The following is a 144179-nucleotide window of genomic DNA, read 5'->3' as shown; positions in this document are numbered from 1 at the left end:
GTGAGGTGGGTGGATAATCGATAAATCCACCTCTGTTCTTTTTCAAAGAGCGACTGCTGGAAGGTGTGGCCAGGTGGCAGGTGCTCTATCACTGTCCAATGCAGGTCATTGGTGGTATGATGCTGTAGAAGAAAATGATCTGTTAGTTTGGTGCTGTTTTTCTTACACAGGACGTTGCTGCGATGCTCGCAGATATGTTGTTTAATCTTTCGAGTGGTCATCCCCACATATCTGAGTCTGCACGGACAAGTGATTAGGTAGACCACGTGGGTAGAATTACAGTTTGTATGAGATGTTTGCAGCCAAAGTTTTCCTTGTTCGAGGTCAAGCTGTTTGGAGGTAGTTGTCAAATGGCACACACTACATGAGCTGCAGGGGAAGTGCCCCACCACTGGGGGAAGACCCCATGCATTTAAATCCGTTGGTTGATGATCAGGTGTGTCAGGCCTGGGTCGCGTATGCACCAAGGTGTCTTTAAGACTGCGTGCTCGCTTGTATGAAAAGAGAGGTGTTTCCCAGTGATGATTATTGCTCTCCAGAAAAAGCCAATGCTTGTGTATTGACTTGCTAACTGCATTTGACGCAGCATTGAAAGTAGTCACACACGTGAGCGGTGGAGGTTCTGAGACTCTGGAAATGTTCACATCCAAGAGAACTTCTCAATATTAGTTACGGGCTCTCTTACAGCTCTTTTTGAGAATGCCAGCAGGATAGCCTCGATTTCTAAGTTTTTCAGTCAGTTCATTGGCTTGGTTTTTGAAGACAGCAACCTCACTGCAATTTCTTCTTAGCCGGCAAAAATTGGCCAAAAGGGAGGTTTTCCCATTTTCCCATAGAGGGTGCGGGTGATAGCTAGTGAAGTGTAGTAAATTGTTCTTAGCTGTAGGTTTATGGTGGGTCCTGGTTTGTAGTTTGTGGCCAGACTTGGTAATCACTACGTCCAGGAAAACTTTGGCTGCAAAAATCTCATACAAACTGTAATTCTACCCACGTGGTCTACCTAATCACCTGTCCGTACAGACTCAGATATGTGAGGATGACCACTCAAAAGATTAAACAACGTATCTGCGAGCATCGCAGCAAAGTCCTGTGTAAGAAAAACAGCACCAAACTAACAGATCATTTTCTTCTACAGCATCATATCACCAACGACCTGCATTAGACAGCGATAAAGCACCTGCCACCTGGCCACACCTTCCAGCAGTCGCTCTTTGAAAAAGAACAGGGGTGGATTTATCGATTATCCACCCACCTCACAGGACTAAATGACAATATTCCTTGGGGCACAGTCCTGAAACGCTGATCTTTTGTTTGGTCAAAGTGGCTCTTTAAATGCGTTCTCCAATAAATATCTTTAGCGGTGAATGAATACATCAGAAGCATGAAACCCCCCCTTCTTTATGTAAAGAGTACTAAACAAACTGTCTGTGCCTGGTATGATGAGTCTGTTCACCCACTCTGACAAAGCTCTCAGGGTCCCGTAGAACACTAATATGTAAATGATCAAATGTACAATACAATACGTCCCTAGCAACAGCTATCTCACTGTGGCAAGTGAGCGAGGACAGTGAAAAAAGTGATACAAAAGGGGATGATGGACGGAGCGTTTGAGCAAATCAAACACTCACCCCCAGTCAACTGATCTGGGTTTAATCCATCACCATTCTTTAGCCCACTCAGCCACCCCATTTCAGACATGGCCATATGCAAATCAGTCTGACCCTGTGCCTCATGGGAACAGTCCAGCCCGAACTGCCAAGCCATGTCTTAAATGGACCAGAAACAAGCATCCTGGGACCGGTTTCGGATTCATAATTCTCATCAGCCAGGCTACCTTGAATCCAGTGGCCAAGTGAGCAAGGGACTCACGTCTGAGCATACCCTGCCACACTTAGGGTGAAAAAAGTGATACAAAAGGGGATTATGGACGGAGCGTTTGAGCAAATCAAACACTCACCCCCAGTCAACTGATCTGGGTTTAATCCATCACCATTCTTTAGCCCACTCAGCCACCCCATTTCAGACATGGCCATATACAAATCAGTCTGACCCTGTGCCTCATGGGAACAGTCCAGCCCGAACTGCCAAGCCATGTCTTCCATGGACCGTAAACAAGCATCCTGGGACCGGTTTCGGATTCATAATCCTCATCAGCCAGGCTATCTTGAATCCAGTGGCCAAGTGAGCAAGGGACTCACATCTGAGCATACCCTGCCACACTTAGGGCGAAAAAAGTGAGCGAGGACACCTAACATCACATCCATTAAATATGTGTCTTCCATCACTGGGATAACCGGGCAGAATCTATGCTGACCAGCAGGGTGCATTTATGTTTATTTTCACGTAGCCATATGATTTTGTACCTTAGAATAGGCTAAGACTTAAGGCCATCGGCGTAATGCATTACCCCCTTCTTCACCCATTCTTATGGGTCGATAGGTCTCATTCTAATGAGGGATTCCTTGTCAATAAAGTTTTTTCAAATCGTAACACCAAACAAGCCAGAGTTCTAGTTGCCCAAGAGCTGCGACACCCCCCAGCAAGCATCACACGTCATTTCACGTTGTGACGTGTCCACGGAGCGGCATTTGCACCCGGAAGCTCCAGCAACCGGTAATATTCGGGCCAGGGAGAACCTGATCAGGTGCATCACAGGAACACACTAGACGGGAAGTAAGTTCACCATTGGTAGGGTTTTTCTTACCCTTGGGGTACAAGGCACCTTCGGGCTGTTAACTGAGTATTGTCTCAGTTTCTCCAGATGCCCGGGTGTTTGTTCCCCTACCTGCCGGTCCCATGAAGTAATTGACTTCACGAGTTTACGTAAGCCATTTTTCTTCATCCAATGTTGTAATTATTTTACCAACCATATCCCATATTGTGCCTAGGGATTTTATAACGTAATACTTATGTTCTTAAGTCGCTTCATAATACAACTTTTGAGCTCTTTGAAGAAACGTTTCAAATACCCGATTGGTTTAATATGCCCTACCGTGTGGTACGCTTAACATATGCTGTTCTCTAACACTGTATAGGATTTATAAACACTGCCCCAACTGGGCCTTTTTATCAATGAAAAGACACATTCCCATAATGATTATGCGAGACTCCTTGAAGACAGTCAAGTTGACATGTCTTTCATGTTAAGATATACACCTTTTCACACCATTTCCAGTATGTTTGTCAACAACCTGCGTTTTGTGTACCTACAATGGACTTATGGCTAAACTACATGTATATCAAAAAAGGAGGAGTCTCAGGGGGAAAGGGAAGGGTACAGGCCGCCCCCCACTCAAACCATAATATACAACAACAGGCCTGTGACCCTAGACACTATTCATTAAATTATAATCTGGCATGGATTGTAGTGGTACAAACCATTTTTTATTTTTATTTACCACAGGCCAGTTTTTCTCTGGCTATTCTCTTGCATCCAAGTGTCAAACATTAATATGGTACAAACACGGTAAACATTCAATCTGTCGTAATACCAACACCCACCAAACAGTGCCAGTGGAAAAAGTGTAGAGAGGAGAGTGAGCCCCTCACGGAAGAACCGCCAATCGGGTTGTCTGACTAGCAATTGCCAGTATACCCTATTATCATCATTGGTGACTCACTCTCATAGCAGTGGAAAATGAAAACAGAAAAAGACCAACAACATATAACGGTGCTTCTTCTCAACATCAGCCCCACAATCTGCTGACTGTTCCTATCAAAGCAAGTCCATGTGTTGTACTTGCTATACTTATGTGCATATATAACACACAAACAGAAACCCCCCCAGTGAGAAAGAAATGTGAATCTCACACAATTAAAATAGAAGAGTTTACTGGCCACTCTCGATTTATTCTGGGCTGTAAATCCTTCTAACATAAAAATGACTCACACCATACACAATTTCAGGTGGGTCACAGTCACCAACATGTTTCGTTGCTCATATTTTCTGCAACTTCTTCAGGGCAATTGGGGGTTACCCACTGCTATTGCCACTATCTTTAAACACACACCTGGGGTTAGCGTCTTTCACGCATACCGGCTACCCCTTCTTGTTTGTTTTTATTTGTTTATTTACAAAGTGTGCCCGTGTCCCCCAAGATCACGTGTTGATTGCGGGAACCCGCTATCGTCGGGTATCCCACGCTCAGTCACCGGCACTTCAAAGTGTCACCCGCCGCCGAGGGTGACACTTTGAAGTGCCGGTATGCGTGAAAGACGCTAACCCCAGGTGTGTGTTTAAAGATAGTGGCAATAGCAGTGGGTAACCCCCACTTGCCCTGAAGAAGTTGCAGAAAATATGAGCAACGAAACATGTTGGCGACTGTGACCCACCTGAAATTGTGTATGGTGTGAGTCATTTTTATGTTAGAAGGATTTAGAACAGAGGTGGATTTATCGATTATCCACCCACCTCACAGGACTAAATGACAATATTCCTTGGGGCACAGTCCTGAAACGTTGATCTTTCGCTTGGTCAAAGTGGCTCTTTAAATGCATTCTCCAATAAACCTCTTTAGCAGTGAATGAATACATCAGACGCACGAACCCCCCCCTTCTTTATGTAAAGAGTACTAAACAAACTGTCTGTGCCTGGTATGATGAGTCTGTTCACCCACTCTGACAAAACTCTCAGGGTCCCGTAGAACACTAATATGTAAATGATCAAATGTACAATACAATACGTCCTTAGCCAACAGCTATCTCACTGTGGCAAGTGAGCGAGGGCACCTAACATCACATCCATTAAATATGTGTCTTCCATCACTGGGATAACCAGGCAGACTCTATGCTGACTAAGCATGGGCGGATTTTGCGAATTGGCAATCCGCGAAATTGCGTATTTACGGATTCGCAATCCGCAAAATCCGCGAACTCTCGCGAATTTGCGGATTTTTAAATTTTTTTTTTGTGTTCGCAAGGATTTCTGCCAGTTCGCGAGGATTTTGTACCAGTTCGCAAACGCGAACTTACTTTTCGGGTAGCAACGGTCGCGAACATGTTGTTTCTACATCTGGTTCATCACAGCACCCTCTGTTTCACCACTGCCACCCTCTGTTTCACAACTGCCACCCTCTGGCTCACCCATGCCACCCTCTGGCTCACCCATGCCACCCTCTAGTTCATCACTCTAGATTATGGGTGGAAAAGCACACCTGCCCTGCCTCAACTGACATAAATGAATTAGGGGCTGATTAATGTGTTACTGAATTTGAACTTCCTGGCTGGAACCTGCTTCCTTATCTGTAATTGCTTTCTCTGAGCCTGCTGTGAGGGTCAGAGCAGGGTCATAGAATAGTTGCAAGTAGGCAACTGAACTCTGAAGGGGCCCCTCAGGAAGCACTACAGGGAATGGTTACTAATGATAAGATTGAACTTTTGCACCTGCTGAGTGCTTTCAGTTTTGCAAAAATCCAAATATCCAGCAGCATCCACAAAAAGTAATCCTTCCAGGCACTACAGGGAATGGTTACTAATGATAAGATTGAACTTTTGCACCTGCTGAGTGCTTCCAGGTCAAGATCCAAATCAAAGTGACCAGCACATTAAGAAAGCACTGAGAGGAGCCTGCTGGACAGGAACAGGAAGTTGGAGACTGTGGGGCACTTCCTTCCTCCAACCCCCCCCAAAATGGACTCCTTGCAAAAAAAAGTGCAGGCAAATGTCAACCTGAGGAGTTATTCTGATAAAAATCATAATTTTCAAGGTTTATGCTGCCTGCTGGTGGATTTCTTGTGCGAAATTGCAAATTTTGCAATCTCGCAATTGCGAGATTGTCGCTGCCCGCCGCATCTACGTTTTCGCAAGTGTTTACTCCCGCGAAATTGTATAGTATTCTAGTTGGCAAGTGCGACCAAGCAAAAAAATCCGCTTCGCACGGATTTACGAATTTTCGGTAAGTTCGCGAGAGTTCGCGGATTGCGAACTTACCGAAAATCCACAAAATCCGCGAGCGGAACGGATTTTACGCCCATGCTTAATGCTGACCATAAAAGTGCATTTATGTTTATTTTCACTTAGCCATACTATTTTGTACCTTAGAATAGGCTTAGAGTTAAGGCCATCGGCGTAATGCATTACCCCCTTCTTCACCCATTCGTATGGGTCGATAGGTCCCGTTCTAACGAGGGATTCCTTGTCAATAAAGTTTTTTCAAATCGTAACATCAAACAAGGCAGCGTTCTAGTTGCCCAAGTGCTGCCACACCCCCCAGCAAGCGGCACACGTCATTTCACGTTGTGACGTGTCCGCGAAGCGGCATTTGTACCAGGAAACTTCAGCAACCGGTAATATTCCGGCCAGGGAGGACCTGATCAGGTGCATCACAGGAACACACAAGACGGGAAGTAAGTTCGCCATCGCTAGGGTTTTTCTTACCCTTGGAGTAAAAGGCACCTTTGGGCTGTTAACTGAGTATTGTCTCAGTTTCTCCAGATGCCCGGGTGTTTGTTCCCCTCCCTGCCGGTCCCATGAAGTAATTGACTTCATAAGTTTACGTAAGCCATTTTTCTCCATCCAATGTTGTGATTATTTTACCAACCATATTCCATATTGTGCCTAGGGACTTTATAACGTAATACTTATGTTCTTAAGTCGCTTCGTAATAAAACTTTTGAGCTCTTTGAAAAAACGTTTCACAAACCCGATTGGGTTAATATGCCCTACCGTGTGGTACGCTTAACATATGCTGTTCTCTAATACGGTATAGGCTTTAGAAACACTGCCCCAACCCGGCCTTTTTATCGATGAAAAGACACATTCTCATAATGATTATGTGAGACTCCTTGAAGACAGTCAAGTTGACATGTCTTTCATGTTAAGATATACACCTTTTCACACCATTTCCAGTATGTTTGACAACAACCTGCGTTTTGTGTACCTACAATGGACTTATGGCTAAACTACATGTGTGCCTTTCTTTTTCTTTTACCTTTTATTGCAGGTTCTAAAGGACTACGAATCTACGCAAGACTTTCTCGGTATAACCGTCAGTTGTACCACACTGATGTGTTCCACAGGTTAGGGTGCGCCTTAGCGAGCACATAAGGCCGTGGAATTTCATATAGGTCCTGACGAATGCTTTGCTAATGGCACTTACAAGCAGAAACATGGTGACCATTTCCTAAACACCTAAATCGTATGTTGCTAGCTACTTTACAGAACTAGTCCACATCCGTCTCACTGTTTTTAATGGTCTTTGGTAAGCCTTTAATAAAATAGTTGATAGGCCAGTACCAAACACCTTTTAATCTCACTTTTTCACTTTCATCACCCATGCACACACGCTTTTGAACATCCTGCTCCGCTGTAAACCAGGCGTAGAAGCACACCAGGGAAGCATTTGGCTTCTCTGGTGGAACCCTATGATGAAGCATGTCACCGACCAGGTTGGTGAGTGAGGGTTCCTTTTACAAACACTGTTTTTTTCTGTCTGCTGTTGTTTGGAGTAACCGTCCTCAGGTTGCATCATTAGTCACTCTTTCATTGTTATATATTGACTTACAGGGGGTATAAGAGTGCCTTGGTCCCTCTCTCTCTTGTTGTTATACGTATACTGACCGCGAGCAAGAAAAAAAATAACTGCTACTCTACGCTATGCGTGTTTGCAATGTGCTCCGTGCAATTTGCGTAGTGCGAAGTAGCACAAACTTTGCATACTACGCGAGCGTAGCGTAGTACTTCGCCCAGGGTTAAATTTGTTTTTAGCACATCTGCTACCCCTACCTCAGTGTATCACAAGTCATGGACCCTTTACTATAGAATCTTTTGTGTATTATTTCACATCTGGTGCCCCTACCTTAGTGGAGCACAAATCATTGACCCTTTATGATTGAATCTCTGTGTCTGATCCAATGATTACTGTTGTACTTGTTGCTAGCACCAACCATTCCCGGAGGGCTGGCTTACACTCACCCCACACGCCTCCAGCACAGACGTCTCTGGACATGTGACCCTGGTAATAAAAAGGAGTCGAGCACAAATGCCTGTACCCAGTTCCACTAACTATCTGTGTGCGTGTGTTCATTAGGTATGCAGGATGCTGCCCCTAGGCCCTACCACATTACATTGTGTGGTGGACAGCGTATGCAACCATGTTACCTCTGGCAGTGGGGAAAACTTCGGTTATGTAACCTTGTCTCAGTCACTGTACAAGTACGTACGTGGAGACTGGATCGTATAAGTGCATATGTTGTCGCAGCCTAATCCCGAACAGGAGCTTGGCTTTAATCGGCTGCCCTCCATGTGCTAAAAACTGAAACTTGAACTTTACATTTCCCTGCATTGCTACAGCTGCAACACTCCAGTGAATGTGCAATAAACATTCATATCCACACAGATGTGTCATGTCCATCATCTTTCATGTGTAGAACTATGGACGAATGTAGGGTCAGTGATTCCCCATACTTTCCATGTTGGCCATGTTGTCGGACTTGGCTCACTGAGTGACACATTTGCGCTTGCGACCCGAGTGATGGCAGCAGTACAACAGGAAATCACAATGTAGTGCTTCCCACCGAGCAATGAGAGCATCCCCTGGTGCACAGCTCATTAGTCCTTCTGGCTATCCCAGGGTTCCTCCAAATCTCACTCCAAAAAATAATGTTTGGCTTTCCATGAATTTATTTCATTCATAAGTTTTTCAAAAGTTCATATTTCATTCGCAATTATATTCTTTGATATTGTAATCAATTTCAATCCATTAGTCCAATGCATTTCGGTCATTGTTGACCTTCATCAGGGACAATCAGATGTGCTCCTGTTCGAGAATTCTTCAGTAATGCATAACACAGCGGACGAAAAACGCCTTCTGCAATCTTCATCTACTCATTCCAAATGTTGCCGGCATTTGGAACAGCAGGCTATTGGATTTGGCCCTTTTTGCACGGTCATCCCTGAACTTTTTGCCTTCCTCCTGTATTTTGTCTGACCTGTTTTTGTTGGTTTTAAGACTCTGGGCACTTTACCACTGCTGATCAGTGCTAAAGTGTATATGCTCTCTCTATTATAAATTAATGTATAAATTAGCAATTCCATGATTTCTTTGGTGTACTGGTCAGACCCTAGCACAGTGCACTGAGTGTGCCCAGGGCTTGTAAAACAAATGCTGCTAGTGGGCTTGCAGCACTGGTTGTGCCACTGACAGAAGCAGCCTGTAAAAGTGTGTCTAAGGCCTGCCATTGCAGAGCCTGGGTGCAGTCTGGTATTGCAATGCTGACTGGTCAAGTGCACCCACTTGCCAGTCCCTAAACCTGCCCTTTTCTTCATATCAGACACCCCTATGGTAGGCCCATGGGCAGGGTGCATTGTAAGTATAAGGTAGGACATGCTCTGGTGTGTGTGGCATGTCCTAATAGTGAATTACAGCCATTTTAATTTTTCACTATTGCAAGGCTACCTGTTCTCCATTGGCCAGAATGGGCACTTGGATTAATACATTCTTATAATCCTAATAGACTCAGAGAACATGGTAAAAATTTGAGTTTAGTGTGCCTGGACTCAGAATGATAAAAGACATCTTTTAGTGAAGTTGGATTTAACATTCTGTGTTTGAAAATACCACTTTTAGAAAGTAGGTATTTTCTTGTTTAACCTTCCAAGCCTGCCTCTGCTAAGTTGTGTATTCCTTGTCTGGAGTTTGAGTGACAGGGCTCGGGGATTCCAGGAGACAGGATGAGTCCGCCCAGCGGTGAATAGAGAAATCTGCATCTAGATGGGAGGGAGGAGTTGCACCTGGTACCTGAATAGGACTGTGCCTTTCCCCCACAGTGGTGGCTCCACTGGTTTGGACTGGGCAAAGGCCTCTCTGCCCTCAGAGGACAAAGGATTTTGGGGTATAAATATTGGGACCCTGATCCCAAGAAATTAGATCACTTTGGACTACAAGAAGAAACCTTTGCTGAGGAGAGGAACCCGAAGAAACTGAGGAGAGACTATTCCTAAGCTGAAGTGCTGCTTAGGGGATTGGCCTGCAGTGGTTGCATGACTACCAAAGAAAGGAGAAAGAACTTTGTGTACTTTATTTTCAACTTCTGAAGGATCTCCAAGGGATTGGAACAGAGCCTGCCTCCTGCTGAAGTCTCAGGGACAACAGAATTCACCCCCCAGCTCCCCAGAGTTCTTTGGAAGTGCCTTCGGCTGTTTTGGGCCTTCTGAGGAACTGCGTGTCGCAAGGAGCTGGAATCGCGATGCAACGAAGAGGAAGCGTGTCACCGTTGCTGCTGCTGCCGGCGCACTTCTGAACAAGGGTGTCGCCACTGGAGTTGTCGCAGTGCACTGCATCGCGAGAAGCTTCTCGCAACGAAGAGGAAGCGCGTTGCCGTCGCTGCTGCCTGCCGTCGCACTCTGAACAAGGGTGTCATCGCTGGAGTTGTCGCACTGCACCGCATCATGAGAATAGTCTCGCAACGAGGAAGAAGCGTGTCGCTGTTGCTGCCGTCGTACTTCTGAACAAGGGTGTCACCGCTGAAACTGTCGCAATGCAGCGCATCGAGGAAAGCGCCTCGCATCCCCCGAGAAGTGCGCCGCTGTCAGAGCTGCTGCTGTCGCATTTCTGAACAAGGATGTCGCCGCTGTAGTTGTCGCATCATGCGGAAGCTTCACGCAAATGTGGGAGAAGAGTGTCGCAGCTGAAGCTGTTGCCATTGCTCTTCTGAACAAGGGTGTCGCCGCTGCAGTCCACGCATCGAACATCGAACTTCTCACATCCCCGGAGAAGCGTGCTGCATCTGGAGGATCTTCTCGTCTTTATTTCTTTGCACCTGAACTTTGCCGCATTTCCCTCACTGCGACATTGCTTGTTGTGAAAGCATCGTAAGGTACATTGACGCAAAGTGTCGCATCTTAAGAACTGAACTCAACTAAGCTAAAAATACCATCATAAAGTAACAGTATTGTGTATTTTTGTCATTTATGGTCTTGTGCTAAATCTATATAAAGCATACTTATTTTTGATATATAAACCTTGTGTTGGTGTCCATCTGTAGTGTTGTCACGGGGTTACTGTATGTGGTCACAAATGCTTTACACACTGCCTCTGAGATAAGCCTGTCTGCTTGTGCCAAGCTACCGAGGGGGTGAGCAGGGGTTATTTAGGAGTGTAATCCCCTTAACCTGACTAGAGGCAAGGATCCCTATTTGTCACAAGTATCTACCTATGCCAACTAGAGACCCACAAATCTAACACAGGCTGTCATTCATAAATTGTCGAGGTATGACACGCCATGCCTGTACCTACTTTTATTTTGTTATTTTGTTTAAATAAAATGTTTTAGGTGGAAATTCATTGATGACTGAGTTTCTTATTTGTCAAACCTCACATGCATCTTCTTAATTATAATTGTGCGACATCAACCAATTTGCTACCTTCCAGATTTCCTACGTTCGCTGTCACATTTGTTTGTTGGGGGCTGAGGTGGGATGGCGGACAAGGGGCTGGTGGCTGCATGATCGTTGGTTCCATTGCATCTGTTGCCATTCACGTGTGGCTCTGGGCTGGGCTCCCTTTCATGTTGCAGGTTGTAGTCCGACTTTACACCAGCTCAGAGCAGGTGTAAATTTCCTGCTACTAACGCACCTTATCGCCTCTCTTCGACGATCTTGCTGGTAGTTGAAAAACTTGCGAAGTAATGCGTTCGCTGCTTTTTGCACGGGAACGACAACTCTATATCACATTAGCAATATTTGCTGGGGTCATCAGTGACAATGCTTTTTGAGGTTGCTATCGCTGGTAAACTGGTGATATGGGCTGTTTGCTCCAGCTTGTGAATGGTACGTTAAATTTATCACCATTTTGGTTGCGACTGCCGACATGTTCATTATTTTAAAAAAAAAAAGAAAGAAGAGGGCGATGTCGCCCCACCTTCCCTTATCCAATTCCGGCCGGAGGACCCCATTCCCCGAGGCCTGGCCTCACCATTGGGGACCGTACAGGGAGCCCCAATACCCCCATGGTCCCACCGGCTCCCCACGTCCTGTGGGAGCCGGCAGTGCTTTTCCACACGGGGAACTGCTGAAACGCAGCGCCCTGTGTGGAAAAGCAATCAGCTTTGGATTTCGGAAGCGAGATCAGGTTTCCCCGCTCTCGCTTCCAAAATCTAAAGCAACTTTGCTATGAAAGAGCGGGGCCAGGCGGCTCCTGCTCTGTCATAGTAAACAGCAGTGTCCTGGGGTGGGCAACCCGGGACAGTGCAGTAGCCTGCCCCAGGGGGTGGCGGTCCCCAGGGCCATCACGGGCTCCAGGAGGGGGTGCCGCACGCCCCCCTCCAAACATGAGTGAAGCCCCAGGACGGTGGTGGTCCCTGGGGCTGCTGGGGCCCCAGTGGACCCCCACTATTATTTTTTAAGAAATGCCCCCGGGACCTAGCCCACATGGGGCCTCATTAAAATAAAATGCGGGAACCTGCGCTTCATTGTTTTTAAACAATTTCAGCAGAATTCATGACCCCAGCAGGAATTGCGCCGAAAGAAAAAAAATAATGCTTTTTTTGGCCCTGGGGTTCTTCTGGGACCCCCTGAGCAGGCCTGGGGGACATGGTGTTTATACCTTGCCCCCTTCTCTTGTTTTATATCTTTGTTTCTCTGGTTTCTGGTGACTCGCTTCAACAGAGTCACAAGATAGCTGCCAACATTTCCTGGTTTGGAATGTTGATAGCCAATTAGAATAAAGCTCGTGGTCGAGAGGGGTCGCGACTCCACCGCATCCTTAGATATCGACACTTTTATTTTTTACATTTCTCAGCAAGTAGTAAACAGATTTACACCATTTAAAAAAAGGTCGCTTTCTGATCCAAGCACTACCTTTTTGCCAAATTTGGGGTAATTCCGTTCAGTAGTTCCGGCTGTAGCCTTTGCCAAAATTTCCTATGGGAAATTGATTTGTTGACTCTTATTTTTTGAATTTATCGAAAACTACTGAATGGATTTACACCATTTAAAAAAGGTCGCTTTCTGAACCAAGCTCTACTGTTTTGCCAAATTTGGGGCAATTCCGTTCAGCAGTTTAGGTTGTAGCCAGTCTCAAAATTTCCTATGGAAATTAACATGGCGAAAATGTGTTTTGGGACCCCCTTTTTACTCAGCCCCCGCTTGAGGAATCACCCCCAAACTCTAAGGATAGGAGCTGACCTGGACAGACTTGTTTTTTGGAGACTTTCATGAAGATTCGTCAAACGACGCCAAAGTTATTAGCAAATCAACTAATGATTTTTCTATAGAAACTAGGTTCTAACTATAACTACCTACTGTGCACAAAAACAGGAAATCAAGAAATATTTTTTTCAAAAATTGGGCATATTGTAATTTGGTTAATAAACTAGAGAAAAATCAGGAGGTAGTCATCAAGAAATCCTATAAAGGGGGGAATCTTGTGTTATGGCCCAGAAAAGATTACATAATAGAAGCCCAGAGGCAACTTGGTGACGTAAACTGTTATATAAAAACGAATGCTAAGGAGAATGAAAAATCAAAAAATGTTTTGTATAAACAGTTGTCTTCTTGGAAAAGACTGGGTCTTATTTCAACTGATGAGTACAACTGCATGTATAATGAGTTCCCGGTACTGCCCATCTTATACCTTATACCCAAAATCCATAAAAATATTACTCCCATACCTGGGAGACCGATAATCTCTGCCATCAATAGCTTAGAAGAAAATGTAGGGCGTTATATAGATTTTTTCCTACAAAACTTGGTCAAAGAGTTACCAAGTTACGTCAAAGATACCGGCGATTTCCTACAGAAAGTAAAACAGCTTCTGTGGTCTAATGAATATATGTTAATTCACTCGACATAGAAGCTCTGTATACGAGCATTGACCATGGGCAAGGGATGAATTCAGTCAAACATTTTCTGGGTACAAGATCTAGCAGGTTATATGAACATAATAAGGTGGTTCTGGAATTAGACATTGGTGCTTACACAACAATTACTTCCTGTTTGACAAAGACATGTATAGACAGGTGAGAGGCGTGGCGATGGGGGCCTGCTTCTCCCCCAGTTACGCATGTCTACATGTGGGCTGGTGGGAGGAGCAGGTCCTCAAAACTACGTATCAGGCAGAGTGGGCGGCTAACATTGTATCCTATTTGAGATACATTGATGATGTCTTTATCGTCTGGAAGAAGCGTTGAACTTCATAAGGAAGATTAATCTGAACACCCTTAACTTAAAATTCACTTCCCATATACACAGAAACGAAATAGAGTTTTTAGATGTACGGCTGTACACTAATAATAACAAAATTGAAAGTACTCTATACAGAAAACCCATCGCGGGAAACATCACTCTGCATGCCATGAGCTCTCACCCAAAGCATCTCATTGCTAGCATTCCCTATGGAGAAATCCTTAGGTTGAAGCGTATTTACAGCAATGAGAACACATTTAAGACCTGCCAAGAAGAGCAATTAGACAGACTTAAGGCCAGGGGTTATACAGACAGGATTTTGCAGGAAGCAAAGGACAAAGCAGCTGTAAGATCTAGAGCCAGTCTTTTCGAATCTGAAACCGATACAATTACAGTTCCTGACATTAATGCTGCTTACAAAGTGATGAATACTCCCAGACTTATTACCACCTACAATAGGAAGGAGCGGCAGGTAAGGGCCATTATCAATAAACATTGGCCTATTGTGCTAACAGTCAACGTTCTCCATGACAGGGTGGTGAACAAACCAATCATCACGTTCAGGCGCAGTAGCACAATGGGTTCAGTTCTAGATAAGGACTCACCAGAGATCAAGAAGGCCACTATTTGGCTGCAACCTGCGAATGGGTTCAGGAAGTGCTCCACCTGTCGGGCCTGTAAATTTGGTCGGAACATGTCCACATACACAACCCCATTTAGTGTCATTCCTAAAAAATTGAGGGAACATTCAACTGCAAGACCGAGTGTGCTGTATATGTCCTGACGTGCACCTGTGGGCTCAACTACGTTGGTAGTACCAAGCTACAGGTGCACGTCAGGATCTTGCAGCTCATAAGGGCCATTCTCCACAGTGATGTGACATATCCTGTGGGGAGACATTTAAAAAAACTCATGCCAATGATATTAACTGCCTCTCGTATTACGTTGTGGACTCTGTGGCCAAACAGAGATGTGGCGGAAACAGGGAGCGTTCACTCCGGCAGGTGGAAACTACATATATCTTGGAGTTTGACTGTAAATGGCCCAATGGGTTAAATACGACAGAAGATATGCGCCATTTTTTATAAGAACTTGTAGTTTGGCATCATACTATGCTCCGAGCAGATGATGTTTTTTGTAAATAGATCCTGTTTCCAGTCTGAGGACTACATATTCGTAAATTTGTAAATAGATGAGGATTATTTGCTTTGGTTCCCAGTCAGTGGTAATTTTAGCCAGCTCTCTTACTTTCTTCCCTCTAATGATCTGTAAAAAATTATTTATTACGGTATATAATTAAATCAAAAATTATCCTTGATGTACATTGTCAGTCCATAACAATATTAGAGTTTGTTTTCAAACCTATATAATAATATGGGAGAACACTGTGGATATAGCAATTGACATGACAGATCTCGACGTTTTTATATTATCCATCTTTTACACTTTATATTTATATATGCACCGGCTTGCACATTAGGCACATAGTTTGCACTTCATATAAAAGAAAAAATTGAAAAAAATATGTTTTTGCTTATTTGCACTATAATCGAGATAGGATTTTGTACCTGTCGCATGACAGCAATATGGATTTATCCAGTTAGTATTAACAGACGGTATGACCTGGTAGTGTCAAGGGGTACAATTGGATTTATTCAACAATATGTAATTTTTATCTAAAAATGTTATTCATGTTTTTTAGAACGTGATATGAATTGCTATGATGAAATATTCATTTTTATGCTTATATTCAGCAGCAATATATCTTGTACATAGTTATTATCTATGTGTGCTAAAGGATGTCCTGACACTGTGAAAAATGTTTAAACTACCCAGTCTGTTTTCCATTAAGACTGTCATGTGACCCATCAAATCTTGCAAAAGGTGTGGTTTAGGACTCTTTAAATGCTAGATGGTGTTTTTGCCAAATTAAAAGGGCTTTCCAGCTCGAAACACGTTGTGGGTGGGTCTCACCTGAATAAAATTAACATCGCTACCCAAAAGCTTTGAGGTCTGTGTCTCCTTCCTCGCCGGAGCCGCAGAGTGTGCGCTAACTGGAAGTGGATTGAGTGTTCGGGATATATATATCTATATATATATATATATATATATATATATATAGACGAATGGAGCCAAATTCAATTGTGATTCAAATTCCTTATTTTATTTTACTTAGGATGGAGACATTGCACTTTTCAGCCGACACAGCGGCTGTGTTCACACAGATTTACAGCATCTCTTTTATATCATGTGCTCGAATGGCATAGAGGACAGACTTACGCAAATCTTACTTTACTTTCAATTTTTAAAATAAATAATATGTCCTGTTGAGGTAAATAATCACTTGAGGTACAGTGGGTGGTTAATTTGTGTGTTATTTATCTGTGATCAAGTAGCGTTTATTGAATTTCTTCTACACATTTTTTGTTATGTGTAGAAGTCTTATGGGGCACTGACACTGTTGCCTTAACAGATGATGTCACTATGCTACCACAGATACATTCTTCCTGGCAATAAAGGTGCAAATCACATTAAAGATTAATGAATATTCTACTACAAGTGTCTTATTGCTTTTACTGTGCACACGCGCATCTCGAATGCAAGTCTAATTTTATAACGGCAAGTGTCTAGCAGTCACACAACATACTTACTATGCAAACCCCCCCATCATATGAATGTCTGGCAAGTGCCAGAATGAATGCCATTCTCATAGAGTTACATGATAAGTGCCAGCTCTACAAGGAGTCGTTTTTTTCTCAAGTTTTTTTAAACACGATTTTGTTGGTAATCTTTTGAATAATCAACACAGAGACACAATATGATTTCATGCTCTCTTTTCTTTCTGTTGCAAACTTATTCTCACTTGTTCTCTATGACCATTGAGAGTTCACAAGCATGAATGGAGTTCTTCGTCATGGTTGAGCCCTTGGGGTGCCTTACTGTTGAGTAAAATGATATACCTCATCTCGAGTTCACGGAGTGCCTTGACTCTGTCACCGCCTCTCTTTTTAGGAACAATGGCATCTACTACATAATATGAGATTTGTGTGGGATCTTTTTGATGTATGTTCTCACAATGGCTAGCTACAGGATATGGTCCATCAGCATGTGTTACAACTCTGATGTACTATAAGATCCTTTGTCTTCCTGCAGCGTAGCACTGCCTACGTACTTGAGATTACAGTTACACGTCAAAATGTACACTGCGAATTACATCTTCCAGTTATATGTTCCCTTAATCTTTGTCTTCCTATTGCTGAAGGGGGTGGAGTATGTAGTAGTGTTTTTGCCTATGCTGCAAGCTCTACACTTGCTGCATTTTTTTTAATCCAGGAGAGGGTCTGAGCCATCCCAGTTCCTTATCACTTTCTGGGCTTGCCTTGGTCACCGCATCTCTCAGTGAAGGTGCCCTGCGATAAGTGAGTGGTGGATAATTGGGAATTGTGTGTCCAATCACTGGGTCAGTGTTTAGTATGTGCAAGTCTCAAAATTCCTTGTTTTCGCAGCTAAAAGTGGTTAGGAACCACCTCTGTAGTTCTATCTTTTCTTTCGTAGCATTTTTTCTAAGGAATAGAAGTTCCTCAAGTTTCTTTTTATTAGCCGCTTGTCTTGCTGTCTTGATAGTTGTCATGCTATAGCCTCCCTCTTGGAATCTCATGCTCATCTCATTCTGACATCTTGCCAACTTCTTAGGTGTACTACAGTTTCTCTTAGCACGTAACATCACACTGTAGGAGATGCTTTGCTTGGTATAGGTGGGATGGAAGCTTGATGCGTGCAACATGGTGTTGCCCGCTGTTGACTTTCTAAATAGTCTGGTTTCTAGTTTGCCTGCCTCAACATATATCTCTACATCCAGGAATATCACCTGTTGTGTGCTCATTGTGAGGGTGAACTTCAGGTTTAAATAGTTGCAGCTCAGACGATTTACACAGAGTTCTGTTGATTCAGTTGTACCTTTCCATATCACAAACAAATGGTCTATAAACCTGGTTCACAAAATAATATTGTTTTCCCAATTTTGTGCAAAATCTTTGTGGAGCATTTGCTCTTCCCACCAGCCTACATGCAAGCATTCATAGCTGGGGGCAAAGCAAGTGCCCATAGCAGTTCCTCTTTTCTGTTGGTACAAAGTCCCATCAAACAGAAAGAAATTGTCCTCCAAGCATCTTTTAGCCATGTTCATGAGCATCAGTGTGTGCCTTCCTAGGCCTGGGCGTAGTTCGCAGAGTTTTGCGAAGTTACAAAAAATCTCTGCAAAGTTCTGTGAGTGGCAGGGTGTCTTGCAAACTTCAGTTTATGCTGGTATTTCTGCTGCTTGGGTAAAAATTCTACCCGAGCGGCAGCTCACGCTTGCGAACTTACTGTTTGCGATCGCAAACTTAGCATTCGCTATCGCGAGCGGGACCAAAACTACACTGCACATCGTGAAGCGGAGTTTTCTGCACTCCGTAAGCTCCACAGAGTGCAGCGTGCAAAAACTCCGCAAACTCCGTGAATGGAGCGAAGGTCACAGCCCAGGCCTAGCCTCCACAGGCTTACATGTCTGTCACTCAGATAAAATTCTGTAGCCCTCAGACCAACACTGTGGGCGATGCTCGTGTAAAGGGTAGCAATATCTCAAGCAACTAAGACACAATCCTGCTCCATTGGAATGTCATATATCATTTTGAGAAAGTCACTGCTGTCTCGTACAAATGAAGGAAGCTTCTCCACATAGGGTTTGAGGAAGAAATCAATGTATTTTGAACAGTTCTCCAGCATGCTTCCATTTGCCGAAATGATCGAGCGACCAGGTGGGCAAGATATGTTTTTGTGTACTTTTGGGAGTAAACAGAACGCAGAAGTTCTTGGGGTTTCATTCCACAAAAATGTGTATTCATCATGTGAGATCAGGTTGTTTCCAAACCATTGTTCAAGATCCATGGAAAAATCTGCTTGCGCTTTTGTCATTACATCTTGTTTACACTTTCTGTAGCAGTCTTTTTGATTGAGTTGGTTGCGAGCCTCTTGCATGTACATTTGCATGGGCCAAAGGACTACAATGACTCCCTTGTTTGAATTGCATACCACAACCTTTTTGTTGTTTCTCAATTTTGCTACTAATCCTTGGTATTTCTATTGTTTGGCCGGTGCGTGTACTCATTTTTGTATTGAAGTCTCTGTTCATTGCTTTTAGACTATCGATAATACGCTAGTCAAATGTATGAATATTGTCCCTTTATGTGGTCGGAATGTTCTAGACCGAGGTTTGAATGGGGTCACCACCGAATCCCCTGATTGCAGATTTTGCTCTGTGTGGATATCATGGGATTTTGGATTTCATTCTCTAGCTCCAGTTCCCTCATTGTTCGTAGAACTGATAAATCTACAATGGCGGTACTGTTTGTGGTTGTTTGTGGCTGCTGTTTTGGTTCCATGGTACCTCTTTGGGTATTCTTAGAAATATTAATTTTCTGAAGTTTTAATTTTCTGATGTACCTGAATGTGTCAATCCAGGCTTGGGGGTAGTTCATGGTGTTTCAAGGGCAAAATGACAATCCCAACAATAAAATGTCTTAGTCAGCTATGGACAGCGTTGAATCGGTGAGAATAATAATAGATTTTTCTAGATCTCCACACTGTTCATTCACTTGCGTCTCCATGTTCGTCTCGTATTTGTGTTTTTGTTCTTGTTTTGTTTACCAGTCTCTTTTGAGTTGTCTCCTTCGATGTTGCCGTCTCCGGTAGCCTTTGGAGTCCGGGTTCTTAATGTCGCTCTGCAGTCTAAGCATAAAAAGTCCAACTCATCCGAGATGGTGCTTTTGTTTCTTACCGCTGCAGTAGCCCCCTGCCCTTGTGCTCCACTCATGTCTTCAATGCTTGTTCCTACTTCAGAACTTAATTCTGTCTCAGAGTCACTTATTCGGGTTTAGCCACTGATTTTTATTTCCTGCTTTTGTCTTTGTTGCTTGATTTGTTCAAAACGTTTCACAAATGTGGAGATCTCTATAGGTTTTCCTAACTTTAACTAAACTTTATCCTCTGTTTTTTTTATTGGGATATATATATATATATATATATATATATATATATATATATATATATATATATATATATATATATACTTTAGAATTTTGAAAGTTTGTCTAGTTTAAACTTAGTCTGTAAGGGGAAGAAAGTTTATATATAGCCCAATAAAAAAACTTTTTTTCCCCTTACAGACTAAGTGTAAACGAGACAAACTTTCACAATTCTAAAGTTATAGTTATAGCTTTCTTCTACAATTTATCCACCACCTTCAAATTATTATAAGTAGCAGACCTTGTTACACACTCTTTTCAGCTCGCTAACCACAAAACACTAACTATAACTTGCCAATCTACCATGCACTGTTTTGTGACAATTATATAATTTGTGAAGATATGAGTGTTGTTATGAACGCTATGATTGCACATGCCATATGTGATGTGGTATGCAAGGGTATGAACAGTGCTTGGAAAAGGCATAAGCTATTGTTAAAGTTTTGTGGCGAGCGAGGTGACAAGCCTGTGTTTGGAGATGTGAGACTTATGTTAATTTGATGGTGGAGCGTACGTTATAAATTAAGTTATTGAAATGAATTCCCTGGCGCACTGGGTTCCGCTGCATAAGTGCAGGATGTTTAGAAGATAAAATCCACCCCTGTCCTGTGCCACCAGCACAACCTTATGTGTATTGCTAATTAATGCTTGCTGTGATTACATACATAATGTGGTAAAATGCCAGGTTGTATTTATGTATATGTCAGGTTAGTATTTATTTAATTGAAGCGGCTTTTATTTTACACCTTTTGTTTTACACTTTATTTTATTTGTGATCAAACTTCAATTCAATTTCAATTAAATTGCTTATTTGATCAGTTGAAAAACGATCATAAAATCACAGAATAAATACATGATGAAAATTCATAATCAATAAAAATGGTGGGTAATTTGTGTTTCATCTAAAAAAGATCAAAATAAACAGCCTCATTTAAAGTGCAGATAATTTAGCGAGCAGCCAGCCCAATGGTTCTAGCAGTCCCCCCTCTCTCTTTTTTTCATGCAGGCCCATAGGAACTTGGGAACCAAAACACATACCAAAGGATCAGATAACATTTAAAAAAAATAAAGTGCAACTCGGCATTTACTAAAATTCCCTTCCTTTAAAATTGGCTTGAGGTAGAAGTTCCTTTCTTTCTTATAAAGCCTACACAAGAAAACTAAATGCAGTTTCTTTTGAAGTGAGAGGTTGCCACATGGGCACAAGCTAAAATCTGCGTGATCATAGGTTTTCTCCGGATATCCTAACATCAATGGAATTATGTTCATGCGAAACCTTAATAACAAAAATCTGTGTTTTGGGCTACTGACATTTGCTAGATAAAAGTACCCTTTCTCTGTCAGTGGTGGGTTCAGTCGATAGGTAGCAACTGCATATTTCTCTTTGTGGTGTTCCTTTCGTTAATAGTCCGCCATTGACAAAAACATGTTCAATACATTTTGCTACAAACCCCCCTTGCAGGTCAGGGGGCCCTTAAATAGTTCAGGAAGGCGTATTTCCATCAGGACTGTTTCTACGTAACCTAGCCACCTTGACATTCTTCTATTATCCATATTTAGACAATTCCTTATTATCATTTGTGTAAGTGGCACTGTGTCCCTCCGTCAAATGGAGTGCCTCAAAAGAATTGGAGCTAGATAAATTGCATTTGTGATATATGGCAGGCCCATTTCCATGCGTAAAATATAATTTGATGAAGAGGAAGGGAGACCCACCAAAGACTTTAAAAAGTTATTTCCAGTGGTTTAGAGTATCTGCGTTTCTACCGAGCCCCATACACCCACCACATATGTAAATGCTGCCTTGACTTTGGCCTGATAGATGTTTTTTATTGGTATTAGCGGTCTTGCACACAATTTTTGGGCAAAAGATGATATGGCAGAGAGGCTTCTCTCCGTTATCAACGTTCTTGCTTCCACAAGGATAGATCTTTATCAAAAAGAAACCCAAGGTATGGGAAAGTATCGACCACCTCAATTCTCTTCCTATCCACATGTAAATAGGGGGTTTTATCTCTTTTCCTAGCCCCGGATCTGATTGCAAAGGACTTCGTATGATTTACCTTCAGGTCTAGGGAGTCCATTAAGACTGCACAAGTGGTTATCAAGCACTGAAGACCTTGCCCAGTCCTAGCAATCAGTACTGTGTCATCTGCGTATGACAAGATGGGAAGTAATTGAGAATCAAAAACAGGGACATCACGGGTAGCCTTGGTGAGTGCCTTTTCAATTCCATTTCTATAAACAGAAAAGAAATGGGGCCAGGACACATCCCTGCCTTACTCCTCTGGTGATTTTAAATTAGTTGTGTACTGTCGCCATTTTTGGTATAGCGAACCGATGCCGTGGCGTATGAGTACAGCTGTCTTATGAAGTTTATTATAGCGGGGTCAACCCCTATCTCCTCCAGTATATTCGATAGCTTTACATGGACCACGCAGTCGAACGCTGCCAAGAGGTCCATGAAAGCCATGTAGATCTTGCCTTTTTTCATTCAGGTATATTTTTCTGTGATCAGAGCTAAATTGAAGCAATGGTCCACGGTGCCCCTTCCCTGCTGGAACCCATACTGGGCTTGGATTAAGATGTTTTTCTCCTTGGCCCACCCCTCTAGCTTAGAGAGGAGCAGCCAGCCCATGAGTTTTGATGTGGTATCCAGCAGAGAAATAGGTCTATAAAGTTTTGGGTTTGCCCTGTCCCCTTTTTTGTAAATTGGGACAATGACACCCATAGACCATGAAGGGGGGGGGGACTACCATAGCTATGCTATTCAGAACATTCGTAAGTAAGGGAGCTCATAGGTCCGGTATTTCTTAAAAAAATCAATGGGTACGCCATCCGGTCCTGAAGCCTTCCCTGTGCTGCATGTAATCAGACCTTTCTTCACTACACTCTCCATCGGGCTCCCCTAACTCTGGGCACATGAACCAGGAGTTGGTTGGCCAATCTTAACGTCCTGCTAGGGGAATGCCTTTTGAATAGTTTATGGTAGTCATGGGCTCCCCTCCATAAAGGGCTTTATGGACCAGGCACAGTGCCTTAAACTCAATTCTCTGTTTGACAGGTAGCCAATGGAGATCTCTGATTGCACCTGATACAGAATTGAATTTTGGGAGTTTTAGCAGGGTGCGTGCCACCGCATTTTGTAGGGATTGGAGTTTCAGCAGCTGGTTTTTATCAATGCCTAGGTAAAGGGCTTTACAATAGTCAAGACTGGTCAGAATAAGCGCCACAGTAACTGTTTTTCTTAAATCCTCAGGTAAAAAAGGCAGAATGTTCCGAAGTGTCTTAGGAGAAAGTAGCAGGCTAATGTCATTTGATTTATCTGCCCAGAAATATTGAGCTGGGTGTCACATAAGAAGCCAAGGGTTCTTACTTTGGAGGCCAGGACAAGGCAAGACCCAGCCTCTGCTGGCCACAAAGCTTGGGACCAGATGGGAGGACCATAGCCAAATTCCATGACCTCTGCCTTGAACATGTTCAAATGTAGGTAATTATTATGCATCCATTCCATAATGTGGCCAAGACAGCTGTGAAATCTGTCCGGCATATGACACCAATGAGAAGCTGTGGTCTTTCATTAGTTTGGCCAGCAAGGTTAAGTAAATATTAAAAAGCTTTGTAAAAAGTGCTGATGCTTGCTGCACTCCCCCGGGAAGATAGAAAGTGCCTGTTTCAATGGAGTTTCAGCACACCCTCTGTTCTCTAGCTGAGAGGAAGGAGATGAGAAGCGAAAGGGAAGAGCCCCCAATTCCTACTGCCTCCAGCCATCACGTAAGTACAGCATGTTTAACTGTATCAAACTCGGCAGGTAGGTCATGTAGGATCAGGATGGCCTTCCACCTTTGTCAACTTGCCATTTAATTTCTTCTGCCGCCCCCAAAAAATGCTGATTCCGTTGAATGGCCTGAACGGAAGCCATGTTGTGTAGAGTCTAGCAGATTGTTAGCGCTTAGATAGTCTGTGAGCTCTGTATTTAATGGCTTTTTCAAGGACTTTCACTGTCAAGGGCAGGAAGGAGATTGGACGGTAATTTGTGTCCTCAAGAGGGTCAAGGGAGGGTTTCTTTAGAATGGGTAGGATACAAGCTTTCTTCCAGGAGGATGGGAAAACAACTGTGTTAATAGCATTGTTCAAAAGAGGGGTAAGTATGGTGCTCACTATGTTGGAGACACTATGGAAGATGTCGGGCGGACAGGGGTCTGTGGGAGATCCAGACTTGATAGCCAATTATAGGTCATATACTCCATTGGTTCTCAAGGAGGAGAAATTGGTTAGAAGACAGGTGTTGGGTGTGATGTCTGATGTGGGTGCGGCCAGAGTAAAGAGGGTGTCAGGGCTCTGTGTCTCTAGTTCTTGGTATATAATATGAACTTTCGACTGGAAGAAAGTGGCCATTTTATCACACAGTGCTTGATCTGGAGCAAATCCATTGCTGTTCTGAAGTTTGGATAGTGAATTGACAGTCCTGAAGAGTTATCTAGCAGAATGTTTCGCCACCTCGATCTGACTAGTATAAAAGTTCTTTTTAGAGCATATAATGGCAGCTTTGTTGTCATTTATTGCCAGGTTGTAATTTTGTTCTGGTCGTCATCCTGTAGTCTACTCTCCATATGCGTTCAAGGCATCTAAATGTGGATTTGATTGTTTTCAACTCGGGATTGTACCAAGGGGCAGTAGGTTTTTTCCTATACTGTTTTTTGTTTTTTTCTGGCCTAATTGATTGATTGCTAACCTGATCCAATTTGTGTAATTTTCAGCCGCCAGCAATATGCCAATTGAGGATTGGCATATTGTTAGTTATCAGGTCTGTTAACATCTCTTGTTTGATGTTCTGCCAGAGCCAGGTTTTAGGAGGGGGCAGAGGGGGCAGCTGTGGGTCTATATTAGGATCATCGGGTAGGTTAAAATGTATTGCCATATGGTCGGACCATGTGCGTGGCAGAATTTTTTCAATACACATAAGGGAGTTGTTTGTGAAGATCCCATCCAGCCTACGGAGCGCCTTATGGGTAGGTTGTCGGGCTATCTGTGTGAGGCCACGCGCTTCCAGGGTGTCAATTAGCACAGAGGTGTAAGCAGCCTCACAAAGTTCAAGATGAAAATTGAAGTCCCCTAATATGGTGAACATAGGGAAGTCTGATCATGATTCTAACACGATTTGTAGTGCATGGGAGGATGAGGATTTGGGCCCAGGCTGTCTATAGAGGAGAAAACCTGGAAAGATTATCATATTCCTGATTTTGATGTTAAACATCATAGCTTCTGTACCTGGTAACATAACAGATTCTGAAGTAATTTTAAACTCCGACCTATAGATAAAGGCAATTCACCCGCCCATTTGGCGCTGGCTGGCAAGCGAGTAGCCCACTTATAGGTCTGTCTCCCAATCCGGTTCGGATAACGCAGTGGCCCAGGTTTCAGTGAGAAATACAATATCAGGGTTTGAGGTATGAAGCAGATCTGGCATTATGTAGAATAGCGTTAATTATACAGTCCTTAATATGTTGAACATTAATAGCTACTGTGCATTTGGAAGAGAGAGGATTATGCTGGGTATTTAGATTCATGGTTCTATACGATGTGTGCATTTGTGAGCTTATTGGAAGGTTGACAGCAGGGTAGGTAGCAAGGAGGTTATCGGTTAAGAGTTTAAACCTACACTAGGGCAGAAGAAGGCATTATTTTTGGATTCATTGACCTGAAATGAGACTTGTGAGGCACGCTTTCCCAATGCATCACCTGCGAACCTGAACCATCACGAAGAATCGACGCATCACTCCCCAAACAGACTGGATTCAACGCAACTCGTCCTCTGTATGTTACAGAACTGTTGCATTTCCTCCCCAAGGTCTCAGGAGTGTTGCATCTCTTTATTTTCCGACTCTGCGGCTGTTTGTCTTTTGGAACTTTGACACATCTACAGGTACTTTGGTGAAAAGTCACGCATCCATAGTTTTCTATGGTACAAGTTTTTGAAACCTTTTGAAAGTCATATTTTTAACTGTGTACGTTGGATTTTTGTCATTTTGGTCTTGTTTAGTTTACATTAAGATACTTTACTTTTCTAAACTGGTGTGGTGTCCTTTTGTGGTGTTTTCACTGTATTACTGTGAGTGTTTGTACAAATACTTTACACATTGCCTTTGGGAAAAGCCTGTCTGCTCGTGCCAAGCTACCAAGGGGGTGAGAATGGGTTATCTAAAGGGTGTATCCCCTTTACCCTGACTAGAAGCAAGGGTCCCTATTTGGACAGTTACCTACCTCTGCCAACTAGAGACCGCCATTTCTTACAGGGAGCATGCAGGCCTGTGGGGTCCTGTGCCACAGCGGATGCTGTACTATTGATTGCTATGTCCCAGGTGTCAAAGCTTCTTTTTAAGTCTGCCACTGATTACTTAAATGATATGCATATATACTCACTTATACTAGCTTTCAGCCACCTCTCTCCAATCACTGGTCTGTTATTGTGCCATCCACATTTTTTTAGCTCCCTATTGCGTTCAGCATGGGGCAGTGGATCAGCCCACTTCAGCCATTGACTAAATTTACTGTGAGTGACAGCATACTGTCCTTTTTCAAGGAGCACATCCACATGCAAAGTAGTTCCCTTAAGTGGCAGAGATTACTACGTCAATGTGAGCTTTTTAAGATGAAAAAAGTTTTGCTTTTAACCAATTGTTTTTATATTCGTGAGGTCCCGGCAGCTTCCCCGTCCATAAAGGTTTGCAAGAAACAAGCTGAAACAAGAACTGACAAAAAGAGCCCGATAGCCAATGCCATGCGTATTGGCTTTACCACTGCTTGTTTACGTATGTTATTGCACATGTGCTCATTAAATTATGCTGATTTGATAAATGAACGTGCCACATATATAAGTCTGGTTAGACATAAGATCACAGACTGTACTGTTTTAATGGTGGCAATCAAATTCTTAAAAATAAAATAAACCTTATTTGTCCTGCTGCTTAGGTATGTAACCACAGGTTGTTCAACGCCACGCCCTTGATTTAATATGAGTCTTATCTTACACGTATGGATTAGTCGGATCAGATGTCTCTTTCAGTGCTCTTTAGCTACGTGACCGCAGCACGTCACCTAATCACGGCGCAGATCCGACACATTACTGCAGCGAACGGCCTCATGTTGCTAATCATGTACGTGACGGGAGCCTTTGCCCTGTCCATAGACCTGCTCAGATGGATATGTGAGTGTGGTTAGATGCGACCCGTATCACTGATAACACACCTGGCTGCGCTTATCACCTACACATGCTGCGGATCAAACATGTATTCATCCTGCAGATGCGTAACTCAGGCCCCTGCAGCCTTGGCGGTGCGGGGGGAACTTCTGTGAGATATGAGTGTTGCAGAGGCGAGCTCTGTCCATGGTGCTGATGGTGTGATACGGAAGAGCAGCACGCAATCCTCCTTTTTGTGTGGAACATTTATGTGACCACCTGGCGCAGACAGATATGTGACTGCGGCACGAACCATGCATGTCTGCAGCCGCAGCGTATTTATTCCCTTTTCCAAGTACTAATCAGATCTGCATGTGAGGTGTGCGCCTTATTCATGCTGCTGATCAGATATACGAAAGTAGCATTTACTGTGTCCATGGTTACTATTAAATATGTGCCTGCTGCACGTGGTCTTTCAATGTATTTAATCGGATATGTTCCCCGAGCATTTGCCCTCTCTATGGTACTGACGGTCACAGCTCTACTTGCAACGTTTATCTAACCGGTGGAACTGACAGTCAGATGCGAATCTGCAGGACATGCCCAGCTGCCCTTCCCGAGGCGCAAAATAGGTTACGAGAACCTCGGACCTGTCGAGGAGCTGATCCCATATTTATCAGAAGCAATGCTCCTTTCCCCAGGCGCCACATTTACGCCGCCGTTGTGTCACTTCTGTGACGCAGCGGCGGCGTAAACCATGCGTCACGTTGCGCCTTATTTACAACGTGACGCATCTAGAGAGATGCGTCATGTTGTAAAGCCCTGCGCCACATGAAACCTGCGTTAGGTTTCATGTACATGTAACCTGCGTTAGGTTTCATGTGGGCGTTCCGGCGCAGGGTGAGCGTTCCGTCGAAGAAACGCCTCATAAATGTGACTCAGTGAAATCTACAAGATTTCACTGAGTCACTTTTATATCTATGCTGCACCTTTACCCTGTGCCTGCTTGAAGCAGGGGTAAGGAGTGATGCAACATGTTAGGCATAGGGCGCCCCTGAGCATTGCTGGAGCCGCGTCGCGCTTGCGACACAACTCCAGCAATGCGCCGCCCTTACGCCACAGAATACGACATGCATCACTCTATCCCTGCACCACGGTGCCCCGCATTGTAAATGTGACACATTTGTGGTGGTGCAGGGAGGGAACTGCGCGTCGCATCTGTTCCGGCGCATCCCTGCTGATTTGCAGAGATGCGCCAGAACTCGTAAATCTGCCCCATGTATGTATATTTGGCATATGCGTTATCCTTGGTACACAGGAACAAGCGGGATGCTTTTTACCTCGGTACATAAACAAACCTAAGAACAGACTTTATAGGCTTCTAGAAAGAACTTGAAAGAATTGTGATGATAACATGTTTTACAATATCACTTCTCTTTATTGAATGGCTTTCCTCCTGATTCTGTTTGTCCTGCCATTAAACACATTTTCAGTTGCTTTGAGTTGGATAAAGCATTAAACTTTTTATTGTTTAGTGTAATTTGCTGTTTAGCTCTGCACTTTTCTTTCTTTACCCTCTCTCACCCTGTCTCTCTCCTAGCTGTTCTGCTGTGGTAGAGCGAACATTAGATGGTAACCTTTTTAAAATATGTATTTTATTAAGTTTCAAATATGACTTCAAACCAAACACCCCCTCGGACTTGCGCCCCACCCCAAACAAGGAGAACGCAAAGTAAACCAATTGAAACCCTTCCTTCCCAGTATTGTGTATTGTTCTCCAGCTCATGGTCATCCTCCGATCCACCATTGGACTGTGTCTAGGTACCCTGTCCTTTGTTCTCACCGTCGCCTTGGGGCAACAGCACCATGGGCCATCCATTGCAACTAGTCCCCTCTGCCCCTCAGAATATCAGTCAATGACCTTGCACTTGGCACTCCTCGCACCCCAGATTGTTTTCAAACTTGTAGATTGTTTGTCTGCTCTCATACACCAGTCCATGTTGATTTCCCAGGCCTCCACCTTCGGAACCATGGCACTGCTCCGTATCTGAATCACATCACCCCTAGCCACCATTATGAACACATTACAGAATGATGATGACTTAAATAGAGTCCTTAGCCTCACTAATCGCTTTTCTCCCCTCTCGTCTGATGCTGTTCAACAGCATGTCAGGCACCGGATGGCAGTCTTGGTGATGCCTCGGATGTTAGCCTCCTCCATTACCCCTCACTTAACCCTTTTCTCCCCTAGTGCCCTCCGTCTCAATGCACTTCCACTGTGCGCAGGCCCAGAATGCTGTTCCCCTGAACGTTCCTGTGCTTTTCTTCATGCTTGTTGCCGCTATTGACTTTGCCAATTCCGTTAGCTTTTAAAACGTGCCAGTATTGTGAAAGCCATTACCAACGATCAGACAAGTTAAAAGTATAGGAAGCATTCTGGCACAAACTAAAACACTTGTTCTTTGAGGAAACACAAATGACCCTGCACTCAAAAAATACAAGTAAACTATTTGTGAAGGTAATTATACACCATAATGTGAAAACAGAACAGAGTGTAAAAAGATTGCTTCCCAAATGAAAGAGAAAACAGTCGTATATTAAATTGTAGAAAAACATTGTCTTCATTCTTTCAATCCATAAACTTCATTCTTTAAAATACAGATACTGGACAAGACTTGCAATGCGTTTCGTCCCTATTGGGACTTCTTCAGGGCTAAAAAATTCTGTATTTTCTGCATTTTATGATTTGTATGTAATATTCGGATCAGCAAAAGTACAATAAGTGGTTTACCCTTTTTCTTTTTATTCAGTATTACATATCTATAAGTAAAAGGAGTCTCCCCCTGCGTGTGTGCGGTTGTCCGGTTTAATGAAACACCGGGGGAGATACTTATCCCATATTGCTACATCAGGAGAGCCTAGTACAGTGCATCTTGTGGATGCCTGACTCCTTTTACTTATAGATACTCCATGCTAATGATATACCTCTTTTCCATCTCCTCCTTACTATTGCACTGAAAGGTATTCTGAGTGGAAATCATTCAATCATCTTTCTCACCACACTTGGTAGGCGTGGGTCTCATATCTTAGAGGGGCACACTCTCTCCATCCCCATTCACAATCCAGCGCTGTTTGGCAATCTCTAGATAGCTTCATTGAGGAGAACATTCAAGTTGGATAACTTCCACGCACTACAGGCCTAGTGTCTACCCAAACCCACCTACTTGATCTTGAATAGCTTCCCTCCTCCCTCACACTCCCCTCTTGCCCTTAATAGTTTATAATTCCTTCCTACGAGTGTTTGTCTGATATACACAATACTTTAGGTGTGTCTTGTACTCAATAACGAACATTTTATAATGTGGGAATCCTTTGTTATGCATAACACTTGTTTTATCTAATCCCACCTATGATTTCGTATTACAGTAGACCCTACTTTTAAGTACTTTTTCCCTATATACTTTAATGTATGTGAGAAGGATTCTTTGTAACATTTATATGGAATGGGTTACATCTACTTGTAACGTTTGTATTGCAGCAAACCTTAATCTTGTATCACATGTCATATTGCTATATGTCTATACACTAAATAAAACACTTTAGGGACAAACAAAAGTATAGGAAACGTTGTTCTGTGTTGTGAAGATGGCTGCTATGTTTCATGAAGCTACGTTTGTAGCATTGTCACAATGCATCAGGCAAGACAGCTTTATAGAAAATAATGTTGCATCACATAATAATAGTCATCTAGAAAGTATGGAAAGAATTGCCTTCCATGCTTTCAAAATGGCCACTGATTGTTTGACGTAATGTAAAAGCACAGCGTATGCAGCATCACATAGTGGAAAGACCATCTTTATAGCATAGAAAACAATTCTATACTATACTATGCTATACTATAGTATAGTATAGACTATTACACGGAGAACTCCTGAGGCGGAAAGCCGGGAGCAACGATCTTTTTAAAACTTGTCTTTTAAACAGTGTATCTTGTGTTTTTAATACCTGTTGCGCACTGAAAAAACCTTGGCATTGCGGCGATAGCGCTCGGCAGCAGACAGCTGTTGTTGTTGCCCTAGTCCCGCGTCTTGCCGCCACTTCCTGGTTGAGGGACCCGCCAGACACGCCCACCGCGGCTGGCCACGCCCCCCCCTCCCAGGCTCATATAAAAGCGCGCTGATCGAGCGTCGCCACCCATTACACGGAGAACTCCTGAGGCGGAAAGCCGGGAGCAACGATCTTTTTAAAACTTGTCTTTTAAACAGTGTATCTTGTGTTTTTAATACCTGTTGCGCACTGAAAAAACCTTGGCATTGCGGCGATAGCGCTCGGCAGCAGACAGCTGTTGTTGTTGCCCTAGTCCCGCGTCTTGCCGCCACTTCCTGGTTGAGGGACCCGCCAGACACGCCCACCGCGGCTGGCCACGCACCCCCCTCCTACGCAGTCACTCTCTATTTATTATGTGCCTCGGCAGGAAGCGCAGCGGACGAGCGCAGCGGGCGCGCCGAATGCGCGCCGAAGGCGCGCATAAGGCAAGCTCGTCTGCGCTCGTCCGCGCCTCGGCAGCGCCCGGTGCGCCACCCGCGGCCCCGATCTCCCCGTCCTTCAGTAGCTCCCCGCACTTGACGCGTGAGGCTCTACTCCTTCTTAGAGACTTCGCTCATGAAGGTCAATTGTCCTTCCAGGACACCGCCTATCCTCTGCTAGATTTTGCGCGCAAAGGCCTATTCACAGGTGGCCTGCTGAATGTCAGGTCCCTGCCCAAACACGCTCACGAAATCGCCCAGCTCATAGATAATCACCATCTAGATGCTTTATTCCTGACGGAAACATGGACCCACTCCGACTGCAATATAGAATTGGATTGGGCCTGCCCACAAGACTTCAAAATCCTGCATCTCCCTCGACCTAAGGGTCGGGGCGGTGGTGTCGGTTTAATCTATAGAGCTTCTTGGTCTGTAAAAACTATTGCTATGGACCCAGTGGTCGGGACCGAAATACTAGGCCTCTCCATCGATTGTCATCTTGGAACGACTTTCACGGCTGTGATTTGCTACCGCCCGCCGGGAGCTTTCAATTTCACTCAGCAGCAGTCGCTCCTCACCACCCTTACCAATATGGCGACCTCTCACAACAACCTGATTGTCTTGGGCGATTTTAATCTTTGGCCCAACGGCAGCCTAGATTCTGCCCTTAATAATCTCCTATTTTCCTGTGAAGGAATGGGACTCTCCCAGCTAGTGAACAAACCCACACACTCAGCGGGGCACCAGCTTGATTTAATCTTTTCCTCCCCTCAGCTAGCACTTCTAAGCGATATTTTGCCGATGTGCTGGACCGACCATGCACTTATTAAATTTCTTATAGCAGGCAGCAGGTCTTGCAGACCGGCACCCCGCCACGGCCTTGTACCCCCGTACAGAGACTGGAAGGCTCTGGACAAACTCAGACTGAATGGCCCAGTATTTGAAGTGGAAGACAGTTTTTCCATTACTCAACCAGTTGAGGCTAACTATCTATCCCTCTGCACAAGGATCTCCAACATCTCGGAACGCCTCGTCCCTCAGAAAAAGGGCAAACCACAGAGACGAGGACTGGCCCCTTGGTTTGACGACTCTTTAAGAGCTCTCAAACTAGCATGTAGACAAGCAGAGAGAAAATGGAGGCAAGGTTATGCTGACACCCACAAAACTCTCTGGAAAGAAAACCTCCGGGAGTACAAAACTGCCATTGCCCAAAATAAGGCCAAACATTACTGCTCCATCATTACCAACGCCACCAACAGCTCAAAGAGTATTTTTCAGATACTCAAAAACTTAACCAATCCAGACTGTGCCATCTCTACACAGCCCCCCACTCAAGCACTCTGCGACAACCTTGCAGTGTTCTTCATTAATAAAATAAACACCATTATTCAAAACCTGGAAACACCTCCCTCTTCGGGAACTTCCAACACGCAGGGACCGGACACCAGCTCTCAAAACTTGCCGCCTCCAGGCTCTGTCCTTCTGGCTAGATTACGGGAATTTCCCCCAATCCCGGCCTTCGAGTTTGAAAGACTGGCGCGTGGTATCACCTCGGGTTCTCCACTTGACCCCCTGCCTCCAAAAGTTTGGAAAAATTTTGGAAACGAACTTTTTGGCACTATGTGCCTAATATGCAACCAGTCTTTGCACAGTGGCCTTGTTCCAACCCCGTGGAAACAGGCGTTAATCACTCCTCTCTTGAAGAAACCTTCGCTGAGCCCTGAGTGTCTATCAAACTACCGACCCATCTCCCTGCTGCCTTTCCCAGCGAAGGTCGCCGAACGATGGGTCAGTTTGTGTATGTCCGTTCACCTAGAACAGAACAAACTTCTTGATGACTACCAGTTCGGGTTCCGTCCTGCCCACGGCACCGAAACAGCAGTCTTAACAGCCATGGAGGATCTTCGCATGCGTGCAGACAGGGGCCAGCCAGTGGCGCTGATACTGCTGGACCTGTCTGCCGCATTCGATACGGTCAACCATGGTACGCTGCTGCGGAGACTGGGTGAAGTGGGAGTGGAGGGCACTGCTCTGCTCTGGTTTTACTCCTACCTTCGGGACAGAAAACAGGCTGTCTCCCTTCCCCCATTCCAATCCTCCTTTGCAACAGTACCCCAGGGAGTCCCTCAGGGCTCCTCCATCAGCCCCATCCTTTTTAACGTGTACCTCATCCCGCTAGTCAAGCTAATCCAATCCTTTGGGATCAAAACAATAAATTATGCTGATGACACACAGCTCATCCTCTCTTGGGAAGGTGAAGATGCCATTCCTCTCTCCACCTTCCACGACTGCCTAAGAGAGACGGCTGGATGGCTACACAGAAACTCCCTCCAGTTTAATTCCTCTAAAACGGAGGTCCTGTTTTGTTCAGGCACTAAGATACCCCGCCAGTTCCCGAACGAATTCTGGCCCCCAGAGATCGGAGACAAACCTCTGCCAGTTGCCTCGGTTCGCAACCTGGGAGCCATGCTTGACAACAAATTAAGTATGGAAACCCAGGTGACGAAAACTGTGGGGATCTGCACGGCCCTGCTTCGCTCACTGCGGAAAATCATGCCACTCCTCCCGGCACAAGCTCGGGCGACGATAGTCAGGTGTACGATACTTAGTCGCCTTGACTATTGCAACGCCCTGCTCCTGGAGTCTCCAGTCACGGTGCTGGATCGACTACAGCGCATCCAATCTGCCGCCGCCAAGCTGGCTCTTGGCTGGACGAGGAGGGCTTCGGCCACAGCAGCTTTGGCCGAGCTACACTGGTTACCCCTAAAACAACGTGTGGCTTTCAAGTCCCTCTGCATTGTCTTCAAGGCTCTGCACGGACTTGGACCCAAACCTTTGCAAGCCCTGTTTCGGTGGTACACTCCTGCTAGAGATCTACGCTCATCCTCGGCCTGTCTGGTAGAGGTACCCAGATTCTATAAAGCCAGAACAGGGGGCAGATCCTTCAGGGTTGCAGCGGCCAAGTTGTGGAATAGCCTGCCCACTGACATTCGTCAGATTTCACAGCTTCTCCCATTCAGAAGACGTATCAAGACCTGGCTCTTCCCCCAATAAATGTCTGTTTGATTGGTTTTCCCGGTTATCTGTCAGCAGAGTATTCTCCAGCGCCAGGAAGCCTGCAAGGTATCAGTCGCGCTTTATAAATACTCAAAATAAAATAAATAATACTATACTATACTATACTATACTATATTTTTTCCATTGCACAGTACCCAGATCAAGTTCAATGCTTACATAATTGAAATCATCCGCTGGATGAAGACCAACTGTCTAAAGCTGAACATTGACATGACCAAAATAGCGATCTGCAGGAAGAGCACATCACCGCGGAAGTCTGCCTGGTGGCCAACAGTGCTAGAACCGACATCCACCTCCCATGCCAAGAGCCTCGAGTTCATCATCGACAGCAAACATATCATGACCACCCAAGTCAGTGGCTTTACCATGAAGATGCTGAGGAAGACTTTCAAATGGCTCCCAATAAGCACCCAGAAAACCATCATGCATGCCCTAGTTATATGCAAGTTGGACCATGGGAACACCCTCTATACCAGGGTCTACAAAAAAGTCACCACAAGGCTGCAGACTCTTCAGTACTCGGTAGCCAGAATCACTCTCAACCTCCCATGCCCCATTCACATCACATCACACCTGGAGGAGCTCCACTGGCACCCCAATACACAAACAAGAACAATTCTAATTCCTCTCCCACATTTTCAAGGCACTACATAACACTTGTGCAGCATCACTCAGCAGTTGCATCTGCTGTCACAAACCTTTCAGACATCTCATCTCATCTCATCCAGACTCCTATTTGCAGAAACCCCATGCATAGAGAAAAACAAATCTAGTGGTCTAGCCTTCTCCTACATTGCTCAGAAAGTGTAGAACGACTTCTCGCTACACATAAGAGCCTCCTCCTAACTTCTTGTATTCCCCAAGAAGCTAAAGACCTGGTTTTTTGAGTGGTCCTACCAGGTCCAGGATACACCCCTGGGTGATAGTGCCCTCTACAAATCTGCATAACATAATATAACCATTGGTTGTCACTGCTATTTACTTTGCCAATGCTAGTAAATTTTTAAAAACTTTGGCATTGGCAAAGACAATAGTGTCCCCTGAACAAAGCGGCAAGGGGACAAAGTGAGACCAATTTGCTTGGTTAGCACTTAAAAATATTGCTAATCATTAATTGATCTTTCTGTAGATAAAAAAAACATATGTACACACTTAATTGTATATACATATTATGTTTATGCTTTAGATAAACTGACTTTCTGTTGTGTGACTGCTTCATGGGCCATACACATTGTGATGTTTATTGATATAACATGAGTATGTGCTTTATCTATGGTGTTGTTAGCTGTCTATACCTTATCTATGATGTCAATCAAGTATGTAGGCAGATGCACAATTTTTATTAATGTGTGTAATCTTGGGGAGATCTGAATTATTGGGCAACCCATAGCTTCTGTAAATTCATGTTTTCCTTACGTCAGCTTTGTAGCTTTCTCTGATGGAAGAGTGGGTTCCTATAGACATGTATTCCTGCACCTGTGCACCTGGATGTGTAGAGGACAGTCCTGGGGCAGGTACGCAAAATAATTCATACTTAGGAAGAGATGAAGAAAATGCAGATATTACAAAGGCAAGAATTATTCAACTCACGATTTCCACTTGGATTCAACACACATTATGCATGTTTCCTGATAAATAAGCTTGTCGACTTCACCCACCCCAAACACGTGATTTTAAAACTTGTCCTATACTTTATGCTGATAAAATATGTAAATACTCATTTGTCATAGCTACAGTGTTCATCAAATATTTAACCAAATCACATTATTTATATGATGCTTTGCAAATATGGAACTGCAGCCTGTGGACTCCTGTTCGAGCATACACAAATACAATGGCAGCATGTACCTTCTCCATGCGAGTAGGAACCTATTATAGGCAGGGGCAAAGCATTATGGTGGTGTTTGGGGAGTTACATCCCCTAAAAAAACATTTGTGTAGTAAGTAGTTGTTTGCAAGTGCTTTCAGTTGGGTACGGTGAGATGTATGTCTGATTTCATCTGGGATTTCCACATACACACAGACAAAAATATACACCCCTACTCGAGTTCTTGTCTCTGTTTTGAAAGTCTTACAAAATGTTGGTTAGCTGGAAATATATTGGAGCATATTTACAATATTTTGGCATAGGGCAGCATCACAAGCCTGATAGTTGCGCTGCTGTATGTCAAAAGAAAACGGCAGGAATGCATCATATCTACAAGATATGGCACATTCTTGTCCTAGCTGCCAGTGCAGGTGCACAAACTACAGCCGAACGTCAATGCAAGCACCCTTGCACCATGGTGCATGAAAGTCTATGTCATTGTCATGATTGTTTTTCTCCAGGAAGGAATACCTTCCTGTGCAAAAACAATCAAATTATGTGTTTTCATCATTCTATGTGTGCTGCAGAAAGCAGTACACTTGGAAAGATTAATAATACAAGGAGAAATGTAAACATTGCTCCTCGTTACCCCTGCTTTTGGAAGGCGTTAGTTTTGGCACTGCCTCAGATTTGAGTTATATTGTAAATCTGGGGCAGGTCAGAAACAATGGGTGTTGCGTGGGAACACCCACAAACAACACCCATGGAAGGACCCTTCCACACAGTGTAAGGCATTGCCATACTCCATATTTACAAGGCCATGAAGAGCCAAGCTGGGTGGCTTTGCCTGGCCTTGTAAATATGGGCCAGCCCAGTGTCCCACTGAAGCATCACTAAAGTGATCTTCTAGGGGCATATATGCACTCCAGGAGCATTGTAAATATGCCCCATTGTGTTTTTAGTACTCCTAATACACTTTCTCTTAAGCCCCCCTCATGCCCTGCTTATCATATAATGTTTTTTCAGAAGTGATTGTTGGGAAATTTGAAGTTCACCCCCCCCATTCGTCCTGACTGTGGGGTATTTAAAGTGCACACCTCTATAGGGCCTATGCTTTGCTATATTGTAGCTCACTACTTTACTGTATGAGCACTACAGTGTTTGTGGCGATATCTCTGCCGCAGAAGGTGCCAGTACATTGTGCATTTTTCCATTGATCATTGTTATAACTACCTTACCTTTCATACATGTAAGTTAAGATGCATTTATTTTTAAAATACACCGCACTTCCAGGGCATTACGCGTGTTAAATTTAATGACAGCTTTTTTTTCAAATAATGTTTCATTGGTGTATGTCTACAGGATTTATACAGAATGCCAATATTCAGTTGTGTACAGAGATATATTCTAAAAAGTGGTTGCAGAAGGTCAGCACCTGCATAGAAATATTCAAGAAAACGCAAATGTATAATTGTTTGTTTCCCTTTTTTACATGAGTGGCAACGAGAGCCCAAAAAAGAAAACTAGCCTATAGAACAAACCCTCTCCCACCCTCCTCCCAGTCACTAATACCTCCAGTGATGGCGCATCCAACCAATCTAAAGTGACCCAGACTGATAAGAAGCAGCAGGTAGACATGGTTTCTCCAGTGTATCGAAAACAGGTGCCTGTTTACCATGGTGCAGTGAAATATGGCAAATCCAAATACTGAACTCATCGTAAAAAATGTATGTAAGTGGAGAAATTATGATGGGTGAGTATGGCCCTTGGTACAAGTTTTAATTTCCTCCACCAGTGCATCCCATGCCTGCGATATGGATTTGTTGCCCAGACCTGCTCACTCTTATCTATGTGACAGAAATGTTTCAGACTGAAGCCCAGAGAGTGAGACTGAAGTCAGCTTTTAATACTGGGTGGAAGTGAGCTCTATCCAGTGAATCCTAACATTGCGCTCAGGTAGAAGGATAGCCAGATCAAGAAACATAGTGGACTCTTTCTCGAGTGTAGGGCAAAGAAATAAGCCTAGCATCACCACTTCAGGGAAATTCATAAGCAAACGGCCTGTTGTATTTGACAATAACTCAAGAACTTCTACCCAATTTGGGAAGAGCAAAGGGCAGGACCAGAGTTTATGCAACAAACCAGCATTCGAAAGTGTATATCAAGGGCATGTAGCATCGTCTCCTGTGTATAATTTAGTAATATGGCCTGGAGTGAGGTAGGCCTAGTTCAAAATATTACATTGAATGTATTTAAAATGGGCACCAGATGACGCCTTAAGGATATTACAATATCTTAGTCCAGTAAGTACCTGGAAAGGTCTCAATGCTGCAGAAAGGCTCTTTAGTGCCATTTAGTCCATGTCCAACCAGGTGCTGTGGTATAAATCATCTGTTATGTCTTGTGTTGGGTAGCAAATTTAAAATAAAGTGTTAAGCATCCTATTATCATGAGTGGTGAGAAACTGACCGGGGGGGGGCACTAATTTGGCATAAGCACGTGGAAGTCCACCAACTCACCACTGAAAAACTGATCCCCAGTGTTGATAAACATGCAGCCCTTCAGAACCATGGGCCTCATTTATGAGGCCTTGCATGAGTTTTGCGCTTCTGATGCGTCACTTTTTGTGGCGCATCGGTGGCGTAAAACATGCCTCCTGATGCGCACTTTTTACAAAGTGACGCATCTGAGCAGATGCGTCACTTTGTAAACCCCTGCTCTACATTATACCTGCGTCAGGTATAATGTATGCAGAGGGGGCGTTCACCCGCAAAAAGCCTCATAATAGTGACGCAGTGAAATCTATGCGATTTCACTGCGTCACTTTTAGGACGCTGTTGCGTCAAAATCTTGCGCCTGCCTCACAGCAGGCGTAAGACTGACGCAAGCCCTTTCACATGGGGCTTTCCCCATGTGAAAGGAAGCATTGCTGGAGTTGCGTCACTTTTGTGACACACTCCAGCAATGCGTCACTTTTGCGCCTATAGATACGTCAGAAATACTGACGTATCTGTAACTCCTTGCGACATGATGCATCATATTATAAATATGACGCATCAATCATGTCACAGGGAGAGCGCAGTGAAAAGTGACGCATCGCTGTTTTCACGCAGCGATGCGTCACTTTTCATAAATGAGGCCCCGTAGCTATAACGGATGTGACCATCCTGCGTGAGAGGAAGGCCAAAAAGAAGCTGTTGCTGCCTTGACAAGAGCATGGTTTCTAGTAAGACATGACAGGGCTGTTCGAAACAGCCTCGGGGAGCATGGCTTGGGATTTTGGTGAGGAATAAAGAGTAATATAATATGCCATTGTTAGAATTACTGAGACTGAAACCCATTTTGGACAGGGAACAACCTGCCAACCAGTGAGCTACACATTGGAGTTACAAGGCAAAATAGTATTGCTCAAAGTTTTAGAGGACTAAGCCACCCACTGCTACAGGCAGCTTCAGAGTAGACAAAGCTATCAGGCATTATCTGGGATGTGTCAAGGGATTGTATGACGTAACAATGCATACATTTACAATGCATGCCTTTACAACATAGTTTTTACATTGTAACATCCTTTACAACGCACTCCATTACATCGCATGACACTGCATCACATTTTTAGAAACTACCTTTACAACGCATTCCATTACATCACATCACATTATACCTTTACAATGCATACCATTACAACGCATACCATTGCATTGCATGTAAGGTAAGTGTTGGATAGTGTAGGGGTAAAAATCACTATTCTAACACCAGGGGGTACAACAGTTGGGTAAGTTTTGGATAGTGTAGGGGTACTATGCGGTGTAATGGTATGTATTGTAATGGTATGCGTTGTAATGCCTGCATTGTCGTGACATGCGATGTAGTGTCATGCGATGTAGTGTCATGCGATGTAGTGTCATGCATTTTTAATGCCTGCGTTGTTGTGACATGCGTTGTAAATGATGTTGCGATGTAATGACTGTGTTGTAAGTGTAGTGCAATGTAATGGTTGTATTGTAAAGGATGTTTCCCGTGTAAAGGTTTCCGAAGAAGAAACAAACGATGAGTATTGGAATATTTGTGATATAGTACAATAAACAAGGCAGTACCAGCATCTTTATCAATGCTACGTGTCCCATTACCGACAATAGAAGGGGGACTAAAATGTAAATTGGCTACAGAGGGCCCAATCCGCTCTGCCTAAGTTACCAAACTGCAAGTCTTCAGGGGAGTGGTAGATATTTAGTCAAAAATACCTAACTTTTACCAATTCTCAATTCAGTATATGGTCTAAAAGTATTCGAATGGAAAGCTCATGGCCAGGGTATAGGGTAAAAATACAAGTTTTGGGCCAGTTAACCCTGAAGCCTGAAATTGCCACAAAGTCATCTAGAAGGTGTGCAATGGGAGAAAGATCCAGGCCTATGTCTCTAATATATACAGCAGAATATCATAAGCATACAGCAACCTGGTATGTATACTGCAGCAAAGAAGTGTACCCCATTGTGCTCTGAGGAGATGCAGGCGACCTGCCAGAGGTTCCATCACCATAGTGAATAATAAGGGGAAGGGGGACAACCCTGTTGGGTTACCCTACCAATATCCCAAGAGCCAGAAATACATTTACTGATGTTTACACGGGCTGACGAGTTTGTGTTCAAAATCTGCATCCATTTCTGCCACTATGGGTCCACCCTGACAGTCGCAACACATCACACATATACCCCCAATGCTGGGAATCCAAAGCTTTTTCTAGATCAAGCGCGATACATGCGATTAATGGATACAATCGAGCTGGGTAAAAATCCTGTAATCGGTGTTCAGACTAGAAACCAGGCAGTGGGAAGCCAGGTCAGATGGATCTTAATGTGGTTTCAGCTTTGTGGGCATAATAGACTCATTTAAGCTAGGGAGAAGAGCCTGACTCGAATTTGGCTTCACAAAGAGCAGCTAATCTAGGCGCCAATTATTGAGCGAATAGAGTGAAAAATGTGGCTGGTATGCCACCGGACCCTAGAGTTTTTCTGTGGTGAAGGTCACAAAAAATAGATTTGATCTTCTGTTGAGATATCTGTACATGAAATGAACACAGGGCTTCTGGAGACAGGTGAGGCAGGCACATAGGGGCAATATAATTATCTATGGGTGAGGGCGGAACTGGCAGTGGAGATCGATGTATAGTGTGTACAAAGCACCAGTAATATCTGATTGGATTAGAGTGGTAGTTCCAGAAGCCATTGAGATGCGGAGGGGAGTGGTATTTGAGATACAGGGATTCATCAGTTGGGTCAGAAACTGGCTATGTCCCCTTCGCCATGAATCCGAGCTTGATATGCAAACAAATCGTGGCATCAATGAGTTTCGAAACAACAGAAATAAGTCTACTGCGCAGAGTGTAAATTGACCATTTTATCAGAAGAGGTCAGGATAAGATTTTCCAGCTCAATAATAGAAGATTTGTGTCTCACAATTTCCCTAGACAGGGTCGGTATGACACCCACTGTAGTTTTAATGTAAAGACCCCTTGTACCTCCTTTAAATGTTTCCCACTCTACCATAGGGGACAAGGGAGTCCCACCATTCTCCCGAAAAAAGTGCCATTGTGGCCATGGACCATATAACAAAAAATGCTTCTTCCAGCATAGGGGCCTGCAATCACCAAATGGAGAATTGGGGAAAGCATCCTACCACATGTCATAGCCATGACCAAGAGATTGTGGGCTGACGTGGTTCTGGAATGGTAGGAAATGAAATAACAGAAGGTTGAAGGCTGTGTGAGCACAGAGAAATTCAATCATGAATGTATCTTTTGTACATGGGAGGAATAGAAATAGTTTTTGTAGTGTAGTGGGTGTCAAAGGCACCTGGTTTCATCCAGAGCTAAGAGAGCCAACCGCTGATGGAAATAATTTGCATTCAATAGTACCAGAGATTGTGGAAGTGGCAGACTAGACCTATCCAGACAAGAGTCTAAAATGCAATTAAAATCACCCAAAATAATCCAGGCGGCACTGGGCCAGTTTATAGTAAAGGGTTGACTTCAGGCTGGATGGTTCCCATGAGGCACAGGGTCAAGACTGATTTGCATATGGCTGGACCTAAACTGGGGTGGCATGGTGAGTGCAAAGTGCAGGGGTCGTTGATGCAGAGTAGCAGGCTCACCCTCTGGTCTGAGCATTAGGTCTCCGGGGAGAAGCCTGGTCGCCTATTCTAAGAGGGCCACTGTCATCTGTCTCCCAGGGGGCAGACAGAGAAGTGCAGAGGCCGACAGAGCCAGGAGATACAGCCGAGCACAGGCCCCGGGGCAGAAATCCCTTTAAGTACCCCCTCACACGGATGGACTGTGGGTTCCCCTGAGCGCCGAGGAAGGTTCCGGGATCTTGCGGGGATCCATGTTCAGATTCAAGTGCTCTACACCCTGGGAGAAGTAAAGTGGATCAGGGCCTTGACCCCTCTCTAAGCTGCGGCACCATGGTCGGCGGTCAAGCCACACTCCGACATACCTTGTTTAATACTGTTCTTAGTTTCAATCAAGACTATACCTTTTGAATACATAAGTAATTTAGTTACAGATAGAAAAATAAGACAGGGAAAATAAGAAGCACAAAAAGGTCATCCTAGCCTCAAACACAATGACACTGCTTTTGTTTTTAGTTCCAGCAAGTCCCCAATTCATAGTGGTGAGCAAACATTGGGATACATAGTGTGCCCTGTCCATGGTTCTGCCGAGCAATGCAGCAGTGTGAGATTTATCCTTCCAGAAATAATTGTGTAAACGTATTCTTCCTGCTAATCAGATATGCATCTGCAGCAGGTGCACTAGACATGGTGCTGAAAAAATATGGAACAGTAGCAGGTGCCGTGTACATAATATTGATCAGATATGTAAGTAAGGTGTGTATCCAATCCACTGTGCTTATTAATTACTTAGCTGCAGCGTGATAATCAAATGTGAGACTATATTATGAGCCCCACTCAGTGCTCTCTGAGCAAATAATGTTACTGCAGCATAAGCCTTCTCCTATGTGCCTATAAGTCCTTTGGCGGTAGCATGTGCATTACCCATGAAGCTTCTCCCATATGTGATAAAGCATGTGCTCCATCTATGGTGCCTGTTATATATGTAAATGAAGCATGTGGTCTATCAATGATACTTGATGAAGAAATGTCACTGTAGCCTGTGCCTTGTCATTGAAAGCATGTAGCTCCATCATTTTCCACATCTGTAGTACTTATGGCACTGTAACTGAACCTGGACCAAATCCATGCTGCTGAGCAAATGTCTTGCTTTCTTGCCTTAGCCCTACTAGATATGTGACTGCTGGAGCATGCTATATTTCCATGTTACTAATCATACATATGACTTCAGCGTTTGTGAAATAAGCTCTTCTGAAAAGATAGTTAACTGCAGCATGAGTCCCATTCATGGTGATGATCAATGTGTATCTTCATCACATGCCTTCAGTATTTACCAGTAGCAGGTACGTTATGTACAGTGCTTAACAGATATGTCATTCTAGCACATGCCTTATGCATAGTGCAGATCATATATGTGGCCTCAACACGTGCCTTATGTATGTTGATGTTTACCCAGGGCCAGATGTATTATCTACTCGTCATAAAATAATGGTCACATTTTGCGATCAGTATTGTTGCGAACAGTAAAGAATTTTAAGAACTGGGTTATATACTAATAGGTCAGTTCTTAAAATTCTGAATTGTAGAGGTCCCGAATCTGAGCTGCTTCATGAATATTAATGAGGTAAGTCACAAATTCTGTCTCACTTCGATTTGAGGCCTTGAAAGAGTTGGTAGCCTGCTAGGTTCAGGAGATCGCCATGTCTTTGATTGCTGAGTATGAGAAACACAGTTGCACCACATTTACAACAAACAAAAATGTTAATCAATCAATGAATGTTTTCAAAAAGTTTTCCAAGAACTAACTCAGGAATTATTTTTTTCGTTATTGCCTTTTTCTCAAGGTTACTTCTTATGCATACAGCAAAGAAGCCAGCCAACGTATTTCGTCCATATACGAATGGACTTCTTCAGGGCAAAACAGAAGTAGAAAAATTAACACCGGGTCCATTCTTGTTGTAGGACTTCGAACTAGAAACGTCTTATTAAGCTGCAATTTAGAAATACAAATTCCTTGGGATTTTCCCTCAAAGTGTCTCGAGAAAGAAAAGAAACAAGGTTTACTCCATCTCATTTTCCAAAGTTTCTGTGTAACGTATTAATTCTCCGTTTGATGGAAGAGATAGGTCAAATCAGCCCTTCATCAGGCACTAAGATAGGTGCCGCGCAGGAGACCAAAATACGTCCCTCTCTAACCTGTAAACAAGAGAAATGTCAGTTTCGGTGCCACCTTCTTTTGTGTCTACTGACACTTTCACTTTTTATGCCTTTGATCGCTTTTTCATAAATCCAATTTCTTTTTTATGGAGCCCTTTTTCCTTTTGTTTTTATTTATTTATGAGTTGACAGTGTTCCTCTAGTTCACTACCTACTCTTCAATAAACGTTTTCTTTTTTTATTTACTTTCACAAAGAGTGAAGGGGCAGATTTATGAAGGCCTTGCGCCACCGGTGCGTCACTTTTTCCCATGTTAAAAGTGACGCACCGGCGGCGCAAGGCCTTCATAAATCTGCCCCTTCGGGTCCAAGAGGAACCATTTCCTTTGGCAAGCGCATTGCTGTCTCCTATGAGGTGTGGGTGCAATATCAATGTTTTGCGACCGGATTCTGGTCATAAACCATTGATAAATAGCATACCGATTCGGTATTTCGAAGGGACGCCTCCAACATGCCCCTTCCAGATATGGAATTGGTTTCTTTCAGGATATCACTTTAACAGTCAGGAAACATTGTATGGGTCTTAAAATGTGGTTAGTGCATAAGAGAAATAATTTTAACTTGAGGAAATTCCGAATTAAACCATTTGCGACTGTAAAGAAATCGAGCTCATCTAGCCCCTCATGTGTGAGAACAACATACACTATATTCACGGTACTGATCCTAATGTAACTGCAGCATGTGCTGTAACCATGGTGCTGTCAGATATGTAATTGCCTGCTTCTGATCAAATACCAAAGGAGAAGGATGCGTTCATCTTAAAAACGTTTTAGGAAGAAGATGCTAATGTTTCACGACATAGTGCGATGTTTTCATCCACTTTCAAATTCCAAATGATTGATTTTTAGATCTAAATTCCTTTATCAAAAGTGTACGTCAATAATCGAAAGTGTGTTGGCAGAAAAGCACACTCTGAATAACAGTGTCAGAAAATAACTATGGCCGATTGGCAGTTAAGAAAAAGCCACAGACCTGTGAACTTTTAGAAGGGTAAGTTTTGTTGCTAGTGCTGAAAGCAACTGTCAGTTTTGCTGTCCGTCTGATATGAATTGCTGCTGCAGCTGAAAACAATTAACTCTGCAGGTAACAAACTGCTTCCATTGCGTAGCTTGAGGCAGGAAGTGCTCTGACCTTTTCTCCCAGGATTTGCAGAAACGTTTGAGTAAAGTGCACTTGTCACAGACCTCTGTAGAATCGAAACTAAAATGTTGGCAAACAGAATTTAAAAATTCTCTTCGTGATTTTGGAAGTGAGGCAACATTTTTATATAAGCTTTTCAATATAAAGGGATACTGATTATTTAACAAAAGCTCGAGCCCTGTCCATGGTGCTGATGTTGAAATAATGAACTTCATTATGGGGCCAGATGCACAAAAGGGATTTTGCTGCTGCAAACCATTCAAATTGGTAAAATACAGGGTTTGATGCTATAAAACCTCTTTTTACATTTGTATTAAGCACATTTTGCAAAATAGACTTAGACATGTTTACCAAATCGCATTTTGGAAGGGGCGTGTTAGTGTCCGGCCTTTGAAACTGACAGTCAGTGACCCATGTATCAATCAATGGTTTACCACCATAATTCTAGATGCAAACCATCGATCACTTACTGAATCATCCCAAGGTGGGGATGTAAATGATTTGCAAAGTGGAAATAGTGTCTTTTGGACCCATTCCCCTTTGTAACTCGGGTGGAGGCTTCACATTGCGTAGGTAGTGGTCCAGGGGAGGGGCCCGCTGCCTGTTGTCACTGAAGTTTTCATGAAAAGGAAACCTTTTCTTTAAAAAAAAAAAACTCTGATTCCTTTAAGAGACTTGGGCTATTTTTTAAAAAAGGTTGTACTTTTTGGAATACAATCATAGAAATGGTGGCCTGCTATTCCTTGTAGGCCACCATCCCTGCATTGTGATTGTAGATAATAACAGGGGTACGCGTATTGCATCCCGCCCAATGAACATTTATTAGGCTAGTCATTCCGCATACCCCGGTGATTCGCTATTTTGTGCTAAACCTACGCATTGGTCGTAGGTTGGCTCAAAAAGGAAAATAATGGGCACAAAAAATCAGAGCGCAATTTGAAACAACTTTTTGCGAACGCTATTATAGTACGTCTGGTTCTATGGTATAGATGCATCAAAGGAAAAACCGGTTGCAAAGGGCCAGATTCTCAGAATCTGCCCCTTTGCGACCAGTATTTTTGCATTTGGGATGCATCATCCCAAATGCAAAAATCGCAATTTAAGAAATCGCAAAATTCCATTACTTAAATTGCGATTGCATTTAAGGAATCTCAAATTGAGATTCCTTAAATGCAATGCATCAAAGTAAAAAAATTAGCGATTTCGCTAATAGGGGGAGCAAATTACCATGAAGTTGAACTTCATGTTAATTTGCAAAAACTTAGAAAATTGCACTAAAGTGCATTTTTCAAAGTTCAATTTTACACACACACATGCCCTTGGGGCATGTGTGTGTGCAAGATGTTCTCATATGCAGATTTCAGGGGTGCAACAGGGTGTCCTTTTGACACCCTGGCCCCCTTGAAATTGCATTCTCAATTTGCGGTTCTCTAATTGAGAATCGCAAATTGAGAATGTCTTCCCATATTCGTTATTTAGGGAAAAAATAAGGATTCGCTAATAAGGAATAGCAAAAGGCTATGCATGTAGAAATCACAAAAAAAAGAGCGATTTCTAAACATTCCTTAATTGCGATTCGCAAAATGCGAGTCGCAATTAAGGAATACCTCCCCATTCATTCCTATGGGCCTAAAGGCCCATAGGAATGAATGGGAAGACATTCTCAATTTGCAATTCTCAATTAGAGAATCGCAAATTGAGAATGCAATTTCAAGTGTGCCAGGGTGTCAAAAGGACAGCCTGTTGCACCCCTGAAATCTGCACATGAGAACATCTTGCACACACACACATGCCCCAAGGGCACGTGTGTGTAAAATGGAACTTTGAAAAATGCACTTTAGTGCATTTTCAAAGTTTTTTGCAAATTACCATGAAGTTCAACTTCATGGTAATTTGCTCCCCCTATTAGCGAAATCTCTAATTTTTTTACTTTGTTGCATTGCATTTAGGGAATCTCAATTTGAGATAGCTTAAATGCAATCGTAATTTAGGTAATCACAATTTTGCAATTTCTTAAATTGCAATTTTTGCATTTGGGATGATGCATCCCAAATGCAAAAATACTGGTCGCAAAGGGGCAGATTCTCAGAATCTGCCCCTTTGCGACTGGTTTTTCCTTTGATGCATCTATACCTATGTTCCCTATCAATGTTTAATATAGTCTTATTTGTCACTGCAGTGTGTGACCTTATCAAACATTTACCTGAACCATGTGTCTTATCAGTGGGGCAGATCATCCAAACAACCTTTTACGTGGTGTTGTTTAAATATCCATTATATTTGAACCTATGGAATTATTTAACAGTGTTACACATTCTGGATTGCAAGAGTGAATTTGACATGGGCAGAAAATTGCCTTATAAAAAGAAAACCCTGTTTTACTGTTCCTATGAAAATGTGTTTCTGATTATCAAAGTGGTTTGATTAGCCAAGCAGCAATGTGAAAAATCACATCATTTAAACCTTCACAGCTGGTTAGTTATTGATCAGGAAATCTCTCGCCCGCCGTCATCTTTCCGAACCAAACACACCGCACTAAAAATACCCCGAGAAAAAAAAATCAAAAAATGATGCCTATCAGTAAAAACTCTAGCACATATTCGTTTGCCGTAAGTCATCACTTAACCGCCCATCAATAAGCAGCATACATCAATACTTGCAAATGCATGCTATCAGGTTTATTACGGATTTGAATCTAACAATTTAAAATATATTGCTCTTGTCAGGTGTTGGAATAGCAGGCATGGAAATCTAGGTCTCCGTAAAATATGAAAGATAAGCCAGCCACATTTTTAGTCGCCAAACTTACTATCTTTTAACACGTGTTAATCTTTAAATAAAACACTCTAGTCAGTGGTTGCTTCAAAATTTAACAACGTAAAATCCCTTCATCTTCAGTCAAATTTGTATTTAATAAGATTCTGAATCGAAATGAGGTTTTCAAATAAAAATGAAATATTCTGCGGAATGTGAACAAATGTGAACTGTTTTACTGCTGCAAGAAGTATCCTCGAAACTGTGAAGTAATAAAAGAGTGTTTTGGACGCCCTGCTCCAGGATAGAGGCAATCTTCTACAGTGTTCACTTTTGCAGTCAGCTGACCTCTGAACTCGACGACAGCTTGCTCCTTCAAAGTCTGTCATCCCCATTCTCATATCTCTCCAAGTACTTTGCTCCAACTTACAAATTAAACATAAGAGAGAGACCCGACTTTACCGTATCCTTATTTATTAATTATTGTTACATTTATGTTAACTTTTTATTGTAGATTATATTCCCAGGTGCCCCTGTGCTTCTTAAAATGAGGAAACGAGACCACATTTATGCTATTTTACATTTTGGACGATTGCAATGTTCTCTAAGCAGTCTACGAAGTGGGGAAAAAAGTAGGAGAACTGTGGGCGGAGAATCAGGGGGCGGGAATAACCCGAGGATTGGATCAGTGGGCAGAACCAAAAGTGTGGCTAGAAAGAGCAAAACAATTTTAAGTATGTTTAGTACATGCCCCTCAGTCTGGTGTGCATGCAAATCCTGCATTGCCAATCCCTGGTGAGTTGAATTAGTACTGCTGGAACAAGGTCAATGGAGGCACCAATGAGTGAGGCGGACTGGTTAAGAGTCCTGTGACCTCAGTGACAGAGTCACTGCTGCTCTAGGGTGTGCTGCTTCTTAGGCCTGCCCACAAGACTGGAGTTGCACTTCAGTATGGATTGTGGTGGACGGGGCTTCAAGGTTAACCCACACCAGCCACCGCTAGGGTCCACCTGCCGGTGCTAAAGCACCAGGGTTTCTGTGGTCTAGTAGGGCCTTCTAAGGTCTAGTAGGGGAATGTGCTCCCTCAGGAGAGTGGTCTGATGGACTAGTCATGAAGGCTGAACCAGGTTCCCCAGTTCCAAATTCAGTAGCTCTGGCCATAGTGTCACATCGTATCCCCCCTGAGCACACTTCTGCCCCACTGAGTGAGACTCGCACTGTCTTCAGCTATAACCCAATTCTGCCCCGTTATAAACACCTGGATGTGACTCAATTCAAATTATGCACTGCCTGAGAAAAAGTAACAATATTCTGGAAAAAGCAAACACTTATAGGGAATGCAAGATTATGTAAAGCGTATGAAATATAAGCAGGAACGACATGTTACCTTATCGATTTTACTCTCATTGTTCAGAAATCACTGAGTATTTTTTGTCTCAAACATTGAGGACATGAATACAGGGCTCCTCCTGTACACAAGTGTTAAGCAGGGCTCAGAAAAGAAAGGAACTCTCCAGGAGAATCCGATCTGACTCACAGAAATCCACAAGGGCTCCTTCACATTGATGTCAGCCAGCTAGACACTGACACATAGAATAGCACATATGTATTCAAGTGTCCTGCAAAGGATACCTTTTGAATTGTATGGCTTGGCCAACTCTTCTACCCACAAAAAACTTGAAAGAGATGCAAAATTATATTTTCATTTGGCAAGTGAACAAAAAGCAGTAACCCACTCAGCTATGCACATGAAATATTGCTCTTTGATATGCATGGTACACATTCTTTGCAGCAGGCGTATTAACCCTGTGCGTTACCTTAGATGAGTCAAAACAGCCATTAGAAAAAATTCCCCTCCTTTCTCTCTCTAGCAAGTACATTGATCACCAGAGTTATCTTGGCACTTTTATTGTTGCCCGAAACCTGCTGACGTACAAGGAACTTTGCAGTGTTTTTAAAACTCCTGCACTGCTACAAAACCGGCCCCCACAGACTAAACTGGCACTCTACGTTTTCAATCACCCAGGGAAACGTCTGAAGCCTGGAATGGCCAGTCCTGCCCAGTTACTGTAAAGCCCTTTTCAATGCAATACTGCAGATATGAAGCCCTGGTAATAATGATTCCAAAGCAGGATAGGGACCCTATTCAACCAAACTCATACAGGCCTATCTCCCTTTTAACCATAGATGTGAAGGTGCTGAGCAGGATACTGGCAAATAGACTGCTCCCGTATATGACACATTTGATTCACCCAGACCAAACGGGATTCATCCCATGCCAGAATACTATGTATAATCTAAGACGCTGGACTCATGTGTGGCATAACCGGGGTCTAAGACAGGAAGACCATGCCCTGGTTCTCTTGCACATTGAACAAGCGTTCGACTCTATATCCTGGTCCCATTGCTTGGGCCACTTTGCAAAAAATGGGTCCAACTACTCTTCATCACCCAGGGATCGGGTTAAAGTGGGAGGCAGGGTTTTGGAGGCATTCCAGTTGGAAAGGGGTACCAGGCAGGGCTGCGCCCTTTCACCTATCATATTCGCCATGGCACTGGAGCCACAGGCCTGTGTGTTGCAAGGCCGCCTGTAAGTATATGGAATAAAAGTGGGAGGCACCAGCCATGTATTCTCAATGTACACTCATGATACCCTTGAGTATTGTAGATGACCACAGGAGGCAATGCCAACCCTTCTAGGGGCGCTGGAAGACTTTGGGAAGGTGCATGTGTCGGCACAAAAATGAGCATCACACATTAACTTTTCGAAGCAAACAATAAAACTTTATTGAAATTAACACAGAAATCAAATGAAGACACATGGCGGCTCCCCTCGACACAAACCGTAGGTCACAGCCTGCAAGACAAAAAACATGATGAGAAGGTGTGTCCTGTGCACATCGAAGGACAGAGAGAGAGCAAAGGAGAGAGAGAGAGAAGAAGAGAGGGGTAGAGAGAGAGAGAGAGACAGAAGAGGAGGGGAGAGAGAGAGAGAAGAGGAGAGGAGGAGAGAAAGAGAGAAGAAGAGAGGGGGAGAGAGAGAAAGAAGAGAGGGGGAGAGAGAGAGAGAGTCTGCGTTGCTGCCTTCTGGTTGGCAGAGAGTTTCTCCTTGGTACGCCGTCTGATGTCATTTCATCGCCTCTTGACCTCGTCCATTGTCCTCTTGTGCTCTCAGACGGCATTCACCTTGTCCGCGATGTCACACCATGTTCCATTTTTTGTGCCCAATGACACGTAGGCGGTGACAAACAGTTGTTGATGGTGTTCGATCACCTCCGTGACTATGATCCTGTTTGTTTGCGGACTGCACTTCGTCTTCGTCTTCCTCTTATCTTTGCCCTACCCTGTCCCCGAGGTTCCTGGCTGGTCGCCCGGGGGGCTTGTGGGGTTGTGCTTGTCCTCTGCGCCTGCTCCGGCTGCCTCCATGGTGCTTGAGTGTTGGTCAGTTTGTGTTTGGATGTTTTTTCTACTTTTATGGTAATTTGTACCACCTGCCAGGTGTGTGTTGCAGGCCTGGCGCTGCTTATCGCTGGTTTCCTCATCGCGCTTAGGCCCATCGCATGTTTTTTGTGTTGTGGTTTGTGTTTTTGTCTCCATCGAGGTGGTTGTATCGTGGACATTGTCCGTGGTTTCTGCAGACTATCGCATGCTACCACCTTGTTGTGAATACCACGTTGACACAGGGTTATTTTCCCGCGATAGGCTGCGAAGTTTCAAAATGTTATGTGTATTTTTTTAGAGGTACCTATAAAATATGGATTTAATCAGCATTAATGAATTATTGACAGTTGCAAACTACGGATCCAGCTTTACCATTACTGTTGGACCTGGCCCTTTTGGCATGTTCACCCCAAAACTTTTTGCTTTTTCCTAGCCTGTTTCTAGAACCTGGTGTTGGTGATTTTAGGCCTCTGCGCACTTTTTCACTGTGGTACAGTGTAAAGTGCGTTAGCTCTCTGTGTATGTGTGGTGAGTGACCTGCCCTCCCATAGGAATGAATAGGGAATATGTATGCCCATGGTAGTTCCTGATGTGTGGGGAGTGCAGGGTCAAGTTTGATATGTGCGAACTCGTTAGATTGAATGCTGCGTAATGGTGTATGCGGCATGATTGTGTCTAGTCTAGAATATATTTGTGTAGTTTGTGCCTGGCGTGTGATTGGCTGGTGAGCCTGGCCCAGAGGGCCTGGGCCTGCTTGTGGATTGACTGTCTGGTTTGAGGGTGACAGGGGCTGCAGAGCCCCAGGAGGTTGTCTGAGTCAGCCCGTGGATGAAAGGCAGCATCTGCTGCCAAGGAAGTGGGAAGAGATAGCACCTGATAGTGAATGAGGCTGTGCCTGCCTGCCACATTGCTGGCTCCACCTCCCCGCTGGGCGACTGTCACCTCTGTCCCTGATACTGAAAGGACTTCCCTATAGCCAGTTCTAGCTGGTTCTCACACTGCCTGCACAAAGACTTCAAAGACTTTTCTGTGTATAAGAAGGGGCTGTGTCCCCTTCCAAAATGTTCTTGTTTTTGGACTTGAATCTGCCAGGGGTGTGCTGCTGCTTGGGCCCAGGGGAATCCCTGGGTCCTGACCAGCCCCTGGATGCCTGGAGGACTCCTGGGGGACCCCTCTGCCTTGCCTGGGCTGATGGGGGGGACTTTGCTTTGCCCCCTGGGAATCTCTGGGACCTTTGCAGCATGGAGAAGCTGCATTTTCCTGCAGAGAGCGCTGGATTTGTATTTCTAGCACCTGGAAGCGCTGTGCTTCCCCCTGAGCGCCTGGCAGCGCTCTGCCTATTTTTCTAGAGCTTTGGAGCGCTTTATTGCCCCCAAGCGCCTGAGAGCGCTTTATTTGTGCTTACAGCGCTAAGAGCGCTGTACTTTGCCCCACGCGCTTAATAGCGCTTTTATTTTTATATTTATTATCGAGGGAGCCCACCCCTCGGTGAAGTGATTCCCCGCCTGCCTGCCTAAGCGGGGCCGCTGGGCTGCCTGCAGCGACCCGGAAGTGGTTGGCCGGCCGGCCAATCCAAGCACGAGCGGCCAGAAGTCCCGCCCCCGCAGCCCGGGTGCCGAGGGATGGCAGCCGTGAGGTGAGGAGAGAATGAGAAGTGCGGCAGAGATGGCGCTGTGCTCCCGTGAGGCTGGGAGAGCCCCGCACCCAGAGAAGAGGCGGCTGGAGGTACCAGCGGGGCTCCGGGACCGAAGAGGAGCCCCGCGCTGCCCAGAGAGCCGGTGAGTGTAAACCGAAGGAGGGGGGGGGCTGCGGGGCACATTGCCGGTGCCCGCCCCTCCCCTCCGGTGTGCAGAGCCTGTGGAGGCTGTTTCCGAGTCCCGAGCGGGGACTCCAACGTGCCGGGCAGTCTTGGTGGTAAAGAGCCCAGCGAGGCTCGAGGGCCATTTTGTGTTTAGAGCCACGGAGGCTCTAGGGGGCATATTTCATTTACGAGCCCAGCGAGGCTCGAGGGCCACTTTGTGTTTAGAGCCACGGAGGCTCTAGGGGGCATATTTGATTTACGAGCCCAGCGAGGCCCGAGGGCCATATTAGTTAGAGGGGCGTCGGGGCACATTGCCGGTGCCCGCCCCCTCCTGCCTGTGAGGGTTCTGTTCAGAGCCTCCAGGGCCCCATGGGCCATATTTGTTTAAGAGCCTGTGTGGCTTCAACGTTTGTGGACACGAGTGTCTTCAGAGCCTGTGTGGCTCAGCAGTTGGCGCAGATTTATTCTAGGGGCTAGTGACAGCCTCTGGCGCAGTTTTTGTTGATTCACAGCTGCCCAGCAATTAGTGGGCAGCTGCACCGTTTAGGTCTTGTGTGGTTCCCAGGTGCCCAGCAAGTAGTGGGCACCTGCAACGTTTAGGTTTTGCGCCGTTGGCGCACCCCTGACTGGCGCTGCATGGCAGCGCGCCCTGACATTCTGGACACAGGGCTCTGTAGGCCCTTTATTGGATGGGGGCTGGTATGTAAGTTTTGCGCAATGTGGTTACCTGCTATGTTTCGGATGGTAATTGTCTACTGTGTGTTTTTGCACTATTGAGTTGGGTTGGGGCACCTCTGAATGTTTTTAATGCATCATGTGTCTTTCTTTCCCTGCGCTGCACCTCTGAATGTTTTAGGCATCATGTGTCTTCTTGCGCTGTACCTCTGAATGTATTTTATTGCATCATGTGCTTTGTTCTGAACACCTGAATGTGTAGGTTTATGCATCATGTGTTTCCCTTGTCTTACACCTCTGAATGTTTTTAGGCATCATGTGTTTTCCTTTACTACTCCTCTGAATGTGTTTCATGCATCATGGGTAATGTGTACTTGTTTATACCCCTAAATGTATTTTATTCTTAGGTGGTTGTTCTTTCTAATACAGGTGGTCCTAGTGAGGTCCTGGTCCCCTGCGTGACATTTTCCTAAGGCAGTTAGGGTTGCGTAGGTGGTACTTACCTGTTCCCAGTAGTTACTGGATGTGATTTATAACTGTTATTTTGTGCTACAGTGATTTTAAAAAATAAAAGAAGAAGAATATAAAATTAGGTCAGGCTGAGTAGAAGAAATACGTTTTAATGATTTCTCTCAGCTCCCTAACTCTAAAGAGACAGATTTAACAGAATATCCGCTCAACTCGTTGAGCGGATATTCTGTTAAATCTGTCTCTTACACTGTTTGTTTTTAGAGTTAGGGAGCTGAGAGAAATCATTAAAACGTATTTCTTCTACTCAGCCTGACCTAATTTTATATTCTTCACTTGTCACTCTATTTGCACTGCTTTGTCTTCTACTTTTTTTCTGTGTGACTGTGTTGGTACCTACTCCTGGGTAAGGAGAACCCAAATGATGTGATTGCGGTGGCACAGTTAGACAACTGATGGGAAAACTTTTACCCATAATAGGTGTCCTAACCTGTATGTGACGCGATCAATGTATGTAGTCTCCACCCCTTTCTTATGCTTTCATGTCAATGTTAGTTGTGTGTTTTGACTCCATGTGTGTCTAGACTCCTAGATATTCTTTGTTGTTGAATCATGTGCTTACTGGGGCATGTATCTAGTCTGAGTCAGTAAACTAGCCCCTTGACCCCCCCTAAGTAGTTTGTTGTTATGTGTGACTCCACTGCCCTGACTAGAATGGTGGTTTCTGCCTGGCTTTGGCGTCAGCCTTAGCCTACCAGAAATAGCCAGTTCTAACAATTACCCATTGTTTAATTAGAACTTTGAAACATTAAATACATTTCTGCCATCTTGTGGAGAAGTGTGGCTCACTGGTTAGAGCGGCAGACTCTGGAGCAGAGATCAGGCCGGGGACCAGGGTTCAAGCCCCGACGCGGCAGGGTCTTGAGCTCAATGTCCGCGGACTCGATAATTCTCGCCTTGGCGCCTACTCTAATCATGGGTCCCGCGCTGCAACTCTGGGCAATAGCTTGCTTAATCTCCACAACGGCCCCTACAACACTGGGATGCCTGGCTTCACCTTGGGGGTGCCCAGGAGGGGCTTCTCACAGGGAGAGCCAGGAAGGGTTCCACAGCGTTATACAGCGCTGGGACGCCCTGTTGGGGCAGCTGTGCGCTTTACAAAATACACTACACTACATCTGTATGGTGCATGTTCTTTGCAGCAGGCATATTAACCCTATGCACTGCTTTAGATGAGTCAATACTCAAAACTGCCAAAAATCAAAACTCCAATTTCTCTCCAGCAGGAAGATAAACAACCAGAGATATCAATTGTAAGACTTTTATTGTTGCAGAAAAATGACTAGGTTTACAAGGAAATCTGTGGTGATTTATGTGCTTTTAAAAGTGAGTCATTATGCTGCACAGTGCTGCTGGTTTTGATCCTGGGGGCCGATTTTGCAGCACTGCTGCAAAACGAGGCCCAATTACAAAACCAGCTTCCCACCTCTACGTCCCATGCCGGCCAGTCCGATCTAAGACCTATTAGTTTTTACAGTCTGACCCTGAATGGGGTCTGAAAGGGGCTCTGGTGCTCGGGTTATAGATCTAGACAGATAGTGCTACTTATATTCAATATATTGTTTTTTTAAAGTCAACAGTATGTTTTTAAAAGACCACATCCCTGAATACAGACAGAGCAGTGGTACACATTTAATAAAATAACATAAGAAAAACAGCTGATAAGACATTCAAGGTTTTCCTAGTTATTTAAAAAAATGCACCAGGTATTCTTTCATTTTCCCAACTTACTTGATGTTTACTTAAGAGTGTGGAGTTCAGAGGCAGTCCAGGCTCCTCTTGCAGGCGCCAGTGCAGAGAAAAGAGCAGAGCTGTAAAGGAGAGGCTGAGGACCTCAGGACAGGCACAAAGAGCAACTTCCAGGAGAGGCTGGTGGGGCTGGGTCAGCTGAGGACCTCTTCTACAGCAGCCGCCTTCCTCCTATTTTCCAGTCTGGCTGGGTGGGGAGCAGATATGCAGCATGTCACAAATTGCTCACTGAAACCCTTTACTTCTTTTCCAGGTGGCGTCCGTCAGTCTGTGTGAGCCCGAAAATTAAGGGCAGAGGAGGTCAAGGGCGGGGCCACCCATGCATCTTGATGTGACCATTGTGTTGGTCACAGTGGGAGGCAGGCAGGTTAGCATCCTCACTAAATGAGGCGTGAATCACTGCAGCAGCAGGGCCATCAGAGGTAGCAGTTTTTGCGCTAACCTAAGACTGATGGCCCTTTCAGTGTTGCTTTACAGGCCCCTAGATACAGTGGGGAAGGGGTAAGGAGGTTGTGGGCACTGCAGAAGCCTTTCTTGATGTGCACCACACAGGGGACACAGCTGAATTATAAAGTTATCATTTTTAAGTAGGACCATTCCTGCTGTCCTGGGATGCTTTTTAAAAATAAATTAGTAAGGGAACGGACTGTAATAATTTTTTTAAGTAGGGGCACACCGTGCCCTTCCGATCCCGCATACTTCTACCACTTCCTCTAACCTCCTTTGAGAGGAATAGCTTGTAACTTACATTGAAGCAATACTATTAGTACAGTAAGATAATCATCAGACAGTACCGGAAACGAATTCCCTGTAGAGAGTACCCAACAGGACTACTGGCTAAAGCCCTCATTAGAATTAATATGCAAACCCAGATTTGGGCGCAAACTCCTGTTTGAGGCAGAATTAGGTTTGTCGCCCATATGTTATTAATTCGCCATGCGCATTTTTGACTGTATGATTGTTACCAGGTAAAACTTAGTGAAAACTGTGTGGCAAACACCCATTGCCTGAATTGCATGTTTAGGAGCAGGGTAAATCATACTCTGTTGGCATCTTTTCCACGTTCCAGTATTTGAAACTCAGAATCATATCGAAATTGCACTCCAGCAAATAATGAACTATGAAGCCTATTTATGAGCCGGTTTGCCTTGCTCTTATAGCACGCAAAGTGGTGCAAGAGCGACGCAAACCTCACATGTGATTTATGAAGCCACGCAAGGCTTCTTTGTTTGGAATGAGTGGCTCCATAAATCTGGAGTAAGCCAACACAGTGCAAATCAAAATGTTGCCTTACTCTGCCCTGAGAAGACGTTTCATGGACGTTGCATGTGTGTTCCCATGCAATTCCCATGGTTTTTAATGCATTCTCAGAATTTCCAGAATAAGTAGACCTGGGAATGTGCCAAAAAGAGACCACGTCTCAGGTGAGGCGTAACATGGAGAAGTATCTTAATTTTTCCATGTTACATCCTCTTTCTATGCGTGATGCATTCTACACGGTCATATAAAGGAGAATATGCCTCTGCATTCAATGCAGGCACCCTTGCACCACGGTGTAAGGGTGCCTGTGTTGGCGGTAGGCTGCATATAGAGATTCAGCACAGGGGAAGGCAAGAATGCACCATATTACCTTAAATGCTCTATTACTTACCGGTAATCTCCATTACTCCGGGCCCCGTTGTCCTCTCTCATTCATTAACATAGCAGAGATAATCATCTCCCGACAGAAAAAAGAAAAGAGGAATGCTGTGACCCTAACCCTAGCCCCTCCCACTGTGAATACATAAGCAGTACTGACCCAGCATTCCATCTGAACAACCAAGCTCCCACAGGCAGGCTGGCCATCCGGGAGGGAAGGGTGGATGAATAGGATGAGGACAAAGGGACCTGGAGTAATGAAGATTACCAGTAAGTAATAGAGCATTACCCTCAGTTCCCTTATGTCCTCGTCCCATTCATTAACATAGTGGAGAATACCAAAGCAGAAAACCCGGGCTTCCAAACCCCAAAGACACCCAGGAAACCACACCAAAGGCAGTAAACCAAGAGAAGTAAAAGGGAGAACCGCGGTAAACAGGCCGAGCATCTAGAAAGGAAAGCCCTCCACCAGCGCAGGGATGCACCCACCAAAACAAACGAGAGACGACCAAGCCAAAGATGAGGACAACCCATAAAGGGCAGTCAGCACAAACCAGACCCCCCCCCCGAACAAAGAAGGGGGAGAACATACCAAACAAAACAAAAAACAAAAACCGCCTACTACAAAACAACAGCGAGAGGCCACACAAAGAAGTAGACCCCCAGCGGCCCAACTGGCCAACAAGCCAAAACCGAAGGTGACAACAAGGAGGCAGCCAACCAGAGCAACAGGAAACAGAGGACCAGGCCAACCAAAGGGAAACCCCAACCCGCCAAACGGAGGAGATCACACAAAAAAAGGTGAGCAGAAAAGGAGGCAACTCAGAGAGACCCCAAATGCAAAGCCCCAGAAGGAAACAGGGACTAAAACAACCAAGCAAGGGGGACCCCAAAAGGTAAGCCCCTACAAGGCCCAAAAGCAAGTGGGAAGAACAGAAGGACCCGGAGCCCCCAAAACAACCCGGCAAGAAGGACGAAAAGCCCCCCCAGAGGCCAACACCATCGGGCAGACGTACCGGAGAGCAACCAAAAAGGAAAGAGGATAGGGACAACTACGAGGGCAAGGCACAAACCAAAGAACCAACCAAAGGCAGGACTACTAGGACCAAACCTGGAAGAAGGGGAACACCGGCCAGGCACCAGCACCCTCCACAAACAAAAGAACATGGCCCAGAACAGAGCCGATACACAATGAACCCCAAGGACCCAGCCCGGGAGGAGCAGCAAGAGCCCAGGGACTGGCCAAAGGGCAAGGCCAGGCGCAAGAACATCGGGGAAGCTCAAACACAGCCCCTGGAATGCCACCCCAGCTGGCCCCAAGAGCTAGAAGGCCCCATGCGAGCACCCAAAGGAAAACCAGCCCCCTGAAAGACGGATAGACCAAGCAGCAGGACCAGACAGCCAGACTTCAGCCCCAACCGAACCCGAAAGGCAGAAGTGCCGCAGGCAGAGCGAGTGAGGACACCGCAGGGAGCAGTAAACGCATGGGGAGAATAATCGAAGAGCCCAGAATCACAGGAAGTCTGAGCTGGCACTGGAGAGATTCGAACCTGGTCCACCAGCTTCAACCCCAACTGAACCCGAACAATGGAAGTGCGGAAGGCAGAGCGAGTGAGGACACCACGGGGATCAGTAATCGCATGGAGAGAATAAGCGAATAGCCCAAAATCACTGGAAGTCTGAGCTGGCACTGGAGAGACTCAAACCCATCCCGCCAGCTCCAAAGCTGGCCGCACGAGCAGGAACGCCACACCCTCTCCCCCAGAAATGACCCTTCCCACTATCCACAGACCTGCACCGCTGAACACCAGGACGCCAGGGCACAGGACCCCAGAAAGGAGCAGGAGCACAACTACCATAGGAACGGAGGCCATCATGAAACCACGTTTGCTGAAGAGCTCCATATAGCGTGAACCAGACCCGAGAAATCGGCAGCAGAGCACAACACCTTCAGCTACGTCAGGGAGAACAAGCGACCCAGCTGCCCAGACTCCGAGCTCATGAGCAGGTAAAAATGCCATGCGGAACATACATGCCGGTCAGTAACATGCAAAGGACACCGCCGCCAGCCGCACGGCAGCAGAAGCCTGACTTGTGACACCAAACCCGGGAAGTCAGGCAAAGACTGGAAGGAAGCATCAAACCAGACCCAGGCAGGATCCCATCCTAGGCACAGGAAGAAAACAGACATTCGCAATGCAGGTGTAGTTCAGTATGATTAGTATATTCCTTAAAAGAAAGAAACAGCACTGTCATACTTGAATCAGTACTCGCAAAGAGGAAAGCACCAGGAACCAAACTCATAACCCATGGAGTGTGAGTCTGTGAACTAAACCACAAGGCCACAGTGACACATTACTCACCGGAGGGGAGGCGGGAGACAGGAACAAGGCCCCTTCCTACGAACCAGCCCAAGGCGAACCAGGAACCACGCCACGGCAGGGAAGTAAACCCAGCAGGGAGCGCCAAATGCCCCCGTCACTGCTGAGAACCTATAACAGAAAAAAGAGACACCGTTACAAGGTACTCATCGAGGGGAGAGACCGGGAGACAGGAACAAGGTCCCCCCGACCACCGCCAGCCAGCACAAGGCGTCCACCAGAGGGAAACATCCAGAGAAGGAAGGCAGGGGAACCAGCACATGAGGCACATCCACCACCCAGTCAAGCAACAGGAAGAGGAGCCAAGCAACCCGGAAAGACTAGGGAGGCCGGTACACCAGCCACAAAGGGCCGGCCAGAGTCGGTAAAACCAAGCCTCCCAGCAAGCCCTGCAGGTTGGGAGGCAGGGCACCAGACACCCTGACAGCACAGCCAGACAGGGTAACGGGGAAGTCCGTCACCAAGGAAGAAAGCCATTCAAGCCCAGCAGGAGCAGCACCAGCATCCCCACCCCAATTCTGTTGACAGACAGAAAAAAAGAACAGGTGGAATGCTGGGTAAGTACTGCTTCTGTACTCCCAGTGGGAGGAGCTAGGTTTAAGGTCCCAGCATTCCTCTTTTCTTTTTCTGTTGGGAGATGATTATCTCCACTATGTTAATGAATGGGACAAAGACATAAGGGACCTGGGGGTAATACTGCACATTCCTGCCCTTTACCTGTCACTGCATAACATTTTCCCCCCAAATGTTTTTGTATTTATCAGGTACACGAATATGATGATGAGGCCCTAAGTTTATGAGTTACTTTTTCTATGCATGTCAAGTTAGCATATTTATAATCCCTGGATCAGTTTGCAGTTTAGGGCGAGATCTTCAATTTTTTTTTTAACGGTTCTGTCAATAATAAATACGTGTTTTAGACAATTAAAAAACAGTAAACAGCATAAACAACACACTAATTCATTTAAAATAGAATATTGTAAATATACATTAGGGGCCAGATGTAGGTCACAAAATAACGGTCGGTAACGGCCGAATTCGGCCGTTACCGAACGGTATTCAGGATTTGGCATGTAGGGGCCAACATTTTACAGAATCGGTAAATTTACCGATTCGGTAAATTTACCGATTCTGTAAAATACCGAATCGGTAATTGTACCGATTCAGTAAATCCCAGATGTAGGTGACACTCCTAAGAGTGTCACAGGCCCTTAAGAGTCGGTATTTTACCACCCAATCCTATTGGGTGGTAAAATACCGAATGCAGGTGTGCATGCACATCTGTGCATGCACACCTGTGCCATGTGACACACAGACATGCCCTACATGGCACAGATGCCTGAATTGGGGGTGCTAGAGGGTGTCAAAGTGACACCCCCTGCACCCTTGCAGGATTCGGTATTTACCGATTCGGTAAATACCGAATCGGTATTGTCCATTGATTCCTATGGGCTTCAAGGCCCCTAGGAATCAATGGGCAATACCGATTCGGTATTTACCGAATCGGTAAATACCGAATCGGTATTGCCCATTGATTCCTATGGGCTTCAAGGCCCCTAGGAATCAATGGGCAATACCGATTCGGTATTTACCGAATCGGTAAATACCGAATGTTACCGATTCGGTAATTGAACATTTATTTTTACCTACATCTCCCAACTACTATTTTACCGATTCATAAATACTGAATCGGTAAAATTCGGTATTTATGAATCGGTAAAATAGAATTACCTACATCTGGCCATTAAAGTAGTAGCACCTAACTTTAAATGCCTCTTTAAAATGGTGTCACTAAGAATGCACTTGCTACTCCAACAGATATAATACCATTTTATTTTAACAAAGATCACAAGTGTAATTACTTTGATAATCATACAGCCAAAAGGTGAATGGCATGTGATTAGGGTTATAATAGGTGAATATATGGCAACTACACATTCATTCATCTAAACCATATAGCCGACAACTAATCTGGCCATTTTTACCGCATGGACGAGCCTCGTTTTCAATGAGACATGGTGGATAGATGAATTCAGAGTCAGTCACAGGTAGCACTGTAAACCAAAGGCTTTCGTTAGTCTAGCTTAACTGCACAGTAGCTTTCTCTTTTGTCACTTGTTTATGGCTGTTATTGAACCACAGGCCACCAACAGTTTTTTCAGACTGTGCCGGTTTAATTTTACCTGACAACCACATTCTACTTCCTAAATACAGTAATTTGTGTTTCTCCAACAAAAATATAAGGGCATATTATCAAGAACGGGGTTAAAAACAATCGCCGGTTTAACGGCAGAAAACGTCCGCTAAAGCGGCGATAATGGACTTGATAAATATGCCCTTGAGAATTCCAATAGAAGTCCATGTTCTGCTGTGAACATGGGCATCTTTTGGAATTCTCCAGGGCTTATTATCTTCTTGACAATTTGCCCCATAATTTGTAGCCTAATAACAGTTACTATTAAGAACTTCCTACACGGATTGTCCAGCAATAGATTCATTTGCCTAATTAATGTATAGCAACATTTTCAGAAGAAGACGACTCCAATTTAAGAGAACCAAGACCCAATTCGAGCTTAATTCCCTTTACCATTTGGCAAAGCAGCAAGCCCACAGCTAATTCCTATCACCCACTTCACAAGTACTTTTTTCACCATACTTTTTTAAATCCATGGAATACATTCTCTGATAAGACTGACATTGGTTCTGTGAAAAGTTTTCTCTAGATGTAGTAGAAGAACTGAAATAGTTTGTATATCCAGGTAGCATTTGTACATAATGGAAAATCTATTGTATATTTCACATATGTTACAAACTCTAAATAGAGATGAATGCAACAACCATGTTACTTTATCCAAATATTCTAAGTACTATTAAATATATATATATATATATATATAAATATATTCCAAAAGTTCGCCCAACATGGAAAGGCCCACACAGGAGTGAAGATTTACCGCTTTATTTTGCATGGAGGTTGTAGCGTGATACAGGATAAGCAGCCAGACAAGTTCAAATAGTCCCAAACACCCTTTTTTTTTTATTTTATTTTTTTTTTTTGAAGATTTACCGCTTTATTTTGCATGGAGGTTGTAGCGTGATACAGGATAAGCAGCCAGACAAGTTCAAATAGTCCCAAACACCCGACGCGTTTCGTGCTGGATAGCACTTAATCATGGGTTGTGCAGGCTCGCAGGTTGATGTGAAAAACGGCAATTTTGTAGGCAGCTACTTATAGTTCGTATTTCCCGCCCATCTGGGCGTGGCCACCCCGTGGCCTCATGGTTCTTGTAGTGCTCGTGCTTGCTCCAGTGAGTTTGCCGCATCACAGCAATATAATCCAAATTGAAATTGTTTAGTCCCCAGTGGTTGCGTGTGGCTTCAGATCTGCATCACATCACACATGATAACCACCATGCGCAGTCTCCCATCCGTACTGCTGCAACGTTTACCGTCACAGCCGGACTGCATACACAGCGGAGCGCTTTCCGCGACCCAGGCGTGGCCGCTATTTATAAATTCCAAAAGTTCGCCCAACATGGAAAGGCCCACACAGGAGTGAAGATTTACCGCTTTATTTTGCATGGAGGTTGTAGCGTGATACAGGATAAGCAGCCAGACAAGTTCAAATAGTCCCAAACACCCTTTTTTTTTTTTTTTTTTTTTTGTTTTTTTTTGAAGATTTACCGCTTTATTTTGCATGGAGGTTGTAGCGTGATACAGGATAAGCAGCCAGACAAGTTCAAATAGTCCCAAACACCCGACGCGTTTCGTGCTGGATAGCACTTAATCATGGGTTGTGCAGGCTCGCAGGTTGATGTGAAAAACGGCAATTTTGTAGGCAGCTACTTATAGTTCGTATTTCCCGCCCATCTGGGCGTGGCCACCCCGTGGCCTCATGGTTCTTGTAGTGCTCGTGCTTGCTCCAGTGAGTTTGCCGCATCACAGCAATATAATCCAAATTGAAATTGTTTAGTCCCCAGTGGTTGCGTGTGGCTTCAGATCTGCATCACATCACACATGATAACCACCATGCGCAGTCTCCCATCCGTACTGCTGCAACGTTTACCGTCACAGCCGGACTGCATACACAGCGGAGCGCTTTCCGCGACCCAGGCGTGGCCGCTATTTATAAATTCCAAAAGTTCGCCCAACATGGAAAGGCCCACACAGGAGTGAAGATTTACCGCTTTATTTTGCATGGAGGTTGTAGCGTGATACAGGATAAGCAGCCAGACAAGTTCAAATAGTCCCAAACACCCTTTTTTTTTTTTTTTTTTTTTTTTTTTTTGAAGATTTACCGCTTTATTTTGCATGGAGGTTGTAGCGTGATACAGGATAAGCAGCCAGACAAGTTCAAATAGTCCCAAACACCCGACGCGTTTCTGGCTGCTTATCCTGTATCACGCTACAACCTCCATGCAAAATAAAGCGGTAAATCTTCACTCCTGTGTGGGCCTTTCCATGTTGGGCGAACTTTTGGAATTTATAAATAGCGGCCACGCCTGGGTCGCGGAAAGCGCTCCGCTGTGTATGCAGTCCGGCTGTGACGGTAAACGTTGCAGCAGTACGGATGGGAGACTGCGCATGGTGGTTATCATGTGTGATGTGATGCAGATCTGAAGCCACACGCAACCACTGGGGACTAAACAATTTCAATTTGGATTATATTGCTGTGATGCGGCAAACTCACTGGAGCAAGCACGAGCACTACAAGAACCATGAGGCCACGGGGTGGCCACGCCCAGATGGGCGGGAAATACGAACTATAAGTAGCTGCCTACAAAATTGCCGTTTTTCACATCAACCTGCGAGCCTGCACAACCCATGATTAAGTGCTATCCAGCACGAAACGCGTCGGGTGTTTGGGACTATTTGAACTTGTCTGGCTGCTTATCCTGTATCACGCTACAACCTCCATGCAAAATAAAGCGGTAAATCTTCACTCCTGTGTGGGCCTTTCCATGTTGGGCGAACTTTTGGAATTTATAAATAGCGGCCACGCCTGGGTCGCGGAAAGCGCTCCGCTGTGTATGCAGTCCGGCTGTGACGGTAAACGTTGCAGCAGTACGGATGGGAGACTGCGCATGGTGGTTATCATGTGTGATGTGATGCAGATCTGAAGCCACACGCAACCACTGGGGACTAAACAATTTCAATTTGGATTATATTGCTGTGATGCGGCAAACTCACTGGAGCAAGCACGAGCACTACAAGAACCATGAGGCCACGGGGTGGCCACGCCCAGATGGGCGGGAAATACGAACTATAAGTAGCTGCCTACAAAATTGCCGTTTTTCACATCAACCTGCGAGCCTGCACAACCCATGATTAAGTGCTATCCAGCACGAAACGCGTCGGGTGTTTGGGACTATTTGAACTTGTCTGGCTGCTTATCCTGTATCACGCTACAACCTCCATGCAAAATAAAGCGGTAAATCTTCACTCCTGTGTGGGCCTTTCCATGTTGGGCGAACTTTTGGAATTTATAAATAGCGGCCACGCCTGGGTCGCGGAAAGCGCTCCGCTGTGTATGCAGTCCGGCTGTGACGGTAAACGTTGCAGCAGTACGGATGGGAGACTGCGCATGGTGGTTATCATGTGTGATGTGATGCAGATCTGAAGCCACACGCAACCACTGGGGACTAAACAATTTCAATTTGGATTATATTGCTGTGATGCGGCAAACTCACTGGAGCAAGCACGAGCACTACAAGAACCATGAGGCCACTGGGTGGCCACGCCCAGATGGGCGGGAAATACGAACTATAAGTAGCTGCCTACAAAATTGCCGTTTTTCACATCAACCTGCGAGCCTGCACAACCCATGATTAAGTGCTATCCAGCACGAAACGCGTCGGGTGTTTGGGACTATTTGAACTTGTCTGGCTGCTTATCCTGTATCACGCTACAACCTCCATGCAAAATAAAGCGGTAAATCTTCACTCCTGTGTGGGCCTTTCCATGTTGGGCGAACTTTTGGAATTTATATATAAATATATATATATATATATATATACATGCATGTATGTATATATATATATATATATATATATATATATATATATATATATATATATATTATATATATATATATATATATATATGGGTCGGGGCTTGTCTCGAGATGTGTCAGACATCTCAGTTACATCCAGAAAAGACGTGCGCAATACATCACGCTGCACGAGCCACACCAACAGTACTTGCAAGAGCTCTTTTTATTTAAGAAAAAAACAAGCATACCGCGTTTCGAGTTAGCACAACTCTTCATCAACTGCCAAGTTGCAGTGTCCGTGGGTTCGTTGTGGTGTAAATAACGTAGCTCATAAGGCAGTGAGGAGGGACTACAGTCATTAACTCCAGTTTAAAGGGACAGTGTGTAAAGTATTTCTTCCATGTACTCTTCAGATAAGAGAGCAGTGGTGAGTACTTGAGTATTCCAGGTTTCACAAGTAACCCCACAGTGGTGCCAATAGAACAGTTTTCTCTGCTGTCTGGTATTTAAAGTCATATCCCTCACGGGACTCCATTGCCCATAATGCTCCACTGCCCTTCAAAAATTAAGTATCCATCTCCAAAGTTCAGGTGGGCCCCTCCTGGAGGCCTCTTCCAATAGAAACTCTATTGGTGTCATCTTTTTGCAGCCGGAGGGCACCCTTTTAAAGAAGCTCCTCGCTTCACGTCTCAAAATCCTGACAAACAATGGCGCCATTCCTCCTCACGGGTCGGGGCTGGTCTCGAGATGTGTCAGACCTCTCAGTTACATCCAGAAAAGACGTGCGCAATACATCACGCTGCACGAGCCACACCAACAGTACTTGCAAGAGTTCTTTTTATTTAAGAAAAAAACAGGCATAACTCGTTTCGAGTTTACATAACTCTTCATCAAATGCCAAGCAGCCTTGTCCGTGGGTTCGTTGTATTTTAAATAACGTAGCTCATAAGGCAGTGAGGAGGGACTACAGTCATTAACTCCAGTTTAAAGGGACAGTGTGTAAAGTATTTCTTCCATGTACTCTTCAGATAAGAGAGCAGAGGTGAGTACTTGAGTATTCCAGGTTTCACAAGTAACCCCACAGTGGTGCCAATAGAACAGTTTTCTCTGCTGTCTGGTATTTAAAGTCATATCCCTCACGGGACTCCATTGCCCATAATGCTCCACTGCCCTTCAAAAATTAAGCTGGTTCCCACTGCCGATCTTGGTAAAATCATAGTCAGCACGATGTGTCCCGAGTGCAAATAGGTCCTTTGCAATGTTGAAATCAAAGCAGGAAATTTCATCCCCTCTTCAATTCGGGCTCACGTTGTTCCCCACACCCCCGCTGTGACATTGGACTATCCAGCATTTCCCTGTTGCACCGCAATTCCGTGGGTCCATGACGGTGGACTATGGGATTTGGAGTCCTGTCCTACTCGTGGGACTCCACACAGCTGTGCATTTGAACTACAGAGGGCGGAGCGGGTGTGTGAGTGCAAGACACATAAAGGAGGGACTTACTATCAGCGTGTGTCAATGCCGAGTTGGTTGCTTTGAGCGCTGAGGAAGGCAGAAGTGCTGCCGAAATGCATTCGCATGTTCAAGATTAAAAAGGCTTCCAAACGGTTCCTCCAGGGTCTCTGCCTCGTTTTTCCTCGGAAGAAGTGGTATGTGTGCATATATATATATATATATATATATATATATATATATATATATATGTATATATATATATATATATACATATATATATATATATATATATATATATATACATATATATATATATATATATATATATATATATATATATATATATATATATCTATATATATAAAACAATTCCCTTGCAGGCCTAGAGTGACGCATAAATTATGCAAAAAAGAAGGAGAGAACTCTTGGTAGTTCCCAAGTATAGCATAGTGCTATCCACGCCGAGATAGAAATGGACAAAGTCTTTTGCCATTTGTACAGCAAAGTCTTTAAGCATAGGATTAGCACAGTGCTATCCACGCCGAGCTGTAAAATGACAAAAGCCATTTACCACTCCAGGCACAATATTACAGCTTTGGATTGGTAATATACCATCCAAGCCAACCTGAAATGAACAAAAGCAACCCCTGACACGTGTTTTGCTGTCATTACAGCTCTTCATAGAGGTTTAGCCTTGTCCAGACACAAGGGAGCATCCAGTGTAAGTCAAAACAATTCCCTTGCAGGTATAGAGTGATGCATAAATTAACACTATGGTAATCCTATAATTTATGCGAAAGACCCCCAACTCTTCTACCAAAATAATGTAGCCCCCATATTGGACTGCTTCGCAGAGAATATCCAGCACTGGAGGGGATTACTGCTCGCCCTACAGGGTAGAGCAGCAATGTTCAAGATGATGACACTGCCTCGGATGTTGTATGCACTCCAAAAAACTCTGTACCATGTACCCGACTAATTGTTTGGGAAGACAGAGTCCCTACTCCACCTGCGTCTATGGAACACAAGCTCACCACACATAGCCCTTCAAAACCTTATGTGTGGAGTATACAATGGAGGTATTGGCCTTGCAAAGGGGCGTCTGGGCCATCGCCCTGTCCTGAAATAGCTACCGTTTCTCGGATTCTGGCCTAGACCATTCCACCAAATAGCGGAGTTGGGAGGCCTGGAAATATTGCAAAAGGTTGGGGACTCAGAGACCCCCCTCATCTATGCTCCGTATGTAATATTTTTTAAAATAAAAAATATTTTTTTTTTTAATTGAAATATTTTTGTAAATTTGTATTGCCTATTATATTTGTATTTATATAATATTTTGAAAATGTGGTTCTTTGAAACAAATTATATTAATTATATTATATTTATTAATATATTTTTTAAATTTATGAATGGTAGAAAAATATCAATTGCAACTTTGGAAATTTCATTACTAATTAAATATGCATTTTATTTTTTAAATTTACATTTTTATATAAATTATAGTAGTTTGAATGAGTGTGCTATAGTATAATGTTTTGGTTTAATTTATTATATACTTTTAAATGTGTCAAATATATTTTAAAAACAAAAATAATAGTAACTTTAAAGTGAAGTAAAAAATAATTAGTGTAAAGAAATTGAGAAATAAACCAGAGTTTATGCATATTTATATAATGTACATTTCACCTGACATTTTACATACAGCATAATTTATAAACATGTTTCGACTCTTTTTTACATACATTTATAAATGTAATTTCACATATTTATAAATAGTATCGATTAACCAATTGTATATATTTTATGCTATTAATTATTTATACTTTACAAGTTTTGGAACATTATTTATAACATTATTTGAAATGTTTAACAATTGTAATAATTGTTTACATTTGTTCAGCATTTTATTAAATTTCTTTTTATTGTTAACAAAAACATCACAGATTTCCAGTTCTTACAATCAAAATAGTATACTAGTCAGTGGCGTGTTACATATGGTTCAGTATTGTTATGTAAAATTATTTCTGGTCAGAGATCGCTGGTATGCTAGGGTTCTAATTCTTCTTGGGAAAACTGTGATGGTAACTTAGGTGGCACACATATATTTCCCCTATATTCATTCCATTTCCCCCATATTTGATCCATTTTCTATGACATCCCCTTGATATGTATTCTGTTTTCTCTCTAAACATGCACCAATCCATATCACCCTCCAACTCCCTGAATGTCGGGACTGGATGCATTCTCCATTTTCTTGCAATGTTCCTCTTGGTGACCATCAATCCTAGCGACACCCATGTTTTCTCTTTGCTACCCAAGTCCTGTTTAAGGGTGTTTTGTAAGTGTCAGTGGGTTTTTGTTGGTGTTTTGAACTATGTTGTCATTTTGTATTAATAATGTATGATTATGGTAGTTAAAAATAGTTGATGTTACTTATGTTTTCATGATTAAATGTTATGTATGTGTATATTTGGGACTGTAATGTATTTTTTTTGTCCTCATTCGCCTCAGATTCATCTTCCATAGCATTGCTTTACGAAATCCTGCTCTTATGCTGGAGGAAAAAATATGAGAGTTTCTCCCTTCAGTTTACAAAAACCAAATCCTGCATTCCTTTTATCCACCGTGCAGACTTTACCTGGTAGAAAGAGTGCATACTGAGGCATGTTGGCGTAATCATAGGCCATGTCTTCTGTCCCCTAACCCTCTATTTCTACCCATCTTATCAAAGGTAGCCAAAAGGTTTACCTTTTCTTTCCAAGGTGTACTGCATCAACCCTGATAATGTTTGTCACAGACTGTATCAAATCATTATACAAGAGGGGATTAAAGTCCACCCACTTCCTACAAATCTCTCTACATGCCAACAATATTGTGTAAAACAGTAGCTTCGACTGTTCTCTATTAGCTCTTATTTGTACATTTAGTAATTAATAAAAGACAAGAGATATGCTTACCTTAAATTGAATCTTAAGAATATCAGATAAAATCTTATTCATGTCTTCCCAGGATGATTGTATTCTTGGACATTCCACAAACATATGTATATCATCTGATTTATTTTGCCCACATTTGGGACATGCTACAGCTCCACTGCTCCCAAACTTCAACAACCTGTGTGGGGTCCAATATGTCCTATGAATTGAAAACAAATGATTCCTTCTGAAAAAGGCAGTCTTAACCATGTTATATAGCAAACTCACAGACACTTGCCTTAAGCTTTCCAGCGGGAGCTCCGGCACCTATTTTTTGGCAGTATGAACGTCCCGTCTGTCATATCGATCATCAGCCAGTACCATGTTGAAATTTCTTTAATCTTGGGTGCATCCAGGGGAGAAAAGTGAGGCTGGCTAGACCTACCTCAAGTGTGCCGAAATGAACAGTGTCTGAAGAGTTTGAAGAGAGCAGACGGTCGAGAAAAGAACCATGATTAAAGGGAAGCAAACCTAGGAATAACTGCCATTATTAAACAAACAAAGGAAGGAAAGATTACTAACCCAAGGCCGCTGGAGAATTGTTCCGAGGTGCAGTCATGGCAGGCATCGGGGAGAGAGAGCAGCGCTGGTTAAGAGCTGAGCTTGAGATATGCAGAGGCCGGCGGGCGACTGCCAGGATTCCTTTCCAGGGTGAAGGGGATAGAGACAGTCTCAGAGCTCACGCAGAGGCCGAGTTAGAGACACTGTCGGTTTAACATCATGATCCACAGGAGCAGGTGCAAGCAGGAGGTGATAAACAGCAGAGGCCAGTTAGGGGGTTAGAGAAGATGGGCTTGAACAGAAAAAGATAAAAGAAGAAGTGCAATCAGTCTGGAGAAGGTGGATGGCAGAGGACTGGGGGAGAGAAAAACTATTCAGGTATTCTTTGAGGAGTGCGAGAAAAGGAGGGGAGTTTTTTGATCCAATTAAGGAGGAGGAAAATATTTTAGAAGGTGGGGTTGATGGAGGAAAACCAGATAATATAATTCCAATTGTGAAAAAAACTGTTAAACTAAGAAACATAATTTGAAGACAATAGAACAGAGACAAAGTAAGGTAGATGAAAGGGATACGATTACTCCCCCCCTTCAGAACCTTTTTCAAAGTTCACCTAAAAACCTTGACAATAAGTGAAGGAGGTCTGCAAGGTAAGGGAGGTTAGAGGTGGGTGGGTGCTGAGGGACAGTTAGATTCCTCAGGAGAGAACACTATGTCTGACTAGGCAAGGGTTACTAGTCTAAATAGATTTCAGGTGTTGACAATAGACGACCCAGTAGTTTTAGAGGCAGGTTTAGATAAACATCAGTCAGCCATATCGGGGTCTGGAGAGACCTCAAAAGTAAGAAGAGATGCTGTACCCTCACCCTCCAAACCTCTAATCGTTAATCAGCACACAACTGTCCACAGATAAGATGGGTAACCGGGTATCTGCGAAGAGTGATGTTGTTACAAACAGCGAAGAACTTACAGTAGGGCACTGATAATGACTCTCTCCTCAGAAATTAAGAGCAGGTTTAAGATCTCAGAAGCCAATCAAAAGGAGATTAGGTTGGCATGTGAGAATCTTGAAAAAAAGATGGACAATCTCACAAATAGAAATACTATCCTCGAAGAAACAGTGAAATATCTAAGAATCAGCATCCAAGCTAGCAAAGAGGACATTAGAGCCTTACAAATGAAAGAACAGGGACATCAGGAGAAGCTGGAGGCATTGGAAAACAACCAGAGACTTAATCATTTATGAATATTGAATGTGCCAGAAGGAGCAGAGGGGGGAGATCTGAAATCTTTTGTTGTTAATTTGATAAAAGTGGTCTACAAATGGGAGACCTAGAGCAAGAGATTTTTAAGGATATCCAGAGTGTTCACAGGGATCCTTTTAAGGTTAATCCAAATAGGACTAAGAATTTCAGTCTTGAAGAGAAGATATTATTAAGAGCTTTGAGAACTAAATCAATAAAAATTGTTTGATCTGTATATCGAACCTAAGGACTAGAAGAATTAGAAATGAGCCAGGGATTTTCCCCTTTAGATGCAATAGTTGGGAGAAAAAACTAGCTTTGTATGCCAATGACCTTATGATTTATACAGCAGATCCGCAGTCTACATTGGCGCATGTTGTTAAGTTGACCACTGATTTTGGTACGGTTGCGGGCTAGGAGATCAATAGAGAAAAGACAGAGATAATGGTTTGGAACATTAAGAGAGGAAATGTGGAGGCTAAAAAGGAGATGAGGTACTTGGGGGTTACAATAACACAGAATATCACAGTACTCCCAGAAGTTAATTTTAGGAAAGTCACGAAAGAAGTTTGTAACTTGATGGTAAACTGCTCTTATATACCTTTAACCATGTTTAGTGGAGCCAGTTTGGTAAAAATGGTTATTCTCCCGAAATTCACTTTCTTATTTAATGCAATCCATTACCTTTTAAGATTGAGTGGTTTGAAAAATTGCAGGGGCACAGAGGTAGCTTTATATGGTCATCCAACGGGTCCCGCAGTGCATTGAAGAGCCTGAGGAGGAAAAAAGAGAAAGGGGGTTAGCCCTTCAGGACTTACAATTTTACGGTTGGGTGTTTCTGCTTAAGAACGGGAAAAATGCTCTTGACCCCTTTGCTCAGAAATAGGTAGACTGCTATCTGCAATGCTAAAAGACATGAAAGGAGGCAGCGTTGAATACATGCAGAAGTTTGCAGACCCTCAATACTTCAAAATGGTGAGGTTGAAAGTATTACAAGGCATGGCGGAAAACTGGTATCATATAAGAGAAATATAAAACTACCATATTACAGCATTATGGCCACGATTTTTGACTCTCCGGGCTCTCCTGAATGGTCGCTGGACACGCTGGTATGCCTTTCGAAAGAAATGGGAACATTTAATGAATTAAGGACAGTAGATAACATGGGAGAAGTGCAGAGAGTTGACGAATAATACTGTCAAAATGTACATTTCTACAAATGCAAAGTTGATTCCAATCTCCCAGTACTATGATAGGTGACCCTAATGAATTAGGGACTGTAATGTATTGCACGGGTGGGTGTTTAGTGTTTCTGTTACAGGTTTCTGTATACAAATGATTTTGATGGGAAGTTGGAGTTTATGATTTTTTTTTTAGGAAATCTGTTTTGGTTTATTATAAGCCACTTTTTTTATTTAGATTTCGTTTTTTGTCGGGTTTCCTGGATTGTTTTTTTACGGGTTGTTTTATGGAACCCACAGACTTTGGATTGCTTTGAGAGATTTCAATTAGACTGTTAATATTTTTGCATTTTTAGTAGTGGCTTTTTGTATTCATTTTCCTCATTTCTCGTAGATTACTAGTTTTTATTATGTTCAAAGGTAAGAGATCTGCAGCTATAAAACAGCAAGTTTTATATAACTTTATTGTTGTGGGAGAGAAATGTGGTATTGTATTGTATATGTTATGTTGATGTCATTATTATGTGGAATTGTTTTCATTATGTGTAGTCATTTAATGTGATGAATTGAATGTGTTTCTAAGTTGCTTAATATTATTCTTTTTATTATTAATATTTATATTTTTGTTATATCAATGATTATTTTTACTGATTTAATAAAAGATTCCTATTATTATTAAGAAAAACACTTTTGGTATGTTGTGTTAGAGAATGCAGTCGTTTTGAGTTGGTATTATTTCTAAGTAGTATAGTCCTTTGTTATTTATTAAGATTTTAACTTTACACCGTAGCATGTCGTACATTTTTATTGATTGCTTGTTAAGTTTCCATTTTAGGTAATAGATTATTCTATTCTCTGTTCTTGGTATCTTTGCATTTTTGTATTGCTTCGATACATTTTTCTACTGTCAGTTGAGTTTGATCTAGTGTGGATGGGAAGGCATTGTGCCATCCTTCTACTGCACTGTTTGTTTTGGCTTCCTGTGTCAGGGCGCTGTTATAGACATTCCATCATGGTTTCTGGAAATTGTCTTGGCATCTCTGACTGAGGCAGTCTGCCAACCCAAGTTTCTTCGAAATCGTCCATTAAGATACTAAGTTTGTCTTTGTTTTGTTGGTAGAAAGGGCTTTCTATTAGTACTTTATAGTGGTTGACTACTTCTGTGACAGGGACATAGGCTAGTGCTATAATTCTTTTTACTTTGAAAGCAAATTGGCTGTTAATGGAATATTCTACACTTGGGGCCAATTACGAATTGGGTAGTCCGACCACTGGATGGCTATTGCAGCACTCAAGATGTCGCCAGACAAGCTGGTGCTATTAAGATCGGTGTATTAGGACAACACTGCTAGGCTGGTGGTGTTGTGTCGACGATGCAACGGAGGCGGCATATTTCTGCTGATAGAGAGACTGAAGCATATGCTTCCGTAGTGGCAGCGCCGCTTGCATGTCAGTGCACTGTGTTGCATACACCATGTTGTGCAGGGTACACAGTGCATGCACAACAGTGCAAGCAGAGTGGGACACAACATGTGCCTCCATGCACACACCCCATGGGCTAAAAACACCCTGTGGTCCTGTTTCGAGCCCCTTTCCTTGCCTTACCTCTGTCCTGTTCATGGCGGGGTCCTTGTCATAAACAGCTTGTTAGAAAGGCAGGTTATAATCTACACAGTCATGCCAGCATCGGCACCGCCGCTGCACACTACCTATGTTCCCACCGCACCCCCCCCCCCCTCACCGGGATCAGGATCCTGGCGGTGGTGGCGGTCTTGTGTCAGGCTGGTTGCAGTTCAACCGCCAAATTGTAATTAGGCAGTCGGACCACCGAGGTTGCTGCGGTTGGACCGCCACCACCGGGTACAGCAGTCTTGGGACCGCTGTACCTGTACCCAGGCCCTGAGTGTAGATTTTTGGAAGCGTTGTAATATACCTTGATTAAAGTGAAACTTTTTATGGCTGTACGGGGTTGTATTTTTACTATTGTTTGTTTCATGGCTAGTTCATAGTATGATTTGTCTGGGGGTGGTAAGTTTTTTTATATAGTTTAGGAGTTCACAGTAGGTACTGCTTTGTTTATTTGGGAGTAAAGCATATATTAAAGGGATATTGATTTTTTGATATTCACCATGTGTTGTTTATGTTCAAGTGAATGGTTTGGGACACATTTTGAAGGTCCCATCCATCATCCATGTTTGGCATCGGTTAAGTTTCATTAAGTTGTTTGCAGTGGAGAAGATTAGGATGAATTCTTACTTTTGATTGTCATATGAAATGAAAGGCTCCTCAATATGTGTAATTGTTAAATGGTATGCTATGTGTATGTCTTGGTATCTTCTAGGAGCAGGTGGGATTTTGCATGTGGCTGTATTAGTGTGTCTACTTAGACGTTTTAAACTGGGGACAGATGGTAGTTGACCTGGTATGTGTTCGGGGACTTTAGGAATTATGTCTTTAAGGATTTTTCTTGTGGGTTCCTGAGGACTAGTGCTTGCCTCTTCAATGTCTTGTAAAATTTCTCTAAGTTCTATTTGTGTAACATTTGGGGGTGGTTGGGCTCTTTTACATTAATTAAAACATTTACTTTTGTGGTTGCCCTTCCATAGCATGCATTAGAATAATATTTAGTACATTTCAAGGTTATAGTTTCTGTCAATCCACTTTCTTGGCTGTAGGTGTAGCCCATGCAAATTAATGATTGTTTTTGTGAAGTGATTCATTTGGCACCTTCTGCCATTATATCTGTAAGTAGATTAATAATATAAATACATATTATAGTTTAGGTTTTGCACGTTAGTTATTAATATACATAAACATGCAATTACTTACATTTCATTTACTTACATTTTTGTTTTGTTGAGATGTTATGCATGATTTCGCAGGTTTTACCTCTCAGCTTATTTTAACATTGAGCAGGTGTTTGTTTTCTGCTGAAAGAGCAAAAAAAGTTAGAGTAATTTAAAATGGTGTTTTCTGCTAGTTTGTTGAGGTTTGGGGAGTTAGGTTCATTATTGGTAGCTGTTCTGGCGAGTTTCTAATTTAATAATTTGATTTTTTTCCTAGTAGGTAGTCTTTGTTAGATGATAAAAGTCACAGAGTGTCTTACTATTTAGTTGTTTTAGTTTTGTAACATTTAGGCCTCATTATGAGCAGGATGGTCCTGGTGACCGCCCGACCACCGCCACACTGCAGGTTCGCCCACAGTATTATGAGTGTGGTGGTCAGACCACCACAAGACCGCCGGCTCTGCTGGGATCAAGGATCCAGTGCTGCATAGGTGGTGCTGACAGGGGCAGCAATACGCTGGTGGTGCCATTGCTGCACCGCCAAGCATATTACGAGTTGCCTGACCACCACCCATTTCATGGAGGTGAGCCTGCCATGAAAACGGTGGCAGAGAGGCAACTAAGGGAACCCTAACAAGACCCCCTGGATTTGCACTCCCTGCTCCTTCACGGTGTGACACGCATGCCACACCATGCAGGAATGTGCTGCAGGTGCTGTCAAGGTGGCAGGCTGCATTTGAGGATCTCCTGTAAGCCTAGTTGCCCACCGCCGTGAGACCACCACAGCCCGCCTGCCCAACCAGGATCAAACTCCTAATCAGACAGGCAGGCGCACCACAGTTTGGCATTTCTCCAGCGGACAGCGCAGTGACAGCGGTGCTGGAGGACCGCCAAAGTCGTAAACAAGCCCTTCATGTTTAGTGCAAATCCAAGTTTTACTTACCTCATTATGTAGTTGTAGAGATGTATATTTTTATTTATAACTGTTTGTTGTGAGAATCCAGCAGGGTTTCCTCCTCTTGCAGTGTTTGTCGTTTATGGCGTAATTATTTGCTTTGATTAGTGTGTCTTTTATAATATTTATTTAATTGCTTTAGTTATTTTATTGGTTAAAGTTGTTTATAGTGTTATTTTATTGGTTGGTTTAGTATAATTTGAATTTTTTTATCAGTTAAATCCTTGTTTGGTAAATGGTAATTTGTGGTTTCTTTTTATAACTTTAAATACAATTGCTTTTATTTAAATATGTATTTATTTGTGTCTATGTAACATTTTATATTGTTGTCTGTATTTAAATATTTATAGTTAATAATAATGTTTTTTGTGTATTTATTGTATATTTTTAGGTGTGCTATTTTATGGGGTAAATATTATTTGTTTGGGTGATGTACATATAGAAGCAGCAAATCACTATTATTGATTGTTAATGTGCAGGAAGGGGCACCTTTCTGCACATAAACAATCATTCCTTGAAATGCAGGCACCCTTGTACCAGCCGCGGGCGGTAGTGGGAGTACCTGTTGGGCGGTGGCGCGGGGAGGGGGAAGGGCAGGGGCAGGGTGGGGGGTAGTAATGTATGGATTACGGACCTTAACAGGTAAGTAAACATATAAATAAATTAAAGGAATTTTGTTGCATGCACTTCATCACCAAATGCGATGCAGTGCGCGCAACGAAATTCGTTTTATTTATTTATATGTTCACTTACCTTTTGTGGTCCGTAAGCCATACTTTACAACCCCCACCCTGCCCCTCCCCCTCCCCACGTCACCGCCCGGCAGGTACTCCCACTACCGGCCACAGCTACCTTGTACTATGGCATAAGCGTGTCTGTGTTGGCACATGGCTATTAGTTTTAGCGCCAGCACTAGGGAAATCTCAGGGGTGCCATATTGTTGTAAATACGACGCATCCCCGTGTTTTGGAAATGGTGGAGTGTGGCGCAGCAAAATTTACCGCAGCTCTATGTTCCGTCATTGCAGTCTATATAGCAGAGATTTGTATCCTGTCAGATCTACCCAGCGTTCTTCGTTCCTCTGTGAATACAATTCTAGGCTTAGTGGGTCCCATCAAAAAGTGTAGCACTGGACAAAACTTGAAACAGCACGAGTGCTTCTATTAAAGATCGTATTAAGTTTGTCTGCATGAGGATAAGTGGCTTCTAAAAGTGTGTGGGACAAGATTTCTCCACGGGAATAAAAACCTTGCCCCTGTAGAGAAAATGTAGATTAAATAGTACATAATAAACTGGAGTCCTAAATCTGAATCAGTGGAATGCCTGGGCCATAGGCTCATAACCTAAGCACATGCGCCATTTGTGGGCATCTTAAGGCTGCTTTTGGTACAGGAATCTAGGTTAAAATATGGGAAGCCGCCCCATCATATTTCTGGCCTGCAGTGGGTACAGCACTTAATAGCGCAACATATGAGAATAAGACTGGGTGTTATGAGGGTTGCACCTATCGTGGTTGATCCTGTCTGTGCAAATGAGATTGGGACTGAGAAATGTGAGACTGTGCCTGTGGACTTCAGTCAATAAAAGGACATTTGAGCCTGCACTTTGTTATTTGAGGGTATATCCAGGCATATTAATGGCGTGGTTGTGGCTGGGGGTGTGTGCATGGGCATCTGTAGCAGTCCACGAGAGTTTAGAGGCCTGGGGATTTGAGGCTGTATTTTGGTATTTGTGAATCCGCCTGTGCATATGATGACAGTGCCTGGACTTCCTGTGTATGAGATGACTTTGTTCTCATCATATCATGGTTGTGCTCAGGGCATATCTTGACTGCACCTCTATCATACTGTGGCCCCCTCCTTCTTAATACAAGGGTGGTCCATTAAATAGGTTTGAAGGTAACTTATTAACCCACAGCACTGAATAAAAAAACACTTTTTTATATAGAAAGCAATAAAAATACAGAGATAAACTTGATAGCTCTCCACTCAAATTAGAAAAGCCTGGACATAAATAAGAAAAATAATTAGACAAATGGAAACTCGAAAACACATACACATGAGTAAAAAAAGAAGACTATTAGGACAGGTATTTTTTTTAAACTTAAAATGTGTAATTTAGCGGAACGTATTAAGAATATTTGTTTTCTTAGTTCAAGCACATAACGTTCCTGTTGCAGGCATGGGCGTATCTGCGTGTTCCTACTAAGCATGGGCGTAAAATCCGTTCCGTTCGCGGAATTTGCGGATTTTCTGCAATTTCGCCGTCCGCGAATCTCGCGAAATTGCAGAAAAATCCGCGAAATCGTGTTTGGGACGGATTTTCAAAAACTGAAGTACATGAAGCACTTACAGGGTTACAGCAGGTGCCCAAGTTGAAGCTAATTTCTTTGTAACCATTTACAAAATGGTTACAAAGAAATTAACTTCAACTTGGGCACCTGCTGTAACCCTGTAAGTGCTTCCTGAGAGGCGCCTCAAGAGTTGTTGCCTACTTGCAACTATTCTCTGACCCTGCTCTGACCCTCGAAGCAGGGTCAGAGAATAGTTACAAGTATGGCACAATGCTCCAGGCTGTCACAAAAATTAAACCACAACAGGAAGCACTTACAGATAAGGAAGCAGCAGACTTGAAGCTCAAATTCAGTAACACATTAACCAGCCCCCGGTTGAGGCTGGGCAGGTGTGCTTTCCCCCCATAATCTACAGTGGTGAACCAGAGGGTGCTGTGATGATCCAGAAGGTGCAGTTGTGAACCAGAGGGTGCTGTGATGAACCAGAGGGTGGCAGTGGTGAACCAGAGGGTGCTGTGATGAACCAGAGGGTGGCAGTGATGAACCAGAGGGTGGCAGTGATGAACCAGAGGGTGACAGTGATGAACCAGAGGGTGGCAGTGGTGATCCAGAGGGTGGCAGTGATGAACCAGAGGGTGGTAGTGGTGAACCAGATGGTGTCAGTGGTGAACCAGATGGTGGCAGTGGTGAACCAGAGGGTGCTGTGATGAACCAGAGGGTGGCAGTGGTGAACCAGAGGGTGGCAGTAATGAACCAGAGGGTGGCAGTGATGCACCAGATGGTGGCAGTGATGAACCAGAGGGTGGCAGTGGTGAACCAGAGGGTGGCAGTGATGAACCAGAGGGTGGCAGGGGTAAACCAGAGGGTGGCAGTGGTGAACCAGAGGGTGGCAGTGATGAACCAGAGGGTGACAGTGGTGAACCAGAGGGTGACAGTGGTGAACCAGAGGGTGCTGTGATGAACCAGATGGTGGCAGGGGTGAACCAGAGGGTGTCAGTGGTGAACCAGAGGGTGGCAGTGGTGAGCCAGAGGGTTCTGTGATGAACTAGAGGGTGACAGTGGTGAACCAGAGGGTGGCAGTGGTGAACCAGAGGGTGGCAGTGATGAACCAGAGGGTGGCAGTGATGATCCAGAGGGTGGCAGGGGTAAACCAGAGGGTGGCAGTGATGAACCAGAGGGTGACAGTGATGATCCAGAGGGTGGCAGTGGTGAACCAGAGGGTGGCAGTGATGAACTAGAGGGTGGCAGTGATGAACCAGAGGGTGGCAGTGGTGAACCAGAGGTTGCTGTGATGAACCAGAGGGTGACAGTGATGAACCAGAGGGTGGCAGTGGTGAACCAGAGGGAGCTGTGATGAACCAGAGGGTGGCAGTGATGAACCAGAGGGTGGCAGCGGTGAACCAGAGGGTGCTGTGATGAACCAGAGGGTGGCAGTGAAGAACCAGAGGGTGGCACTGGTGAACCGGAGGGTGCTGTGATGAACCAGAGGGTGCTGTGATGAACCAGAGGGTGACAGTGATGATCCAGAGGGTGGCAGTGGCAAACCAGAGGGTGGCAGTGATTAATCAGAGGGTGGCAGTGATGAACCAGAGGGTGACAGTGATGAACCAGAGGGTGGCAGTGGTGAACCAGAGGGAGCTGTGATGAACCAGAGGGTGGCAGTGATGAACCAGAGGGTGGCAGCGGTGAACCAGAGGGTGCTGTGATGAACCAGAGGGTGGCAGTGAAGAACCAGAGGGTGGCACTGGTGAACCGGAGGGTGCTGTGATGAACCAGAGGGTGCTGTGATGAACCAGAGGGTGACAGTGATGATCCAGAGGGTGGCAGTGGCAAACCAGAGGGTGGCAGTGATTAATCAGAGGGTGGCAGTGATGAACCAGAGGGTGACAGTGATGAACCAGAGGGTGGCAGTGGTGAACCAGAGGGTGGCAGTGGTGAACCAGAGGGTGCTGTGATGAACCAGAGGGTGGCAGTGATGAACCTGAGGGTGACAGTGATGAACCAGAGGGTGACAGTGGTGAACCAGAGGGTGGCAGTGGTGAACCAGAGGGTGACAGTGATGAACCAGAGGGTGGCAGTGGTGAACCAGAGGGTGGCAGTGATGAACCAGAGGGTGGCAGTGATGAACCAGGGGTGGTGCTGCTAAACTGCCCGGGAGCCCTGTGGGTGTGAGCCCCTGCGCTGCTGAGCTGCCCAGGGGTTGTGAGCCCACACGCTACTGAACTGCCCCAGGGCCCAGTGGGTGTGAGCCCCCGTGCTGCTGAATTTCCCCGGAGCCCACTCAGTGTGAAAATCATTCGTGCTCAATTGCCTGGGAGCCCTCTGGGTGTGAGCAAACATTGTGCTAAGTGTCCCCCTGCCCCAGTACATATATACCCATACCGCACAGCACCATTATACTCTTGCACCATGAAGTCTGGTGCCTGGATGCTCCTGATCCATGTAGGTGGTACCACCATTTGGTGCAGTCAAAATGTAAAGACATAACTTGCTACACAGCACCAATAAACACGTGTCCCCCCTGGCACCGGTATGCGCATGTACCAGGCGTGGAGCACACTCATGCCACTGCACCCTACTGCCCAGCGCCAGCATATGCTTGTACGGGGCAGTTTAGTATGAGATGGGACATTGTCCAGCAGCAGCAGCTGCATGCGCCTGACCCCAAAGAGCAGGATCAGAATGGCTTTGTACCAACACGCGCAGCAGAGCTATCTTGGACATCTGAAGGATTCTGGGGTCCTGTGCCAAACGTATTTTTGCATCCATGAGTTTCCCGAGCGCCATCCCCGTGTAGCTCCTGTGACCAGGAGGCTGCTTTCTCCTCATCTGCTACTCTGCTCGGTCTCTGACCCTTTATAAACAAGGTGAATGTGAACTCACATAGAAACCCAGCCTGTTTGGCCCCATCCACCACACACTAGCGGTATGAAACGTCTTCCAGCCCGTCCCCACTATAATGGCCAGCTCACTCAAGGGACCTCGGCGCCTTTTGGCGCGCTGGCAAAGTTACAGGCACATATGGTCACATATTTGTGCAAATGGCACAAAAATACGCGAGTTTGCGGGAAAATTCGAGAACTCGCGGATTATTTTTGCAATTTCGCACGAATTCGCGGACCACAAATTCACAAATTTCACCCATACTTGGTTCCTACGGAGGGCTGTATTTCAAGCGTGCACCAACGACTCAGCAGTTTTGCATTTGTAACAGGGTCTGTTCTACGTCAGCCTTTGCAGGAACGTACGAATCCAAATGACACGTGTACTTTCTAATTAGCAAGAGCAAATTTGGACACGGATAGATCCTGGCAAATGTTGGTGCAACATTCGCATATTACCAGATCAAATTTCCTCAGTTATGGTGTAATGCATGCAGACGTTTCTTGACACAGTGCTTGCTGTCACTGTCCTGAAGCTTTGTAGGTGGCGATTTTCCCCCAATCTCTGTTTTATCAACTTTTATGGAATGAGAGTTGAAAATCTCAAAATTAATCTATTTTCTGTTAGTGTAGAGATGGCGTACTTTGAGAATTATTACAGAAGAATGCACAAATCTTAAAACATATTTTCCTGTTTCTTTGTACTTCAAACATATTACACTTTATCTTTTTATGGTATATTTAGTTGTAGTATGTTATTGTGTTAAGAGTGTACTATGGTGCGGTATGGTACGGAAGTATCTTTTATAATGCATCAAGCCATATAATTGTCCTGCTTCACTGTATAATATGTATACAATGTTCTTTTGTGTGGGGATGTATTGCTCCATGAAGAGATGTGTATTTGGATTATTTCTGAATTGCATGAGGTTTGAAGCAGATCTGATGTTAATGAGGATGCTGTTCCAGATTCTTTGGCGTAGATGGCGATGATCTACCATCTGTTCTTTTCCTTCTTCCATTTCTCTGCTTCTGGTTTGTCAGCATGCATGCTGGAAATGTGGCACTGCCTACTTGAGGCAGTTAGTTTCTCAAGAAAGTATTTAAGAGTGTTGATTATGATGGCATTGGAGGCAATGCAGCTGGTGTCAGTGTGGCACATCGCTTTCTTCCAAGGCTTCTTCCTGGTACCATAAAGGATGCCAGTATTAAGGATCAGCATCAGTTATGCAGAAGCTGAAACATGTTGCTCCAGTGGGCAATATTTGAGATTTAGGGGGCATACTATGATGTTGGCTGTAAGGCATTCGACCTCAAGACATCGTCTGATTTTGATTAAGCTGGTTGGAATCGAAACCGGCCGGTCATTCCAGCTGGCTTCTGACGGGCTCAGGGAGCCCGTCAGCCAGTTGGAACCGGCCCGTGATCCAAATGGACAGCCGTTCACGCTGTCCAGATTATGATGCATGGTTTCAGGCAGAATTTCCATGCCGCCCTTTTCTGACATGGAAACTCTGTCAGAAGGTGTGTCTGGGGGCCCCTACCAGGGCCTCCTTTTCTTTGCAGCCTCCGGTTGGTAGCCGAGAGGACACCCATGGTGCCCCCCTGTTTAATCCCTGGATTAACACCACCTCAAATTTCCCTATGGGAGCATGTATTATGGCTGGTCGTATCATAATGAGGCGGTCAGGACTGCTGACCGGTGGTCAGTTGGCCCCGTTTCTGCAATGGTGTCGGGTGGATGCAAGTCCGCGCGACATCGTAATAGGCCCCTGAGTTGTAAACTTGTGTTTTAGCTTCATAAAGCTATTTTGCCTCTTAGTAATGGAAAAGCCGATTTTTAGTACATCACTTCTTGGATCTTGCTGTGCCTGCTTGGTTTGCCTGTCTCTTGGGTCCCTTTGCTGTGAGGCCAGCTACAATAGTAATATCTCCCATGTGCACTGATTGCCTCTGTCTGGGTGCAAGGAATATTTTCTGCACGGGTCTTTGTAAGATTCTGCTTTCTTCTTTTATTTGCTTGCAATTTTTCTCATTTTGTTCTGTTGGCAGTTACCTGTGCTTCCTTTGAAGTGGCTAGGTATGGTGTTATAAGTCATTGTCAGCGTGTGATTTTCATCTCTCTATTAGGCAGTTACTGTCGATGTTCTTTGACTGGATGCATTGTTAGTGGCCTTTTATGTTTTTATTGTGTCTGTCTATAATTTTCCCTCACTCAGAGTCTCTTTGTCTCCAGCTCAACACTGGAACACGAATAAAGGTTAAGACAACATATAGTGAACAAAAGAAACCCATTTGCAGATCATTTTGTGTTCTTTTACCAAGAAATAATGTTATTTATATCTTCTTTGTACTGTGAGCACTTAGGTGTCTTGGGCTCTGCTACACCCTTGAGCTGTGTATAGTGTATTTGTGTGAATGTCAGTTTATTCTGTCTGACATACCCAGTGTACTTGGTGACTCTTGTACAAAGAGATAGGCCGCAAACAGTAGTCACAAATTGTGCACTGACTATTTCCAATATGTCTCTGATTTTCTAATGAGACCTACATACTAATACAAAATATTGCAATATCTTCAGCCTCGTGATGTCACACACCAACCTGCCTAACAACTAATATTTTGGCAGGTCTTTATTTGCCAAAACATGTGATTGGCTATAAAAACAAGAATGGTGGCATGCACGGGGATGCAGACTATTATCCCTGTGTTTGCATTGCTGAACAGGTAATATATTTTTTTTTAATACCAGCCCATTTTCTTTAACGGAACAGGTGCTGCTTTAATACAGCAAATAACATTTGATTTGGGTAAACATGAGGGGAGCAGAAAGGAGGACCACTGTCTACTTCCCCCGAGGCTGTTAACATGATTCACAAAGGGGAAGATATCCCAATGAGGCATCTACACCTTTGCAAATCAGTTAATACCACCTTTCGGTTGTTGATAACTCTTTAATGGTTTGTGACCAAAGTGAACACTGAATAAAGTTGATTAACATAGTTTTGGCAAGGTAAATACCTATAGGCAAATATATATTAACCATGCTTAACTCAAATCAAAGTATGTGAAGGTACATAGTTGTGGAGTGGTTGTATGGCAAAATATTTTATACCGAAACATCGTTTGACACAAGTATTGTATCTTATTATTTTTAAGTATCAATTATTTTTATTGGGATAAATGAAATACTAAAAAATAACAGCAAATACCATGACTTGCAAGTCCAGCATGGACCCACATTGAGATACTCCTGTTGATTGTGATACATGCACCAAAAAAAACAATCCTAATATATAAAAAAGGGAGGAGAGTAAAATAAGTTAGTGAAGGAGGAAGATAAAGAGAAGAAGAACTGAAAGAAAAGAATGGAGAGAAGACGGACCTGCAAAGCATGGAAGAGAAGGCTGGTCAGGCTAAGCCCGAGAATAGTGATGCATGAGGAAAAAGGTGGGTTTAATCACAGGGATGAGGAAGAACCAAGATTTAATGCAAATTAAAGGTTGGGCATCCTGAAGAAAGGACGACCATGTGAGAAGGAAAATATCTGCTTTGTCTATTACATTGTAAATTACATTTTCATAGGCTGCAGTGTTGTACTTCTCTGCAAGCCATTCATCATGCAACGGCAATTGTGGAGAACACCAATGTCACAGAATATAGATTTTGGCAGCTGTAAGGGCAATGATGAGCAAGTGACAGGCATGGTGAGTCAGCTCAGAAAGATCCGATAAATCATGGAGGGGAATTAGGGGGTCTGGATGTGGCCAGGGCAAATCCATAGATTGCCGGAGTGTATATCCCACTGCTGATCAGAAAGGGTGAATGGCGAGACAATCCAGTAAGATATAAACAATATCACAGGCACGTAATACTCCTAACCAAAGATTGCTTTATTTATTTATTTATTTAGGAAGCTTATAAAGCGCGCGGCTATCCCCGTCGGGGGTGTCCCGGCGCTAAGAATAAAAGTTAATCACAGAAGGGGATTACCAGGTTCAAAACCATCCAACCTGAAGCTATAGAAGCTCGCCTGATCAGAGTTTGGTGAACAGCCAGGTTTTTAATTTGCGACGGAAAATTTGCTCTGACTCAGTGAACCTCAGGTCCAGAGGAAGGCTATTCCAGTACTTGGCCGCCGTCACGCCGAACGTTCTGCCACCACTCCGGGCAAGCCTAAATCTGGGAACAATCAGTAAACGGAGGCTGTTGGATCTCAGGTGTCTTTCTGACATGGATAATTTGAGTCTTTTGCTCAGGTAAGCCGGGCCAATTCCATGAATGGCCCGAAAGGCAAGGATCAGAATTTTGAATTGAATGCGTTGAGCGATGGGAAGCCAGTGTAGGTCGTTCCGAAATGCTTTAACCGAATTGCGGGTAGGGATGTTTCCAATAAGCCTGGCTGCCGCATTCTGAACGATTTGCAATCGGTCAATAAGATAGAGGGGGGCACCAGCATATAAGCTGTTGGCGTAGTCCAGATGTGCCGTAATAAGAGCATGGACAATCGTTTTGCGGGACGCCTGAGGGAGATAGGGAAAGATCTTCCTGATCATGCGCAGCTTGCCGAAGCAGGCCGCGGTAACTCTGTTAACCTGAGCTTTGCAGGACATGGTGTTGTCAAAAAGGAAGCCGAGATTGCGGGCTGACTGTACTGGATTGGGAGGGGGGTTCAAGACAGTAGGCCACCACAAGGTGGCGGGGGGAACTGATTTCTGGCTAAAAAAGAGCACCTCGGTTTTATCCGTATTTAGGGCCAGGTGATTGGAAGCCATCCATGCGCAGATGTTGCCAAGGCAGTTGCGAAAGTTAGAGAAATGGGAGTCTGAGTGGTCTCTGAAGGAAAAGATAAGCTGAGTATCATCAGCGTATGAGACCACCCTGACCCCCCATGACTCAACTACCCTGGCAAGCGGGCCCAAATACACGTTAAACAAAAGAGGGCTTAAGGCGGAGCCCTGAGGCACGCCGCACACAAGGGGTTTATCCTTTGATTCGAAGGGACGCAAAAGTACCCTTTGAGATCTCCCTGAGAGAAAAGATTTAATCCATGCCAGGGCCGTACCACCAATCCCCAGCTGCTGTAGGCGAGTCACAAGTATGTCATGTGACACAGTATCGAATGCAGCGGACAGGTCGAGGAGGACCAGCATGGCCTCCTCGCCCCTGTCCACTGATTCCCGAATTGTCTCAGATACCTCTAGCAGCACAGTCTCGGTGCTGTATCCGGTTCTAAATCCGGACTGTGAATCGTGCAACAGCTGGTTGGTTTCTAGGTACAGGGCCAATTGTTTCTGGACCACTTTCTCTAAGATTTTGGCAGGTTTAGGCAAAAGAGATATAGGACGATAATTGCAAAATTGGGAAGGGTCCGCCTCTGGTTTCTTCAAAATGGGGAGCAACCTAGCTTGTTTCCAGACTGATGGGAATTGACCACGGGTCAAGGAAGAATTCCAAATGGAGAGGAGAGGATTGATTAAAACAGGGGCCAGATTACCCATCACTTTGGCAGGGACTGGGTCCAATGGTGATCCTGACTTGACCTTGTTTAAAAGTATCAAAGCTAAGTCTGGCGTAAGCTCCTCGAAAGAGTTAAATGAGCAATGCTGGGGGTGTGATAATCCTGGGTGGGGACTAGAGGATGAGAAATCAAAGGAGGAAAATAGTTTAATAATTTTTTCCTGAAAAAAATCAGAGAGTCCATTACAAAGAGCTTGAGTGGGGGCGCACTGGGCTTTCAAGGCAGGTGGATTCACAAAATCCTTCACAATTGTGAAGAGAGTTTTAGAAGAATTCTCAGCCCGTTGAATAAGTTTTGAGAAGTAGGCTCTCATCGAGGAACGTTTAAGTTTTTGAAATTTATTCAGGGCCGATTTATAGGCTAATTTGATAGTAGGGTCATAAGCCTGACGCCATTTACGTTCGAGCTGTTTGCATCTACTCTTTTCCGCTCGCAGCATGGGGGAGAACCAAGGAGCAGATGGACGAGATCTAGACGAAGTCATGGGGGCGAGAGGGGAAATATTATCTAGTGCAGAGGTAAGAGCAGAGTTATATCTCACCGTTTCCTTGTTAAGATCTTCCAATGAGTTAAACTGATAGAGGAAACAAGGGTCAATGGTCTCACAGGTGACTTTGGACCATTTGCGGCCACTATCTCTGTTGATGGAGGAGGAAAGGGGCAGGGCGGTATTAGTGATTTCAATGGGGAGAAGGAAATGGTCTGACCATGTGAGGGGTAAGGAAGGAAGGGAAGTGATACCGGGATGATTCGTAAAAACCAGATCAAGCGTATGTCCTGCTTTGTGGGTAGGGCCCTTCACTAATTGGGACAGAGTTAGTCCTTGTAAGGATTCAAGGAGAAAGGATGCTTGGACACAGGAGGGATTATCAACATGAAGATTAAAATCTCCCAGCACTGTAAAATAAGAGTGTTTGAGGGAGAGATCCGCGATTGAGTACAGCAAGGAGTTGAGAGATGCGGAAGTGGCTGTAGGGGGATTGTAGACCAGGATGCCGGCAAAGATTGTAATAGCGGAATCCATATTCGTGAGATACATGGCTTCAATAAGCCCAAGGTTAGGTATTTTTTTTATATTCAGGATAAGGTGGGATTTCACGATAACAGCAAGGCCCCCCCCAGATTTGGATGTGTCTCGATTGATTCCTAGAAATCGATAGCCAGGGGTAGTGGCCAGGTGTATGTCCGGTTTGGAAGAGTCTTTGAGCCAGGTTTCCGTGAGGAATAATATATCCCATTTATGAATATCCAACGAAAGCCAAATATCAGAGGCATGGGCAGGCAAAGAGCCGCAGTTTATTAAGGCTGCTTTTAGCTTGGAGGGGGGCTGGGGTTTAATGGCTTTCTTGGTGTGGAGATCCCGTTTTTGCATAACGGAAATGGAGAGTTTGCACTGAGGGCAGGTGTAAGTAGACTTCTCTAGGTCCAGGGGGTTACCACAGGCAGTGGGGGTGCAGACGCCTTGTCTTAATAGAACGAGCTGGCTGCTGGTCCAGGTGATTATTGGGGGACGAAAGGCAGGGGGACCGGCGCTAGGCGCGGGCCCGGCGCGGACGGGCGCAGACGGGCTTGCCTTAGGCGCGCCTTCGGGCGGGATGACCCCTTACTTTTAACCATTTCCGGAGGAAGGTGGGAGGAGGGTGGGAGGCGTCCAGGAGCTGGAGCGCTACCCTGCCTCCCCCCAAGATGGCGGTTTCGTGTTCTCCCAGCCGGCGAGAGCGCTGTGCTCGGCTGCGCCAGGGGAAAGAGAGCAATGTCAGGACCCCTGTGACGAAGAAATCTCGTCAGGTCAGACAATGTAGGCAATTACCGGTTAAAAGCGTATCAGTTAAAATATATACAAGTTTTTAAAAAGTTCACTCGTAATCATATCTGCACACAAGTCGTAAGTCACATTGCATACAGATTAAGTTCAATCACACGCAGTAGTGCCTTCCGCTACTAATGAGGGAAAGAAGGAGATGCCCCCGGCTTCCGCCTCAGGGGTGAAAACAAGTAATGGGATCTACCCTCTGTGAAGGGTCATTTTCCCTGTAGCTCATTCACTGTCTGGGGTCATACCATTACCACCAAAGAGGTAAAGTTAACAAATACATTCACCTGGACATAAAAAGATACATACTAAATGCAACACAAAAAATTGGAATTACACACGGACATGTCCTTGTGAAAAAGATACATAGGTATAACTACCAGACCAACTAAAACATGCATAATTGAACATTGAAGTTACATTAGATGCCAGAGAACCAGCACCAAAACGTGTGCGCATTTTGTAACCCATGGCCAATCTGCTGATGACGTATGGTGGACGATGCTTGAGGCCCCCTCAAACCTGAACAAAAGTGCCCTTTTTAAGAGAGAACAGAATTGGAGTTTCTGATTGTCAACCAATATCCATGGATCAAACGAGGATATTCCATGGGGAGAAGGGAAATACCGATATGTCCTAGGACTGCAGGGTATGCTCCCTGATCTTCACAGACTAACCACTTGGTTACTAATTAGTCATTAGACAATACTCCCATACAGTCTAGCTACATTGACAGCATGTACCAATCTTTTTGTGTGCCCCTGTGCACATATTTATATTGGTGGAACACACAGTAAGGTGATCCATACATACAGTAAGGTGAGCTGGCTCTTGCACAGCAATATTATTAACATAGCCCAAGTGATTGTCCTGACTCTTTCTCCTAGAGTGGAGCACTTTTCTCTTACCCTTGGGCTCCCCCTCAGTTGCCTTCCCACAATTTTACATTCAGCTGTCATTCCATCGTGGAGACGCTGGGTTCCTCTTCCTTCCTGCCCCAGTGTGAGTTAACAAGCAGCATACTCAGCCAGGCAGTTTTCAGGCTGCCTCCTTTCCACTGGCGGATACAGACTGAGATACTTGCCCGCCCTGCCCCCTAATCCTGTTTACCTGACATGGGCAGTGGGACAACAACGAATATGCCTGACTGGCACATGCAGTCAGGTGGTGCTTAGCCTGCCCCCTTCCCTCCATGATGAGTTAGACTGTGACGTATATCAGTCCCGCCCTGTCTTTCCTCCCGTTAAAACGCTGATAGCGGTGCACCCACAGTGCCCACATGAGATCTGCCTGAGCCGGCATGCTTAGTCCCCATCTAAATGAAGCCCATAGTTTCAGGGGCTGCACCCTCTTAATTTACAACATTCCTGGTTCCCGGAATCCTGGATGGGATTATAGGGCTCTTTCTTTTTTTCACACTACCAATATGCCGCCCACGCACTCCCGGCAGTGCAGACTCCCCTGTTCATTGAAACCACCAGCAAACAATCAAGAACAGAACAGTTTTAGGTTGCAGAACTCCCAGGTGTCATTCACTTATGAGGTGCCTGAGACCGGGTAGGTCATCCTGTCCAATGTCACTTTGACTCTGTAAGTACTATTCTACTCGTTTTCAGAATTTTCTTGATACCAGAAACTCCCTTGGGCCACCTCATTGATTTACTTATGTCCTTCCAGCATGCTAAATCAGCGTGATCCCAGTGCTAATTCGAGGAGACAAAGATACTACCTAGTTGGGTAAATGATCTGGCCCTTGTCCACCACAGGGTATGAAACCTGGTTTCCATTCATGTCACCTGCAGTGCTCTCTTTAATCCACTTTCATCACTATATTTGTGTGACACAACCATGGTTGGCAGCATGTGTAATTGATGAATGCTGCACTACAAGTATGAAATGTTTGAGCAGACCAGGTGATACAGCTCTGTTCTACTTATGTTGTTTTTCTCCATTTGCAGGTCATCCTTTTAAGCAACATTGTATTAAGGTGCACCCAATATAGGGTACATAGTGCTTGGATTAGCCTTCATTCCACCCCATGTTCTAAACACTGTGTAGATTAGAATAAACCGGTCCTGATGAATTGCCCTCTTGATCATTATTGATTTCTTGATGGCAAGAAACATATCAATCTTTTAACTTTCCCAGCCACCACAGATCATTATCTGTAGTGGGAGCTAAGACTTTTTTAACTAGACAAGCATACTCACTGATAAAAATTTGATTCAGAGAATTGATTATTCTATTTTAAATGACATGTTTTATGCATATACACCACACTCCACCAATCTACACATTGGATCCTATACTCGCACTTCACACACAGCATTGGGACAAAAAAACTCCAAAAAAGAGTACCCTTGAAGGTGCCCATTAGGCATTGCAATGCCGGCCCAAAGAGGATCAAAGGGAGCATGACAACCACATGGGTGTGTGAGGTTCCTACTTCCTAAAGGAACCGTCCCCCCAGTTCTGGTTCCTTCTTCACTGACCTGATGCCTTCCCTCCTTTACCCTGCCCAGGAACTGCACACCCTTAGTTGATAGGATTTCTCTTAGTAGAATGTATGTTGACCTACATGTGGTCCTGGTACCCCCTCTTCTTGTGATTGACAATATCACATGGCACCTGCCCTCAACAGCAGCCCTGCAGCCTAAAGCTGTGCTGTCATCCAGTGCCAGCCATGAAAGTTCTTAAAAAGGCTGAGCTTCATCCATGCCTCCCAGACTCCCCCTTCCAGGGCCTCCAAAAGTTCTGTCCATTCCTCCTCACCTCATACCGCCGGCAGGCAAGCAGGCCAAGTTGTCCTGAGTCTAGCCAAATTTGGCTGGGAGTAAAGGTTGTGAATCGTGAGATTGTAGAAGCCAGACTTCAAGCTTTTAAAGTGATCCAAAGTATTGCGGTAAGAGAGCACCGGGAACAGGGGATGGGCCAGGGTTGGGAACACAGTTTTCTTCACAGAAAAAGATGCAGTTGTGTATAGCACCACTGCTGAGTATGCAACTGGCCAAATTCATCTCGTAGCATCTCAAAGGACTTGAGGTCGCCACCGGAGATCAGGTGTATAGGAGTCAGAATCCAAGCTCAGTGCCAGGGGCCCCAGTCAAGCATTGCCCCATAATGTAGATACCAGTATTGTTCCAGAGAGGAGCTTTGTCACCTCCACTGAAAAGAGCTTGTGAACCCACATGCTGGTGGACATGGTTTTCAGCATGGGTAATACTTTATCTCTCCTGGGAATCACCTCCAAGCAATGTTGCACTTGCATTCCCTGTGAATTTCCAGTATTGAGTGCCTTTCTGGAACACAAGGAGTGTGACTTCTTATGACCCGACTGATGATGTGAAAGTCTAATCATCTTGAAACAGTTTTCAGGAAAAGACCAGACCTATGAATTAGGGCTGATTCATGTTTAGGCACTGATCCTGTCTGATGCCTCCAGGCTTAGGGTGCAGAAATAATGCAAAAAGATGCCTCCAGGTTTAGGATGGCATTCCTACACTGGATAGACACATGCCCCTACAATCTAGCCACAATGAATCCTTGTATGTAACCCTGGGCAATAAACTCCACTCCGCTAGCAGTGGAGATGTGTTAACTAAGCAAAAATTCTGTTCCTCCAGAGTCAGGTATTAAACTGCACCCACAAATGCTTTAATAAAGCAACTTTACAATGCTAAAAAGCATATAACCAATTCACAAAAATTAACTTTGAACTTTGAAAATGAAAAAGATCAGGCAATGAGAGAGGTGATGATTTTGGGGTCCCCCTCACCTAGGGGGAGGACAAAACAGTTGCCTTGAACACAAAGAGCATATCATGCTGAACGATTGAAGATGTGCTCTTTGTTTTTCTGCTTGGTTCTCTCCCTAGGTTAGGGAGAATCCCAAAATCATCACCACTCTTGCTGAAGGGGTCACTAGTTTTCCCTGAGAATACGGGGCCGGCCCTGCAGCACCTGGCTTGACTGGGACCAGGCTGCACACCCCAAAGCTGAAGGGCATCTAGGTGATACCCCCCACCAAAGAAACACAAGTGCAGAGGAACAGTCTACAGCTTTTCCAGTGGCATACCAGGAAGGAGACACATTGTTGCAAGGGACAGCAGCAGAGGGCCCCTTGCCCTTCCCAGCCCATGGCTTTGACTGGCAACCTGCACGTTCCATCTGCCAGTGGATCGGACGCCGGCGCCTATAGAGTTCCGGAGCAGCTGCCCCCACTCCCGACCCCCTCCCCTGGCCGCACAGACCACGCTGGCCCCCTCATGACAGAGTTAAAGGAAGAGGGAGCAGGGGGAAGCCTCATCCCATCGTTGAAAGACTTCCCGTTGCAACAGTAGGGGGTGTGCCTGACACGGCCCCCTTGTGTCCTTCATTTGATCGGATGCATGGTGCGACTTTTACGTGGTCTCCATTATGGCTTCGTATTCCCGCATGGCGGGTAATGCCTGTGCCTTTGATTTTGTGCCAAACACTGTATTGAGTGATATTCAACAGAAGGAAAAAATTTGCTATTTTTGGTGGATGAGATTATAAAGAAGGAATGTAATAATGCTGAACGACCTGTTGAATGCATCCAGGATTTCTCAAGTCGAAGCGTCTATGATGTGACTTTTTCAAGTGACTATCTGTCAAAGTTTTTTGCAACTTGTGGCAGATCATAGGGATAGCAAGCCCTTCAATGGTCTCACTATTACTTCTATGTCTGCCCCAAAGGAAGTTATTCTTGTGGTACATGTGTACAACCCTTACACAGATCCTAGACTTGTTGAGGTATTTCTGGAACATTATTGTAGCACCATCAGGGGAGGACAAAAAATCTAAAATATTTGTGGAATATGGAATGGGAAGAGGAAGTATGTCATCACGTTTAAAGAAGATCCGAATGGTATTAGGGGTTTGTTGCACCCACAGCAAACCTTTTCCCTGGGGGCTAATAAGGGTTTTTTGGTGTATTCAGAACAGCCCCTTTTCTGTCGACTTTGCCAGTAATTTGGCAATGCTAAAGAACAGTGCTCTGGCATGGTTTGCAGGAATTGTGGGGGCACAGATCACAAAGCCCAAGACTGTGGGGTTCCCAAAATGTGTAACTTATGTGGCAGTGCAGACCATCTGTTTAAGGCCTGCCTTAAGGGTAAGTTTTCTTATGCTTCGGCTGCCAGTGTGCAGGTTCCTCCGCCTCCCCCATCTGTCCCACATGCTGCAGCGACCACCTCTGATGCAGTCCAGGATGTTACTGACTCTGAGATTTTGGGGGTTATTGATGGCATGGAGATTTGGAGATGCAGGGTGTCTCAGGAGACTGATAAAGAGAATGATGAGGAGTACAGGGAGGACATCTCTGCTCCAGAAATAGACCCTGATTTACAGTAACAAAAGGTAGAGGATGCAGAGGCAGAACATGCTGAAACCCTGTGCCTTAAAAAGGAGGCTTTGGATAGAAAGGCACAGCGCACTGATTTTTCACTAACTGAATCAGTTCTAGTTCCCACTCAAGGTACTGGCCAGGCACCCTCCACTTCTAAAGAATCACTAACGGTGGTGCCTCAGACAATCCGTTCTGTCATTCCTCCAACAGTGCAACCAGCTCCTAAACAACAGCAATTGGTAAAAGCAGCAAGAAAAGTTGCAGACTCCCCAGTTTTGGAAGTAGGCTCTCCTGCTTCTGCATTTCAGGACAAAGAAATGGATCATAGTGGGTGGTCTACTTACACCTCCAACAAGCGAGTCTCGTAATTCTAAACACGCAGCAGAACCCTCTTATTCCATGCACTCTAAGCATCGTCCTTCCTCTCAGGATCACTTACCTAGAGGGGGAAGGTATGATGCCTTATTAAGCCTCTCTGATTCAGAGGAGGAATTTCAGGAGGTCGCCCAGGTTCTAGAAATTACAGATAGTCCAGTTCTCAATTTGGAGAGTACGCCAGACTTGGAGGCCCTTTTTTCAGCTTCCACTCTTCAGGGTTCTGGGTGGGGGGGATCCAAGGCTGAATCTGTTGGTTCTGTGTCAAATGTTACAAATTGAGCAGTATGGCTATGTTTTCTTTTACTTATAATGGTCATATCCCTAGCCTCTTGTAACGTGAGAGGTTTGGGGTCAGAATTGCGTAGGAGAAAATTCCTTGAATATTTTGGGAATACGAATTTTGATGTCATTTGTTTACAGGAATGTTATCTCTCTTACCAACTGAAATATTTTTCTTTCCATCATTACTAGCCCTATGGGCCCTCAGCATGGTCTGGGGTGCCAACAGGAATGATGGCATAGTGTTTCTTTTTAAGCATAAGCATTGGCAGAAAACTGAAAAAAAGATAATGTGGCCAGGGAGAGCTATATTGCTGTCATTATTAATGGATGGATTACCTTTAACATTGTGTGTTGTGTATGCTCCTGCTACCAAGCCGGAAAGGGAACAGTTATTTCACATAATTAAACCTTTTCTTGCAGGTGCCACGCCACCCCTCCTTGTGGGGGATTTTAATGGCATTTTGCAGGCTAAAGATAGACAGGGCGCGCAGACCTCTTACACACTGGATGTGACTTCTAAACTGTTGTTATCTCTCATTCATGATTTAGACTTATATGACACTTACAGGAAACACCATCCTCTTGGTACAGGCTTGGGAGGTTGATCATGGAAACGCTGGCTCCCGCTTGGACTTTGTGTTAGCATCCAAAACCTTGCATGCAGATAAATGCAGCCTTACACAAGTACCATTTTCGTATCATCATATTCTGGCTGTGTGGATCACGACACCAGGCCGGCCTCAAAGGGGCCCTGGCTTTTGGAAATTAAATAATGAGCTTCTTAAGGATGAGGTCATTTGTGATAGATATGTCAAAAAGTATCAGCTATGGGAAAAACAGTAACATAGGTTTCTCTACAAGTACAAATGGTGGTGTTGGGTGAAACATAAAACAAAAATGTTTTTTTAAGAACATTACATCGCCTCCTTATTCTTCTCCACCAATTGGGGAGGCAGGAAAAGATGTTAAGGAAGAATTCCGTTTAATCACACTGGATATGAATGACTGGTTGAAGAAGAGGAATAAGGCTACAATATTTCATTCTCGCATAAAATAGTATCAGGAAAATGAAAAATGTACTTCTTTCTTTTTCAAGAAAGCAAAATCCTCCCATAAACTGCTGACAATGCTACGTAATTAACATGGGGATGTCTTACACGGTGTTGAACATTCCAAACAGATATCTTTTGACTTTTATTCACACTTGTTAGAACTGGGGGTCTCTAGTTGGCAGGGGTAGGTACCACTGTCCAAAAAGGGACCCTTGCTTCTAGTCTGGGTAAGGAGGAAACCCTCTGAGATAACCCCTGCTCACCCTGGAGGTAGCTTGGCATAAGCAGTCTAGGCTAACCAGAGGCAATGTGTAAAGTATTTGTACCAACACTCACAGTAACACAGTGAAAACACCACAAATTGACTCCACAACAGTTTAGAAAAATAAAGGTATTTAATCTAAACTACACAAGACCAAAACAACAAAAATCCAACATACACAGTTCAGGAATATGGTTTCAAAAGAATTCTTAAGGTTTGCGATAGAATTCTCTAGGTTGCGATGGAATTCTCTACGTTGTGTGAAAAGTTCACAGTTGCGTCACGTTTACTCACAGTACCTTTTAGTTGCAACAAAGTTCCAAAAGCAGAAGCTGGTGCGGTGGAAAACAAGCGATGCATTGCTCCTAAGACCCTGGGGAGGCGTTTGCGACAGCCCCGCTGCAGCAGCGGGCGTGTTGCGACAAATCCGGTCTGTATGGGGATGAAGGCCACTTGTAGGGATTCCGGTGCGTAGGTTCCGTAGGAAGTTTGTTCTCGCAAACGCACGATGCGACGATCTCGTAGGGGCTGCGGCAATCTCCGGGGCGACGATGCGCGATCCAGCGGTGATCCTCTCTCTCGCAGCTCCTCGATGCGATGGCTCTGCGACGATGCTCGCAGCGACGTGATGCAGTCCGCAAGAAAGCGGTGCAGCGATCTCACCCAGCAACGACAGGCTCTGCGACGACACTCGCAGCGATGTTCGACTTTCCCGCACCGGTCTGGTGCGTCCCGCAAACGAAGGATGTGACGGCTCTGGCAGCGGCGTCATGCGCTGCGACGATCTCGGCCTTCGTAGCGGCGGGAATCGTCTCACACTGTCGGGGATGCGCTCCACATGCGAGCGATGCGACACTTGTCAATTGCAAAAGTCTCTCAAGCTTAGTTTCAAGCTTCCCCGCACAGGTACAACTTCCAGAGGCCCCAAAACTGGATCAAGCACTCTAGGAAGGACAGAACTCTCTCAGCAGAGTTCAGGGAAGCTGGGGGTGAAGTCCTTTTGTTCCTGGGACTACAGAACAGGGAGCCAGCTCTTCTCAGGCCCTTGGAGATTCCTTCAAGACAGGGGACACAGCACACTAGCAAAGTCCTTCCCCTCTCCTTGGCAGCAAAGCAACAGCAGGTCAGTCCAGCAGAGCAACAGCAGGACAGTCTTCCTTCTTCAGTTTCAGCTTTCTCCTTGGCAGAGGTTCCTTCTTGATTCCAGGATGATCTAATTTTCTGCTGTCAGGGGTCCTGTACTTATACCCCTAAAAGTATTTGTTCTCTTTGTGCAAGTGGGCCCTGAGCCCGATCTGAACCAGTTCTGGGTGTCTCCTGAGTACTTTCTTTTCCTGGCTTCTCCTTTCCTTTTAGAGTTAGGGGCAGGGTCGTCAGCCGCCCAGCAGGAGGTGGAGCCAGCATTGTGGAAGGCAGGCACAGCCCTATTCAGGGCCAGGTGCTAACTCCTCCCACCACTCAAGTTGCAAATGCAGTCATTCAGCCTAGGGCTGACTCAGCCAGCCTCCTGGGGCATCCCCAGCCCCTGTCACTCTCAAACCAGACAGTCAATCCACAAACATGCCAAGGCACACAGAAAGGTCAGACAAGAGAACAGCAACTTTCTAAAAGTGCTGTTCTCAAACACAGGTTTTAAAAACAACCTCTCTTAAAAGATGTGTTATTAAATTCTGAGTTCAGGGATGCTAGATAATTATGTCCCATCTTGTTCCTATGAGAAGAAATGCTGGAAGCCACTGTAGCCAGCATCCCCCATGTTAATCTATGGAGCAAGATAGCCTTACAATAGTGAAAAACGAAAATGGCTGCCATTCACTATCAGAGCATGTCACCTGCACTAGTACATGCTCTACCTTTTACATACACTGCACCCTGCCCAGGGGGGTACCTTGGGCCTTCCATAGGGGTGACTGATGTGCACAAAAAGGGAAGGGTTAGGCCTGGTCAGTGGGGACACTGACCAGGAGGACATGGCAGTTTGTTTCTAAACTTCACATAGGCACTGCAGTGGCAGGCCTGAGACACCATTTTAGAGCTACTCCTGTGGGTGGCACAATCAGTGCTGCAGGCCCACTAGTAGCATTTGTCATCACCAGCCCTGGCATACCCAGTGCACTTTACTAGGGACTTCATGGTGATATAAATATGCCAAACATGTATATCCAATCAGCATAACACTTTACATAGGGAGCACTTACACTCTGGCACTGATCAGCAGTGGCAGAGTGTTCAAAGCATCTAAACCAGCAAAAACGAAATCCAGCACAGCATCGAAAATACAGGAGGTAGAGGCAAAAAGATAGGGGAAACCACACCAAAGATGCCAGGTCTAACACGTGTTCCCTCCAGTTGAAAGTGGGGAGAACTACCCACCCTCTTGAGGGTTCTCTTCACTAAGGCGGAAAAACCTGGACAGACCATCAGCGTTGGCGTGCTCTGTACCAGGGCGTTTTTCCACCGTAAAGTCCATTCCCTGTAGGGAGATGGACCACCTCAACAGTTTTGGGTTCTCACCCCTCATTTGCATTAACCATCTGAGGGGCCTGTGGTCGGTCTGAACACGGAAGTCAGTCCCAAACAGGTAGGGCCTCAGCTTCTTCAGAGCCCAGACCACAGCAAAAGCTTCCCTTTCAATCGCACTCCACCGCCGTTCCCTGGGGAGTAGCCTCCTACTAATGAAAGCCACGGGCTGGTCTCCATTCTCCTCAGTGACTTGTGAGAGTACTGCTCCCACACCATGCTCTGAAGCATCTGTCGGTACTATGGACTCACTGCAAAAGGCAGGTGCCTTGAGCACCGGTGCTGTGCACATGGCAGTTTTCAGGGTTTCAAAAGCAGTCTGGCAGGCTTCAGTCCAGTCCACTCTTTTGGGCAACTTCCTAGAAGTGAGTTCTTTCAAGGGGGCGCCAATGGTGCCATATCCCTTGACAAACCGTCTGTAATACCCGGTGAGTCCTAAGAAGGCACTCACCTCTGTCTGGGTCTTGGGGGGCTCCCAAGCCAGAATGGTATCAATCTTTGCCTGTAGGGGCGCCACCTGGCCGCTCCCCACCTGGTGTCCCAAATACACCACAGATCCCTGCCCTATCTGGCACTTGCTGGCCTTGATAGTGAGGCCTGCCCTGTGCAGAGCCTTCAACACTTCACAGAGGTGTTGCAAGTGTTCCTCACATGTGGAGCTGAACACAGCAATGTCATCCAGGTATGCGGCGCTGAATTCCTCCAGCCCGGACAGTACCTGGTTAACCAGTCTCTGGAACGTGGCAGGGGCATTCTTCAACCCAAAGGGCATGACTGGTAACTAGAAGTGCCCCTCTGGCATTGAAAATGCTGACCTCTCTTTGGCCCCATCAGTTAAGGCAATCTGCCAGTACCCAGAAGTCAAATCAAATGTACTGAGGTACTAGGCAGCTCCCAACCGATCCACAAGCTCATCAGCTCTGGGAATGGGGTGTGCGTCAGTCTTCGTGACCGCATTGAGCCCACGGTAGTCCACGCAAACCTGAGTTTTGGAGTGACACCGGGCGCAGCAGCTTTTGGTACCAAGACCACTGGGCTAGCCCAGGGGCTGCTGGAGGGCTCAATCACCCCTAGCGCCAACATCTTGGAAACCTCTTCCTTGGTGCTGGCCCTGACCTTGTCAGCTACCCTGTAAAATTTGTGTTTCACAGGCAGACTGTCTCCAGTGTCCACATCATGGACGCACCAGTTGGTGACACCTGGGGTCAGGGAGAACAGGGAGGAGAACTGACCCAACACTTGGCGACAGTCCCTCTGCTGCTCTGCGCTCAGGGTGGGCGAGAGGACCACACCATCCACTGACCCATCTTGCACCTTAACTGCCAAGAGGTCAGGGAGAGGATCACTATCCTCTTCCCTTCCTGCATCTGTAGCCATGAGCATTGTCACTTCAGACCCCTCAAAGTGTGGTTTGAGGCGGTTCACATGCAAGACTCTCAGGGGCTGCCTGGGAGTCCTTAGGTGAACCAGGTAGGTTACCTCACTTTTCCTTTCCACCACCTCATATGGCCCAGTCCACTTGTCTTGGAGCGCACAAGGCTCCACTGGCGCCATCACCCACACTTTCTGCCCAGGTTGAAATTCGACAAGAGTGGTATTCTGGTCGTACCATCTTTTCATTTCTTTCTGGCTTGCTTCCAGGTTCGCCTGAGCGAGCTTCCTGAAGCGTTGTGTCTGGTTGCGGATGGCCAGCACATAGCTGAACACATCCTGGGGGGTTTTCCCATGGGACTTTTCCCAACCCTCCTTCACCAGTGAGAGAGGTCCTCTAACAGGGTGGCCATACAGGAGTTCAAAGGGACTGAACCCTAAGGACTTCTGAGGCACCTCCCTGTAGACAAACAACAGGCATGGTAACAAGACGTCCCACTTCCGTCTCATGGCTCCGCTAGGCCCATAATCATACCTTTCAGGGTCGGGTTGAACCTTTCAACCTACCCATTTCCTTGAGGGTGGTAAGGAGTGGTGAACTTATACGTTACCCCACACTCCTCCCACAGAGACTTCATGTACTTAGAGATGAAGTTGGGATCCCGGTCGGAGACCACCTCTCTGGGGAACCCCACACGGGAAAACATCCCCATCAATGCACGGCCCACCACGGGTGCTGTGATTGTCCTGAGAGGGACTGCTTCCGGGTACCGGGTGGCATGGTCCACCAAGACCAGGATGAACCTGTTGCCTAAGGCTGTCTTGGGGTCCAGGGGCCCTACTATGTCTATGCCCACCCGCTCGAAAGGGGTGCTCACCACTGGAAAGGGTTGGAGGGGTGCCTTCAACTTCATTCCAGTCTTGCCACTGGCTTGACAGGTTTGGCAAGACCTACAAAAGGAACCGACGTGCTTCCTCATCTGGGGCCAGTGGAAGTGGGTGACAAGCCGGTTTAGGGTCTTGTCTTGCCCCAGATGTCCTCCAAGAGGCACGTCATGAGCCAGACCCATTAGGAAGTTTCTGAAGCGCTCGGGCACCACCAGCACACGGGCTGCACCGGGCTCAGCAAATTTAGGCTCACTATATAATAAGTCATCTTTACAGTAGATAAAGTGATCTCTGGCTGCTCCACCTGCTGCCTGATCTACAGCCTGTTGCCGCAGACCAATGAGGGAAGGGCATTCTTTCTGCGCCTGGCAGAATTCCTCCCTGGAGGTACCACCTTCCTGCCGCCAATGGGTCAGCTCAGGCAGGTCCCCCAGTTCGGCCACCTGTTCCCCTGTAGGTTCTAGGGCATCCCCCTCAGGTTCTGCTCCTTCCTGGACCGTAGGAACTGCTGGAGTGGGTTTCCCGCGGCCCTTGCCTCTTCCTCTCCTGGCAGGCTTCTGGCCACTGTTTCAGGCTCCAGTTCTGCGTAGTCACCCCTACTGGCTGCCATAGCACGCGTGGTCACACAGATCCACGCAGGCAAACCCAACATCTCCAAATGAGTTCTGTGTTCTACATCCTTCCATGGAGAATTCGCAGGTCGTTACCTAACAGACAGTCTACAGGCAAGGCATCACTGACAACTACTTCCAAAAGACCAGAGACTCCCCCCCATTCAAAGGGAACACGCGCCAGCTTGCAGAGGCGCACTGAGCTGTCAGCTGCCACTACAGGGCGGAGTACATCAGGGATGATTAGCTCTTCAGACACCCACTGACACCTCAAGGATGTCACGCTGGCTCCTGTGTCTCTCAGAGCCTCAACCTCCTTCCCATTGATGGTCACCTTCTGCCCATACGTCTTAGTGTTAGAGGGCAGTAAGGTTTCCTGGACCATCTCTTGGTCTCCTAGAGAGACAAGGGTCATAACTGCTAGCTCCCCCCATTCACTAGAAACCAAATCCCTTCCCAAAGCTACACTTGCTAACGCTGGGGCGGGAGCACCAGTGGGTGCTAGCTTCTTCTTGGGACATTTTGGAGCAATGTGGCCCACCTCATTGCAGTGATAGCAGGTAGGGGGATCTTGGTTATCTCTTCTGTCTCTATTGTCCCGCCTGCCCTTAGAGGGCCATGGCTGTCTAGGTTTGGGGGGTTGGGATTCCTTTCCCTGGGAACTATTTTGGGGCCCTTGTGAGAACTCCCTTTGGTTACCCTTGTCCTTGATCTTAACTATCTATCCAACAGGAAGTGTCGTGTATTTCTATAGGTTCTGAATCGATCCCCCTATTCCTGACCATATTCTGGTTAACCTACCTAGCTAGTTAACTAACAGTCAGCCCATGAGGCAAGAAATCCCCCATGATGCAGATACCGTTATCTGACGCAGTCACACTACGGCACAGGAACGTGTTATCTGATTAGGTCATAACGCTTGAGATCTAATTAGACAAGCGACATTCCTCCAGCCCCTGATAAGGCATACGACGTTCTCATAACAAATCAAACCTATGACAACCTGGATAATCCGTGCGGCCATTGTTTTGATTTCACAGAGAACTTTAGTAAAGAATGTGCTAACGAGCAAGTCGTATGACATCTTTATTGACGTACCTATGTCCATCCTTACGTCAATCCCGGCACCTTTAAGGTATAAATATTGCCGACCTTGCCCTATGCAAACACACGCGTGGTGACAAGACGGAGCAGCCATACTTGCCGAAGCCGAGAGCAGAAGCAGACCCCGCAGGCAACAGCCCCGCCTTCCTGACGCGCTGAGAGACGCGCTGCTATCTCAAGCCGAGAGACCCAGCACCGGCGCTTCTGGGCAGCCCTCGCAGGCAGCCTGGAATATCGAGAGCAGAGAAAGAGATACCATTCCTCATTCATCCTAAATTCCAGGTACAGAACTGAATAACCCCTCCTAGAGAATTCTTTAGTTATTCACTTGGCAAAAACAAACTTAACTTAAACTGTAACTTTCTATTCCCGCCCACGTATTAGACTTAGGTCAGGTACACGGGGTAGGCGTATTTAGAAACACCAGTTGAGTACGTTTAGTCAAATGTATATGTGTATGTAAATATATTTTAATCATTTTAAACATCATATGGCTCAGAAACCATATCAATGTTTTTACAGTATTATTTTATACTATTGCTTCTAATGTATGCACTTTACTTAACTATAAGTATTGCAATAATATCGATCCATTTCTCTTGTACGAGAAAAGAGACTGATCAATAAATAACATCTTTTATTGAACACGCCCGTCTCCTCCTTTTCTCTACATTCTGATGAGACTAAGAATGCACGTACTGACTGAGTAAAATAATTGCCTTGTGCTCACACGACTCTTGAGATTGACTCTTGATTAGGGGAGAGCAAAGTTGTCATGTTCTATGGTTGTCAGAAACTAAATCCCTTCTTGTCTAATCAGGGGAGTTAATCCTTCCTTGAACATTCGAGAAAGTTTCTAGCGAACTCTGAGCTTAGCTGGCAAACCCAAAAATTAAGTCTAGTATCGACAGTAGTAGACCTAGTTAACGTCTGGCCTAGGCCTTTACTGCTGTAGGTACTATTCCAATGCGCAGAGCCTATTGGGAAAATAGGAGCTACACTACATGGCGCCCAACGCGTTTGGAAAGGGCGATAAAACTAACGTAAGACATTTAGAGTAACTCAGTCGTGCTTTCTCACTCAGACCCCTTTTCCCAAATACTCCAAAGACGTCTGGAGTGGGTGAAAGGTTATAATATCCTCCAAAACCTCGCAGGAGGGAACTCCTATGTATGGTTCTTGGTCTAAGTCAACGTTGAAGGATAAACAGTGTTCCAAAATATTGTGCATCTAATCTCTGTTTCCATAAAGAAACCTGATCTGCAAATAAACATAATACCATCCTGTCAGCAAAATGGACAGCGATGAAGAACGAGAGGTTACTAGATTAGCTACTGAAATAGCAGATGCTGATGCTACCATGCAAGCAGCAGACGCGGATATAATACTCATTCCGGTCGCCAAAAGGAGATCTATAACCTTAAAACTTATAGAAAATGGACTGACACCTAGAGGTGGCACAGTCATATTCGTAATCGAGGCACACGAATATCGGCAGACAGAGGTATACTATACATGGATACATTTTCCAGCAGCTAATACTATAACAAAGTACTTCCACTATTACAAAGTAGAGGAACCTCCTAATGAGTACACTCCTTTCGAGGAGGTGGAAGTACCACTCAAATTCCAAGAGCATTTGCTCTTATTTGATGGCGCCCTAAAACATAATAATCACATTACAAGGCTCGGTCCTTTAGGAAGACCAGGAGCAACGTGGCCGGTCTTAGCCGGATACACACCATATCCAGACATCGAAAGAATGCCTGCAGCAGAGCTGCTAATACAGCTAAAACAACTACTAAAAATTCACAGACAATTAGTTCAGTATGTAATGCGGACTTCAACAATTCAGCCAGCGATTAAACTTCCACAGCTGACCCCTCACCAGGGGAACACAAATGAAATTACACCACAGAACATCCAATCCTGCCTAGGTAAAGTTCCAGCTAAACGGGAACAAATACCATTCTGGTTGGCACAGAAAATTACCCAAATAGAGGCGGTGTTTCCTGACACCACCCCATTAGAAAAACACAGGATTCTGACTATATGTCTCCCAATGGGAATCGCACCACACATTGAGGACTGTGACACTTGGGGTACAGTCTTTGCTTCCATCTACACAAAAACGCACGGTGTTCCATCCATTTCGGTAATACCAGATGTGCTAAAACAAATTCAAGATGAATACGGTCCAGAACCTGCTTTAACTCTTGGTATGAAATTACTAAAAGACTTCAAGCAGGTATCGGCTATATTACTAGCCAACATAAAGGGTGAAGCAGCAAACGTGGCGATCCGCCAGAGGTTAAAAGAGACAGATATAGCAGACCAACCAGCTGAAATTGCCAGAATCATAGAAAAATCCTATGAAGAACTAGGCAGAGATAGTCTAGGTGAAATACCAGTAAAACCGCAACTGACTACAAGTTCAGAAAAAATGTTTTTTAATAATAATAATAATTCACCAAAAAAGAACTGGGATGGGAACAAACAATCCAATCCAAAAGAAAAGAAATTCCAGTCCAGAGGAAGGTCTCCTAGGCGAAGAGAGAAATCTCCAAACCCGAGACAAAGGTCACCTCAGAGTGAACCCTCTGGGAATAGATATAACCTTAGAAATAGGGATAATATTAAAAAACCTGATAGATATCAAGACATTGATACACGTCCCTCTCAATCTTTTCAGAATTCCTCACAGAAATCGGAAAGAAGAGGACGATCAGAAGAGCACGCCAAGTCCAAAGACAAGGAACCTGCTCAACTGAAAAAGAAATCACAATTTCCAAAAAAGAAGGTAGCCAGTATCAAGGTAGTTAACAATGCCGAGAATACTGAGGACACAACTGAAAAACGGAGAGTGGGCTCAGACAATGCTAGACAGCGCAGCAGAGGTGAGCATAGCTCGCAAAGTCCTTATGGATCATCTGGAGACAGTGGACACGAATGAATACCTTCAAGTGGAAACTGCAGATACCAGAGTTAGCAAGCCCCACAAAATATACGAGATAACATTACGTATAGAGGGAGATAAGACTAGGAAAATAAGGGGACTATTTTGGGATAACCTCTCAAAGGGTTATGACATACTTCTAGCTGAAAAAGACTGGCCACCAGAGTTTGTCAGGGAGTGCCCTCATGGCGAAGAAGTAATTATGCCTGCCTTCTCGAATCAAATCCCGATTCATAAAAAATACACACTTGCTAGAAAGTGGGCAGTGGCCTTAGCACCTGCTTTATATAAAAATCATGTAGGATGGGATGAGGATTCTCCTCCTCACAAAATCCAGTTAAAATCACAACCAACTGCACAAAGGCAGTACCCAATTAAGCAAGAAGCTAAAAAACAAGTAAATGAAATACTAGATCAGCTAGAATACCAGGGGGTGATTGAAACTTGCACCTCACAAATGAACAATCCTTTGTTTCCGGTCTCCAAACCAGACAATTCATACCGTCTAGTTTTGGATTACCGACACCTTAACACATGTTGCAAAACTTTTGCAGTGCAAAACTCACACAGTGCTGCACTAATGAATAACATAGTGCGCAAAAAATACAAAACTACCTTGGACATCTCCAACGGATTCTTTTGTCAAAACATAGCACCAGAGAGCAGATATTTAACAGCTTTCTCAGTAAATGGCACTCAAAAACAATTCTGTCGGTTAGCCCAGGGGTACAAGAATAGCCCGGGGGTATTCTCAGCGAGAGTAACAGAATTACTACAACAATATGATGATGAAGCATTATCTTATGTCGATGACATTTACTTAACAGATGATGACTTGGAAACTCACTTGAAAAGAGTGAACACCATAATACTTGGTTTCGCTGCAGAGGGTTACAAATTCAACTTCAAAAAATCCAGAATTGCCCATCTGACAGTCCTATTCTTAGGATATGAGTTATCAAGTGAAGGCAAAAGCCTGGCAGACAATTTCCTAGAGAAATGTGCCGTAATCCAAGCTCCTAAAACACTGAAAAACCTACAGTCAATTCTAGGCTTCCTAAATTTCGGAAGAACTTACATTGCAAATTACGCAGAAAGGGTCAAACCCCTTTACGATCTAATTAAACCAGACTTTAAAAGATCCAGTTGGACTCAAACACACACAGAAATTTTGAGATCCTTACAAACAGACATGCTAATTAAAACAAAATTAGAAACCCGTGATAATACACGCAACCTTGTGATCCGAGTCATCCCAGGGAGATGCGGATTCACATACCTGACCTCTAATGAGGGAGAAAAGGTACCAATTGCATTCAAATCACACTTGTACACTAAGGCTGAAATGAAATTTAGCCCAACGGAAAAAATTCTTACAGCAACACAGACAGCTATAGCAAAAGAACGAGCCCTGGCACAAGGTAAACGAATAATAATCGTGACACCAATACCAGCCTTAGAGGCGGTAACAAAGGCAAGCATTCCAAATGCGAAAGCACTCCATCCGAGATGGATACAATGGGCTAACTCTCTTGCTGCAACAGACGTGGTGTACGAATTTGATCCTTACTTAAAAACACAAGAATTTCTACAATATGAATTCGAATGTCCTCTGCCAACCGAAATTCTGCCTCTAGACCAATACGGCTGTATAATATATACAGACGGATCAGCACAACCCGCAGTAGGGGGTAAACAAGCTTACAGTGCTGCGTGCGCGATTGTTAAAGGTCGTTGGCACGAAGGGAAATTTAAACCAACCCTAACTAAAACACAATCCCTAGGAGATTGTACAGCTCAGCGAGCTGAACTACTAGCATTCAAGATGGCGCTTGAAAATACGGATCGAGAATTCCCCACACTCATAGTGTGCGATTCATATTATTGCGTTCAATCTTACAATGAATACTTGCAGATCTGGCTTCAAAATGGTTTCAAGGATGCGAAAGGTGGCACAATCAAGCACAAAATGCTCTGGGAACAAGTAGCTCTTTTACAAAAAGAACTACCAAAGACTCACGTGATACATACACTGAGTCATCAACGTGATGGCGTTCACGTTGCAGGGAATTCATTGGCTGATGAGGCCGCGAAGGCAGCTGTACAAACGGCTTCCGTAGCTGCCGTCACCCGGTCAAAAACAAAAATAGACAGTGAAATATTACAAGCTGTCAGCGCTTCAGAAAAGGATTCGATAGAACCACTCCCTAAAGGCTTTCCAGTAAAATACTCATACATAACTGATGCAAACAATGTTCCTTTTGCTCAAATCCCTGGAGTGGGGGATAGGGCAATTCCAAACATGGAACCTAGGTTAGGACTAATAATAGCGGCACACGAAGGGCTTGCTTCTACCCATGCTGGCGTCTCAGCCACAGTATCATTATTAAAACAGCGATACTGGTGGCCACAAATGAGGAGACAAACAAGGAACTATGTTCTAGCATGTGAAATATGTCAAAGAATGAAAGTATCAACTGTGAGACGTCCGGCACAGACGCCCCTTCTAATCTCGGATAAACCATTAGCCTGTGTTTATCTAGACCACTGCGGTCCCTTACAAAGGGATGGTAACTATAAATATATCTTGGTCGCAGTGGACTCATGCACGAGATTCATATGGATGTGGCCCCAGCGAACGGCTGACGCCAGAACTGTTATAAATGATTTGCCGGTCTTTATCGGCACATACGCAATTGGCATTCTGCATTCGGACAATGGTCCTGCTTTTAGCTCTCGGGCTTATAAGGAGGCCATGGTCAGCATGGGCGTGCAATTGCGGTACTCTTGTCCATTTCACCCTGAGGGGAACGGAATTGTTGAAAGAAAAAACCGTGACATAAAGCAATCTATAACGGCAAAGGTATTAGGTTCGGGAGCTGGGTGGGTCAAACATCTAATAAGTGTCCAACGTAGTCTAAATAACTTGCCAAGAAATTCTCTGAAGGGATTCAGTCCGTACGAATTATTATTCGGAACTAGGATGTTGATCTCTGACCTTGATAGTCAGACTTCAGTGGTAACAGAAAAAAGCTTTGATGTCAAAGACCGTTTGGCTATTTTGCAGGACTTAAACAAAACAAGAAAAGACCTGAGCAACATACAGTTGAAACAACAGCCAACAACCACTGAAGAATCACCACCTGTCCCAGCAAGACCTGTCTGGATTCCAAAAGTCGGGGATCTAGTCAGGGAGAAGATCGCGGTAAAGAAGGAATTTGGGCCTTCTTACAGAAAAGCAGTTCCTGTCTTGTCTGTCAACGGGACAAGATCAGTTGTACTACCGCCACTTGCTGGAAAAAAGGAGAACCGAGTTGTATCCATCGACCTGGTAAAACCACAACATGTGGCCAATAACAAACAGTAGGCCAAGTGGACTCCCAATAAGTAGCAGAACACCAAGGTTTGCTACCAGTACAGAGGTCCTAACAAAGAGGCTCATCACATTCGAAACGCCTACAGAAGAACAACAAGGACTATGCAACAATGCAATAGAACTTAGACCTCTGAAAACCCAAATAAAGACATTTAGCAGAGACACACCAATCTATACTGAAGTACCAAGTGAAAATGCAAAAAACAAAAATCCTGAACCAATTGGAACAATTGACAGAACTGCATCCGGTTACTTCATCAACTTCGATGATTCCTCTGAAGGCTTCAGCGAACAAAAGACACAGCCATCATCAAAATCCTTTAAAGACAAAGCGAAGGAACTTTTGAAACAACTAAAAGAAACATATCTGATTTCTCCATGGATTGAATTTTGGGTGGGTTTTGGTGCATTTATCCTCATACTTTGGCTCATCATGGTATTTACTTTGGGACACTTCATTGAGGGAAAATATGCTAAAATGGACACAGCAAGTCAGAACATCAACTTGGTCCTCAAACCACACACATCTTCACACGTCGAGAAACGAGAACTTTCTTCAGAACTTTCTTCAGCCAACTTCACAGCAATTCCAATACCTGGTGGGGTAGCCTGGGACAACACTGACTATGAAATTTATGGTCCGGTCGAGATCCTGAAATATCCACACCAAATTAAGATCTCTTTGAGTGACTTTGCAAACCAAACTCATTTGCTGATGATTGGGACTTTGAAAGTATAAACAATATGATGTTTGACTTAGTAATGTCTGCTAAATTTACAAAACATGATTATTTGCAAGGTTCTACAAATTATGATAGTATGTATTGCTATAACCACTATGGTAACCCTTTCTTGCATAAATCTGCACAACCTAGAAATGTTTTAAATTTTAATCAATGGGAACATTGTGCTACACCTCCAAAAGGGAGCTCTAGAACCGTTTATGACAAATATTCATACTTTCAAGGTTTTAACACTAGTAATGCTGAAACATTTTATTATCAATTGTCAAACAAGACAGGGACCAAAACCATGATAACCAACACAAAATTGATTTATTCTGATTCATTCTTTGAAAAAATGAATACTTTTGGATTCGATTATTGGGACAAAAATGTTGATTTGAAAAGTGTTTGGGGCACAAAAGAATGGCAAGTACAGGGTTTAGAAGCTTTGTTTAGAGCCTGCATGATCCCAGAACAAATGATATTTTTAAATGACACTGTTCAACAAACCACCTGTCTTGGCTTAGCCAAAATCAAAGATTTAAATAACCCGTCTATTCCAAAGCCAACAATGTTTAGCAATAACTCTGATACAGATGAAGAAATAGACATAAACCATATACTTAACCAAAACAGAACACATCCTGATTGGAAACAATGGTTGATCTGGCCCACAGATACAAATAACTGTCAAGATAGATTCCTGAATAAAACACAGGGTTTCAAAATGACCAGGCCAGACCCTAGATATCCCCAAAGACATCACCCAGGGATGATAACAACCTACAGTGTGGGCAAATTATGCCTTCAATGGCTACAAACTTCCACACTGCCTGAAATTAAGCAACACCTAACTTTACTTACTGATGGTGCTGATTTGCGTGATTTCATAATGGGACCACGCAAACAGCGTCAAAAGCGTTTCATAGCAGCCTCTGTATATGCAGCATACAATGAGGCCTGGAAGGTTACTCAAATTGAGACAGCAGAAAGAATACGGGAAATTGACCCTATTAATTTGGAAAAATCACTTTTTGTAGTCGACAATGGGTTAATGACTCTGTCCTCCAGAATTTTTTCATTGGACAGCATTGTGTCTTCAGCAATCGATATATTATCGCAAGACTTACTGTTATTACAACATGGTCAGTCACAATTGCGTTCTATCGTACAGCTTGGCTGGACGTTACAAAATCTGCGTTCAGGCTATGTGCCTTGGCGTTTAATCAACACTACGTCACTATTCCAAATCTTTAACCTTACTGATAGACAAATCGGTATGGCGCAGAAGGGTGCTGATTATACAATCTTGAGCATTGAAAAACTAGAAAGATTACCGTTGACAATGTCAGAACGACCTGTCAGTGAATGGATAATCCACGGAATCATAAATATTCCAATCTCAACCTTCAGGTTTCAATACTGCCAAAAATATATACAGGCTGGCATGTACGAGAAATTGGGAAAGGGGTACCTTAAAACAACTTGGAACCTGCCCTATTCACATGCATGTGTCAGTAACAAAGGACAGAAAGTGTTTCTTAGTGGCAACAATTGTGCTATGTCACTAAGCGGCACGCTTCTGTGTAACGGTATTAGTTTGCACGGAGCCTGTGAAGGGAATTCATACAACCTTTCATGTCACCAGCAAGGCGCACCTGCAACTGAAATAGAACCATTCTTTCAAAGACTCTATATTGGGAGTTACATTCTTATTGTAGACCGCAGATGTTGTAGTCTTATGCCCGGGACTCCTTATCTCGTCACTACAACGGCGAAGGTCAAGTGCTGTGGACGTTCTTTGTTCCCCAGCTCCTTTCCAGACAGGAAAGGCGAGGGCATGGCCCAGTTTGAAAATTACTTCTATTCGAATAGACACTTTAAGCAGAATGAAAACAGTGCTTCTTCAGACGCCTACAAGGCTCACGTCATCAAAAGAAACGTATGATCTACAAGTCGCAAGGACGACTGCAGAGATACATACATTATTATCAACCAATTCCCCCGTACATTTCGCGGAAATCCTGAGCGAAATCTTAAATATTTCTGATACCACAGGGGTCTCAAAGGTATTTAAGACAGTATTTTCGATGGCATTAACACCATTCAAAGCCATACTGGGTATTTTTCCAGATTTCGTCCATTCGATTTTTGGCGGACTTCCCCTAATCCTAGGACTAATTGCAGGAATCCTATTCCTAGTCCTTATTTTTCGATATGGCAACCCATGTCACAGATCAAACTCTCGCGACAATGGAAGATACGATCCTAGCCATTGGATACCGGGACCGGATATCAAAAATCCTGGGACTCTCCCGGCTTAGAGACCTGAACATGACTTGGTTTCTATCATTTCGACCAATGTGGCAAAGGTGTGTTTTACCTGTACTAAGGTGTCTGCTATGCGGAGAAGAATGCGTGTTAGACACCTGTCTGACGCTACAATCGGATGCGCCGGTGGATGCAGATACACTGTTGGTTCCTACCAAGGTTCACGCACTGTGCTGCCCTCAAAGGCTGCCAATTCTGATGACGGCATTCCTGGAATCTTCACCACTGCGATTGAAGAGTAGTGAAGTACGAGATGAAAGCAGCATCGAACAGGTACGACCTTCTGTCAGCAATGCAAATCAGAATGTCAATGCAGACAATCATGCGCATGAATGCATGGTTACCCCTATTTCCGACTTAGTGGAACTTTCCCATGAAGCTGTTGACAGTTTTTGCGAAAGCCTGAATGATATGATGTTCTCTCCGGAACAGAAATAGAGACTTTTGAGTAAACTCGCACACGGCGTTCCCTGAATCCGGCCTTCAACTTAAAAAATAAAGTCACATGAACAATTACAATCCAGTTCACGGACAGCAACTTTTTTCAGCAAGCCCTTAAAATATTTTTCAATATATTTTTCCCCGGGACACTGACCTTCTGCTTAAAGTAAGAAACTATTCCTAGAGAACTAAGATTTCTATTTTTTTTAGATACTTTATAGACTTTATATAGACTTTAGCTGCCCGCTGGTATGTTCACAATATATTTTATGTGATGAAATGGTTTCGACTTTTTTTCTGTATAGCCATATTAAGAGCCATTTCATGTGTATTTCTCATATACCAACAAGCAATAATGCATAACAATGCGTGTTTACTTTTGCATTTAATTCATAGCTTAAGTGCATACAATATATATGACTGCAATTTTTCAGTATATTTGAAAATTTCAAAAGGCATTTATGTATTTTGGGGTGGTAAGGTATACACTATACTCTATAGTATGTTGTACTATGTTATACTATGCATAGATTAGTAGATATGACCATAGTTAGCGTGGAGTGGGTGTCGTGTATTTCTATAGGTTCTGAATCGATCCCCCTATTCCTGACCATATTCTGGTTAACCTACCTAGCTAGTTAACTAACAGTCAGCCCATGAGGCAAGAAATCCCCCATGATGCAGATACCGTTATCTGACGCAGTCACACTACGGCACAGGAACGTGTTATCTGATTAGGTCATAACGCTTGAGATCTAATTAGACAAGCGACATTCCTCCAGCCCCTGATAAGGCATACGACGTTCTCATAACAAATCAAACCTATGACAACCTGGATAATCCGTGCGGCCATTGTTTTGATTTCACAGAGAACTTTAGTAAAGAATGTGCTAACGAGCAAGTCGTATGACATCTTTATTGACGTACCTATGTCCATCCTTACGTCAATCCCGGCACCTTTAAGGTATAAATATTGCCGACCTTGCCCTATGCAAACACACGCGTGGTGACAAGACGGAGCAGCCATACTTGCCGAAGCCGAGAGCAGAAGCAGACCCCGCAGGCAACAGCCCCGCCTTCCTGACGCGCTGAGAGACGCGCTGCTATCTCAAGCCGAGAGACCCAGCACCGGCGCTTCTGGGCAGCCCTCGCAGGCAGCCTGGAATATCGAGAGCAGAGAAAGAGATACCATTCCTCATTCATCCTAAATTCCAGGTACAGAACTGAATAACCCCTCCTAGAGAATTCTTTAGTTATTCACTTGGCAAAAACAAACTTAACTTAAACTGTAACTTTCTATTCCCGCCCACGTATTAGACTTAGGTCAGGTACACGGGGTAGGCATATTTAGAAACACCAGTTGAGTACGTTTAGTCAAATGTATATGTGTATGTAAATATATTTTAATCATTTTAAACATCATATGGCTCAGAAACCATATCAATGTTTTTACAGTATTATTTTATACTATTGCTTCTAATGTATGCACTTTACTTAACTATAAGTATTGCAATAATATCGATCCATTTCTCTTGTACGAGAAAAGAGACTGATCAATAAATAACATCTTTTATTGAACACGCCCGTCTCCTCCTTTTCTCTACATTCTGATGAGACTAAGAATGCACGTACTGACTGAGTAAAATAATTGCCTTGTGCTCACACGACTCTTGAGATTGACTCTTGATTAGGGGAGAGCAAAGTTGTCATGTTCTATGGTTGTCAGAAACTAAATCCCTTCTTGTCTAATCAGGGGAGTTAATCCTTCCTTGAACATTCGAGAAAGTTTCTAGCGAACTCTGAGCTTAGCTGGCAAACCCAAAAATTACGTCTAGTATCGACAGTAGTAGACCTAGTTAACGTCTGGCCTAGGCCTTTACTGCTGTAGGTACTATTCCAATGCGCAGAGCCTATTGGGAAAATAGGAGCTACACTACAGAAGGAGAGGAAGTTTTAAGGAGTTTCAAGGAGCCCGAGGTGTCCGAGTTCGAGGAGCCGGTCCTGAGGCCGAAAACGGAGCCTAGGAACCGAACGGAGCTTCCAGCTTCCAGCCCCAGGCACGGTAGCGGTGTGAAGGAGGCAAAAGGAGAAGGTGGAGGTGGCCCGGGCAGTGAGAGGTGAGAGAGAGTGGCTCGCCTGCGCTGCTGTCAGTGCGACTGTGTTCGGTTGTACTCAACGGGACCCAGCGAGTTTCAACGGGACCCTGTTCCATGCTCTGTATGGTCTCCAGCTTCACTTCAGTTTTTTTGATCCCCCCCTGTTGATGGCGGGCTGTTGCTGGCGTTCAGGTCGGCGTCTGTTCCCGTCTGAGTGCGGATTTGAGGCGGCACTTTGAAGCACTCTGAGGCATTTTTTTCAGCCGCGATATGCGGCGTGACTTCAGCATCGGCAGCGAGGCAATTTCCCGATGATAATTACTATCCAGTGCTGCGGCAGTTCTATTCTCCCGCGCTCGAGCCCGAGTTCTCCCCTGGTTCTCCTGGCGGCCGGAAAATTGCGGCAGGTGAGAGTGGAGGGAGACGAGGGAGCAAAGAGAGGTGTTGCAGCAGCTGATTCAGGGCTGGGTTGAAGCTCCAGCAACATTGGCTGCAGTGTCCCTGATCAGCCTTGTACGGCAAAGTCGGGAGCAGGGCACCCCTGTGGTTTGGGACTTTGGACTTCAGACAGCTTTACATTTTTTGGAGCCCTTTAAAAACGTGGACCTATAATTTGCCTACATAGTATCCTCCTTTAAGAACAGTGCGTTTTACCTTATTCTTGATATATTTATCTGGAAATGTGCAGACACATTTGATATCACTGAATGACGGCAGGTATTTGTGGGGGGGTTTGAATTAGCCTACCTTGGTCCTGAACTGGCTGCATTCCTGTGGCATTCCTTTATCCCCGCTAAATTCAACCCTATTCGCAGGAAGGAAAAAGGAGTGAGCAGTTAGTTGTTTTACTAATCTCTGCTTGCAGACTCCTTGAGGCTCTCACCTTTGTGACCAGCGGCCGGGCTTGGCTCCGCCATCTCCCGCGAAAAATCGACCGGCCGGGCTTGGCTCCGCCGGTCAAACTACATTTCCCAGCAGCCTCCAGGGGGAATTGACGCCAGTATCCAGCGCGCCAGGCGGCGCATAAAGCACCGGCAGGGGCCGAGTTCCCCTGTTGTTTTATTAATCTCTGCTTGCAGACTCCTTGAGGCTCTCACCTTTGTGACTAGCGGCCGGGCTTGGCTCCGCCATCTCCCTCGAGAAATCGACCGGCCGGGCCTGGCTCCGCCGGTCAAACTACATTTCCCAGCAACCTCCAGGGGGAATTGACGCCAGTATCCAGCGCGTTAGGCGGCGCATAAAGACCGGCAGGTCCCTCGTCCCGCGAGGACGCGCGCGGGACGCGCTGGACTAAGCCCGGACAAAGGGCGGGCCCTCTGTGGCTGAAGTAGGCTGGGTTGGGCCTACTCATTTACATTATTATTTATTTTATTGAAAATACTTTGTGTTTAGTACTACATGGTATAAGATGTCAGCATAGACATTGTCCTTCTGTTCAGGAACTATTCGCGACTCACCTCCAATTATTAAATTTTTATTGTAATTGTTATTAATCATATTCATCGGGGCTACGTTCCCCCTTTTCTACACGCACAAGGATGACTGCTAAAAAGTTATGATCAGGGAGATTATTGGGGGGAAGGTCCTGTATGAAGACAAGATCCAACCCCCTTAGAAATAAGGCTTCCAATAATTTGTTATTAAAGGGTCAATGTCAGCTGTTACAACTGTGGGAAAAACCCCAGGATAAGGATTTGTTAAACGCCGCAAATAAAGCTTCTGATATAGCTTCCCCATCTGGCATAGTCCCTGCGGTGGTTAAGAAGGTCTGTTTTCTGGTGAATGAAGAATATTTGGGCTCCTTGATTACTGAGGAGCCTTGTCCAGTGTCTTCTGAATTAACTGGTGTTATTAAACTCTCTGTTCCCAGTTCTGAAGGTGGCCAACAAAAAAATGCAGCCTCACACCATAAAGTGTTGTATTCTAATGCTCAAATAGGAGATTCACCGCCAAAGGTGGAAGTGAGGGGGGACTCCCATTTGTCGAGTATTGACCTGGAGCTATGCGGTCGATACCTAGCTGATGCTACTTTGAAATCATCAGAAGCGATTAAGTCTCCTATTGGTGCTACTCCATCTGGTCTTTTGCTTTATAGTAGTACCCCCTCCATAAAATCGCAAGATATTTCCTCACACTATAACATATCGAAGAGCCCTTTGCTTAATATCTCTGGCATTGGTCCGATAGGTCCATCAGGCTCTGATAAATTGGAAAAACCTATTTCTGAATCTATGATTGCATTGGAACATTTGTTGGCATCCATTTTACTGTTACTGGGTAAATTTGTGGGTAGCTCTGATTGTATTTTGGAGTCGGTTACTCAGATATTAAATGTCTTACTGTTAAAGCTTCCGGAAAAGGGTCGTGATTTAGATCCTAAGGCTGGATTGCATGGGTCTGAGTTGAGCAGTGACCACTTAGCTGGAAATGTTAATCCAGTCCAAAATAAACATGTGGTTATCTCCAAAAATGAGCCTTCTCTAGTACCCACATCTTCTGCATTTAACTGTGTAAAAAACACTGTCCTTGAAATTGAAGAAGAAAATGTTGATGCTACTACTCCAAAACCTGAAAAAGAGCTATTTCCAATTTTTGTGCCTGAAAGTAAGATAGTAAGATAATTACTATCCAGTGCTGCGGCAGTTCTATTCTCCCGCGCTCGAGCCCGAGTTCTCCCCTGGTTCTCCTGGCGGCCGGAAAATTGCGGCAGGTGAGAGTGGAGGGAGACGAGGGAGCAAAGAGAGGTGTTGCAGCAGCTGATTCAGGGCTGGGTTGAAGCTCCAGCAACATTGGCTGCAGTGTCCCTGATCAGCCTTGTACGGCAAAGTCGGGAGCAGGGCACCCCTGTGGTTTGGGACTTTGGACTTCAGACAGCTTTACATTTTTTGGAGCCCTTTAAAAACGTGGACCTATAATTTGCCTACATAGTATCCTCCTTTAAGAACAGTGCGTTTTACCTTATTCTTGATATATTTATCTGGAAATGTGCAGACACATTTGATATCACTGAATGACGGCAGGTATTTGTGGGGGGGTTTGAATTAGCCTACCTTGGTCCTGAACTGGCTGCATTCCTGTGGCATTCCTTTATCCCCGCTAAATTCAACCCTATTCGCAGGAAGGAAAAAGGAGTGAGCAGTTAGTTGTTTTACTAATCTCTGCTTGCAGACTCCTTGAGGCTCTCACCTTTGTGACCAGCGGCCGGGCTTGGCTCCGCCATCTCCCGCGAAAAATCGACCGGCCGGGCTTGGCTCCGCCGGTCAAACTACATTTCCCAGCAGCCTCCAGGGGGAATTGACGCCAGTATCCAGCGCGCCAGGCGGCGCATAAAGCACCGGCAGGGGCCGAGTTCCCCTGTTGTTTTATTAATCTCTGCTTGCAGACTCCTTGAGGCTCTCACCTTTGTGACTAGCGGCCGGGCTTGGCTCCGCCATCTCCCTCGAGAAATCGACCGGCCGGGCCTGGCTCCGCCGGTCAAACTACATTTCCCAGCAACCTCCAGGGGGAATTGACGCCAGTATCCAGCGCGTTAGGCGGCGCATAAAGACCGGCAGGTCCCTCGTCCCGCGAGGACGCGCGCGGGACGCGCTGGACTAAGCCCGGACAAAGGGCGGGCCCTCTGTGGCTGAAGTAGGCTGGGTTGGGCCTACTCATTTACATTATTATTTATTTTATTGAAAATACTTTGTGTTTAGTACTACATGGTATAAGATGTCAGCATAGACATTGTCCTTCTGTTCAGGAACTATTCGCGACTCACCTCCAATTATTAAATTTTTATTGTAATTGTTATTAATCATATTCATCGGGGCTACGTTCCCCCTTTTCTACACGCACAAGGATGACTGCTAAAAAGTTATGATCAGGGAGATTATTGGGGGGAAGGTCCTGTATGAAGACAAGATCCAACCCCCTTAGAAATAAGGCTTCCAATAATTTGTTATTAAAGGGTCAATGTCAGCTGTTACAACTGTGGGAAAAACCCCAGGATAAGGATTTGTTAAACGCCGCAAATAAAGCTTCTGATATAGCTTCCCCATCTGGCATAGTCCCTGCGGTGGTTAAGAAGGTCTGTTTTCTGGTGAATGAAGAATATTTGGGCTCCTTGATTACTGAGGAGCCTTGTCCAGTGTCTTCTGAATTAACTGGTGTTATTAAACTCTCTGTTCCCAGTTCTGAAGGTGGCCAACAAAAAAATGCAGCCTCACACCATAAAGTGTTGTATTCTAATGCTCAAATAGGAGATTCACCGCCAAAGGTGGAAGTGAGGGGGGACTCCCATTTGTCGAGTATTGACCTGGAGCTATGCGGTCGATACCTAGCTGATGCTACTTTGAAATCATCAGAAGCGATTAAGTCTCCTATTGGTGCTACTCCATCTGGTCTTTTGCTTTATAGTAGTACCCCCTCCATAAAATCGCAAGATATTTCCTCACACTATAACATATCGAAGAGCCCTTTGCTTAATATCTCTGGCATTGGTCCGATAGGTCCATCAGGCTCTGATAAATTGGAAAAACCTATTTCTGAATCTATGATTGCATTGGAACATTTGTTGGCATCCATTTTACTGTTACTGGGTAAATTTGTGGGTAACTCTGATTGTATTTTGGAGTCGGTTACTCAGATATTAAATGTCTTACTGTTAAAGCTTCCGGAAAAGGGTCGTGATTTAGATCCTAAGGCTGGATTGCATGGGTCTGAGTTGAGCAGTGACCACTTAGCTGGAAATGTTAATCCAGTCCAAAATAAACATGTGGTTATCTCCAAAAATGAGCCTTCTCTAGTACCCACATCTTCTGCATTTAACTGTGTAAAAAACACTGTCCTTGAAATTGAAGAAGAAAATGTTGATGCTACTACTCCAAAACCTGAAAAAGAGCTATTTCCAATTTTTGTGCCTGAAAGTAAGGTGGTAGGGGGTGCAGAAAAAGTAAAATCTGGAAATCACAGAAAAAAAAAAGTAAAAAAGAGAAAACCAATCCGCAGACATAGGAAAAAAAGCAGAGACAAATAATTTTTGAGGATTCCCATGTTCCTGATATAATTGAACCTAGTACTCAAGAGCACGTGAATGGGTCCTTGAGTCAGGAAGTTGTCATTTATTCCTCTGACAATTTAAATCCCTCTGCAGCAGATATTAAAATTTCTCCTAATTGCACTATCCTTCCTGCGGGAGACCCCTCCTTAAATGTAGCAGGTTTGACGATCCCTCCCCCCGCAGTAGAGTTGATGGAGTTAGGTCCTACTGTATCTGCGGTTCTTAATCCATTTGCCCCCGCTTTTCATGCTACTGGTGACGACGCTATATGGCCTCACCATCTGCCCACAAAAGTATCAGAAGCTTTCGTTGATACTTTGACTTTGGATTTTCTATCGTTATTTGATTTTGATCAGCCTTTAAATAGAGCATGGTTACTCAAATGTTTTAAAAGCATAGAGAGTTTAAAGTTAATCCAAACAAATGATATTGACTTAGTTTTCTTATCCGGAACAGCTGCCTCGCCTTATGCCAGGGTAAAGTTCTATTCTAAATTTATAGTAAATCTTATATTGCAACAGGCTGAGAACTTCCAGTGTAGGGGAATTGATGTTTTACCTGTTTTTTCTTCCCGAAGAGATAGCCTCCCTTATAATAGACTTCCCCAGCAGGGCAATGGTAAAGATGGTCCCATTACCTCTTATGACGATTTAAAAATATGGGTATCGAAAAACACTCGTCTGGTGACACATGTAATGCCCCCCACGTTAATTCAGAATAGTCTTCCAATAGAAGATAATCAGCGGTGGAATTGGCTGCCCGGTGCTTTGTCTAGTAAAGCCACAGACAACCCTAAACTTTTTCAACATCTTTAGCAGTAATTTGAATATTATCTCTTGGAATGCCGCCGGGATAAACAGTAGCCCTGAGAAATTACAGTACTTGTTCTCTCTGAACGCTAGTGTGATTTGCATCCAAGAGACCTGGTGCGCTAGTAGATTGTGTGCAGGGAGAGATTATTTTGTTCTAGAGGCTGTGGCTGCTCCGTCGAAGAAAGGGCGGAATTGCGTGCCTTCTGTCCAATAGTTTGAAGTGGAACTTCACTCATTATGTTGATTCAAGCAACCTATTTCAGGCAGTGTCCCTCTGTAGCTTAACCAGTAGGGGAAACTTTAATTCCCTGGTAATAATAAATGCCTACATCCCCCCCAATGAATGTTTTAATAATCTATTGAAGCAAATGTTTTCATATATTAAACGGATTAAAGATGTAGAATTTCCCCCATATGTTTTGCTAGTAGGTGATTTTAATTGCAAAGTTTCTAATTCAAGCTTAGAGCTATTTAGAAACAAATTTAAAGAAGAAGCTTTTCTTATTCCCCAATCCCTCTTCCCCAACAAAATTAAAACTAATAAGAGAGGGAAGCTGTTGTTAGAAGAACTTTCAGCGGCGGATGGATTAATAGTGAATGGTAGGCTTCCCTCCGATGTCCCTGTTAAATATACTCATAGATCCTCCCAAAGTGAGTCAATTTTGGACTATGTAATCACTGACTATTGTACTTTCTCCCTAGTGAAGGATCTGGTGGTCTCGTCGACACTATTTAGTGACCACAATGTGATTACTATAAGCCTCTCATTTCACCCTCCTAAATCCGATTCATGGTCCTTTAGCAGTGACATAGTTAACTTTCATAAGGACTCTGGTAGATGCTTCTGGAATTTTAAAGCCAAGAAAGGCCTGGAGGGTATACTTGGTAAAACAATACTAGAACTGAATGTCTGGCAGGGCTCCGAAATAATTCATTTTGAGAACTTTATGAAGGAGGGTATCTCTGTTGCCAAAAGGTCTAGCTTCTCTGTAAAAAAGATCTATGTTCCCAGACCAATTTTTCTCCTAAATAAGGAAATAAATAAATTGGTGCGGGAGCAATTTTTATGTAGAACTATCGAAACAAATAAGAAAATATACTTGCTAAAAAGAAGGAGAAATAGAATTAGGATGAAACTTAGAAAAGAAAAAGAAGACTCTCTCTGGAAAAGACTTCGGGAGGCCACTGTTTATGGAAAAATAAGACAATTTTGGTCTCTCATTGGCGAGGGTTGTGGAGCAAGAGTCAGCTCTCTCCCCATTCCCATTGCTGAATTATCATGGGTCATCTACATTTCCAACCTGTATGCTGGGAATATCGCAATGTTAGATTGTAAGGAGATTTTTAAAGAAGATGAGTATCCTATTGATTCCCCCTCGGAGAAAACCATTGAATTGGCCATTAGGGATATGCGCTCCTCTGGAGCAATGGGGCCTGATGAACTTCCCATTTCAGTATTGAAGCAGGATCCTATTTCATGGAGTAAGATTCTTTTTCCTTTATTTAGATCTTGCTTCATTAGCAAAATTGTACCCTCTTCTTGGAAGGGGAGTATATTGGTCCCTCTATTCAAAAAGGGCGATAGGGATAATCCAATGAATTATCGCCAGATAGCCCTCCTTGATGCCATTGTAAAAGTCTTTGCCAAATGTCTCCTCACTTTAATAACGGATTGGGTTGATGTGAATCAGATATTACCCCTTGAACAAACTGGCTTCTGTAAGGGACATGGTACATTGGATAACCTCACAGCCCTTCAGGTTATTACGGACAAATATATAAGAGTTCGGGGGGAGGAGTGTATGCGGCTTTTATTGATTTCTCCACAGCATTCGACAAAGTTGACCGTCCCTTGCTGTGGAGAAAATTGTTTGATTTGGGCATGCCCCCTCTCCTACTAGATCTGGTGCGATCCCTACATACGAACACCTGGTGCCGAGTTTTACAGGGAGGAGAAAGGGGTTTATCGCGGGTTATCCCCTCCATTAATGGATTAAAACAAGGCTGTCTTCTTGCCCCTCTACTCTTTTCCCTGTACATTGCTGATCTTCCTGCTACCCTTTCATCTTGTGTTGGCATAGCCCCGGTAGTGGGGGGATCTTCCATTTCCTGCTTGCTTTATGCAGACGATATTCTAATCCTGGATCTAACTCCTAAGGGATTGGCCAATCGTCTGCAGGCTTTACATCTTTTTGCAGAGTCTCATTATATGAGGATAAATACCTCAAAAAGTAAAATCATGTGCATTACAGGGAAGAAAAAATCTAAATCTGAGAATTTTGGTTGGGCAGTAGGCGGTCAGAAACTGACATATACCTTTTTAGGAAAAATAATTTCCGCTAACTTAAGTGAGAAGCCTCATATTGATAATAATTCTCGTAAAGCCAGATCCCAAGGCAAAAGTCTGAGTGCCCTCTACTCCGCCACAGGGAGAAGACATTTTGCTTGTTTACTGGAGGTTTTTAGGGCAAAAATTCCTCCAACTCTCCTGTATGGAATGGAACTGGTTGATATAAAGCATTGGGGCTTTCTGCAGACGGTAGAAGGAAAATTATTAAGGTCTATTACATCCCTTAACCCGGCCTGTACTGTGGCCGCCTGCAGAATGGAATTCGGTCTCCGTAGCAGCTGGGCACAGGGCCTATCAGCTTTAGTTCGATGGGTTGTTAGCCTTGCTAGAGGAGAAACGGGGTCTTTGAGATTCCTTCTTAAGGGGGAATTGGGTAATTTAAAAGAGTACTCCCAAATTGTTAAGAACTTTAGAAAGGCTGTGGCACTTCTTGAATTAGAAGAGAGTACTCTCTTTACTATCTCTCCTAACCAGTTAAAATCCCTTCTGAAACAGGCGTCATGGGATTTATGTTTTACGTTGGATATAAAGTCTATGCAAGTAAAGAGGGGAGGTGATCTCCTTGTCAACTCATATTCTATGAAGCTTGCCCAACCCTATGTCGCTTAGAATTTACCTTATGGTATTCGGAGATTCTGGTTCTTTTTACGGCAGGATTTGTTACCCCTGAACATTCTTTTGGCAAAATGGTATGGGTCTTCTCCCAGATGTAATTTTTTTAATATATCTGTTCAGGATCGTTCCCATATATTGTTTACATGCTATGCATTGCGTCCACTTCGGTTGAAGTGGTTAAAACTAATATGTCTGCAATTGGGTATCCTTAATATGAATTCTTTTCTACAGGCCTTATATAATCCTCCAAATGAAATGTTTTGCTTCAATATTTTTAACTTTTTTAATGTTTTTTAGCTATTTATTGATGAAATATGGAGGTCTGTGACGTTGATTTTCTTGTTTAGTGGAAAATGTTGTAGTTGTCATTTTGTTTTGAGAAATGTATATTTGTATTTGTTGTTTTCTGTCTTATGTGGCCCTCTTTTGAGAGCCAAAACATAATAAATAAAAATTTAAATTGAAATACCCTTGTCCCCCCCACTCTTCTGCTGGGGACCCTGCCCACCTTTGGCTGTGGTACCCACAATTTCTCTGTGGATCCTGGTACTGGTCCAGCGGTCGGCCTCCTTAGCAAGCTCAATGGGGTCTGTCAGCTTGCTGTCTAAAAGATGCTGGCGCAGCTCTGGAACACAAAGACTACTCAAGTGCTCCCAACTGATTAAATGCAACAACCCCTTAAAATCAGTTACTTTACTGCCCTTCATCCAACCTTCCAGTGCACGTGAGTACTGATTCACACATTCCATCCAAGTCTCAGACTCTCTCTTCTTGGAGTTTCTAAACTGCAGCCTATACTGCTCTGGAGTAAGGCCATACCTGAGAGATAAGGCCCCCTTCATATTGGGGTAGGTCATGGCACCTGCCATCTCTAAGGGCTCTAGAGCACTCCTCCCAGAAGCCTCAAAATGTTTCCACAGGCCCGCCCCCCAATGCTGATCAGGTACACCATTCATCTTCAATGCAATTTCATACGAAGTGAACCAGGCATAAATATCCTCACTCCTATTGTAATTCTGTACCAGGTCTTTGGGAATATATACTTTACCTCCATGCACTGGCTGAGCGCTGCCACCATTTGAACTGGCATCCACCTCCTTGGCTTTAAGATCCAGTTCTCTCATGCTCAACTCATGAGCCAAAAGAAATTTCTTTTCCTCCAGGTCACGGGCATTTTTCTTGTCTTTCGCTGCCCTTTCTTTCTCCATTTCTAAATGCTTCATTTTCATTTTCAAGACTTCCAAGTCATATTCTCTTACTCTCTGATTTTTTTGTAACTCTTCTGGGGTGAGGCCCCTGCTGGAATGGTTGCTGCCAGCACCTGAGCCTACTCTGCCCACTGGCAGATCTGTGACTTGAAAGGCATTCTCTCCATTCACATCATCATTTCCCTCTTGTGCCTCCCAATGGGCCTTCAAGATTCTCTGCAGCTCCTCCTTTCTGTAGGCGCTCTTTATGGGGCACTCAAACTCAAGGCAGAATTTCCTAAGTTGCTCAACTTTGTATGAATACAAATCTCCAATGACAAACTCTAATTCTGCTTCCTTACTGGGTGCCTTTCCATTCATAGACATGATACTTTGAAGAGTTACTCAAAAATAGAAAAAATCAAAAACCAGTAGTATGTGGTGGCGTAGTGGTCTGCACTCACTAGTGATGTACACCAATTACTGTGGGTCTAGTACAAGTTCAAGTTCAATCCGCACCGAAGACCAACAATGTTAGAACTGGGGGTCTCTAGTTGGCAGGGGTATGTACCACTGTCCAAATAGGGACCCTTGCTTCTAGTCAGGGTAAGGAGGAAACCCTATGAGATAACCCCTGCTCACCCTCGAGGTAGCTTGGCACGAGCAGTCTAGGCTAACCTGAGGCAATGTGTAAAGTATTTGTACCAACCCTCACAGTAACACAGTGAAAACACAACAAACTGACTCCACAACAGTTTAGAAAAATAAAGGTATTTAATCTAAACTACACAAGACCAAAACGACAAAAAACAACATACACAGTTCAAGAATATGGTTTGAAAAGAGTTCTTAAGGTTTGCGATAGAATTATCTAGGTTGCGATAGAATTCTCTACGTTGCGTGAAAAGTTCACAGTTGTGTCACGTTTACTCACAGTACCTTTTAGTTGCAACAAAGTTCCAAAAGCAGAAGCTGGTGCGGTGGAAAACAAGCGATGCATTGCTCCTGAGACCCTGGGGAGGCGTTTGCGACAACCCCGCTGCAGCAGCGGGCGTGTTGCGACGAATCCGGTCTGTATGGGGAGGAAGGCCACTGGTATGGATTCCGGTGCGTAGGTTCTGTAGGAAGTTTGTTCTCGCAAAGGCACTATGCGATGATCTCGTAGGGGCTGCGACGATCTCCGGGCGACGATGTGCGATCCAGCGGCGATCCTCTCTCTCGCAGCTCCTCGATGCGATGGCTCTGCGACGATGCTCGCAGCGACGTGATGCGGTTCGCAAGCAAGCGGTGCTGGGATCTCACCTAGCGACACAGGCTCTGCGACGACACTCTCAGCGATGTTCGACTTTCCCGCACCGGTCTGGTGCGTCCCGCAAACAAAGGATGCGACGGCTCTGGCAGCGGCGCCAGGCGCTGCGACGATCTCGGCTTTTGTAGCGGCGGGAATCTTCTCGCACTGTCGGGGATGCGCTCCGCAAGCGAGCGATGCGACACTTTTCAATTGCAAAAGTCTCTCAAGCTTAGTTTCAAGCTTCCCAGCACAGGTACAACTTCCAGAGGCCCCACAACTGGATCAAGAACTCTAGGAAGGACAGAACTCTCTCAGCAGAGTTCAGGGAAGCTGGGGGTGAAGTCCTTTTGTTCCTGGGACTTCAGAACAGGGAGCCAGCTCTTCTCAGGCCCTTGGAGATTCCTTCAAGACAGGGGACCCAGCACACTAGCAAAGTCCGTCCCCTCTCCTTGGCAGCAAAGCAACAGCAGGTCAGTACAGCAGAGCAACAGCAGGACAGTCTTCCTTCTTCAGTTTCAGCTTTCTCCTTGGCAGAGGTTCCTTCTTGATTCCAGGATGATCTAATTTTCTGCTGTCAGGGGTCCTGTACTTATACCCCTAAAAGTCTTTGTTCTCTTTGTGCAAGTGGGCCCTGAGCCCGGTCTGAACCTGTTCTGGGTGTCTCCTGAGTACTTTGTTTTCCTGGCTTCTCCTTTCCTTTCAGAGTGAGGGGCAGGGTCGTCAGCCGCCCAGCAGGAGGTGGAGCCAGCATTGTGGAAGGCAGGCGCAGCCCTATTCAGGCCCAGGTGCTAACTCCTCCCACCACTCAATTTGCAAATGCAGTCATTCAGCCTAGGGATGACTCAGCCAGCCTCCTGGGGCATCCCCAGCCCCTGTCACTCTCAAACCAGACAGTCAATCCACAAACAGGCCAAGGAACATAGAAAGGTCAGACAAGAGAACAGCAACTTTCTAAAAGTGCTGTTCTCAAACACAGGATTTAAAAACAACCTTTACTAAGAGATGTGTTATTAAATTCTGAGTTCAGGGATACTAGATACTTATGTCCCATCGTGTTCCTATGAGAAGAAATGCTGGAAGCCACTGTAGCCAGCATCCCCCATGTTAATCTATGGAGCAAGATAGCCTTACAATAGTGAAAAACAAAAATGGCTGCCATTCACTATCAGAGCATGTCAACTGCACTAGTACATGCTCTACCTTTTACATACACTGCACCCTGCCCAGGGAGGTACCTTGGGCCTTCCATAGGGGTGACTGATGTGCACAAAAAGGGAAGGGTTAGGCCTGGTCAGTGAGGACACTGACCAGGAGTACATGGCAGTTTCTAAACTTCACATAGGCACTGCCGTGGCAGGCCTGAGACACCATTTTAGAGCTACTCCTGTGGGTAGCACAATCAGTGCTGCAGGCCCACTAGTAGCATCTGTCATCACCAGCCCTGGCACACCCAGTGCACTTTACTAGGGACTTCATGGTGATATAAATATGCCAAACATGTATATCCAATCAGCATAACCTTTACATAGGGAGCACTTACACTCTGGCACTGATCAGCAGTGGCAGAGTGTCCAAAGCATCTAAACCAACAAAAACAAAATCCAGCACAGCATAAAAAATACAGGATGTAGAGGCAAAAAGATTGGGGAAACCACGCCAAAGATGCCAGGTCTAACAACACTTATATGCTGCACCACCTAAACCTTCTTCTTTGCAGGACCTTGAAGACTATTGTTCAGGACTGGAAGGTTCTCTTAATATAGACCAAGTTGAATTCTTGGGACAACCTTTTGATGAGTAGGAATTTCTGTCAGCACTACAGTCCTCTCCCAGATATTCGAGCCCTGGGATAGATGGGCTCACTTTTTACCACACATTTTGGGCCCTGTTGTGTGTAAACTACATGGCAGTTGTCAATGAAGGATTTTCTAAATAACTCTTTTTCTGCAGATTGCTCCACAGGTGTCATCACCCTATTATATAAAGCAAGGGATGAGACCGCTTGGCAAAATTGGCGGCCAATATCGCTTTTGAATACTGATTACAAGTTGATAGCCAAAATACTTGCTTGCCGCCTTCGATGAGTTATGCACTCTTGTGTTCAGCCAGACCAAGCTTGTTCTATCAGGAGGCGCACCATTGTGGACAGCCTTGTTACCTTACAAGATGCGTTTTGGTACAATCAAGAAGGAGCGCACCTGCTAGGTGTTCTCAGCCTGGACTTTCACAAGGCTTTCAACAAAGTTTTTCATTAATATCCATTTCTAGTGTTAGCAAAAATGAATGTTCCTCCTGCAATTGTTAAAATGATACAACTCCTCTATCAAGGTGCTCATAGCAAAGTTAGCATCAACAACTTCTATACTACTGCTTTTCCTATCCATGTTGGGGTGCGTCAAGGGTGCCCAATGTCTCCCATACTTTTTGTTTGTGTGTTAGAGCCTTTTTTTTGCAAACTACGAAAAGACAAACTGATAAAAGGTGTTTTTGTACCCGGTGGTCTGTGGTCCAGAACAAGGTCATCACATATATGGATGATGTGACCATGTTGTGTACTACCGCAGCCTCTGTGCGCAGAACTCTTTTGCAGGCCTCTCTTTTCCGGGAAAAATCAGGGTTGGGTTTAAACATGGGAAAGAGTGTCTGCCTGACTACAGGTCCCTGGGATAGACTGGCGAATTTACCGGTAACTGTTACCACAGAACCCACTACAATTTTGGGGATATATTTTGGGACAGAAGGGCATGTGGAATAAGTCGGAATGAAGTCCAGGCTATACTGAAAAATCTTTCCCTTTGGTCTTTGCACAAACTCACACTTGAGGGAAAGGTGTTAGTCGTTAAAGCTGTTTTGTTTCCACTATTACTGTACCTTGCTATTGTTTTTCCTCCTAAGCACAGCACTTTGGAGATATTTCAGAATATAATTTTTACCTTCCTTTGGAACTCTCGGATGGAGAAACTCAGTAGAGAGAAAGTTTGTAAAACGTGGAAGAATGGGGGAAAAAATTGCCAGATCTTAAGACCTTTTTATTTGCTAAATTGTTATGTTATATGGTGTCCGTACAGATGAGGATATTGTTACAGTACCTGCCTTATTTACATGTTATTTTGTAGGGGCAATGCTAAGATGTTTTGGACTATTTGCCCATTCGAACCTTTCTCCTTTGGCGCAAGCTGCACCGCCTTACTACAACGGACTTCGCTACTTCTTACAGACTTTGGACCCAACATTTTTGATTGAGATGTGTGCATTCACCCTACCAGATGAAACAGGAGATCCTGAAACAAGAGCAGCCTATAATGTTGGGTATCCTATCAGAGCTGCATTCTTTAAGGGTATGGAAGATGGTGGGATATAGAGACATTACCCACAGTCAACAAGACTTGGCTTGGATGGCTATGCATGTATGCCTCCCCGTTAAAGTCTTTCAGCATCTGCGAGGATTGGCCCCCTCAGCATGTTGCCCACGCATGAGATGCGTCAATGAAGAAACTGTTTTCCACCTGCTGTGGGGTTGCCTTTATGCCAAGAACTTCTGGACTTTATTGCAGCCTTTCCTTCTGCATATTGCTGGTATTTCTGCTCTGTCTTTTAACGCCCTTCTTTATGGACAAGATATCTCTCTAAAACATCCCCCTACTGTGTGGCGACGGTTAAATTGTGCTAAAGAGGCTTTGTGGGATTCTAGGAATCTGCACCTTTACCTCCATAAAGACATGGATACTAACGCATGTAGAAATCTTTTTCTTGATAAAGTCATGACTTATGTTAACATAGATCGTGCCGCTCTGGGACTGGATGAAGCCACTGCTTTGTGGCATATTACAAACTGGAAAGGTCGGGTCACTTAATTGAATAGGTCTCTAAAAAACTGTTTGATTCTGCCTTTTTGCCTTTGCCACCAGGCCATAAGGATTGGCATTTGTATAGACCATCAATACATTTTTAGTTCACTTTAGGGGGGTGGGTAAAACATCACGATTGGTAAACACTTTTATCTGTTTCAAGTATTACCTTGTTCTTTGAACTCTTGATGGACATTTTGAATTTGAATTGTAAATGTGGATGTGTGCCTTTATCAAACTAATAAAGGATTTTGAAACATATAAAGACAGAGATACTTGTTATTTTACCAAAAGTATATGAGGTCTCTGTTTTATTATTTGGGAGTCCCACGGAGCAAAAGTTGTCGAATTTTTGTACATCGGCGTAGAATGACTCCGCCAACTATGCCCACCCTTACTTATATAACATTGCATTTTTAGAACAAACTTATAAGCAGCAAACCACTTATCTATATCCTTCCAAACGACATGGCTAGGCATAATATCTTTAAGAAAACTATATAATGTAAATTACCCCTCCTAGACACTTCAAAACCTCTGCCACATACTCTCTAGACTCTGATGTTTTCCTTGACCTTGAGTCCATCACGGGCTGGTTTCTTTCTTTGAGCCACTATTACCTTACATTTCTCCAACTGTAATCATCTCTCCTGCAGTACCAGGGTAGCAACTGCTTGCTTCTCCCTAGCTGTAGGACTGAATCTGCCTGTGTGTCAGCTGCTATCCTCAATTCTTCAAGGGCACCTGCCACTTTGCCTCCTTCAGAGACTAGGCTAAATTGTACACGTCATTGGATAGGGGAACTGCTGCTATTTTCTATTCTATGGCTAGGCACACCTCTTTCTCAACAAGAGCATAAGTACTCAATTTCACTTTGATTTCTCTCTCAACCTTCTTGTTCTCATGTGCCAAACAGCTATCCTTCGTGAAAGGACACATTTGACCCTAGCCCTGGGCAACTATGTGAGGCTGCTCTTTGAGGTAAGTCATTCCTCCACGCAGGTGACGTTTTAACTTCTTCATTTTTAATTATTTTCAGGTGATTTGTCCGTGATGGGCCTTATGCCAGTCCCTGAGAGCATTTTCGTAAATTAATCTTCTTGGATTTATGACTTATCCTCAGTTTCCTTTCCTTGCAAATGGCCTTCATTTCAACAAAAGTAAGGATAGCCAGAATGCAAAATCAACCTTTCTTTTCCCAAACATCAAATTACAAAACTTTGACAAACAATGAAAAAATCAAACATATGACTGAATAAAAATGAAAAAAATACTTCTTGCCAATCAAAAAAAAACAAAAGTACATTTTTGCCTCTAAAACTAGAATTGTATTTTTAATTTCTGAGTTGTTAAAACTAAGAGGTAATTGCCGGGCATATTCCTATCGCACCATAGGTCAGCAATATCAGAGAGTCGGTTATTAATACAGGAATAGAGATACCATATCAACCGGGGGTCAGCTTTCTGACCCTGGGAAAGCAGTTTCAGTTCCTGGGTGCAAGGAGGAGTTTTTCCAGTATGGTTTACTTTCTTCAGGTGTTGTGTTACTAGGTCCAAAAGTATTGGGAAGAGGGGTGGTTAGGTGCCATTCTTTTCTTGTGCACTAGCCAGTGAATGGGAAATTTATTGTATTTATCATTTTATTTTATTTTAGGAGTTTTGTATAGCACTAGCTGGACCGAGGGTATCAGAGCGCTTCACAACAAGTAACTTGTGTGCAAATGGTCAGTACAGAGAATATAGAGGAACATAGCGAAACTGACATATAAGTAGTATATTGTAGCTGAGCATGCAGACAACGAATACAATAAACATTCCTTTACAGAGACATAGAGCAATTGTCACCGTACCACTGTCAAATTGTACAGGAAGATAAAAGCAGAGTTTCAACGGAGGTGACTAGGGGCCAGATGTAGGTAATCTCAATTTACCTATTCTTAAATACCGAATCATACCGATTCGGTATTTAAGAATAGGTAAATGGGATGTAGCTAATATTTCAGTAATAATTACCGAATCGGTATTTACCGATTCGGTAATTGCCATTCATCCCTATGGGCCTGGAGACATGAAATTGCTTTTTGTTTTTTTTTCGTTATTTACCACCAACTTGTAGTTGGTGGTAAATAACGAATCCCAAAAAGGGGAAAGCACTCATTTGAGTACTCCCACCATTGCTAATTCGGTAATTTACCGAATCGGTATTTTAAGGAATCAGTCTTTACCGATTCCTTAAAATACCAACTCGGTAAATTACCGAATTAGCAATTTGGGCACCTACATCTCAATAGCCTAATTCCGGTCGGTAACGGCCGAAATTCGGTAATTTCGGCCGTTACCGACCGGAATTAGGCTTCCTACATCTGGCCCTTAGTTGTGTAACATGATAATCCACAGTCCTTGGGTCAAGAGTTTCTTGTTCCAACAATATGAGTCTCTGGGAAGTTTTCTAGATCCGAATCAGTGACATTGGTCATCTAGTTAAAGTTAGAGGGGGTGCCGGTCAAAGTACTTCCTTAGCTCCTATCTGCTCGCTTGAGAATGATCCAGGAAGAGGATTTTGGAAACGAGGGGATCGTTCTGATGTGTGGGGGGGATGGAGTTCCAGATTTGAGAGCGTTTCCAGCAAACGATCTGGTCGCCGTTTTCTGTTTGCAAGTTTTTAGCGGGATGAGTAGTAGAGTATTGGAGCTTCCGAGGTTCCTGCACTGGCCGGCTCTTTTGAGTTTGGTGGCTAGGTATTCTGGTGTGCCTGTGTTCAGGGCTTTGTGCGTGAGGCAGGCAGTTCTAAAGCTGGCTATAACTCAATTGGGAGCCATTTAAGTTCTCTGAGTGCAGGGGAGATGTGTTCAAATTTTTTAGTTCTGGTGACCATTCTGGCTGCTGCATTGAAGTTTGTTTTCAGGGGGGCGAGGTGGGATTTTGCAGTGCCAGTCAGGGCTGCGATCCAGTAGTCGATTCTGGAGAACACTAGTGTTTGGGTGACTTGTTGAAGGTCCTTGGGCGGGAGGAAGGGTTTTATTTTGTACAGTAGTCTCAAATTGAGAAAGGCGCTTTTAGTGGATCTTGAAATGTGATTCTTCATGTCCAGTTTCGGGTCTAGGGTGAAACCAAGAGATTTTACAGAGTCCGCCAGTGTGATGTTGACATTGAGGGCGTCAATAGCTTTTAAGCCATTCTGTAATTTGTTTTTTTTGTCTTTGTTGGAGATGAGGGGTATTTCCGTTTTCTCCTGATTGAGTTTCAGGTGGTTACTTGAGAGCCACTGTTGCCCCTCTCTGAGCGTGGCGGTGAATCTCTGGAGGTCCTCAATGGAGTTGGCTTCTAGATATAACTGAGTGTCATCAGCATATAGGTGGAAAGGGATGTTGGATTTCCTGAGTAGAGAGGTGAGGGGTTCTATGTAGATGTTGAAAAGCTGAGGGGAGAGTACTAACACTTGTGGAACACCCCTAGTAACGGGGTGGAGGTCGGATTCGAAATTTTGAATTATCGGTTGTGGAGGAAGGATGTTGTCCAAGTGTTGGGTCAGTTGAGGAAGTACGCATCTTTCCATGATTTTGGACAGAAGAGGTAAGTTTGAGACGGGTCTAAAGTTATTCAAATCCTCTGAATCAAGTCCTGGCTTTTTCAGCTGAGGTGTGACTTGACCGACTTTGAGGCAATCTGGTATGACTCCTGATCTCAGTGAGCTATTAATGATCTTGCACCAAACTGGGGCTAGGGCGAGCTTCAAGTCTTTGGTCAGTTGAGGGGGTAGGTGATCAAGGGCATGGGATGAGGGTTTTGCATTGAAGATTAGTTTAACTATCTCTGCTTCTTGAATGGGAGTGAAAGAAAACCAGAGTTTAGGGGGGTTCAAGGAAGCACTATCGATGGTTTCGACTGCCTGGATCTCAGTAGAGGGAGTGAGATTGGAGCCAAGTGAAAGATCAATCTTTGCGATTTTGAGGTTAAAAAATGTGGCGAAGTGGTCACAGCGTTCTTTGGATGCCTGAGTTGCGGAGGCCACTGGGTTAGAGGTTTGTTTCTTGATGATAATGAAGAGCTCTTTGGGTCTGTTTTTAGCGTTGTCCAGCGCCGAACAGTAGAAAGAAGTCTTTTTGTTCTTAATGTGCTTTTTGTAGTTCCTGCGGGCTGTTTGGAGTTGCTCCCGATGTGGTGCGGTGGGATTGTTCCTCCAAATTCTTTCTGAGGCTCTTAGATGTCTTCTTTCTTCATTGATGTCAGTGGTGAACCATGATCTGGATGGAATGCTTCTGGGTTTATTTAGTTTTAAAGAAGCAAGTTGATCCAGGGTGCGCGTCATATTAGAGTTGCAGAGAGAGGTGAGTTCACTCGTTGGGAGGTGGTCAGGTGTGCTCGGGAGGAGTGAGCTAATTCTTTCTTCTAGATCAGTTTGTGGGGGCCAACAAGGGGGGGTTGAGCTCGGACCGCTTGGTTGGTTTGAAAAAGGATGATGTGGTGATCTCACCAGTCTATGGGAAGGATGTGGCCGATGGTGATTGCATTGCTTTCAGCAATAATAGCGTCAAAGGTTGCTCCTCTGTGATGTGTTTTTTCTGAGCAGTGTTGGGTCAGGTTGTTTTCTCGTAGGAGGTTGTTTAAGGTTTGAATACGCAGGTTTTTTGTTTTATCCCATCTTAGATTAAGGTCGCCAAGAATAATATTATTTGCGTTTCCAAGAGAGCAGAGGGCAATTAAGTCAGAAAGGTGTTCTCCGAAATTGGAGGAGTTACCTGGGGGGTGGTACAGGAAGTGGCAAAGGGATGGCCTGTTCTCGCTTGTCTTGATCTTGACTGAGAGACATTCAAAGGAGTTATAGAGGCAGGAGGTAGTTTCTGTGATGGAGATGCTATTCTTGTGAATGATTGCTAGGCCCCCTCCTCGTTGAGTTATCCTGTCTTTGCTGATCAATGTGAATCCAGGAGGTACCAACATGTCCATGCTGGGATAAGAGAGATTATTGAGCCTGGTATCCGTGATGAATGCTATATCTATATCATGGGAGAGAATGGCTTCTGCTAGCTCGGGTGCATGTTTAGAGGCCAATCTGCAGTTTAGGAGCAAGCAGTTAATGGGGGATCCTTCGTTGTTCAGTGTCTTAGTAGTTGGGTCCCTGTGTAGAGCAGTTAGATGAGCTGGGGGACTAGGAGCTTTCGGTGAAAAGAGTTCTCTTCCGACAACCGTAATTAGTTTGATCAAAGATTTGGGGCAGGGATTGGAGGGAGTGTCATAGGTTGAGGCTAGGTATGCTGCTTCCCGAGGGGAAAGGGTGGCTTTTAATCTTCTGGGTCTCCCAGGGTGAATCTCCATCCCCTTTCTGTTGGTCGATGGCTGGGACCTGATAGGGGCCGGGTGCTCGCTGGATGGTGGTACCTTGGCAGACAGGGTTGGGTGGTATTAGGCGATGCGGTAGGGGGCTGAGTGGGTTTTTCGTTCATGACCAGGTTAGATAAAGTTTTGTTCAGGCCTCAGATCAGGAATTCCAGCTGAGTTTCCAGGAGGTTGAGGCGATGGGTCTTGATACACACGGTGGGAGACGGGGTGTCTAGGGCAGCATTGCCCAAGGGGGAGGTGGGTGGGTCCCAGTCAGGGTGACTGTTGGGGAAGGGGCTGCCTGGTATATCACTAGGTGGGGTCCTAGGTAGGAGGAGCAATGGTTCAAACCGTGGATTAGGCCTCGTGTGGCCTGAAGGATGGGAAGGGCTGGAGGGTAATGTTCACTCCGGGATGGCTGGTTAGAATGAGAGAGGAAGCAGGGTTGGGAGGGTCCACCGCTGTGGGGGTGGGATCATTATTCAGAGGTGCAGAGTTGCGGGGGGTGACTCGCAGGGGAGGGGGTTCTCGAAGAGGGCGCATGAAGGGTCTGGCACCTCACCTGAAGGTGAGGGCTTGCTTGGGGGAAGTGAGGGGTCTGGCCAGGTCACATATTGGGCAAGGGTGGCTTTTTTTAGCGAGAACAAGAGGGATACATTAGTAGGCTGTATCAGGACAGTGCCTTTCGAGTAGATGGTTATGGAGATGTTACCCCTCAGCGTCAGGTGATTTGGGAGCGAGGTTATCAGTTTGCTGCTATAGGATGTGGTGGTAGTTTTGGAGATATGAAGGTGTGAATTGAGGATGGTGATCCAGTTGTCAGGTCTTCGAGTGTGGAAGATGAGATCCATTATTAACTGCCCTTTGTAGGAGCAGTGAAAGGTATCTACGAATAGTGTTTCAGGGTGCTGGCTGATCAGTCTATGTTTGAAGAGTCTCTTCCCTTTCCTTGGGAGGTTGGAGAGAACGTAATCGTGAAGGAGTTTGGCCCAAAGGGTTTTAGGTGGTCGAGGTGCGGCAACCATAGGCGTGGCCAGAGGCATTTTATATGGGTTCTGAGGAAGGCGGGTTCCTTTCAGAGTGTGAAGAAAGGGTCTAGTGTTGCGTGTGCGGGCAGAGTAGGGCTTCTTTAGGACCAGGTTAGAGAGTCTGTGATAAGCTGGGCTCTCGGGAAGTGGCCCTGAAACGTTAAGTGTATTCTCTTTGGTTGGCAGGGACACCTCTGCTGAGATGTGACGGTGGTCTTGAGATAGGGGCCCGGGTGGGCATTTGGTGGATGGGGGTCTAGAGGCTGCCTACACCGTCATGTGAGACCCTGGGAAAGTTAGAGGGGCAAAGGATCGAGACCCTCTTGTGGCCGATTGTTAGGCAATTAGGGGAAATTATTAGCCAATTATGGGACCTGCACCAAGTAGCTGCCTACACCAACCTTTGACTTTTTGTTGCGAAGTCTGGGGCTTTGGAGGAGCATTAGATCGGGACCATCTTGCAGCCAGTCTTAGTTTAGTTTAGGCGAGATCTTCATGGCTTCCCATGGGTAGTCAGGAAAGCTTGGTGCATTCGACATAGGGCGGCCATCATGGTGTCAGGCACTTTAGTGTACTCGGGGTGGCCCTCTCAGAGTCACTTCAGACCTATTCTCCTGTAGGCTGGTGAACGGGAGCAATTGACTTGTGGGTCCAGGAGGCTGTGTTTCTGGTGGGAGCTTTATTTATGTCTTTCTTTCTTTTAGTTTATTTTGGATGGTAGGGAGAATGGCGGCCATTACGGGGTAAGGCACGGTGGGTGGTGCTATGTTGCGTCTCGGGGCTCCTCTCCTGTCTTGGGATGGGCAGTTAATTGTCGGGGTCAAGCAGGTCCAGCCTTGCTGTAGTAGGGTGGATCGAGGCCTCGTGGGGTCTTCGTTACGCCTTAGTGATGAACTTTCATGGTGGACATTACAGGGTCAGGCAAGGAGAACTCTGCATGAGTTGAGTCCCGAGGTTCTGCTCCCGGCGCGAGTCACCCTGGTTCTCGTGGAGGGTCGGAATTGCCCTGCCTAGCTGTGCTTAGGAGGAACTAGGCTTCAAGGGTTCCTCGTATAGCCTTATTGCTAGCCGGTTTCTCTGGTTTCACTGTGCCTATCAGGCATTGCTCAGTTATGGTGGCCATTGGCGGGTCAGGCAGTGAAAGCTCTTCTTGTGATGAGTCCCGAGGCTCCGTTCCCACCTCTGGACGTCCTGGCCATCGTCGGGGTCGGAAATGCCCCATTTAGCTGAGGGCCGGAGGATCTGGGCTTCCAGGGGGTCCTTCTGTGGCTTTATGACTGGTTGGTTTCCCTGTTGCGTCCGTTACTGGCGGCCATTGCTCAGTCAGGAGCAGTTGTTATGCAGCAACGAAGCTCGGATTCTGGGCCACAGCGTGTCTCGAAGATCCGACTCTAAAAGACCTAGCCGTTCGGTCCTTGGCACTCGGTGGGTCCTGAACGGGGGTCCCAAGGGAAACTTTGCTGGTCGAGGAGTTCCGAACATGGAAATCCGAGGCGTGGATCCCACTCGCATCTGCAGCAGTGTCTCGGACCTGCTTTCATTCATCGGAAGCTGGCCCGGTGTGCAGGTCAGTCGCACCTTTCTTCAGGGGGGGCTGGAGGAGCTTGGTTCAGGCAGGATTTACACAACTAGTGATCCCGACACTGACACCTAGAGCTCAGTCATGCAGCTCCTTCCCTGATTGGATAATCAATTTACTACCTTTAGAAACCTAATTTAGGGGCCGATTATGATTGCGGTTTTTCCGCATCCTCCGGGCCGGCGGAAGTGTCCGCCGGCCCGGAGGATGCGGAAAAAACGCAGCGGAGCCTTCAACAACCCCCGCCAGATTAGGATGGCTGGGGGGTCAGGAAGATCGTCCTCAGCTTTCCCGACTGCGGCGGAAAAGCTCTAACATGTCTGACGGTGTCTATCAGACACCGCCAGCCATATTAGTATGGTGGTAAAGACATGCTTTTCCGCTGCGGCTTTTCTGCCGTGGAAAAGCATACGGACTTTCACTTCAGGGGCCTGTTGCGGGCCCCCTGGGTGAAGGGGGGTGCACATGGGGGGTACCTATGGTACCCCCCTGCATTTGCGTGCACAAAGCAGCAGGCACTGCGCGGTGCCTGCCGCTTTGTGCATGCAAATGCGATACATGCATTTTTAACCTTGCGGCAGGTGCAGCTTGAAGCTGCACCCGCCGCAATGTTAAAGATGGAGGATGTGACCGCCACCCTGGCGGTCACATCCTAATCTGCTCGGAGGGAACGCCGCAGCGACTGCGGACGTTCCCACCTCCTCAGTGGTCGCGGACGGACTCAAGTCCGTCCGCGATCATAATCGGCACCTAAGTGTTAAGAAGCCAGGGCTTGAGCCAGAAAATGGGTGTAGATTTATACTTTATATATAGGCCTTTCATTACAAGTAGGTGAAGTAGGACAGTTAAAATGATGAACAAAAAAGTAAACATGAGGATGTAGCACCTCCTGGGCTCAGATATGACCTCACATTGTTTTAAAGCCGCTATACTATACATTACCATAATCTCAATACAAAGGTTCAGGGGAAATTTTATTCTAGGTTTAGCAATTGTGAGATATGGGAAGGCTATAGAAATCTTTAGTCTAAGGTCCTCAATTACAACAAAATGACTTAGCGCAGCGCCGCAAGCCATTTTGTTGTATCGAGCTGTATCAATTTAAAAGCACAGGGATGACTCATATTTACAACAATATGACTGATCCGTGTGCTTTCCTCCACACTAGTGCAGAATTGGCTGCCATGCATCAATGCAAGCACCCTTGCACCATGGTGCAAGAGTGCCTGCTTTGCGGGGAAGATTGTTTTTGTGCAGGAAGGAACACTTTCCTGCCCAAAAATAGTAATTGATGGTATTTTCCTCTTTCTATGCATGCTACAGAACGTAGCATGCATAGAAAGAGGAAATAAAACAAGGAAAAATAAAACTATTTCTCCTCGTTGCACCTCCCCTGGGGAGGCGTAGGATTCTGACACATTCCCAGGTTTACGAAATGATGTAAATCTGGGAAAGCGGCAGAATCCATGGGTGTTGCGTGGGAACACCCACAGCAACCCCTTGGCTCGCCCCTTTTATGCATGCCATGCGTGAAAAGAGGCCATATTTACAAGGCCATGAAAAACCACGCAGGATGGTTTTGCGTAGCTTTGGAAATATGGGCCAGCACACTGCACCGTTGGTGCGTCAAAAAAAGAGTTGCACCGGCGGTGCAAGGGGCTTGTAAATAATCCTTACAATGAACATTTCTTTCTCAATGTGATATAGGTGTAGGTAAAAAAAATACAAATATATCAAGTATGTTATGATACTAGGCTGCCCTTTATTGTACTCACTTATCAACCATGTTTTCAAGAAGAACATTTTTGTGGGTGTGAGCTGAGATGGTCGACAATATAAAATAACAAAAAATTGAAAAAAACATGCAGAAGTAAACTGGGATGACCAATGGACTGGAATGTTTGTTTAAGGTTAATAAGAATAAACTGGTCCATTGTCAGAGTTCTAATGTCCAGTAAATGGGTACACTAGGAATTCTGTGATCATTGATGGGGTACCAGTCACAGTGCAGGGTGACTGATTACTCTGCATCTGTTCTCAAATATCAGTTTTTTAATGAACTAGATGAACTCAGTGGTCCAACTGGTCCCCCTGGAAACTTGTACAAGTACTAATTTGGCGTTAGAGACCTCTTACACCTTTAAGCAGACATATGTTTGGAAGGAAATGTCTTAAATGGGTTACTCAATTGACTCTGAATTCAGGGTTAAAAGCCACAAAAAGAGGCACATTCAATGGTACTAATGAGAAAGTGAGTAGTCATTAAATCCTTCTCAGATCTCAATAGAGGCAGGTAGAGAGGTGCCAGGAAGTAGGTTTGGAGACAGTGCTTACTTTGAAAAGTATGGAGAAATTATATTCTAAACCTGCACACATGGTGTTTCTTTCAGGAAAAGAAATGCTGGTAGTCCTGCAATGTGTTGGCGCTATCTTGACTGAGGGTTGAATGGGAGGAAAGTGCAGTACTCAACAGTGTCCCGCAATGAACTACAGTTCCAAGAGGGTTAAGTCCTCCCACAGAGGCTGGAGAGATGGTGGCCTTCTTGAATATCTAGGCATACCTTCACTTGAACACTATGGCATCTTTGTGAGGCAATAATGATACAATGTTGCAGAAGCCAAGACTTATTAACGGTCCTTGGATTTCCTTTGGGTCCTTTGTCAAGAACCACTTGTTTCCCTATGAATTTATACTGAAGGACTTTGTGAATACAGAAAAGTATTTCACAAAGTCATGTTGTTGATATAAACAAGCTTTCTACTATTTTTGATTCTAGGAGCTCTAGTAAGACTGGAGTTGGTTTATTTGACTAATTGTTAACCTGTGGCAGAACACCAAGGGCCATATTTACAAGAGCTTATTGCCACCAGAACTATAATTTTTGTAACATTTTGGTGGCGATAAGCCCTTCCCCTTATTTACAAATTGGCGTTAAGCCAGTTAACATGGCTTAACATCGCCTTGTGAAAATGACCCCCTTTCATGCAGCACTTATCATGAAAGGGGTGGGCAACGGGTGTTGTGGTGGGCGTTCTGCAGCAACACCCATTCCTTTATGACCAAGTCCCCTATTTTCAAAGGTGGGGCAAATAGGAGGCAGGGCCAAAAATAGGACCTGGGAAAGGAAACCAGGTCTTAAGCTGGCGAAATGAGGAGCAATTATAAATGTTTCCTCGTTTTTGCGTTTTCTATGTGTTCGGCATACTGCAGCACACATAGAAACAGAAAATCGCCACTAGTGATTGTTCTTGCGTGGGAAGGTGTCCCTTCCTGCACATAAAAAATCAATAAAAAAATGAAGAGTTGCTACTTCTATGTGTGCTGCATAAAGTAGCACATATAGAAGTTACACATTGCCATTATTGATTGTTCATGTGCAGGAAGGGACACCGTCCTGCACATCAACAATCATACCCCTCAACACAAGCACTATGGTGCAAGGGTGCCTGCATTGGCGCTATGCAGCTAACTACATTTAGCCCCAGCACAAGGGGAAATGCGGAGGTGCGCCACATTCTTGAAAATACATCTCTGTGTTTTCAGAGTGGCGAAGCGCAGCGTTAGCAACTTTGGCCTAATGCAGCGCTCAGCTATTCTCGTGTAAATATACCCCTCAGGATTCTTAGCTTGTACTGTGACACTCATTCTACATATGAAATTCAAAGCATGAGGTATTAGGGTTATAGTATAGAAATTGCTAAATAACGAGGAGCAGCAGAATATTAGCATTGTTCATTACCATGTAGTGCTACAATAGTCAGGTAGAAACTATAACTCATATTCCACAGAGAGCGCATGGTGATGAGGCTTGAGGTCATAGGGAGAACTGTTAATAAACCTGTATTTAGGTAGTCATTCTCTATATGTTTTCTGTACAGAAATTACAAGTTGTATATCAAAGTACAGAGAGTAGATTACACAGAAATATTGGTAAGGTATGAAGAGCAGAACTCTTTAGGTAGGTTACTGTCATACCTAGCAGTTCCTGGCTGGCTGGAATACTTCGAAACCAGACAGAATCCACCATTTTCGATAGGATGAGTACAATACACTTGTCTGATAATCTATCCTCACCCTTGGGTAGCTTGGCGCAGAGCAATCAGGCTTATCCTCAGGATCAAAGTGTAAAGTATTGGCACAAGCCCACCCTCCTAACACATTGAGTGCACTTCAAAAATACTCCACGCCATATGTATAAAATACTGGCCTTATATTACACACACATTGAAAACAAAATGACATACACATTCCATAAATGATTTATAGTTACATGCATTTTTCAAACTCTCCCATTAGCAGCAGAATGGCATGAACATATATGTACTAGTCATATGTCTTCACTTGCCCCATTGTCCCCTCAGCATTGTAAGCAACATAAACCCATGTGCGTACTTCCCTGAGGTGTTCACGATCCAGCCAATCTCTCCCACATGAAAAGTGACAGAAACATATTTGCAGGCTGTTCAGGAGTATTCCAGTTTCCAGCTAACACATTAGCATAGAACATGGCATTCCAAATATCACATACCCCGT

This window comes from Lissotriton helveticus, chromosome 7 (assembly GCF_964261635.1).
Source record: "Lissotriton helveticus chromosome 7, aLisHel1.1, whole genome shotgun sequence".
In the NCBI taxonomy this organism is placed as follows: Eukaryota; Metazoa; Chordata; class Amphibia; order Caudata; family Salamandridae; genus Lissotriton; species Lissotriton helveticus.
This window is presented reverse-complemented; position numbering follows the sequence as displayed.